Source organism: Coregonus lavaretus (genome assembly GCF_964263955.1).
Source record: "Coregonus lavaretus genome assembly, contig: HAP1_SCAFFOLD_102, whole genome shotgun sequence".
Classification (NCBI taxonomy): Eukaryota; Metazoa; Chordata; class Actinopteri; order Salmoniformes; family Salmonidae; genus Coregonus; species Coregonus lavaretus.
In genome coordinates, this window is record NW_028159396.1 from 1,051,524 (window position 1) to 1,195,702 (window position 144,179).

General features: G+C 42.4%; 4 protein-coding genes and 1 long non-coding RNA gene across 5 annotated transcripts in view; all 5 read right to left on the reverse strand.

Moving 5' to 3' along the window:
• Positions 1 to 21,658: 21,658 nt before the first annotated feature.
• Positions 21,659 to 62,307, reverse strand: LOC311122927 (uncharacterized protein). The gene is made up of 2 exons (XM_084197227.1): positions 61,618 to 62,307; positions 21,659 to 22,037 (listed from the first exon to the last, which is right to left on the reverse strand). The coding sequence occupies exons 1-2, from the start codon at positions 62,075 to 62,077 to the stop codon at positions 21,919 to 21,921; spliced, it is 579 nt and encodes a 192-aa protein (XP_084053353.1). The 5' UTR covers positions 62,078 to 62,307; the 3' UTR covers positions 21,659 to 21,918.
• A 14,662-nt stretch (positions 62,308 to 76,969) lies between these two features.
• LOC311122919 lies at positions 76,970 to 79,162 on the reverse strand. Its single transcript, XR_014612525.1, has 3 exons — positions 78,957 to 79,162; positions 78,678 to 78,871; positions 76,970 to 78,540 (listed from the first exon to the last, which is right to left on the reverse strand). It is a non-coding gene; the product is annotated as an uncharacterized lncRNA (long non-coding RNA).
• Positions 79,163 to 80,072: 910 nt separating this feature from the next.
• Positions 80,073 to 81,513, reverse strand: LOC311122911 (uncharacterized protein; the record flags this gene model as incomplete). The annotated part of the gene is made up of 3 exons (XM_084197214.1): positions 80,968 to 81,513; positions 80,404 to 80,501; positions 80,073 to 80,273 (listed from the first exon to the last, which is right to left on the reverse strand). Exons 1-3 carry the CDS (start codon positions 81,422 to 81,424, stop codon positions 80,073 to 80,075), a joined length of 756 nt encoding a protein of 251 aa, XP_084053340.1. The 5' UTR covers positions 81,425 to 81,513.
• An 8,202-nt stretch (positions 81,514 to 89,715) lies between these two features.
• Positions 89,716 to 97,491, reverse strand: LOC311122921 (uncharacterized protein). Its single transcript, XM_084197222.1, has 4 exons — positions 96,921 to 97,491; positions 96,136 to 96,233; positions 95,823 to 96,000; positions 89,716 to 90,907 (listed from the first exon to the last, which is right to left on the reverse strand). Exons 1-4 carry the CDS (start codon positions 97,213 to 97,215, stop codon positions 90,174 to 90,176), a joined length of 1,305 nt encoding a protein of 434 aa, XP_084053348.1. The 5' UTR covers positions 97,216 to 97,491; the 3' UTR covers positions 89,716 to 90,173.
• A 46,542-nt stretch (positions 97,492 to 144,033) lies between these two features.
• Positions 144,034 to 144,179, reverse strand: part of LOC311122912 (uncharacterized protein) — a gene marked incomplete at its 5' end in the record, with an annotated part of 5,808 nt that continues 5,662 nt past the window's right edge. The window contains one exon of the mRNA XM_084197215.1: positions 144,034 to 144,179. This exon is cut by the window's right edge and continues 1,208 nt beyond it.

Here is a 144,179-nt window from a genome sequence, read left to right on the forward strand (position 1 = left end):
CAGGACAAGTCTCTGAATGTCCTTGAGTGGCCCAGCCAGAGCCCGGAATTGAACCAGATCTAACATCTCTGGAGAGAGCTGAAAATAGCTCTGCAGCAAAGCTTCCCATCCAACCTGAGAGGATCTGCAGAGAAGAATGGGAGAAACTCCCCAAATACAGGTGTGACAAGCTTGTAGTATCATACCCAAGAAGACTTGAGGCTGTAATCGCTGCCAATGGTGCTTCAACAAAGTACTGAGTAAAGGGTCTGAATACTTATGTAAATATGATAATTAGGTTTTTTATTTTTAATAAATTAGCAACAATTTCAAAAAAACAGTTTTTTCTTTGTCATTATGGGGATTGATGAGGATAAAAAAAAACTAAAAAAACTTTTTTGAATAAGGATGTAACCTAACAAAATGTGGAAATAGTCAAGGGTTCTGAATACTTTCTGAAGGCCACTGTGTTCTTGGGGACCTTCAATGCTGCAGAAATGTTTTGGTACCCTTCCCCATATCTGTGCCTCGACACAATCCTGTCTTGGAGCTTTAAGGACAATTCCTTTGACCTCATGGCTTGGTTTCTGCTCTGCCATGAACTGTCAACTGTGGGACCTTATATAGACAGGTGTGTGCCTTTCCAAATCATGTCCAATCAATTGAACTTACCACAGGTGGACTCCAATCAAGTTGTAGAAACATCTCAAGGATGATCAATGGAAGCAGGATGCACCTGAGCTCAATTTCGAGTCTCATAGCAAAGGGTCTGAATACATGTAAATAAGGTATTTCTGTTTTTTATTTTTAATGAATTTGCAAAAATTTCTAAAAGCCTGTTTTAGCTTTGTCATTATGGGGTATTGTGTGTAGATTGCTGAGGAAATTGTTCTATTTAATCTATTTTAGAATAAGGCTGTAAGGTAACAAAATGTGGAAAAAGTCAAGGGGTCTGAATACTTTCCGAAGGCACTGTTAGTGATTGAGGAGAGTGCATAATTGCTATATTCTAATTAAAATAATTGACCCATAAGAGAACACATGACCAAAGCAAGGCGTGACTCATATAGAATTAAAACAACATTATTCTTAATGAGAAATATAAGCTAATAAACAAATGTTTTCATAACCAAAGACATGAAAACTGGCGCACACATTGTATTTAGCTTTCATATGGCCAGGAAGGTCATTGAGAATGACAATAGACAATAGTTATTGTTGCTAGTTTAGGCATGAAGAAGGTGAAGGTTCATGAATGTTAAAGATGTGTTCACAATGGGGATTTGGAAAGAGGGATTAGAACCCCAAAGTAATAGTGGTAAGAAAGATCATAAAGGTCCTTTCAGATTCAGGTTTAGGGGGGGTAATACCTTTCTGGAAACCACTATTCACACACTATGTACAGACCATCCCATTAAGGAGGTGTAACAGGGATGAATGGCTATTCAATGTACAACACTAGTCTTCTGTAACGAGCAATATGTGGTAAATATGTTTACATACTTCCTTGACTGAATGGTTTCATGAACTCCTTTAACAGGTTTTGTAAGTAAGTTGTAACAGGTCCTCATTAAGCCAGTCTGAATTAACCTAGAGGCGCCAAAAATTCAACGTTTAGAGAAGTTTGGAGATTATTCCACAATAAGGTGCAAAGAGCTTATTTACCTTACTCTGTACAGACCAAAGGAATTCCCAGAGCTAGCCATCCCTGAGACTGGGTATGATAACGGAGATTTATGTCAAAGAGCTTTATAAATGCAAAGAGAGCAATGTGACCACGACGAGGGTCAGCCTACTTCCTGATAGAGAATGCAGGGGTGTGTACTGAACCTGTACCCATAATAAAACAAAGTGCTCTATGGTCAAATGCATCTAATTGCTTTAATGAAGTGGCAGCTGCATTCATATAGATGATTTCACCATAGTCTAGGACAGGGTTCTTCAATTCCGGTCCTGGAGGGCCGAAACACCTCTGTTTTTCATCCTCTCCTTCTAATCAGGGGCGAATTCAGACCTGGGACACCAGGTGAGTGCAATTAACTACCAGGTAGAAATAAAAAACCAGAAGTGTTTAGGCCCTCCAGGACCGGAATTGAAGAACCCTGGTCTAGGACCAGTAAGAACATCGATTGAATGATATGCTCTGTACTATTAAGCGAGAGGCCTGACCTATTTCTATAGAAGAAGCCCCTTTTTATACTCAGCATCTTAATTAACTAACTCATCAATATGTTTTTTAAAAGACAGCTTAACGTCTATACAGAAACCCAGCCTAAAACCCCAACTCAGCATCTTAATTAACTAACTCATCAATATGTTTTTTTAAAAGACAGCTTAACGTCTATACAGAAACCCAGCCTAAACCCCCAACTCAGCATCTTAATTAACTAACTCATCAATATGTTTTTTTGAAAGACAGCTTAACGTCTATACAGAAACCCAGCCTAAAACCCCAACTCAGCATCTTAATTAACTAACTCATCAATATGTTTTTTGAAAGACAGCTTAACGTCTATACAGAAACCCAGCCTAAAACTCCAACTCAGCATCTTAATTAACTAACTCATCAATATGTTTTTTAAAAAGACAGCTTAACGTCTATACAGAAACCCAGCCTAAAACCCCAACTCAGCATCTTAATTAACTAACTCATCAATATGTTTTTTAAATACAGCTAACGTCTATACAGAAACCCAGCCTAAAACCCCAACTCAGCATCTTAATTAACTAACTCATCAATATGTTTTTTAAAGACAGCTTAACATCTATACAGAAATACAGCTTAAAACCCCAACTCAGCATCTTAATTAACTAACTCATCAATATGTTTTTAAAAGACAGCTTAACATCTATACAGAAATACAGCTTAAAACCCCAACTCAGCATCTTAATTAACTAACTCATCAATATGTTTTTTTTAAAGACAGCTTAACGTCTATACAGAAACCCAGCCTAAAACCCCAACTCAGCATCTTAATTAACTAACTCATCAATATGTTTTTTAAAGACAGCTTAACATCTATACAGGAACCCAGCCTAAAACCCCAACTCAGCATCTTAATTAACTAACTCATCAATATGTTTTTTATAAGACAGCTTAACGTCTATACAGAAACCCAGCCTAAAACCCCAACTCAGCATCTTAATTAACTAACTCATCAATATGTTTTTTAAAAGACAGCTTAACGTCTATAAAGAAACCCATTTCCTAAAACCTGTAGTGGAAATTCTTATCAATAATGAGTAGAGACGAGATCAATCACCAATCAGGATATTACTTTATTCAAAATGTACTAATAAGGTAGTAAGTGAGGCTGGTCGACCCAACACTCTTGACTGTTGGGTTGAGAGCTCTGACATACAGAGAATACAAATATATTTTATAGCACGATACACCCTCCCAGTCTACATGAAAAACAGCAGATGTGTGGAATGGGTCAAATTAATTACTTAAAAATCATACAATGTGATTTTCTGGATTTTTGTTTTAGATTCCGTCTCTCACAGTTGAAGTGTACCTATGATAAAAATTCACTTTGTATGATTTTTAAGTAATTAATTTGCATTTTATTGCATGACAGAAGTATTTGATCAGTTTTTCTTTAAGAAGCCCTCCTGTTCTCCACTCATTACCTGTATTAACTGCACCTGTTTGAACTCATTACCTGTATAAAAGACACCTGTCCACACACTCAATCAAACAGACTCCAACCTCTCCACAATGGCCAAGACCAGAGAGCTGTGTAAGGACATAAGGGATAAAATTGTAGACCTGCACAAGGCTGGGATGGGCTACAGGACAATAGGCAAGCAGCTTGGTGAGAAGGCAACAACTGTTGGCGCAATTATTAGAAAATTGAAGAAGTTCAAGATGACGGTCAATCACCCTCGGTCTGGGGCTCCATGCAAGATCTCACCTCGTGGGGCATCAATGATCATGAGGAAGGTGAGGGATCAGCCCAGAACTACACGGCAGGACCTGGTCAATGACCTGAAGAGAGCTGGGACCACAGTCTCAAAGAAAACCATTAGTAACACACTACGCCGTCATGGATTAAAATCCTGCAGCGCACGCAAGGTCCCCCTGCTCAAGCCAGCGCATGTCCAGGCCCGTCTGAAGTTTGCCAATGACCATCTGGATGATCCAGAGGAGGAATGGGAGAAGGTCATGTGGTCTGATGAGACAAAATAGAGCTTTTTGGTCTAAACTCCACTCGCCGTGTTTGGAGGAAGAAGAAGGATGAGTACAACCCCAAGAACACCATCCCAACCGTGAAGCATGGAGGTGGAAACATCATTTTTTGGGGATGCTTTTCTGCAAAGGGGACAGGACGACTGCACCGTATTGAGGGGAGGATGGATGGGGCCATGTATCGCGAGATCTTGGCCAACAACCTCCTTCCCTCAGTAAGAGCATTGAAGATGGGTCGTGGCTGGGTCTTCCAGCATGACAACGACCCGAAACACACAGCCAGGGCAACTAAGGAGTGGCTCTGTAAGAAGCATCTCAAGGTCCTGGAGTGGCCTAGCCAGTCTCCAGACCTGAACCCAATAGAACATCTTTGGAGGGAGCTGAAAGTCCGTATTGCCCAGCAACAGCCCCGAAACCTGAAGGATCTGGAGAAGGTCTGTATGGAGGAGTGGGCCAAAATCCCTGCTGCAGTGAGTGCAAACCTGGTCAAGACCTACAGGAAACGTATGATCTCTGTAATTGCAAACAAAGATTTCTGTACCAAATATTAAGTTCTGCTTTTCTGATGTATCAAATACTTATGTCATGCAATAAAATGCAAATGAATTACTTAAAAATCATACAATGTGATTTTCTGGATTTTTGTTTTAGATTCCGTCACTCACAGTTGAAGTGTACCTATGATAAAAATTACAGACCTCTACATGCTTTGTAAGTAGGAAAACCTGCAAAATCAGCAGTGTATCAAATACTTGTTCTCCCCACTGTATATGCAGTACCAGTCAAAAGTTTGGACACACCAACTCATTCAAGGGTTTTTCTTTATTTCTACTATTTTCTACATTGTATAATAATAGTGAAGACATCAAAACTATGAAATAACACATATGGAATCATGTAATAACCAAAAAAGTGTTAAACAAATCAAAATATATTTTAGCCACCCTTTGCCTTGATAACAGCTTTGCACACTCTTGGCATTCTCTCAACCAGCTTCACCTGGAATGCTTTTCCAACAGTCTTGAAGGAGTTCCCACATATGCTGAGCACTTGTTGGCTGCTTTTCCTTCACTCTGTGGTCAAATCATCCCAAACCATCTCAATTGGGTTGAGGTGGAGTGATTGTGGAAAGTGATGGAGTGACTGATGCAGCACTCCATCTTTTTCCTTCTTGGTCAAATAGCCCACACAGACTGGAGGTGTGTTGGGTCATTGTCCTGTTGAAAAACAAATTATAGTCCCACTAAGCCCAAACCAAATGGGATGGCGTATCGCTGCAGAATGCGATGGTAGCCATGCTGGTTAAGTGTGCCTTGAATTCTAAATAAATCACAGACATTTTCACCAGCAAAGCACATTCACACCACCTCCTCCATGCTTCAAGGTGGGAACCACCCATGCAGAGATCATCCGTTCTCCTACTCTGTTTCACAGAGACACAGCGGTTGGAACTAAGAATCTCACATTTGGACTCATCAGACCAAAGGACAGATTTCCACCGGTCTAATGTCCATTGCTCGTGTTTCTTGGCCCCAAGCAAGTCTCTTCTTATTGGTGTCCTTTAGTAGTGGTTTCTTTGCAGCAATTCGACCATGAAGGCCTGATTCACACAGTCCCCTCTGAACAGTTGATGTTGAAGTGTGTATGTGACTTGAACTCTGAAGCATTTATTTGGGCTGCAATTTCTGAGGCTGGTAACTCTAATGAAATGATCCTCTGCAGCAGAGGTAACTGTTTATTTCCTGTGGTGGGCCTCATTAGAGCCAGCTTCATCATAGCTCTTGATGTTTTTTGTGATTGACTGACCTTCATGTCTTAAAGTAATGATGGACTGTCATTTCTCTTAGCTTATTTGAGCTGTTCTTGCCATAATATGGACTTGGTCTTTTACCAAATAGGGCTATCTTCTGTATACCCCCCCTACCTTGTCACAACACAACTGATTGGCTCAAAAGCATTAAGAAGGAAAGAAATTCCACAAATTAACTTTTAACAAGGCACACCTGTTAATTGAACTGCATTCCAGGTGACTACCTTACGAAGCTGGTTGAGGGAATGCCAAGAGTGTGCAAAGCTGTCATCAATGCAAAGGGTGGCTATTTGAAGAATCTCAAATATAAAATATAGCCTCTTTGAACTCGTTACCTGTATAAAAGACACCTGTCCACACACTCAATCAAACAGACTCCAACCTCTCCACAATGGCCAACACCAGAGAGCTGTGTAAGGACATCAGGGATACAATTGTAGACCTGCACAAGGCTGGGATGGGCTACAGGACAATAGGCAAGCAGCTTTGTGAGAAGGCATATGTGGTTTCCAGTTTGCATAAAGTCCAGTGAAGTTATTTGTGGTATCGGCGTGAGGGGGGATATAAATGGCCGTGGCTATAACCAAGGGAAATTCTCTTGGGAGATAATACGGTCGGCATTTGATTTTGAGGTATTCTAGGTCGGGTGAACATAAGGACTTGAGTTCCTGTATGTTACTAAAATTACACCATGAATCATGAAACACACACCTCCGCCCTTCTGCTTCCCGGAGAGATATGTATTCCTGTCTGCGCGATGAACTGAGAACCCATTTGGCTGGACAGATTTCAACAGAATATCCCGAGAGAGCCATGTTTCCGTGAAACAAAGTATGTTACAGAACCCGATGTCTCTCTGGATAGAAACCCTTGCCGCCGCTCTGATATCCAATAATTTTTCCCGGCTGTATGTAATGATTTTCTGAGCTAATAATGTAAAAAATAACACATAAAACAACTAAATACCGCAAAAGTTTCCTAAGAGCTAGTCGCGAGGCCGCCATCTCCATCGGCACGATCACTTACTTACAGACACCAGATTGGCAGTAGAAAGGAGGCTGTTTCCCGCATGCTTCATCCCAACCATTGGCGGGCTCAATCACTCCCCCACATGAACACAGGACCAGCACCGCTGTCAGATCTTCATTCCTACAGCCTTCATCACCGTCCCTGGAGTCTCTTCACTGTCTGATCTTCATTCCTACAGCTTTCATCACCGTCCCTGGAGTCTCTTCACTGTCTGAACTTCATTCCTACAGCTTTCATCACCGTCCCTGGAGTGTCTTCGCGGCACACCAGACAAGTTCCGAAGAGTTCCAGAAGCTGTGATTAAAACACGATGTACTTCATCTCCTTGTTAGGAGCAGAGTTTTCAGACTCTCTAAAATAATATTACTAAAATGTCAATACATCAACAGCGATGTAGCGTCTATGTCCAATAATGTGTAGCCAATAAGAAACCTGTCCCATTTTACTTGTCTATAATCTTAACAATGTTTAGAAATAGTCATTTGTGATGACTTACTGATGCTTCTAGTGTGCTGTCTCAATGAAGAGAGCTGTGTGCCCATGTGACACCATCCTTGATGTGGGGAAGAGTGTTGGGCAGGCACATCCTGTTCCTATTAAGACCTGATCAGCTGAGTGCAGGTGGGCTCTCCTGTCAACATGAGGCTCCTGCTGCTGCCCTCAAAGGCACATTGACAGATTTTTCACCTAGTCGTCTCGGGGATTCAAACCAGGGACCTTTCGGTTACTGGCCCAACTCTCATAACCGCTAAGCTACCTGCAGCAGGAGCCTCATGTTGAAAGGCGAGCCCACCTTTATTTTCCCCTCATTATTAAACATTCAATATTGGCCTGTACAGTTAGCTAACTGGCTACAGATCAACCTATTGTGTGTATTGAACATTCATATTGGACTGGACAGCTAGCTAACTGGCTACCGATCAACCTATTGTGTGTATTGAACATTCATATTGGACTGGACAGCTAGCTAACTGGCTACAGATCAACCTATTGTGTGTATTGAACATTCATATTGGACTGGACAGCTAGCTAACTGGCTACAGATCAACCTATTGTGTGTATTGAACATTCATATTGGACTGGACAGCCTTACCTATAGAGTAGCACCACCACCCATCAGCCAGTTCTCTTCTTGACGTCAAAGCAGCAGTGTATTGTTGCTATAGGAGTTTTTGATTAATAATCCTATTTATTTCAAGCCACACTAAGACGTCACCATACTATTCCTTTAAACCCCTACTCTGTAAGATAAATCATCAGAGTGGGTCACCAACTTAAATGTAAACAATGGAGCAAATGCATCACATGTAAACATCACTTGATTATCAGAGGGGTGTACTACGAAGCCAGATAGAACTACTGAGACATTCCAAATCAGGCTTCATCCATATCATGAAGGTGGATGTTGATCCAACCATTTCAAAAGTAATGACCAGGCTGATGGAAACAGGATATGCGGGTACAATTGTATAAATGCCGACAGACAATTTGTTCGGTCGTTTTACATGGTGGGATCTTTTTGTGTCTGTAAAAATGTATAGGCGAGAAATGGCGGTGGAAACTCCTTTATGTGCAAATATTGATATAATAACCATCATATCGAAGTTAACTTGGAGTCACGCGATGATATGTTGTGTGGTCCTCCCACTACGACTTGGGAACCCATGCAGTTTATTAGGCTACAGATGAAATAAGTTATGAACTTCACAGGGTGGTGAAAGTGCACGTGATGAGCTTGATGCTCCATTCCAATACATTTTGAGGGTCTTATTCTGGAGACATGATGATCGATGCTTGGTTGCCATTTGACATACAGTGAGGGAAAAAAGTATTTGATCCCCTGCTGATTTTGTACGTTTGCCCATTGACAAAGAAATTATCAGTCTATAATTTTAATGGTAGGTTTATTTGAACAGTGAGAGACAGAATAAAAACAACAAAATACAGAAAAACGCAGGTCAAAAATGTTATAAATTGATTTGCATTTTAATGAGGGAAATAAGTATTTGACCCCTCAATCAGAGAGATTTCTGGCTCCCAGGTATCTTTTATACAGGTAACGAGCTGAGATTAGGAGCACACTCTTAAAGGGAGTGCTCCTAATCTGATCTTATTACCTGTATAAAAGACACCTGTCCACAGAAGCAATCAATCAATCAGATTCCAAACTCTCCACCATGGCCAAGACCAAAGAGCTCTCCAAGGATGTCAGGGACAAGATTGTAGACCTACACAAGGCTGGAATGGGCTACAAGACCATCGCCAAGCAGCTTGGTGAGAAGGTGACAACAGTTGGTGCGATTATTCGCAAATGGAAGAAACACAAAATAACTCTGCCTGGGGCTCCATGCAAGATCTCACCTCGTGGAGTTGCAATGATCATGAGAACGGTGAGGAATCAGCCCATAACTACATGGGAGGATCTTGTCAATGATCTCAAGGCAGCTGGGACCATAGTCACCAAGAAAACAATTGGTAACACACTACGCCGTGAAGGACTGAAATCCTGCAGCGCCCGCAAGGTCCCTCTGCTCAAGAAAGCACATATACAGGGCCGTCTGAAGTTTGCCAATGAACATCTGAATGATTCAGAGGAGAACTGGGTGAAAGTGTTGTGGTCAGATGAGACCAAAATCGAGCTCTTTGGAATCAACTCAACTCGCCGTGTTTGGAGGGGGAGGAATGCTGCCTATGACCCCAAGAACACCATCCCCACCATCAAACATGGAGGTGGAAACATTATGCTTTGGGGGTGTTTTTCTGCTAAGGGGACAGGACAACTTCACCGCATCAAAGGGACGATGGACGGGGCCATGTACCATCAAATCTTGGATGAGAACCTCCTTCCCTCAGCCAGGGCATTGAAAATGGGTCGTGGATGGGTATTCCAGCATGACAATGACCCAAAACACACGGCCAAGGCAACAAAGGAGTGGCTCAAGATGAAGCACATTAAGGTCCTGGAGTGTCCTAGCCAGTCTCCAGACCTTAATCCCATAGAAAATCTGTGGAGGGAGCTGAAGGTTCGAGTTGCCAAACGTCAGCCTCGAAACCTTAATGACTTGGAGAAGATCTGCAAAGAGGAGTGGAACAAAATCCCTCCTGAGATTTGTGCAAACCTGGTGGCCAACTACAAGAAACATCTGACCTCTGTGATTGCCAACAAGGGTTTTGCAACCAAGTACTAAGTCATGTTTTGCAGAGGGGTCAAATACTTATTTCCCTCATTAAAATGCAAATGTCACCCGTCATTGGATTTAGATTGCCAGGTCAGTAAAAAATAAATATGTTGATGGCTTTTTGCAAATCCAATCAGTTTTCCACATTGATCTAACATCCTCACATGGATTTTTGTTGTTGAAATGATGTGGAAACAACGTTTATTCAACCAGTGGGAGGCTTGTAAATGCCCCCAGGAAAGTCGAACGAGGAACTCTTCATTGAGACAATGATGAAACAGCAATCTGTGAGCGAGTTGTGGTGGATATTATAAAATAAGGATCTGCTGGAGTCTAAGTCAAACCAAGATTCTTTATATCTGAGCTCAGAGAGAATAACAGAGTTACACAGTGCAGTGTAGACAGTATGAATTCCAAAGCATTGGGTGATGAGCACGTATCTTTATAGTTTCCTGTTCCTGGGCCGGACTTTATTTATACAAGGACGCAGGTGCAAGCTGGTTTGCTACACAGTATGATACTCCCAAGAACAGGGGATTATAATAGGACAGTTTCAAAAGGTTAGTTACATACTCAGTTATGTGGACACATACAATTAAAATGTTACATTACAGAGTCAGTGAACATTTACAGTGGGGAAAAAAAGTATTTAGTCAGCCACCAATTGTGCAAGTTCTCCCACTTAAAAAGATGAGAGAGGCCTGTAATTTTCATCATAGGTACACGTCAACTATGACATACAAAATGAGATTTTTTTTCTCCAGAAAATCACATTGTAGGATTTTTAATGAATTTATTTGCAAATTATGGTGGAAAATAAGTATTTGGTCAATAACAAAAGTTTCTCAATACTTTGTTATATACCCTTTGTTGGCAATGACACAGGTCAAACGTTTTCTGTAAGTCTTCACAAGGTTTTCACACACTGTTGCTGGTATTTTGGCCCATTCCTCCATGCAGATCTCCTCTAAAGCAGTGATGTTTTGGGGCTGTCGCTGGGCAACACGGACTTTCAACTCCCTCCAAAGATTTTCTATGGGGTTGAGATCTGGAGACTGGCTAGACCACTCCAGGACCTTGAAATGCTTCTTACGAAGCCACTCCTTCGTTGCCCGGGCGGTGTGTTTGGGATCATTGTCATGCTGAAAGACCCAGCCACGTTTCATCTTCAATGCCCTTGCTGATGGAAGGAGGTTTTCACTCAAAATCTCACGATACATGGCCCCATTCATTCTTTCCTTTACACGGATCAGTCGTCCTGGTCCCTTTGCAGAAAAACAGCCCCAAAGCATGATGTTTCCACCCCCATGCTTCACAGTAGGTATGGTGTTCTTTGGATGCAACTCAGCATTCTTTGTCCTCCAAACACGACGAGTTGAGTTTTTACCAAAAAGTTCTATTTTGGTTTCATCTGACCATATGACATTCTACCAATCCTCTTCTGGATCATCCAAATGCACTCTAGCAAACTTCAGATGGGCCTGGACATGTACTGGCTTAAGCAAGGGGACACGTCTGGCACTGCAGGATTTGAGTCCCTGGCGGCGTAGTGTGTTAATGATGGTAGGCTTTGTTACTTTGGTCCCAGCTCTCTGCAGGTCATTCACTAGGTCCCCCCGTGTGGTTCTGGGATTTTTGCTCACCGTTCTTGTGATCATATTGACCCCACGGGGTGAGATCTTGCGTGGAGCCCCAGATCGAGGGAGATTATCAGTGGTCTTGTATGTCTTCCATTTCCTAATAATTGCTCCCACAGTTGATTTCTTCAAACCAAGCTGCTTACCTATTGCAGATTCAGTCTTCCCAGCCTGGTGCAGCTCTACAATTTTGTTTCTGGTGTCCTTTGACAGCTCTTTGGTCTTGGCCATACTGGAGTTTGGAGTGTGACTGTTTGAGGTTGTGGACAGGTGTCTTTTATACTGATAACAAGTTCAAACAGGTGCCATTAATACAGGTAACGAGTGGAGGACAGAGGAGCCTCTTAAAGAAGAAGTTACAGGTCTGTGAGAGCCAGAAATCTTGCTTGTTTGTAGGTGACCAAATACTTATTTTCCACCATAATTTGCAAATAAATTCATTAAAAATCCTACAATGTGATTTTCTGGATTTTTTCCTTCTCAATTTGTCTGTCATAGTTGACGTGTACCTATGATGAAAATTACAGGCCTCTCTCATCTTTTTAAGTGGGAGAACTTGCACAATTGGTGGCTGACTGTATTTCATGAAATCATCAGTGGGCCAACAATGTAAACAATGGAGCAAATGCATCACATCCAAATATAATTTGATTATCTGTAGAGCTGGAGGAATGACACACCCAGATAAACACACACACAGTCAGAGTTTAAAAAAAGGACCATTTAAACACATGGAATCTGATCTACTCTGTATTCAAACTGACAAACTCTATGTTCAATTCATGTTTTCTAATAAAAACATACAAATAAATGTTTAAGTATACTTTGTATAAACACATTTCATATGGTATAAACAAGTAAAGACACAATCTCAGTCAGTCAACAATATAAGACAATGGGAGCAATGTGTATGTCCTCTGATGAACTTTAAGTCAATGTGATGTGAAATATCAACTTACACACTAGGATAAGTAATTCTTCTCTCCTGTGTGGATTCTCACATGACTTTTAAGTGACTGTGATGAGTAATATTTCTTCTGTGTGTGTCCGCTCATGAGCTTCCATGTTTTCTAACCGGTTAAAACTCTTTCCACAATGGGAGCAGTGGTAAGGCTTCTCCACTGTGTGTACTTTCTGATGAGATTTCAGGTAGTCTAACAGTTTAAAACTCTTTCCACAATGGGAGCAGTGGTAAGGCTTCTCCACTGTGTGTACTTTCTGATGAGATTTCAGGTAGTCTAACAGTTTAAAACTCTTTCCACACTGGGAGCAATGGAAAGGCTTCTCCTCTTTGTGTATTTGCTCATGAGCTTTCATGTTTCCTAAGTGGTTAAAACTCTTTCCACACTGGGCGCAATGGTGTAGCTTCGCTCCTGTGTGTGCCTTCTCATGTATTTTCAGGGTCTGTAAACGGATAAAACTCTTTCCACAATGGGAGCAGTGGTAAGGCTTCTCCACTGTGTGTATTTGCTGATGAGATTTCAGGTAGTCTAACCGTTTAAAACTCTTTCAACACTGGGCGCAATGGTGTGGCTTCGCTCCTGTGTGTGCCTTCTCATGTATTTTCAGGGTCTGTAAACGGATAAAACTCTTTCCACAATGGGAGCAGTGGTAAGCCTTCTCCACTGTGTGTGTTTGCTGATGAGATTTCAGGTAGTCTAACCGTTTAAAACTCTTTCCACACTGGGAGCAATGGAAAGGCTTCTCCTCTTTGTGTATTTTCTCATGAGCTTTCAGGTAGTCTAACCGGTTAAAACTCTTTCCACACTGGGAGCAATGGAAAGGCTTCTCCCCTTTGTGTTTCTTCTCATGTCTTTTCAGGTTTCCTAAATTGACAAACCTAGTTCCACACTGGGAGCAGAGGTGTCGTCTTGCTGGTTTGGACGTCTCTGGTTCCTCCGACTTTGGTTTTTCTCCTGCCAAAGACAGTGTTTATTTAAAGAGAGACCTGAATGAAACCTCCACTTGATAAAAACCAAATTGATATGACATTTAATCCAAATCAGATCCCTCAATAACCTGAGGACAGTTTTGAAACATTTCACCAATTAAAACAATCTTGCTGTGATTTCAAAACAAATGATGTTGTAGAGCTTCCTGGTAATTACTGATACATTTTTATTCATTCTGTTTTATAAGTCAGAACACATAAAACGAGACAGTTCTAGGACACTCAAGACACAGACATCTCTGGATTCCTATTGTGCAGGTGGTTGTAAATGTATAACCTTAATAGCTGTATGATACAGAATGAGACCTACATATTTACTTAAACCTAAAATAAGTAATTTTGTGTGGAAGTCCCAAACTTTTTTTTTTTTACATTGGAGACAGACACAAAGCACATCAGTAACATCTCCCCGTTGTCGAAAGAGTCCGACACTGCTGTTTAAATGACAATTCTTCTGATTTAGACTATCACTAATGTCATGATATTTTGGATAAAGTAAAAAAGAATGTGAAATATTTTGTTCCTAAAAATATAAACGCAACATGTAAAGTGTTGGTCCCATGTTTCATGAGCTGAAATAAAAGATCCCAGAAATCCAAGAGCACTAAAGCTTATTTCTCTCAAATCTTGTGCACAAATTTGTTTACATCCTTGTTAGTGAACATTTCTCCTTTGCCAAGATAATCCATCCACCTGACAGGTGTGGCATATCAAGAAGCTGATTAAACAGCATGATCATTACAAGGGTGCATCTTGTGCTGGGGACAATAAAAGGCCATTAAAATATGCAGTTGTGTCACACAATGCCACAGATGTCTCAAGTTTTGAGGGAGTGTGCAATTGGCATGCTGACTGCAGGAATATCCACAGGAGATGTAACTCCGTCTTTTTAGAGAATTTGGCAGTGCATCCAACCGGCCTCACAACCGCAGACCACGTATAACAACGCCAGCCCAGGACCTCCACATAGTCTGAGACCAGCCATCCAGACAGCTGATGAAACTGAGGAGTATTTCTCTCTGTAATACAGCCCTTTTTGTGGGGTAAAATAATGTATTCTGATTGGCAGCCATTGGTGGGCCTGGGAGGGCATAAGCCCACCCACTTGGGAGCCAGGCCCACCAATGGCTGCGCTCCTGCCCAGTCATGTTAAGTCCATAGATTAGTGCCTAATGAATTTATTTACATTGACTGATTTGCTTATATCAAGGCTTCCCAACCCCCCCCTCTTCCTGGAGATGTATCGTCCTGTTGGTTATCAGTCCAGCTCTAATTTAACACACCTGATTCTACTTATTAGCTGCTCAACAAGACCTTAACAAGCTGAATCAGATATGCTAAATTAGATTTGGACTGAAAACCTACAGGAAGAGGGTTGGGCAGCCCTGGCTTATATGAACTGTAAATCGTTGAAATGGTTGCGTTTATATTTTTGTTTAGGTTTTAGAACACCTACTTATTCAAGGGTCTTTCTTTATTTTGACTATTTCCTACATTGTAGAATATAAGTGAAGACATCAAAACTATGAAATAATACATATGGAATCATGTAGTAACCAAAAAAGTGTTAAACAAATATATTATATACAGTGGGGAGAACAAGTATTTGATACACTGCCGATTTTGCAGGTGTTCCTACTTACAAAGCATGTAGAGGTCTGTAATTTCTATCATAGGTACACTTCAACTGTGAGAGACGGAATCTAAAACAAAAATCCAGAAAATCACATTGTATGACTTTTAAGTAATTCATGTGCATTTTATTGCATGACATAAGTATTTAATACATCAGAAAAGCAGAACTTAATATTTGGTACAGAAACCTTTGTTTGCAATTACAGAGATCATACGTTTCCTGTAGGTCTTGACCAGGTTTGCACACACTGCAGCAGGGATTTTGGCCCACTCCTCCATACAGACCTTCTCCAGATCCTTCAGGTTTCGGGGCTGTCGCTGGGCAATACAGACTTTCAGCTCCCTCCAAAAGATGTTCTATTGGGTTCAGGTCTGGAGACTGGCTAGGCCACTCCAGGACCTTGAGATGCTTCTTACGGAGCCACTCCTTAGTTGCCCTGGCTGTGTGTTTCGGGTCGTTGTCATGCTGGAAGACCCAGCCACGACCCATCTTCAATGCTCTTACTGAGGGAAGGAGGTTGTTGGCCAAGATCTCGCGATACATGGCCCCATCCATCCTCCCCTCAATACGGTGCAGTCGTCCTGTCCCCTTTGCAGAAAAGCGTCCCCAAAGAATGATGTTTCCACCTCCATGCTTCACGGTTGGGATGGTGTTCTTGGGGTTGTACTCATCCTTCTTCTTCCTCCAAACATGGCGAGGGGAGTTTAGACCAAAAAGCTATATTTTTGTCTCATCAGACCACATGACCTTCTCCCATTCCTCCTCTGGATCATCCAGATGGTCATTGGCAGACGGCCTGGACATGCGCTGGCTTGAGCAGGAGGACCTTGCGTGCGCTGCAGGATTTTAATCCATGACGGCGTAGTGTGTTACTAATGGTTTTCTTTGAGACTGTGGTCCCAGCTCTCTTCAGGTCATTGACCAGGTCCTGCCGTGTAGTTCTAGGCTGATCCCACACCTTCCTCATGATCATTGATGCCCCACGAGGTGAGATCTTGCATGGAGCCCCAGACCGAGGGTGATTGACCGTCATCTTGAACTTCTTCCATTTTCTAATAATTGCGCCAACAGTTGTTGCCTTCTCACCAAGCTGCTTGCCTATTGTCCTGTAGCCCATCACAGCCTTGTGCAGGTCTACAATTTTATCCCTGATGTCCTTACACAGCTCTCTGATCTTGGCCATTGGGGAGAGGTTGGAGTCTGTTTGATTGAGTGTTTGGACAGGTGTCTTTTATACAGGTAATGAGTTCAAACAGGTGCAGTTAATACAGGTAATGAGTGGAGAACAGGAGGGCTTCTTAAAGAAAAACTAACAGGTCTGTGAGAGCCGGAATTCTTACTGGTTGGTAGGTGATCAAATACTTATGTCATGCAATAAAATGCAAATTAATTATTTAAAAATCATACAATGTGGTTTTCTGGATTTTCACAGTTGAAGTGTACCTATGATAGAAATTACAGACCTCTACATGCTTTGTAAGTAAGAAAACCTGCAAAATCGGCAGTGTATCAAATACTTGTTCTCCCCACTGTATTTGAGATTCTTAAAATAGCCACCCTTTGCCTTGATGACAGCTTTGCACACTATTGGCATTCTCTCAACCAGCTTCATGAGGTAGTCACCTGAAATGCATTTAAATTAACAGGTGTGCCTTCTTAAAAGTTGATTTGTGCAATTTATTTCCTCCTTAATACGTTTGAGCAAATCAGTTGTGTTGTGACAAGGTAGGGGGGGTATACAGAAGACAGCCCTATTTTGTAAAAGACCAAGTCCATATTACGGCAAGAACAGCTCAAGTAAGCAAAGAGAAACAACAGTCCATCATTACTTTATGACATGAAGGTCAGTCAATACGGAAATTTCAATAACTTTGAAAGTTTCTTCAAGTGCAGTAACATAAACCATCAAGTGCTATGATGAAACTGGCTCTCATGAGGCCCGCCAAAGGAATGGAAGACCCAGTGTTACCTCTGCTGCAGAGGAAAGGTTTATTAGAGTTACCAGCCTCAGAAATTGCAGCCCAAATTAAAAGCTTCACAGAGTTCAAGTAACAGACACATCTCAACAGCAACTGTTCAGAGGAGACTGTTTGAATCACACCGTCATGGTCGAATTGCTGCAAAGAAACCACTACTAAAGGACACCAATAAGAAGAAGAGACTTGCTTGGGCCAAGAAACACGAGCAATCAGACCTGTGGAAATGTGTCCTTAGGTCTGGACTCCAAATTGGAGATTTCTGGTTCCAACCGCCGTGTCTTTGTGAGATGCAGAGTAGGTGAACGGATGATCGCATGTGTATTTCCCACCGTAAAGCATGGAGGAGGTGTTATGGTGCGGGGGTGCTTTGCTGGTTACACTGTCTGTGATTTATTTAGAATTCAAGGCACACTTAACCAGCATGGCTACCATAGCATTCTGCAGCAATACGCCATCCCATCTGGTTTGGGCTTAATGGGACTATCATTTGTTTTTCAACAGGACAATGACCCAACACACCTCCAGGCTGTGTAAGGGCAATTTAACGAAGAAGGAGAGGGATGGAGTGCTGCATCAGATGACCTGGCCTCCACAATACCCCGACCTCAACCAAATTGAGATGGTTTGGGATGAGTTGGACCGCAGAGTGAAAGAAAAGCAGTCAACAAGTGCTCAGCATTTGTGGGAACTCCTTCAAGACTGTTGGAAAAGCATTCCAGGTGACTACCTCATGAAGCTGGTTGAGAGAATGCCAAGAGTGTGCAAAGCTGTCGTCAAGGCAAAGGGTGGCTATTTGAAGAAACCCATATAAAATATATTTGACTTGTTTAACACTTTGTAGGATACTACATGATTCCATGTGTTATTTCATAGTTTTGATGTCTTCACTATTATTCTACAATGTAGAAAACAGTAAAAAATAAAGAAAAAACCTTGAATGAGTAGGTGTGTCCAAACGTTTGAGTATGACATTTTACACATTTTGTTACGTTACGGCCTTATTCTAAAATTGATATATTTTTAATTTCCCCCTCATCATTATATACACAATATCCCATAATGTCAAAGCAAAAACAGGTTTGTATGAATTTTTTCAATTTTTTTCAAAAAGAAAACCTTAAATGTCACATTCATGTAAATATTGAGACCTTTACTCAGTACTTTGTTGAAGCACCTTTAGCAGCGATTACACCCTAGAGTTTTCTTGGGTTTGACGCTACAAGCTTGACACACTTGTCCTCTCAAGCTCTGTCAGGTTGGATGAGGAGCGTTGTTTCACAGCTATTTTCAGGTCTCTCCAGAGATGATCGATCGGGTTCAAGTCCGGGCTCTGAATGGGCCACTCAAGGAAGTAATGTCCCGAAGCCACTCCTGCATTATCTTGGCTATGTGCTTTTGTTCGTTGTCCTGTTGGAAGGGGAACCTTTGCCCCAGTGAGGTGTTGAGTTCTCTGGATCAAGGATCTCTCTGTACTTTTCTCTGTTCATCTTTCCCTCGATCCTGACTAGTCTCCAAGTCCCTGCTGCTGAAATACATCCCCACAGCTTGATGCTGCCACCCCCATGCTTCACCGTAGAGATGATGACAGGTTTCCTCCAGACGTGACGCTTGGCATTCAGGCCAAAGAGTTCAATCTTGGTTTCATCAGACCAGAGAATCTTGTTTCTCATGGTCTGAGAATCCTTTAGGTGCCTTTTGGCAAACTCCAAGTGGGCTGTCATGGGCTTTACTGAGGAGTGGATTCCGTCTGGCCACTCTACCATAAAGGCCTGATTGACAGAGTGCTACAGAGATGGTTGTCCTTCTGGAAGGTTCTCTCATCTCCACAGAGGAACTCTGGAGTTCTGTCAGAGTGACCATCGGGTTCTTGTTCACCTCCCTGACCAAGGCCCTTCTCCCCCGATTGCTCAGTTTGGCCGGGCGGCCAGCACTAGGAAGAGTCTTGGTGGTTCCAAAGGTCTTCCTTTTAAGAAGGATGTTGGCCACTGTGTTCTTGGGGACCTTCACTGCTGCAGAAATGTTTTGCCGTGAAACAATCTGTAAGGATCATTCCTTCAAACTCATGGTTTGGTTTTTGCTCTGACATGCGTCTGTCAACTGTGGGACCTTTTATAGACAGGTGTGTGCCTTTCCAAATCATGTCAAATCAATTGAATTTACCACAGGTAAGTTCTAGAAACATCTCAAGGATCAATGGAAACATGATGCATCTCAGCTCAATTTGAGTCTCAAAGAAAAGCGTCTGAATACTTATTTAAATAAGGTATCTGTTTTTTATTTTTAATACATTTGCAAAAATGTATAAAAACCTGTTTTGTTTTTGTCATTAAGGAGTATTGTGTGTAGACTGATGAGGGACATTTATTTTTTAATTCATTTTAGAATCAGGCTGAAACATAACAAAATATGGAAAAGGTCAAGGGGTCTGAAGTATGAAAAGGTTTGTTCATTCAGATGTCATGAATTAACTATGATATCATCATATTTGTATATGTTTTATTGATTGAAAAAAGTGTATTTCTCAGACATAAATAAACAATTCCAGGTGAAAGCCAAAGGCCATAGCTTTAATAAAATAACAAATGAACTGGAAAAGCAGCAGAGCTTGGCCCGCATTCAGCAACGTCACGTGATACGTGTTTGAAGCTGTTTCAGTACAGCACTACAGGGAGAGAGGGCAAACTCCACTGGACTAGTTTCACAGTATGGAAACACTTCAGAGTTTCTGGATTTTGGATAAACGTCTCCTTTAAAGCATCATTGAGAAATAATTAATTGAAGTTGGAACATTTGTAGACTAACGGTTAAGAGTGTTGGTCCAGTACCGAAAGGTCACTGGTTTGAATCCCCACGCCCGCAAGGTGGAAAGGTCTGCCGTTCTGCACTTGAGCAAAGCAGTTGTCCCCCAACAACAACTGCTCCTCGGACGCGGATGACGTGGAACATCGATTAAGGCAGCCCCCGCACCTCTCTGATTCAGATGGGTTGGGTTAAATGAAGAAGACACATTTAGAGTGAATGCATTCAGCTGTGACTGACTAGATATCCCCTTTCCTTTCCCATTTCATCCCAGTCCTCCTTTAAGACTCCATAATGTTTCATCATTAGATGCTACAGTCCTCCTTTAATACTCCATAATATTTCATCATTAGATGCTACAGACCTCCTTTAAGACTCCATAATGTTTCATCATTAGATGCTACAGTCCTCCTTTAAGACTCCATGCTGTTTCATCATTAGATGCTACAGTCCTCCTTTAAGACTCCATAATGTTTCATCATTAGATGCTACAGTCCTCCTTTAATACTCCATAATGTTTCATCATTAGATGCTACAGTCCTCCTTTAAGACTCCATAATGTTTCATCATTAGATGCTACAGTCCTCCTTTAAGACTCCATAATGTTTCATCATTAGATGCTACAGTCCTCCTTTAAGACTCCATAATGTTTCATCATTAGATGCTACAGTCCTCCTTTAAGACTCCATAATGTTTCATCATTAGATGCTACAGTCCTCCTTTAAGACTCCATAATGTTTCATCATTAGATGCTACAGTCCTCCTTTAAGACTCCATAATGTTTCATCATTAGATGATACAGTCCTCCTTTAAGACTCCATAATGTTTCATCATTAGATGCTACAGTCCTCCTTTAAGACTCCATAATGTTTCATCATTAGATGCTACAGTCCTCCTTTAAGACTCCATAATGTTTCATCATTAGATGCTACAGTCCTCCTTTAAGACTCCATAATGTTTCATCATTAGATGCTACAGTCCTCCTTTAAGACTCCTTTAAGACTCAAAATGGAACTATCTTGAGTTTTGTTTGCCTTTAGACCACAATGTATAATAATACATACGTAACGTTATCCATGCATAGTCACTTTAACTCTACCTACATGTACATTATGTTTTTAGGAAAAGTATTTGTAAAACATGCACCATACATCAGATCATCTTGAAACGTTCTCTCTAAATCTAACTTTCATCAAGGTTTTATATAGTCTATTGGTTTCTCTCTTTTCATTGGCAGAATCCTTTTTCAGTGTTATGATATTCATAACATCCATATCCACCAGTCTATCTTCATGTCAACTAACAGAAATCTGGTGGCTGTCCTGGTAACAGATACCAGTATATATTCATGTCAACTAACAGAACTCTGCTGGTTGTCCTGGTAACAGATACCAGTGGGCAGATCTATTTTATTTGTTCAAACTAAACTACAGCACTTACTTTGATGAGGCAAATCTGCTCCTTTCTTCTCTTCTCCTCCTCTCACAGTTCCACTCAGCCCCGTTGTTTTCCTGCAGTCCACCAGCCGCACAGACAACCTCTTCAGACCCAGCAGTAAGGTGCTACTGGGAGAGGTACGACACGGGGACTCTGGGAGGGCGGAAGGGCTAGCGTTGTCCTGGTAACCATAAAGAGGGGACACAGACACATATCATTATGGATGCTGATGTCACTGTTGTCATAAAGTGCTTTACAGAAACCCAGACCCCGATAGAGCAAGCTGTATGCTAGACCAGACCAAGCTGTACCATCTGGTGTTCTGATCTGGAGAGACTCTTCTCTGCCTCGTCAGCATCAGGATGTTGTTGAGGCTCCCCAGAGGATCCATGATAGTCATGTCTCTCTCCTGTGTGAACGAGAACATCAAACAGATGGTAAACGTATTATCTTCTATTGCAATCATAGGGTCTTACAAGAGGCATTCATATATCTAAACAGGGCCTAAAACGGTCACTTTCATCATGATTTTATAAAATATTGTTTATGATGCAAATGTGAAAAGGTAGTTCCACAAATTGGGTGCCTTTTGCGTCCATTTGATATTTTAAGTAGAAATTAAGCACCAATATTGAATTTGAAAAGCCTGTTATATTAGATGAGGTGCACTTTAATGTAGACCACATGGATAATTCAATAAATCTAATTTAAAAGTCCAAAAAATATATGTACTAATTGCAGATTGAACCTTTAACAATTTATACAGTACTGAACAACATATTGAAGTATATAACTTCAGTAGAATGCCCCTTAAAAACCACACATTAGTTCAAGAACTGCATAGTTTGTGCCCCTGTTTTTAAGACAGTACTCACGGGTGTTAATCTGATATTCTGTCTCCTCCTGCTCTTTCACTCCAAAAATGTCTTCCTTCTTCACCTTTATTGAGATAGCCTCCTCTTCCTCTCTAAAAGGTTCTTCCTCTTTTTTCACTTTAACATCCTCTTCTTCTTCTTTCAATATACCAGCGTCCTCTTCCTCCTTTATCATTCTGAAAGCTTCTACCTCCTCCTCTTCCACTGTGACAGCCTCTATCCCCTCTTCCTCTTTCACTCCAAACGGACCTTTCTCTTCTTTCAGTGTAATAGCCTCCTCTTCCTCCTTTATCATTCTGAAAGCTTCTTCCTCTCCTTTCACTGTAACATCCTCCTCTTCTTGTTTCACGGCAATGTTCAGCCCCAGAGCTTCTTTCTCCATACACCAGACCTCCTCTTCTTTAGCAGGGGAGGAGTAGTTTAGTGAGCTCATGGTCAGGGATGTAAGCTAGTTAGCTAGCTAGTTAGCATTAGCGACTAGCCTAGTGCTAGGCTCAGTATCAATCTTTAACAAGTTTGCAAATTAGGTTAAAGTTAACCAGTTGATAATGTTACGTCAACAGAAATGTGTTTAAAACACTGAGATTAACTAATGTACATAAACATGGTCTAAAGCCTCAATCTTTCGGTTTTATGTTGGCTAGCAAGCTACTGAGATGGTTGAAAGAGTAGCCGTGTGGTTGTTGCTGAAGAAGAGTCCCGTCCAGTCCATCACACGTCACGCTAGAATCATCACCTGAAAGACGCACATCGCCATCTGCTGACTGGAGTGGGTAACGCAGTTTGGAAAATATATTTACTACATCGTTCGTATTGGCAAAGAATGTCGTAATAATTTAACAGTAAGCTGATATATTTTCTCCTATCTGTTTCGAATAAGTATTTCCTGTACACAGACGTAAAGCTTAACATGAATATTTAGATTTAGGTTCCTGTCTCTCCATTGGGATTCTCTGCCTCTGACCCTATTACGGGGCTGTTTCCCTGGCTTACTGGTGCTTTCCATGCCGTCCCTAGGAGGGGTGCATCACTTGATTGGGTTGAGTAACTGACATTATCTTCCTGTCCGGTTTGTTGCTCCCTCGGGCTCGTGCAGTGGAGGAGATCTTCGTGGCCTATACTCAGCCTTGTCTCAGGGTGGTAGGTTGGTGGTCTGTTGATATCCCTCTGGTGGTGTGGGGGCTGTGCTTTGGCAAAGTGGGTGGGGTTATATCCTGCCTGGTTGGCCCTGTCTGGGGATATCGTCGGATGGGGCCACAGTGTCTCCCGAACCCCCCTGTCTCAGCCTCCAGTATCTATGCTCCAATAGTCTATGTGCCGGGGGCTAGGGTCAATCTGGTGTAATTCTCCTGTCTTATCTGGTGTCCTGTGTGAATTTAAGTATGCTCCGTCTAATTCTCTCTCTCTCCCTCTCTCCCTCCCATCCCGGAGGACCTGAGCCATAGGACCATGCCTCAAGACTACCTGGCCTGATGACTCCTTGCTGTCCCCAGTCCACCTGGTCATGCTGGGTTTCTGTATAGGACTTTGTGACATCTGCTGATGTAAAAAGGGCTTCATAAATAAAATTGTATTGATTGAATTTGATTAATAAATACTTCTATGAATAGGTAGTGTGTTAATACACATTCTCTGTTCATTTTTCACATTCGTTTTTATCTAAAAGTGACCATAATATTCCCTTAAATCCACGCTCTATAAGATACAAATCGTCCTGTAAACAATAGAGCAAATGCATCACATGCAAATAGCACTTTATTTTCTGTAGTGATATACACTGAGTATACAAAACATTAAGAATACCTTCTCCTTCCATGACATAGACTGACTAGGTGAATCCAGGTGAAAGCTATGATCCAACTATTGATGTCACTTGTTAAATCCACTTCAATCAGTGTAAACCAAAAGCTTACCTTGACTTGGAAGAGTTCCAGTGTTGTGTTGGATAGTCATAGCCAGGTAGCTAACATAGCATCCCTCTGTTTGAGCCGGGTGTTTGAGTAACTAAACTAGCCAGCTAGCTAACATAGCATCCCTCTGTTGGAGCCGGGTGTTTGAGTAACTAAACTAGCCAGCTAGCTAACATAGCATCCCTCTGTTGGAGCCGGGTGTTTGAGTAACTAACTAGCCAGCTGCATTTGCTAGCTAAGTAAGTGAAACTGAAAGTGGGAAAAAAAATGACGAAATCTCTCTCTCTCTTGCTTCTCCTTCATTTTGGAAGAAATTAATTTGTTCAAAACTGTTCAACTATTGTATTTTTCTCTCTTTGTGTCAATTACTCACCACATTTTAGGTACTGCAGTGCTAGCTAGCTGTAGCTTATGCTTTCAGTACTAGATTCATTCTCTGATCCTTTCATTGGGTGGACAACATGTCAGTTCATGCTGCAAGAGCTCTGATAGGTTGGAGGATGTCCTCCGGGAGTTGTCATAATTACTGTGTGTCTATGGAAGGGCTTGAGAACCATGAGCCTCCTAGGTTTTGTGTTAAAGTCAATGTACCCAGAGGAGGACGGAAGCTAGCTGTCCTCCGTGCTATACCATGGGGCTACCCTACAGAGTGCTGTTGTGGCTACTGTAGACCTTCATTGCAAAATAGTATGTTTGAATCAATTATTTGGGGACGTGATTATATTTAGTATAGTTTTGTCTAAAAATGAGAACTTTTTAAATGTTTTACAATTTTTATTTTTCTGGAAATCACTCAGGAGGATGGTCCTCCCCTTCCTCCTCTGAGGAGACTCCACTGGACCCAAACGACATCCAGCCAACTTGACACAATTTTGGGAAGCATTGGAGACAACATGGGCCAGCTAGAGTCCATGTCCTGACGAATTGAGGCTGTTCTGAGGGAAAAAGGGGAGGGTACAACTCAATATTAGGAAGGTGTTCCAAATGTTTGGTATAATCAGTGTATATATATGCCATTTAGCAGACACTTTTATCCAAAGCCATTTACAGTCATGTATGCATACATTTTACATATGGATGGTCCCGGGAATCGAACCCACTACCCTGGTTTTACAGGCACCGTACTCTACCAACTGAGCTACAGGACCACAAGGAATGATCAAGGAATGACGCAGATAAACACACAAGCCAGAGTTTGAAAAATAGAATTGAATCAAAGACCGTAACATTGAAACTGATATGCTCTGTATTCAGTTCGAATCAAATCAAATGTTATTTGTCACATGCGCCGAATACAACCGGTGTAGACCTTACCATGAAATGCTTAATTACAAGCCCTTAACTAACAATGCAGCTTTGTGAAAAATAAGAGTTAAGAAAATATTTACTAAATAAACTAAATATATAAAAAGTAACACAGTAAAATAACAATAACGAGGCTATATACAGTGGGGAAAAAAAGTATTTAGTCAGCCACCAATTGTGCAAGTTCTCCCGCTTAAAAAGATGAGAGAGGCCTGTAATTTTCATCATAGGTACACGTCAACTATGACAGACAAATTGAGAATTTTTTTCTCCAGAAAATCACATTGTAGGATTTTTTATGAATTTATTTGCAAATTATGAAAATAAGTATTTGGTCACCTACAAACAAGCAAGATTTCTGGCTCTCACAGACCTGTAACTTCTTCTTTAAGAGGCTCCTCTGTCCTCCACTCGTTACCTGTATTAATGGCACCTGTTTGAACTTGTTATCAGTATAAAAGACACCTGTCCACAACATCAAACAGTCACACTCCAAAACTCCACTATGGCCAAGACCAAAGAGCTGTCAAAGGACACCAGAAACAAAATTGTAGACCTGCACCAGGCTGGGAAGACTGAATCTGCAATAGGTAAGCAGCTTGGTTTGAGGAAATCAACTGTGGGAGCAATTATTAGGAAATGGAAGACATACAAGACCACTGATAATCTCCCTCGATCTGGGACTCCACGCAAGATCTCACTCCGTGGGGTCAAAATGATTACAAGAACGGTGAGCAAAAATCCCAGAACCACATGGGGGGACCTAGTGAATGACCTGCAGAGAGCTGGGACCAAAGTAACAAAGCCTACCATCAGTAACACACTACGCCGCCAGGGACTCAAATCCTGCAGTGCCAGACGTGTCCCCCTGCTTAAGCCAGTACATGTCCAGGCCCGTCTGAAGTTTGCTAGAGTGCATTTGGATGATCCAGAAGAGGATTGGGAGAATGTCATATGGTCAGATGAAACCAAAATAGAACTTTTTGGAAAAAACTCAACTCGTCGTGTTTGGAGGACAAAGAATGCTGAGTTGCATCCAAAGAACACCATACCTACTGTGAAGCATCGGGGTGGAAACATCATGCTTTGGGGCTGTTTTTCTGCAAAGGGACCAGGACGACTGATCCGTGTAAAGGAAAGAATGAATGGGGCCATGTATCGTGAGATTTTGAGTGAAAATCTCCTTCCATCAGCAAGGGCATTGAAGATGAAACGTGGCTGGGTCTTTCAGCATGACAATGATCCCAAACACACCGCCCGGGCAACGAAGGAGTGGCTTCGTAAGAAGCATTTCAAGGTCCTGGAGTGGCCTAGTCAGTCTCCAGATCTCAACCCCATAGAAAATCTTTGGAGGGAGTTGAAAGTCCGTGTTGCCTAGCGACAGCCCCAAAACATCACTGCTCTAGAGGAGATCTGCATGGAGGAATGGGCCAAAATACCAGCAACAGTGTGTGAAAACCTTGTGAAGACTTACAGAAAATGTTTGACCTGTGTCATTGTCAACAAAGCGTATATAACAAAGTATTGAGAAACTTTTGTTATTGACCAAATACTTATTTTCCACCATAATTTGCAAATAAATTCAAAAAAAATCCTACAATGTGATTTTCTGGAATTTTTTTTCTCATTTTGTCTGTCATAGTTTAAGTGGGAGAACTTGCACAATTGGTGGCTGACTAAATACTTTTTTCCCCCACTGTACAGGGGTATCAGTACCGAGTCAATGTGCTGAGGTACAGGTTAGGAGCAGAAGTTGAATGAAAAACATACAGCTTTATACAATTTGATTTAATGTGGCATGACCAAAAATTATATTCTAGTAAAAATATATGAGACAAGTGTACGAGCAGTATGTGTGTTCTCGCATAAACTTTAAGTAGCCTATATTTGATGTGATATATTCCTTTCGAGATAGGATTGTGTCACGGCACAGATCTGGGGAAGTGTACCAAAACATTTTTGCAGCAGTGAAGGTCCCCAAGAACAAAGTTGCTCCTATCATTCTTAAATGGAAGTAGTTTGGAACCACCAAGACTCTTCTAGAGCTGGCCAATCGGTGGAGAAGGGCCTTGGTCAGTGAGGTGACTAAGAACCCAATGGTCACTCTGACAGAGATCCAGAGTTCCTCTGTGGAGATGGGAGAACTTTCCAGAAGGACAGCAGCACTCCATCAATCAGGCCATTATGGTAGAGTGGCCAGACGGAAGCCACTCCTCAGTAAAAGGCACATGAAAGCCCGCTTGGAGTTTGCCAAAAGGCACCTAAAGGACTCTCAGACCATGAGAAACAAGATTCTCTGGCCTGATGAAACCAAGATTGAACTCTTTGGCCTGAATGCCAAGTATCAGGTCTGGAGGAAACCTGGCACAATCCCTACGGTGAAACATGGTGGTGGCAGCATCATGCTGTGGGGATGTTTTTCACCGGCAGGGACTGGGAGACTAGTTAGGATCGAGGGAAAGATTAACAAAACAAAGTACAGAGAGATCATTGATGAAAACCTGCTCCACAACACTCAGGACCTCAGACTGGGGCAAACGTTCACCTTCCAACAGGACAACGACCCAAAGTCTCTTCTGAGAGACTGGATGACGGCTGCCTGCTCCCTCTTCCATAGTGAGAACACTGCTGGCTCAACATGGGCTTCTGAGAGACTGGATGACGGCTTCCTGCTCCCTCTTCCATAGTGAGAACACTGCTGGCTCAACATGGGCTTCTGAGAGACTGGATGACGGCTGCCTGCTCCCTCTTCCATAGTGAGAACACTGCTGGCTCAACATGGGCTTCCTGGTGATGAAAGAAAGTGTAGCGGTCAATGGTAGCCACTCCCATTGTGTGAAGCAGTTGTAGTCTTTGTTGGCATGCATCCAAATCAAATCAAATTTAGTTTAGCAGATGTTATTGCGGGTGTACCGAAATGCTTGTGCTTCTAGCTACGACAGTGCAGTAATACCTAACAGTTTCACAACATATACCTAATACACACAAATCTAAGTAAGGAATGGAATTAAGAATATATACACCAGCAGTCAAAAGTTTTGACACACCAACTCATTTAAGGGTTTTTCTTTATTTTTGAAACGTTTTACATTGTAGAATAATAGTGAAGACATCAAAACTATGAAATAACACATATGGAATCATGTAGTAACCAAAAAAGTGTTAAACAAATCTAAATATATTTTATATTTGTGATTCTTCAAATAGCCACCCTTTGCCTTGATGACAGCTTCTCTCAACCAGCTTCATGAGGTAGTCACTTGGAATGCATTTCAATTAACAGGTGTGCCTTCTTAAAAGTTAATTTGTGGATTTTATTTCCTTCTTAATGCGTTTGAGCCAATCAGTTGTGTTGTGACAAGGTAGGGGGGGTATACAGAAGATAGCCCTATTTGGTAAAAGACCAAGTCCATATTATGGCAAGAACAGCTCAAATAAGTAAAGAGAAACGACAGTCCATCGTTACTTTAAGACATGAAGGTCAGTCAATACGGAACATTTCAAGAACTTTGAAAGTTTCTTCAAGTGCAGTCGCAAAAACCATCAAGCGCTATGATGAAACTGGCTCTCATGAGGACCGGCACAGGAATGGAAGACCCAGAGTTACCTCTGCTGCAGAGGATAAGTTCATTAGAGTTACCAGCCTCAGAAATTGCAGCCCAAATAAATGCTTCACAGAATTCAAGTCACAGACACATCTCAACATCTACTGTTCAGAGGGGACTGTGTGAATCAGGCCTTCATGGTCGAATTGCTGCAAAGAAACCACCACTATAGTACACCAATAATAAGAAGAGACCTGCTTGGGCCAAGAAACACGAGCAATGGACTTTAGACCGGTGGAAATTTGTTTTTGGTCTGGATTCCAAATTTGAGATTTTTGGTTCCAACCGACGTGTCTTTGTGAGACGCAGTGTGGGTGAACGGATGATCTCCGCATGTGTAGTTCCCACCGTAAAGCATGAGGGAGGAGGTGTTATGGTGTGGGGGTGCTATGCTGGTGACACTGTCTGTGATTTATTTAGAATTCAAGGCACACTTAACCAGCATGGCTACCACAGCTTTCTGCAGCGATACGCCATCCCATCTGGTTTGGCCTTAGTTGGACTTCCATTTGTTTTTCAACAGGACAATGACCCAACACACCTCCAGGCTGGGTAAGGGCTATTTTACCAAGAATGAGAGTGATGGAGTGCTGCATCAGATGACCTGGCCTCCACAATCCCCCAACCTCAACCCAATTGAGATGCTTTGGAATGAGTTGGACCGCAGAGTGAAGGAAAAGCAGCCAACAAGTGCTCAGCATATGTGGGAACTCCTTCAAGACTGTTGGAAAAGCATTCCAGGTGAAGCTGGTTGAGAGAAAGAGAGTGCAAAGCTGTCATCAAGGCAAAGGGTGGCTATTTGAAGAATCTCAAATAGAAAATATATTTTGATTTGTTTAAAAATAAATTGGTTACTACATGATTCCATATGTGTTATTTCATAGTTTTGATGTCTTCACTATTATTCTACAATTAAAAAAAAAAAATTAAATAAAGAAAAACCCTTGAATGAGTAGGTGTGTGAAAACTTTTGACTGGTACTGTTCATATATGGATGAGCAATGTCAGAGCGGCATGGACTAAGATACAGTAGAATAGTATACAATACAGTATATACATGTGAGATGGGTAATGCAAGATATGTAAACATTATTAAAGTGACTAGTGTTCCATTTCTTAAAGTGGCCAGTGATTTCTAGTCTATAGGCAGCAGCCTCTAATGTGCTAGTGATGGCTATTTAACAGTCTGATTGCCTTGAGATAGAAGCTGTTTTTCAGTCTCTCGGTTCCAGCTTTGATGCACCTGTACTGACCTCGCCTTCTGGATGATAGCGGGGTGAACAGGCAGTGGCTCGGGTGGTTGATGTCCTTGATTATCTTTTTGGCTTTCCTGTGACATCGGGTGCTGTAGGTGTCCTGGAGGGCGGGTAGTTTTCCCCCGGTACTGTCTGTGTGGGGGACCATTTCAGTTTGTCAGTGATGTGTGCGCCATGGAACTTGAAGCTTTTCACCTTCTCCACTGCTGTCCTGTCGATGTGGATAGGGGGGTGGACCCTCTGCTGTCTCCTGAAGTCCACGATCATCTCCTTTGTTTTGTTGACGTTGAGTGAGAGGTTATTTTCCTGGCACCACACTCCCAGAGCCCTCACCTCCTCCCTGTAGGCTGTCTCGTCATTGTTGGTAATCAAGCCTACTACTGTTGTGTCGTCTGCAAACTTGATGATTGAGTTGGAGGCGTGCTTGGCCACGCAGTCATGGGTGAACAGGGAGTACAGGAGTGGGCTGAGCACGCACCCTTGTGGGGCCCCAGTGTTGAGGATCAGCGAAGTGGAGGAGTTGTTTCCTACTTTCAACACCTGGGGGCAGCCCGTCAGGAAGTCCAGGACCCAGTTGCACAGGGCGGGGTTCAGACCCAGGGCCTCAAGCTTAATGATGAGCTTGGAGGGTACTATGGTGTTGAATGCAAAGCTATAGTCAATGAGCAGCATACCTACATAGGTATTAATCTTGTCCAGATGGGATATGGCAGTGTACAGTGTGATGGCGATTGCATCATCTGTGGATGAATTGGGGCGGTAAGCAAATTGAAGTGGGTCTAGGGTGACAGGTAAGGTAGAGGTGATATGATCCTTGACTAGTCTCTCAAATCACTTCACGATGACAGAGGTGAGTGCTACGGGGCGATAGTCATTTAGTTCAGTTACATTTGCCTTCTTGGGTACAGGAGCAATGGTGGCCATCTTGAAACATGTGGGGACAGCAGACTGGGATTGGGAGAGATTGAATATGTCTGTAAAAACACCAGCCAGCTGGTCTGCTCATGCTCTGAGGATGCGGCTAGGGATGTTGTCTGGGCAGGCAACCTTGCGAGGCTTAACACACTTAAATGTCTTACTCACGTCGGCCACGGAGAAGTCGAGCCCACAGTCCTTGGTAGTGGGCCGCGTCGGTGGCACTGTGTTATCCTCAAAGCGGGCGAAGAAGGTGTTTAGCTTGTCCGGAAGCAAGACTTCAGTGTCGGCGACGTGGCTGGTTTTCCTTTTGTAGACCGTGATTGTCTGTAGACCCTGCCACATATGTCTTGTGTCTGAGCCGTTGAATTGCAACTCCACTTTGTCTCTATACTGACGTTTTGCCTGTTTGATTGCCTTGCGGAGTGAATAACTACACTGTTTTTATTCTGCCATATTCACAGTCACCTTGCCATGGTTAAATGCGGTGGTTCCCCGCGCTGCCATCTAGCCACGGTTTCTGGTTAGGGTAGGTTTTAATAGTCACAGTGGGAACAACATCTCCTATACACTTCCTGATAAACTCAGTCACTGTTTCAGAGTATTCGTCTAAATTATGACCGCAAGCTACCCGGAACATATCCCAGTCCGCGTGATCAAAACAATCTTGAAGTGTGGATTCCGATTGGTCAGACCAGCGTTGAATAGTCCTCAGCACGGGTACTTCCTGTTTGAGTTTCTGCCTATAGGAAGGGAGGAGCAAAATGGAGTCGTGGTCAGATTTGCAGAAAGGAGGGCGGGGTAGGGCCTTGTAAGCATCCCGGAAATTCGAATAGCAATGGTTGAGTGTTTTAGCAGCGCGAGTACAACAGTCGATATGTTGATAGAATTTCGGCAGCCTAGTCCTCAAATTTGTTTTGTTAAAATCCCCAGCTACAATAAATGCAACCTCAGGATATGTGGTTTCCAGTTTGCATAAAGTCCAGTGAAGTTATTTGTGGTATCGGTGTGAGGGGGGATTTTTAACGGCCGTGGCTATAACCAAGGAAAATTATCTTGGGAGATAATACGGTCCGCATTTGATTTTGAGGTATTATAGGTCGGGTGAACAAAAGGACTTGAGTTCCTGTATGTTACTAAAATTATACCATGAGTTGTTAATCATGAAACACACACCTCCGCCCTTCTGCTTCCCGGAGAGATATGTATTCCTGTCTGCGCGATGAACTGAGAACCCATTTGGCTGGACAGATTTCAACAGAATATCCTTAGAGATGTTCCATGTTTCCGTGAAACAAAGTATGTTACAGAACCTGATGTCTCTCTGGATAGAAACCCTTGCCCTGAGCTCGTCAACTTTGTTATCCAAAGACTGAACATTAGCAAGTAATATACTCGGAAGCGGTGGGTCACCTCCTAAGTCAAACCAGCAGGCCGCTCCGAGTGCCGGCGATGTTTTGGGTCGGCCTCTGGAACCAGTTTAATTGCCCTGGGGAGAGCGAACAAAGGCTCTGCTTCGAGAAAGTCGTATTCCTGGACGTACTGCTGGTAGTTCTGGTGAGTTGCCAATAGTTTTTCCCGGCTGCATGTAATGACACAAAACATTTTCTGAGCTAATAATGTAAAAAATAACACATAAAACAACTAAATACCGCAAAAGTTTCCTAAGAGCTAGTCGCGAGGCCGCCATCTCCTTCGGCACGATCACTTACTTACAGACACCAGATTGGCAGTAGAAAGGAGGCTGTTTCCCGCATGCTTCATCCCAACCATTGGCTGGCTCGACCACTCCCCCACATGACCGCAGGACCAGCACCGCTGTCAGATCTTCACGGCCATTCCTACAGCCTTTATCACCGTCCCTGGAGTCTCTTCACTGTCTGATCTTCATTCCCACAGCCTTCATCACCGTCCCTGGAGTCTCTTCATTGTCTGATCTTCATTCCCACAGTCTTCATCACCGTCCCTGGAGTGTCTTCGCTGCACATCACACAAGTTCTGAAGAGTTCCAGAAGCTGTGATTGAAACACGATGTACTTCATCTCCTTGTTAGGAGCAGTTTTCAGACTCTCTAAAATAATATTATTAAAATGTCAATACATCAACAGCGATGTAGCGTCTATGTCCAATAATGTGTAGCCAATAAGAAACCTGTCCCATTCTACTTGTCTATTATCTTAACAATGTTAAGAAATAGTCATTTGTGATGACTTACTGATGCTTCTAGTGTGCTGTCTCAATGAAGAGAGCTGTGTGCCCATGTGACACCATCCTTGATGTGGGGAAGAGTGTTGGGCAGGCACATCCTGTTCCTATTAAGACCTGACCAGCTGAGTGCAGGTGGGCTCTCCTGTCAACATGAGGCTCCTGCTGCTGCCCTCAAAGACACATTGACAGATTTTTCACCTAGTCGTCTCTGGGATTCAAACCAGGGACCTTTCGGTTACTGGCCCAACACTCTTAACCGCTAAGCTACCTGCAGCAGGAGCCTCATGTTGACAGGTGAGCCCACCTTTATATTTCCCTCATTATGAACATTCATATTGGACTGGACATCTATAGAGTTTTAAAAATGTATTTAACCTTTATTTAACTAGGAAAGTCTGTTAAGAACAAATTCTTATTTACAATGACAGCCTACACAGGCCAAACCCGCCCAATAATGGGCCAATTGTGCGCCGACCTATGGGACTCCCAATCACGGCCCATTGTGATACAACCCGAGATTGAACCAAGGTCTATAGGGATGCCTCTAGCACATTAGAGAGTAGCTGTGTTAAGATGTAGCAGCTATCTAACTGGCTACCGATCAACCTATTGTGTGTATTGAACATTCATATTGGACTGGAAAGCTAGCTAACTGGCTACAGATCAACCTATTGTCTTGATTTCTCAAATGACTGCCTCGCCTGGTTCACCAACTACTTCTCAGATAGAGTTCAATGTGTCAAATCGGAGGGCCTGTTGTCTGGACCTCTGGCAGTCTCTATGGGGGTGCCACAGGGTTCAATTCTTGGGCCGACTCTATTCTCTATGTATATCAATGATGTCGCTCTTGCTGCTGGTGACTCTCAGATCCACCTCTACGCAGACGACACCATTTTGTATACATCTGGCCCTTCATTGGACACCGTGTTAACAAACCTCCAAACGAGCTTCAATGCCATACAACACTCCTTCCGTGGCCTCCAACTGCTCTTAAACGCTAGTAAAACTAAATACATGCTCTTCAATCGAACGCTGCTTGCACCCGCCCGCCCGACTAGAATCACTACTCTCGGAGGGTCTGACTTAGAATATATGGACAACTACAAATACCTAGAGACCGTAAACTCTCCTTACAGACTTACATTAAGCATCTCCAATCCAAAGTTAAATCTAGAATCGGCTTCCTATTTCGCAACAAAGCCCCCTTCACTCATGCTGCTAAACATGGCCTCGTAAAACTGACTATCCTACCGATCCTTGACTTCAGCGATGTCATTTACAAAATAGCTTCCAACACTCTACTCAGCAAATTGGATGTAGTCTATCACAGTGCCATCCGTTTTGTCACCAAAGCCCCATACACTACCCACCACTGTGACCTGTACGCTCTTGTTGGCTGGTCCTCACTACATGTTCGACGCCAAATCCACTGGCTCCAGGTCATCTATAAATGACTTCTAGGCAAATCCCCGCCTTATCTTAGATCATTGGTCACCATAGCAACACCCACCCGTAGTATGCGCTCCAGCAGGTATATCTCACTGGTCATCCCCCAAGCCAACACCTCCTTTGGCCGCCATTCCTTCCAGTTCTCTGCTGCAAATGACTGGAACGAACTGCAAAAATCTATGAAGCTGGAGACACTTATCTCCCTCACTAACTTTAAGCATCAGTTGTCAGAGCAGCTTACCGATCACTGCACCTGTACACAGCCCATCTGTAATTAGCCCGCCCAACTACCTCATCCCCATATTGTTATTTACATTGTTCATTATTTTGCTCATTTGCACCCCAGTATCTCTATTTGCACATCATCTCTTGCACATCTATCATTCCAGTGTTAATACTACATTGTACTTATTTTGCACTATGGCCTATTTATTGCCTTACCTCCATAACTTGCTACATTTGCACACACTGTATATATATTTTCTATTGTGTTATTGACTGTACGTTTTGTTTTACCCCATTTGTAACTCTGTATTGTTGTTTTTATCGCACTGCTGTGCTTTATCTTGGCCAGGTCGCAGTTGTAAATGAGAACTTGTTCTCAACTGGCTTACCTGGTTAAATAATGGTGAAATAAAAAAGAAATGGTGTGTATTGAACATTCATATTGGACTGGACAGCCTTACTGGACAGCTAGTTAACTGGCTACCGATCAACCCATTGTGTGTATTGAACATTCATATTGGACTGGACAGCTAGCTAACTGGCTACAGATCAACCTATTGTGTGTATTGAACATTCATATTGGACTGGACAGCTAGCTAACTGGCTACAGATCAACCTATTGTGTGTATTGAACATTCATATTGGACTGGACAGCTAGCTAACTGGCTACCGATCAACCTATTTTGTGTATTGAACATTCATATTGGACTGGACAGCTAGCTAACTGGCTACAGATCAACCTATTGTGTGTATTGAACATTCATACTGGACTGGACAGCTAGCTAACTGGCTACAGATCAACCTATTTTGTGTATTGAACATTCATATTGGACTGGACAGCTAGCTAAATGGCTACAGATCAACCTATTTTGTGTATTGAACATTCATATTGGACTGGACAGCTAGCTAACTGGCTACAGATCAACCTATTTTGTGTATTGAACATTCATATTGGACTGGACAGCTAGCTAACTGGCTACAGATCAACCTATTGTGTGTATTGAACATTCATATTGGACTGGACAGCTAGCTAACTGGCTACCGATCAACCTATTGTGTGTATTGAACATTCATATTGGACTGGACAGCCTTACCTATAGAGTAGCACCACCACCCATCAGCCAGTTCTCTTCTTGACGTCAAAGCCTATTGTATTGTTGCTATAGGAGTTTTTGATTATAAATCCTATTTATTTCAAGCCACACTAAGATGTCACCATACTATTCCTTTAAAGCCCCACTCAGTAAGATATAAATCAACAGAGTGGTCCACCAACTTAAATGTAAACAATGGAGCAAATTCATCACATGTAAATATCACTTGATTATCAGAGGGGTATACTACGGAGCCAGATAGAACTACTGAGACATTCCAAATCAGGCTTCATCCATATCATGAAGGTGGATGTTGATCCAACCATTTCAAAAGTAATGACGGGGCTGATGGAAACAGGATATGCAGGTACAATTGTATAAATGCCGACAGACAATTTGTTCGGTCGTTTTACATGGTGAGATCTTTGTGTCTGTAAAAATTTATAAGCGAGAAATGGTGGTGGAAACTCCTTTATGCGCAAATATTGATATAATAACCATCATATCGAAGTTAACTTGGAGTCATGCGATGATATGTTGTGTGGTCCTCCCACTACGACTTGGGAACCCATGCAGTTTATTAGGCTACAGAAGAAATAAGTTATGAACTTCACAGGGTGGTGAAAGTGCACGTGATGAGCTTGATGCTCCGTTCCAATACATTTTGATGGTCTTATTCTGGTGACATGATGATCGATGCTTGGTTGACATTTGACATACAGTGAGGGAAAAAAGTATTTGATCCCCTGCTGATTTTGTACGTTTGCCCATTGACAAAGAAATGATCAGTCTATAATGGTAGGTTTATTTGAACAGTGAGAGACAGAATAACAACAATAAAATCCAGAAAGACGCAGGTCAAAAATGTTATAAATTGATTTGCATTTTAATGAGGGAAATAAGTATTTGACCCCTTCTCAATCAGAGAGATTTCTGGCTTCCAGGTGTCTTTTATACAGGTAACGAGCTGAGATTAGGAGCACACTCTTAAAGGGAGTGCTCCTAATCTCAGCTTGTTACCTGTATAAAAGACACCTGTCCACAGAAGCAATCAATCAATCAGATTCCAAACTCTCCACCATGGCCAAGACCAAAGAGCTCTCCAAGGATGTCAGGGACAAGATTGTAGACCTACACAAGGCTGGAATGGGCTACAAGACCATCGCCAAGCAGCTTGGTGAGAAGGTGACAACAGTTGGTGCGATTATTCGCAAATGGAAGAAACACAAAATAACTCTGCCTGGGGCTCCATGTGGTCCTCTGTAGCTCAGCTGGTAGAGCACGGCGCTTGTAACGCTAAGGTAGTGGGTTCGATCCCCGGGACCACCCATACACAAAAAAATAAAATAATAATGTATGCACGCATGACTGTAAGTCGCTTTGGATAAAAGCGTCTGCTAAATGGCATATTATTATTATTATTATTATAAGATCTCACCTCGTGGAGTTGCAATGATCATGAGAACGGTGAGGAATCAGCCCAGAACTACATGGGAGGATCTTGTCAATGATCTCAAGGCAGCTGGGACCATAGGCACCAAGAAAATATTTGGTAACACACTACGCCGTGAAGGACTGAAATCCTGCAGCGCCCGCAAGGTCCCCCAGCACAAGAAAGCACATTTACAGGGCCGTCTGAAGTTTGCCAATGAACATCTGAATGATTCAGAGGAGAACTGGGTGAAAGTGTTGTGGTCAGATGAGACCAAAATCGAGCTCTTTGGAATCAACTCAACTCGTCGTGTTTGGAGGAGGAGGAATGCTGCCTATGACCCCAAGAACACCATCCCCACCGTCAAACATGGAGGTGGAAACATTATGCTTAGGGGGTGTTTTTCTGTTAAGGGGACAGGACAACTTCACCGCATCAAAGGGACGATGGACGGGGCCATGTACCATCAAATCTTGGATGAGAACCTCCTTCCCTCAGCCAGGTCAGTAAAAAATAAATATGTTGATGGCTTTTTGCAAATCCAATCAGTTTTCCACATTGATCTAACATCCTCACATGGATTGTTTTTGTTGAAATGATGTGGAAACAACGTTTATTCAACCAGTGGGAGGCTTGTAAATGCCCCCAGGAAAGTCGAACGAGGAACTCTTCATTGAGACAATGATGAAACAGCAATCTGTGGGCGAGTTGTGGTGGATATGATAAAATAAGGATCTGCTGGAGTCTAAGTCAAACCAAGATTCTTTATATCTGAGCTCAGAGAGAATAACAGAGTTACACAGTGCAGTGTAGACAGTATGAATTCCAAAGCATTGGGTGATAAGCACATATCTTTATAGTTTCCTGTTCCTGGGCCGGACTTTATTTATACAAGGACGCAAGTGCAAGCTGGTTTGCTACACAGGATGATACTCCCAAGAACAAGAGATTATAATAGGACCGTTTTCTCAAGGTTAGTCACATACTCAGTTATGTGGACACATACAATTAAAATGTTCCATTACAGAGTCAGTGAACATTTACAGTGGGGAAAAAAAAGTATTTAGTCAGCCACCAATTGTGCAAGTTCTCCCACTTAAAAAGATGAGAGAGGCCTGTAATTTTCATCATACAGTGGGGAAAAAAAGTATTTAGTCAGCCAACAATTGTGCAAGTTCTCCCACTTAAAAAGATGAGAGAGGCCTGTAATTTTCATCATAGGTACACGTCAACTATGACAGACAAAATGAGAAAAAGAAATCCAGAAAATCACAATGTAGGATTTTTAATGATTTTATTTGCAAATTATGGTGGAAAATAACTATTTGGTCAATAACAAAAGTTTCTCAATACTTTGTTATATACCCTTTGTTGGCAATGACACAGGTCAAACGTTTTCTGTAAGTCTTCACAAGGTTTTCACACACTGTTGCTGGTATTTTGGCCCATTCCTCCATGCAGATCTCCTCTAGAGCAGTGATGTTTTGGGGCTGTTGCTGGGCAACACGGACTTTCAACTCCCTCCAAAGATTTTCTATGGGGTTGAGATCTGGAGACTGGCTAGGCCACTCCAGGACCTTGAAATGCTTCTTACGAAGCCACTCCTTCGTTGCCCGGGCGGTGTGTTTGGGAACATTGTCATGCTGAAAGACCCAACCACGTTTCATCTTCAATGCCCTTGCTGGTGGAAGGAGGTTTTCACTCAAAATCTCACGATACATGGCCCCATTCATTCTTTCCTTTACACGGATCAGTCGTCCTGGTCCCTTTGCAGAAAAACTGCCGAAAAGCATGATGTTTCCACCCCCATGCTTCACAGTAGGTATGGTGTTCTTTGGATGCAACTCAGCATTCTTTGTCCTCCAAACACGACGAGTTGAGTTTTTACCAAAAAGTTATATTTTGGTTTCATCTGACCATATGACATTCTCCCAATCCTCTTCTGGATCATCCAAATGCACTCTAGCAAATTTCAGACGGGCCTGGACATGTACTGGCTTAAGCAGGGGGACACGTCTGGCACTGCAGGATTTGAGTCCCTGGCGGCGTAGTGTGTTACTGATGATAGGCTTTTTACTTTGGTCCCAGCTCTCTGCAGGTCATTCACTAGGTGTGTGGTTCTGGGATTTTTGCTCACCGTTCTTGTGATCATTTTGACCCCACGGGGTGAGATCTTGCGTGGAGCCCCAGATCGAGGGAGATTATCAGTGGTCTTGTATGTCTTCCATTTCTTAATAATTGCTCCCACAGTTGATTTCTTCAAACCAAGCTGCTTACCTATTGCAGATGCAGTCTTCCCAGCCTGGTGCAGGTCTACAATTTTGTTTCTGGTGTCCTTTGACAGCTCTTTGGTCTTGGCCATAGTGGAGTTTGGAGTGTGACTGACTGAGGTTATGGACAGGTGTCTTTTATACTGATAAGTTCAAACAGGTGCCATTAATACAGGTAATGAGTGGAGGACAGAGGAGCCTCTTAAAGAAAAATCATCAGTGGGCCAACAATGTAAACAATGGAGCAAATGCATCACATCCAAATATAATTTGATTATCTGTAGAGCTGGAGGAATGACACACCCAACTAAACACACACATAGTCAGAGTTTAAAAAAGGACCATTTAAACACATGGAATCTGATCTACTCTTTATTCAAACTGACAAACTATGTTCAATTCATGTATTCTAATAAAAACATACAAATAAATGTTTAAGTATACTTTGTATAAACACATTTCATATGGTATAAACAAATAAACACAATCTCAGTCAGTCAACAATATAAGACAATGGGAGCAATGTGTATGTCCTCTGATGAACTTTAAGTCAACGTGATGTGAAACATCAACTTACACACTAGGATAAGTAATTCTTCTCTCCTGTGTGTGTCCGCTCATGAGCTTTCATATTTCCTAACCGGGTAAAACTCTTTCCACAATGGGAGCAGTGAAAAGGCTTCTCCACTGTGTGTACTTTCTGATGAGATTTCAGGTAGTCTAACCGGTTAAAACTCTTTCCACAATGGGAGCAGTGGTAAGGCTTCTCCGTTGTGTGTGTCCTCTCATGTCTTTTCAGGATGCCTAAACTGTCAAAACTCTTTCCACAATGGGAGCAGTGGTAAGGCTTCTCCACTGTGTGTACTTTCTGATGAGATTTCAGGTAGTCTAACCGGTTAAAACTCTTACCACAATGGGAGCAGTGGTAAGGCTTCTCCATTGTGTGTGTCCTCTCATGTCTTTTCAGGGTGCCTAAACCGTTAAAACTCTTTCCACAATGGGAGCAATGGAAAGGCTTCTCCTCTTTGTGTATTTTCTCATGAGCTTTCATGTTTCCTAAGTGGTTAAAACTCTTTCCACACTGGGCGCAATGGTGTGGCTTCGCTCCTGTGTGTGCCTTCTCATGTATTTTCAGGTAGTGTAACCGTTTAAAACTCTTTCCACACTGGGAGCAATGGAAAGGCTTCTCCTCTTTGTGTATTATCTCATGAGCTTTCATGTTTCCTAAGTGGTTAAAACTCTTTCCACACTGGGAGCAATGGAAAGGCTTCTCCTCTTTGTGTATTATCTCATGAGCTTTCATGTTTCCTAAGTGGTTAAAACTCTTTCCACACTGGGCGCAATGGTGTGGCTTCACTCCTGTGTGTGCCCTCTCATGCCTTTTCAGGGTGTGTAAATGTTTTAAACTCTTTCCACAATGGGAGCAGTGGTAAGGCTTCTCCACTGTGTGTATTTGCTGATGGGATTTCAGGTTCTCTAACCGGTTAAAAGTCTTTCCACACTGGGAGCAATGGTATGGCTTCTCTCCTGTGTGTGTCTTCTCGTGTCTTTTCAGGCGTCCTAACTTGGTAAAACTCTTTCCACACTGGGAGCAGAGGTGTCGTCTTGCTGGTTTGGACGTCTCTGGTTCCTCCGACTTAGGTTTTTCTCCTGCCAAAGACAGTGTTTATTTAAAGAGAGACCTGAATGAAACCTCCACTTGATAAAACCACCTTGCTATGACATTTAATCCAAATCAGATCCCTCAATAACCTGAGGACAGTTTTGAAACATTTCATCAATTAAAACAATCTTGGTGTGATTTCAAAACAAATGATGTTGTAGAGCTTCCTGGTAATTACTGATGCATTTTAATTCATTCTGTTTTATAAGTCAAAACACAAAAAACGAGACAGTTCTAGGACACTCAAGACACAGACATCTCTGGATTCCTATCGTGCAGGTGGTTGTAAATGTATAACCTTAACAGCTATATGATACAGAATGCGACCTACACATTTCCTTAAACAAGTAATTTTGTGTGGAAGTCCCAAACTTTTTTTTTTTTTTTACATTGGAGACAGGCACAAAGCACATCAGTAACATCTCCCCATTGTCGAAAGAGTCAGACACTGCTGTTTAAATGGCCATTCTTCTGATTTAGACTATCACTAATGTCATGATATTTTGGATAAAGTCAAAAAGAATGTGAAATATTTTGTTCCTAAAAATATAAACGCAACATGTAAAGTGTTGGTCCCATGTTTCATGAGCTGAAATAAAAGATCCCAGAAATCCAAGAGCACTAAAGCTTATTTCTCTCAAATCTTGTGCACAAATTTGTTTACATCCTTGTTAGTGAACATTTCTCCTTTGCCAAGATAATCCATCCACCTGACAGGTGTGGCATATCCTTTGGTCTGGAGTCCAAATTGGAGATTTCTGGTTCCAACCGCCGTGTCTTTGTGAGACGCGGTGTGGGTGAACGGATGATCTCCGCATGTGTATTTCCCACCGTAAAGCATGGAGGAGGTGTGATGGTGCGGGGGTGCTTTGCTGGTGACACTGTCTGTGATGTATTTAGAATTCAAGGCACACTTAACCAGCATGGCTACCATAGCATTCTGCAGCAATACGCCATCCCATCTGGTTTGGGCTTAATGGGACTATCATTTGTTTTTCAACAGGACAATGACCCAACACACCTCCAGGCTGTGTAAGGGCTATTTAACGAAGGAGAGGGATGGAGTGCTGCATCAGATGACCTGGCTTCCACAATCCCCCGACCTTAACCAAAATGAGATGGTTTGGGATGAGTCGGACTGCAGAGTGAAGGAAAAGCAGTCAACAAGTGCTCAGCATTTGTGGGAACTCCTTCAAGACTGTTGGAAAAGCATTCCAGGTGACTACCTCATGAAGCTGGTTGAGAGAATGCCAAGAGTGTGCAAAGCTGTCGTCAAGGCAAAGGGTGACTACTTTGAAGAAACCCATATAAAATATATTTGACTTGTTTAACACTTTGTAGGATACTACATGATTCCATGTGTTATTTCATAGTTTTGATGTCTTCACTATTATTCTACAATGTAGAAAACAGTAAAAAATAAAGAAAAAGCCTTGAATGAGTAGGTGTGTCCAAACGTTTGAGGTATACTGTACATACAGTGCACTCTGAAAGTATTCAGACCCCTTGACTTTTTACACATTTTGTTACGGCGTTATTCTAAAATTGATATATTTTTAATTTCCCCCTCATCAATCTATACACAACACCCCATAATGTCAAAGCAAAAACAGGTTTGTATGAATTTTTGCAAAAAGAAAACCTTAAATGTCACATTCATGTAAATATTGAGACCTTTACTCAGTACTTTGTTGAAGCACCTTTAGCAGCGATTACACCCTAGAGTTTTCTTGGGTATGACGCTACAAGCTTGGTACACTTGTCCTCTCAAGCTCTGTCAGGTTGGATGAGGAGCGTTGTTTCACAGCTATTTTCAGGTCTCTCCAGAGATGATCGATCGGGTTCAAGTCCGGGCTCTGACTGGGCCACTCAACGAAGTAATGTCCCGAAGCCACTCCTGCATTATCTTGGCTATGTGCTTTTGTTCGTTGTCCTGTTGGAAGGGGAACATTTGCCCAGTGAGGTGTTGAGTTCTCTGGATCAAGGATCTCTCTGTACTTTTCTCTGATCATCTTTCCCTCGATCCTGACTAGTCTCCAAGTCCCTGCCGCTGAAATACATCCCCACAGCTTGATGCTGCCACCCCCATGCTTCACCGTAGAGATGATGACAGGTTTTCTCCAGACGTGACGCTTGGCATTCAGGCAAAGAGTTCAATCTTGGTTTCATCAGACCAGAGAATCTTGTTTCTCATGGTTTGAGAATCCTTTAGGTGCCTTTTGGCAAACTCCAAGTGGGCTGTCATGTGCTTTACTGAGGAGTGGATTCCGTCTGGCCACTCTACCATAAAGGCCTGATTGACGGAGTGCTACAGAGATGGTTGTCCTTCTGGAAGGTTCTCTCATCTCCACAGAGGAACTCTGGAGTTCTGTCAGAGTGACCATCGGGTTCTTGTTCACCTCCCTGACCAAGGCCCTTCTCCCCCGATTGCTCAGTTTGTCCGGGCGGCCAGCACTACGAAGAGTCTTGGTGGTTCCAAAGGTCTTCCTTTTAAGAAGGATGTTGGCCACTGTGTTCTTGGAGACCTTCACTGCTGCAGAAATGTTTTGCCGTGACACAATCCTGTCTTGGAGCTGTAAGGATCATTCCTTCAAACTCATGGTTTGGTTTTTGCTCTGACATGCGTCTGTCAACTGTGGGACCTTTTATAGACAGGTGTGTGCCTTTCCAAATCATGTCAAATCAATTGAATTTACCACAGGTAAGTTCTAGAAACATCTCATGGATCAATGGAAACATGATGCATCTCAGCTCAATTTGAGTCTCATAGAAAAGCGTCTGAATACTTATTTAAATAAGGTATCTGTTTTGTTTTTTTATACATTTGCAAAAATGTTTTGTTTTTGTCATTAAGGAGTATTGGGAGTAGTAGACTGATGAGGGACATTTATTTTTTAATTCATTTTAGAATCAGGCTGTAACATAACAAAATATGGAAAAGGTCAAGGGGTCTGAAGTATGAAAAGGTTTGTTCATTCAGATGTCATGAATTAACTATGATATCATCATATTTGTATATGTTTTATAATGACTCCATAATGTTTCATCATTAGATGCTACAGTCCTCCTTTAAGACTCCATAATGTTTCATCATTAGATGCTACAGTCCTCCTTTAAGACTCCATAATGTTTCATCATTAGATGCTCCAGTCCTCCTTTAAGACTCCATAATGTTTCATCATTAGATGCTACAGTCCTCCTTTAAGACTCCATAATGTTTCATCATTAGATGCTACAGTCCTCCTTTAAGACTCCATAATGTTTCATCATTAGATGCTCCAGTCCTCCTTTAAGACTCCATAATGTTTCATCATTAGATGCTACAGTCCTCCTTTAAGACTCCATAATGTTTCATCATTAGATGCTACAGGCCTCCTTTAAGACTCCATAATGTTTCATCATTAGATGCTACAGTCCTCCTTTAAGACTCCATAATGTTTCATCATTAGATGCTACAGTCCTCCTTTAAGACTCCATAATGTTTCATCATTAGATGCTCCAGTCCTCCTTTAAGACTCCATAATGTTTCATCATTAGATGCTACAGTCCTCCTTTAAGACTCCATAATGTTTCATCATTAGATGCTACAGTCCTCCTTTAAGACTCCATAATGTTTCATCATTAGATGCTACAGTCCTCCTTTAAGACTCCTTTAAGACTCAAAATGGAACTATCTTGAGTTTTGTTTGCCTTTAGACCACAATGTATAATAATACATACATAACGTTATCCATGCATAGTCACTTTAACTCTACCTACATGTACATTATGTTTTTAGGAAAAGTATATGTAAAACATGCACCATACATCAGATCATCTTGAAACGTTCTCTCTAAATATAACTTTCATCAAGGTTTTATATAGTCTATTGGTTTCTCTCTTTTCATTGCCAGAATCCTTTTTCAGTGTTATGATATTCATAACATCCATATCCACCAGTCTATCTTCATGTCAACTAACAGAACTGTCTACTGGGGTGGAAATATACCAGTCTATCTTCATGTCAACTAACAGAAATCTGGTGGTTGTCCTGGTAACAGATACCAGTGTATCTTCATGTCAACTACCTCCTCCTCTTCCACTGTGACAGCCTCTATCCCCTCTTCCTCTTTCACTCCAAACGGACCTTTCTCTTCTTTCAGTGTAATAGCCTCCTCTTCCTCCTTTATCATTCTGAAAGCTTCTTCCTCTCCTTTCATTGTAACATACTCCTCTACTCAATAGATGAGTGACTTTACAACTTCTGAAAGCTCAATCTCTGTCAAATGAAATAGATGAACCACAGGCCGGCATGTGGCAGTTTCATTCACTGCCTCATTCCAGATGTTAGGAAGGAGTTCATTATCAAATAAATGCCCAGCTTTAGCAAAATGCTCATTCAACATGTCAAGCAGTTTATTCTTGTCAGTCACAAGCATTGAATTCGAGGTCAATTTCAGCGGAAGACCAGAGGAGTCTGTGTTAGCATTCATGGATTTAATGGTTTTCCATCATTTTGTTGGGTAATTGAGGTTTGACTTGGTTGATTCGTAATAGAAGCTAGATTTGCATTTCTGTTTTAACAAGGGGCACTTATTTCTCAGTGGCCTGAATAACTGCCATTCAGCCTGGGAATGACCCTTTCTGGCTTTGGCCCATTGTGTATTTAGTTTATGGATCAAATCAGATACTTCCCCTGTAAACCAGGGATTGTCTCTACCTCTTACCCGGTACTTTTTGAGAGGAGTGTGTTTATCACAGATAGTAGAAAACATGGAATTAAAATAGGAGAATGCCTCTTTGATGTCTGGAATAAGCACAATCCTACCCCAGTTGCATGCATAAAGTTCATGCATAAATGCCTGCTCACAGAACAGTGTAAAATGTTGGCGTCTCTAATGCAAGCAACTGCACAATGATCACTTAAATCATTAGGGAAAATACCAACGGGCGAGTATTTATGCGGATTGTTAGTTAGAATAACATCAATAAGTGTTGACGTAGAGATGTCTTTTGGATTGAGTCTTGTGACTGCATTTATAATTTGAGTAGAATTCAGTCTATTGCACAGTCCTCTTATGGCCTCTGAGTTTGGAGATAACCAGTCCCAGTTTAAATCGCCCATAAGGACCATTCCATTTTCCCCCAACCACGCATCAGTTCAGCCAGAGAATCCAGGGATTCTACTTTTGCAGATGGAGGCCAATAACATCCTATTGAATCTAAGTTCACAGCTTTCAATTACTGCAGTTTCAATGCTAAAAACTGTTTTGGTTTAGATAAAGACCTTAGTTCAGTAACCACATATCTGTCTTTAATATAGATGGCTATACTACCCCCCCTTTCTTCTTCGGTCCCATCGATAAACATTATAACCATCCAAGCCTATAGACTGATTTAGAACAGACGTCTTATGCCAGGTCTCGGACAGAACTAAGACATCTGGGTCAGCAGAGTGAACCCAGACTTTTATCATGTCTATTTTCACCATCATACTCCTCACATTAATACGATTCTCATGACACAGTCCCAACCCTGATCTAGTTTCCAAATCATTTGGAGTGGGAAGTTCCTCCATAGTAAGTGGACCTGGGTTTGGCTGAATGTTTCCTGACACCAAATCATTTGGAGTGAGAAGTTCCTCCATAGCCAGTGGGCCTGGGTTTGGCTGAATGTTTCCTGACACCAAATCATTTGGAGTGGGACGTTCCTCCATAGCCAGTGGACCTGGGTTTGGCTGAATGTTTCCTGACACCAAATCATTTGGAGTGAGAAGTTCCTCCATAGCCAGTGGACCTGGGTTTGGCTGAATGTTTCCTGACAACAAATCATTTGGAGTGGGACGTTCCTCCATAGCCAGTGGACCTGGGTTTGACTGAATGTTTCCTGACACCAAAAGCAGAAGAACAATAAAACACCTTGATTTGTTGCTTCCCAAAATCTCTCTACACTTTAGATGATTTAAAATGATCCAAACTACAGTCATCTGATACAACAAACCCAGTTTTTAGCCAGACCAAACCCTGTAGATGAGAAAGAGTTTCATGAGCATGTCACAGTAGGAGGCAAATGGTAACAATCAGATCCCTCTGAAAGATAAAAGCTGCTGCACCACCAGTCAACGTAGGGTTTAGAGGTATCTCTGGGGAAAGGAGAGGAGATTGTTTTTGATAACTGAGACTCTGCAATGAGCCATAACCCATGTAGGCAGCAGCTACAACCAGTTGTACAAAAATACCACTTTTAACCACTGAATCCAACAATTCACTAAAACAAAAAAGAAAACAAATTAAAATATGCTGAGTCAGTCTTTTGAAACCTTAAATGCCCTAAAAAATGTTCAGCTGTATGCCTACAGGTCTAGTAGATTTAGAAACCAAGTGTTTGCCCGAGCGATGTTGCCTTAGTTAGAACGCCAGCGCCTTCAACAGTCGCTGCAGGAATGTGCTGACAGGGATTCCACCCACAGTGTGTGGATCTGGTCAATGCGCCCAGTCTCCTTGACAGGGATTTCACCCACAGTGTGTGGATCTGGTCAATGTTCCCAGTCTCCTTGACAGGGATTTCACCCACAGTGTGTGGATCTGGTCAATGCACCCAGTCTCCTTGACAGGGATTCCACCCACAGTGTGTGGATCTGGTCAATGCCCCCAGGCTCCTTGACAGGGATTCCACCCAGTGTGTGGATCTGGTCAATGCGCCCAGTCTCCTTGACAGGGATTTCACCCACAGTGTGTGGATCTGGTCAATGCACCCAGTCTCCTTGACAGGGATTCCACCCACAGTGTGTGGATCTGGTCAATGTTCCCAGTCTCCTTGACAGGGATTCCACCCACAGTGTGTGGATCTGGTCAATGCGCCCAGTCTCCTTGACAGGGATTCCACCCAGTGTGTGGATCTGGTCAATGCGCCCAGTCTCCTTGACAGGGATTCCACCCAGTGTGTGGATCTGGTCAATGCGCCCAGTCTCCTTGACAGGGATTCCACCCAGTGTGTGGATCTGGTCAATGCGCCCAGTCTCCTTGACAGGGATTCCACCCACAGTGTGTGGATCTGGTCAATGTTCCCAGTCTCCTTGACAGGGATTCCACCCACAGTGTGTGGATCTGGTCAATGCGCCCAGTCTCCTTGACAGGGATTCCACCCAGTGTGTGGATCTGGTCAATGCGCCCAGTCTCCTTGACAGGGATTTCACCCACAGTGTGTGGATCTGGTCAATGTTCCCAGTCTCCTTGACAGGGATTTCACCCAGTGTGTGGATCTGGTCAATGCGCCCAGTCTCCTTGACAGGGATTTCACCCACAGTGTGTGGATCTGGTCAATGTTCCCAGTCTCCTTGACAGGGATTTCACCCACAGTGTGTGGATCTGGTCAATGTTCCCAGTCTCCTTGACAGGGATTTCACCCACAGTGTGTGGATCTGGTCAATGCGCCCAGTCTCCTTGACAGGGATTCCACCCAGTGTGTGGATCTGGTCAATGCGCCCAGTCTCCTTGACAGGGATTTCACCCACAGTGTGTGGATCTGGTCAATGCACCCAGTCTCCTTGACAGGGATTCCACCCACAGTGTGTGGATCTGGTCAATGTTCCCAGTCTCCTTGACAGGGATTCCACCCACAGTGTGTGGATCTGGTCAATGCGCCCAGTCTCCTTGACAGGGATTCCACCCAGTGTGTGGATCTGGTCAATGCGCCCAGTCTCCTTGACAGGGATTCCACCCAGTGTGTGGATCTGGTCAATGCGCCCAGTCTCCTTGACAGGGATTCCACCCAGTGTGTGGATCTGGTCAATGCGCCCAGTCTCCTTGACAGGGATTCCACCCACAGTGTGTGGATCTGGTCAATGTTCCCAGTCTCCTTGACAGGGATTCCACCCACAGTGTGTGGATCTGGTCAATGCTCCCAGTCTCCTTGACAGGGATTCCACCCAGTGTGTGGATCTGGTCAATGCGCCCAGTCTCCTTGACAGGGATTTCACCCACAGTGTGTGGATCTGGTCAATGCGCCCAGTCTCCTTGACAGGAATTCCACCCAGTGTGTGGATCTGGTCAATGCGCCCAGGCTCCTTGACAGGGATTTCACCCACAGTGTGTGGATCTGGTCAATGCGCCCAGTCTCCTTGACAGGGATTCCACCCAGTGTGTGGATCTGGTCAATGCGCCCAGTCTCCTTGCAGTAGGATACCGCACAGTGAGGCAGCAGCGGGCCAAGTAGACCGGCCAATCACCGGTGGCGAGTCCACCCGGCGGGGGTATCCTGGGCTAGGAAGCCCAGCGTATCTAGACGTTACGTCACAGCGCAGATACCGACCTCAGGCTTCCACCACACAGCACAGCAAGGCAGTAGTGGAGTCAGAAGACTCCGGTAGATTGATGGAACACAGATGAAAAACCTGACCGTCGAGGAGTATCCAAGGCTAGTCGGCCCACCGTGTCTAGACAGTCAGTCACAGCACAGATGTATCCTCTCTCGGCTTTCAGGGAGGGCACCACACCAGCACTATCTCCTCGTGTAGAGGAGTTTGCAAGCCCTGCCACATCTGACGAGCATCAGAGCCGGTGTCGTAGGATTCAATCTTAGTCCTGTATTGACGCTTTGCCTCTTTGATGGTCCGTCTGAGGGCATAGCGGGATTTCTTATAAGCGTCTGGATTAGTGTCCCGCTCCTTGAAAGCGGCAGCTCTAGCCTTTAGCTCAGTGCGGATGTTGCCTGTAATCCATGGCTTCTGGTTGGGATACGTATGTATGGTCACTGTGGGGACGTCGTCGTCGATGCACTTTTGGAGCCGGTGACTGAGGTGGTGTACTCATCAATGCCATTGGATGAATCCCGGAACATATTCCAGTCTGTGCAAAACAGTCCTGTAGTGTAGCATCCACATCATCTGACCACTTCCGTATTGAGAGAGTCACTGGTACTTCCTGCTTTAGTATTTGCTTGTAAGCAGGAGGATATAATTATGGTTAGATTTGCCAAATGGAGGGTGAGGGAGAGCTTTGTATGAGTCTCTGTGTGTTGAGTAAAGGTGGTCTAGAGTTTTATTTTTTTCCCTCTGGTTGCACATGTTACATGCTGGTAGAAATGAGGTAAAACGGATTTCAGTTTGCCAGATTTTAAAGTCCCCGGCCACTAGGATCGTCCGGAACAGCTGGTGCTCTCATGCATACTTCAGTGTTGCTTGCCTGTCCCGCTCCTTGAAAGCGGCAGCTCTAGCCTTTAGCTCGGTGCGGATGTTGCCTGTAGTCAATGGCTTCTGGTTGGGATATGTACGTACGGTCACTGTGGGGACGACGTCGTTGATGCACTTATTGATGAACCCGGTGACTGAGGTGGTATACTCCTTAATGCCATTGGATGAATCCCAGAACATATTCCAGTATGTGCTAGAAAAACAGGAGCGCCGCTTCTGGATGAGCATTTTCCTGTTTGCTTATGGCCTTATACAGCTCGTTGAGTGCGGTCTTAGTGCCAGCATCGGTTTGTGGTGGTAAATAGACGGCTACGAATAATATAGATGAGAACTCTCTTGGTAGATAGTGGGTCTACAGCTTATCATAAGGTACTCTACCTCAGGGGAGCAATACCTCGAGACTTCTTTAATATTAGACATCGGGCACCAGCAGTTATTGACAAATAGACACACACCCCACCCCTCATCTTACCAGACGTAGCTGCCCTGTCCTGCCGATGCACGGAAAACTCAGCCAGCTCTATATTATCCTTGTCGTCGTTCAGCCATGACTCGGTGAAACATAAGATATTACAGTTTTTAATGTCCCGTTGGTAGGATAGTCTTAATCGTAGATCATCCAGTTTATTTTCCAATGATTGCACGTTGGCCAATAGTACGGAGGGTAGTGGTGGTTTACCTACTCGCCGGCAAATCCTCATTTACATTTACGTCATTTAGCAGACGCTCTTATCCAGAGCGACTTACAGTTAGTGAGTGCATACATTATTTTTATTTTCACACTGCCCCCCCCCCCCCCCCCCCCCCCCGTGTGAATCGAACCCACAACCCTGGCGTGCTCTACCCATGCTCTACCAACTGAGCTACATCCCTGCCGGCCATTCCCTCCCCTACCCTGGACGACGCTGGGCCAATTGTGCGCCGCCCCATGGGTCTCCCGGTCGCGGCCGGCTACGACAGAGCCTCACAGGCACTTCTCCCCCTTTTATACCATCTTTTCTTCATGCGGATGACGGGGATTTGGGCCTGGTCTCGAGAAAGCAGTATATCCTTGGCGTCGGACTCATTAAAGAACAAATCTTTGTCCAGTTCGAGGTGAGTAATCGCTGTTCTGATGTCCAGAAGCTCTTTTTGGTCATAGGCATCACCTGAAGAAGAACGTTTAGCACAACCATCAACAAAATAGATTAGATCACTGTTAGGAATTGGCACAGGAGATCAGGGCGTGGTTTACACAAGAGGTCAACGACCTCACTGCAGTCATGTGCATCACCGTCACACTGTGGGGAGTAAGGTTGTAGGGTTTAAGACAGTGCAGCGTTTCAGAGTAACATGAGACATTGTAAGTAACACGTTCTGCCAATGTAGCGGTGCACGCACAACAGTATCAAGACGTTTAGAGTAGAAACCAACAGTATGGAGACGTTTAGAGTAGAAACCAACAGTATCAAGACGTTTACAGTAGAAACCAACAGTATCGAGACGTTTAGAGTAGAAACCAACAGTATGGAGACGTTTAGAGTAGAAACCAACAGTATCAAGACGTTTAGAGTAGAAACCAACAGTATCAAGACGTTTAACCAATATTCTTTATTTCTGAGCTCAGAGAGAATAACAGAGTTACACAGTGCAGTGTAGACAGTATGAATTCCAAAGCATTGGGTGATGAGCACATATCTTTAAAGTTTCCTGTTCCTGGGCAGGACTTTATTTATACAAGGACGCAGGTGCAAGCTGGTTTGCAACACAGTATGATACTCCCAAGAACAGAAGATTATAATTGGATAGTTTCACAAGGTTAGTCACATACTCAGTTATGTGGACACATACAATTAAACAATTCCATTACAGAGTCCGTTAACATTTCCATTTCATTAAATCCTCAGTGGGCCAACAATGCAAATGTAAACAATGGAGCCAATGCATCACATCCAAATATCACTTGATTACCTGTAGTGCTGGAGGAATGACACACCCAGATAAACACACACACAGTCAGAGTTTAAAAAAGGACCATTTAAACACATGGAATCTGATCTACTCTGTATTCAAACTGATATACTCCAAATTCAATTCATGTTTTCTAATAAAAACATAAATATATGTTTGAGTATACTTTGTATAATTACATTTCATATGGTATAAACAAGTAAACACATTCTCAGTTAACAATATAAGACAATGGGAGCACTATGTATGTTCTCTGATAAATAGTAAGTCAATGTAATGTGAAATATAAATTAACACACTAGGAGAAGTAATTATTCTCTCCTGTGTGGATTCTCACATGACTTTTAAGTGACTGTGATGAGGAATATGTCTTCCCACAGTCTGAGCATTTGTAACGCTTCTCCCCTGTGTGTATTCGCTCATGAGCTTTCAGGTTTCCTAAATGGCTAAAACTCTTGCCACACTGGGAGCAGTGGTAAGGCTTCTCCCCTCTGTGTATTCGCTCATGAGCATTCAGCTTTCCTAACTCCTTAAAACTCTTTCCACACTGGGCACAATGGTGTAGCTTCGCCCCTGTGTGTATTCGCTCATGAGATTTCATGTTTCCTAAGTGGTTAAAACTCTTTCCACACTGGGCGCAATGGTATGGCTTCTCCCCTGTGTGTACTCGCTCGTGAGCCTTCAGGATGTCTAGCCGGCGAAAACTCTTTCCACAATGGGAGCAGTGGTAAGGCTTCTCCCTTGTGTGTATTCGCTCATGAGTTTTCAGGGTGTCTAACAGGTGAAAACTCTTTCCACACCGGTCGCAATGGTGTGGCTTCGCTCCTGTGTGTGTCCTCTCATGTATTTTTAAGGTTCCTAACTTGGCAAACCTAGTTCCACACTGGGAGCAGTGGTAAGAATTCTCCCCTGTGTGTATTCGCTCATGAGATTTCATGTTTCCTAACTGGTTAAAACTCTTTCCACACTGGGCACAATGGTATGGCTTCTCCCCTGTGTGTACTCGCTCATGAGCTTTCAGGTTCTCTAACCGGTTAAAACTCTTGCCACAATGGGAGCAATGGAAAGGATTCTCTCCTGTGTGTGTCCTCTCATGTCTTTTCAGGCGTCCTAACTTGGTAAAACTCTTTCCAATCTGGGAGCAGAGGGATTGTCTTGCTGGTTTGGACGTCTCTGGTTCCTCCGACTTTGGTTTTTCTCCTGCCAAAGACAGTGTTCATTTAAAGAGAGACCTGAATGAAACCTCCACTTGATAAAACTGCCTTGCTATGAAATGTAATCAGATCCCTCAATAACCTGAGGACAGTTTTCAAACATTTCATCAGTTAAAACAATCTTCGTGAGATTTTAAAACAAATGATGTTGTAGAGCTTCCTGGTAATTACTGATAATATGTTTACATGACTTATTTTATTCATTCTGTTTTATAAGTCAGAACACAAAAAACGAGACAGTTCTAGGACACTCAAGACACAGACATCTCTGGATTCCTATCGTGCAGGTGGTTGTAAATGTATAACCTTAATAGCTGTATGATACAGAATGCGACCTACACATTTCCTTCAACCTAAAATAAGTAAAGAAGTAATTTTGTGTGGAAGTCCAAAACGTATTTACTTATGTGTTTTTACATTTGAGACAGACAAAGCACATCAGTAACATCTCCCCGTTGTCGAAAGGGTCCGACACATGATGTTTCAATGGCAATGTTTCTAATTTAGACATTCAACATTTTTTACATTTTGACTATCACTAATGTCATGATATTTTGGGTAAAGTAAAAAAGAATGTGAAATATTTTGTTCCTTAAAATATAAACGCAACATGTAAAGTGTTGGTCCCATGTTTCATGAGCTGAAATAAAAGATCACAGAATTTTTCTAAGCGCACGAAAGCTAATTTCTCTCAAATGTTGTGCACTAATTTGTTTACATCCCTGTTAGTGAACATGTCTCCTTTGCCAAGATAAGGCATATCAAGAAGCTGACTAAACAGCATGATCATTACACAGGTGCACCTTGTTCTGGGGACAATAAAAGGCCACTCTAAAATGTGCAGTTTTGTCACAAAACACAATGCCACAGATGTCTCAAGGTTTGAGGGAGCGTGCAATTGGTATGCTGACTGCAGAAATATCCACTGAAGCTGTTACCAGAGAATATAATGTTAATTTCTCTACCATAAGCCGCCTCCAATGTCGCTTTAGAGAATTTGGCAGAACATCCAATCGGCCTCACAACCGCAGACCACGTGGGGGACCCGAGTGGTGCAGCAGCCTAAGGCGTCACTACAGACCCAGGTTCGATCCCGGGCTGTATCACAACCGACCGTGATCGGGAGTCCCAAAGGGCGGAGCACAATTGGCCCAGTGTTGTCCTGGTTAGGGGAGGGTTTGGCCGGGGTAGGCTGTCATTGTAAATAAGAATTTGTTCTTAACTGACTTGCCTAGTGAAATTAACATATATACATATATACATTTACATATGTAAATAAGGTATTTATGTTTTTATATACATTTGCAAACATTTCTAAAAACCTGTTTTCACTTTGTCATTAAGGGGTATTGTGTGTAGATTGACGGGGAAAAAATATATATTTATCCATTTTAGAATCAGGCTGTAATGGAACAAAATATGGAAAAAGTCAAGGGGTCTGAATACTTTCTGAAGGCACTGTATAGAGCTATATTATAAAGTATGAAAGAAAGGCTTGTTCATTGACATATCATGAATTCACTATGACATCATCATATACACTACCAGTCAAAAGTTTGGACACACCTAGTCATTCAAGGGTTTTACTTTATATTTACAATTGTTTACATTAATAATAGTGAAGACATCACAACATTTACATTTTACATTTTAGTCATTTAGCAGACGCTCTTATCCAGAGCGACTTAGAGTTAGTGAGTGCATACATTATTATTATTATTTTTATTTTTTTCATACTGGCCCCCCGTGGGAAACAAACCCACAACCCTGCCGGCCATTCCCTCCCCTACCCTGGACGACGCTGGGCCAATTGTGCACCGCCCCATGGGTCTCCCGGTCACGGCCGGCTACGACAGAGCCTGGATCAACTATGAAAGAACACATATGGAATCATGTAGTAACCCAAAAAGTGTTAAACAAATCTAAATATATTTTATATTTGAGATACTTCAAAGTAACCACCCTTTGCCTTGATGACAGCTTTGCACACTCTTGGCATTCTCTCAACAAGCTTCATGAGGTGGAATGCATTTCAATTAACAGATGTGCCTGGTTAAAAGTTAATTTGTGGAATTTATTTCCTTCTTAATGCGTTTGAGCCAATCAGTTGTGTTGTGACAAGGTAGGGGGGGGTATACAGAAGATAGCCCTATTTGGTAAAAGACCAAGTCCATATTATGGCAAGAACGGCTCAAATAAGCAAAGAGAAATGACAGTCCATCATTACTTTAAGACATGAAGGTCAGTCAATACGGAACATTTCAAGAACTTTGAACGTTTCTTCAAGTGCAGTCGCAAAAACCATCAAGCGCTATGATTAAACTGGCTCTCATGAGGACCGCCACAGGAATGGAAGACCCAGAGTTACCTCTGCTGCAGAGGATACGTTCATTAGAGTTAACTGCAACTCAGATTGCAGCCCAAATAAATGCTTCACAGAGTTCAAGTAACAGAAACATATCAACATCAACTGTTCAGAGGAGACTGCGTGAGTCAGGCCTTCTTGGTCGAATTGCTGCAAAGAAACCACTACTAAAGGACACCAATAAGAAAAAGAGACTTGCTTGGGCCAAGAAACACGAGCAATGGACATTAGACCGGTGGAAATCTGTCCTTTGGTCTGATGAGTCCAAATTTGAGATTTTTGGTTCCAACCGCCATGTCTTTGTGAGACGCAGAGCAGGTGAATGGATGATCTCTGCATGTGTGGTTCCCACCGTGAAATATGGAGGAGGTGTGATGGTGTGGGGGTGCTTTGCTGGTGACACTGGCGTGATGTATTTACAATTCAAGGCACACTTAACCAGCATGGCTACCACAGCCTTCTACAGCGATACACCATCCCATCTGGTTTGTGCTGAATGGGAATATCATTTGTTTTTCAACAGGACAATGAACCAATACACCTCCAGGCTGTGTAAGGTCTATTTGACCAAGAAGGATAGTGATGGAGTGCTGCATCAGATGACCTGGCCTCCACAATCACCCAACCTTAACCCAATTGAGATGGTTTGGAATGAGTTGGACCGCAGAGTAAAGGAAAAGCAGCCAACAAGTGCTCAGCATATGTGGGAACTCCTTCAACACTGTTGGAAAAGCATTCCTCAAAAAGCTGGTTGAGAGAATGTCAAGAGCTGTCATCAAGGCAAAGGGTGCCTACTTTGAAGAATCTCAAATATAAAATATATTTTGATTGGTTTAACACTTTTTTGGTTACTACATGATTCCATTTGTGTTATTTCAGTTTTGATGTCTTCACTATTATTCTACAATGTAGAAAATAGTAAAAATAAAGAAAAACCCTGGAAAGACCCTGGAAACTTTTGACGTGTACTCTCTATATATATATATATATATAAAATGTATATAAATCAAGTACAAATATCTCAAATGAATATGCAACCATTTAAACAACTGCATTAGCATGAGAAGCAAAAACTTATTTTATTTACTAATCTAAAAGCGGATATTTTCCTTCCAAAAACATGTATTCTGCGCTGGAATCAAAACTGTGCTCACTCAGTCCTCATCCATTCGTTCTGTGTCACTCTCCCGGTCAATGTCTGCAATAATATCATCAACATGGATACTTGGACTTCGATTTAGTAGCCATGATTTACTTTTTCAGTTTTGAGAAAAGTTTGAAGAATAGAATGAACCACTGGGTAACGTAAACTACCGTGCTTCCTGTTTCCTGTCACCAGAGAATGAACCACTGGGTAACGTAAACTACCGTGCTTCCTGTTTCCTTTCACCAGAGAATGAACCGCTGCGTAACGCAAACTACCGTGCTTCCTGTTTCCTGTCACCAGAGAATGAACCACTGGGTAACGTAAGTTTGTACTCCTGAGTGGCGCAGTGGTCTAAGGCACTGCATCGCAGTGCTAACTGTGCCACTAGAGAACCTGGTTCGAATCCAGGCTCTGTCGCAGCCGGCCGCGACCGGGAGACTCATGGGCGGCGCACAATTGGCCCAGCGTCGTCCAGGGTAGGGGAGGGAATGGCCGGCAGGGATGTAGCTCAGTTGATAGAGCATGGCGTTTGCAACGCCAGGGTTGTGGGTTTGATTCCCACGGGGGGCCAGTATGAAAAAAAATAATAATTATTCACTAACTGTAAGTCGCTCTGGATAAGAGCGTCTGCTAAATGACTAAAATGTAAATGTAAATGTAAAATGTAATGTAAATGTAAACTACCGTGCCTCCTGTTTCCTTTCACCAGAGAATGAACCACTGGGTAACGTAAACTACCGTGCTTCCTGTTTCCTTTCACCAGAGAATGAACCACTGGGTAACGTAAACTACCGTGCTTCCTGTTTCCTTTCACCAGAGAATGAACCACTGGGTAACGTAAACTACCGTGCTTCCTGTTTCCTTTCACCAGAGAATGAACCACTGGGTAACGTAAACTACCGTGCTTCCTGTTTCCTTTCACCAGAGAATGAACCACTGCATAACGTAAACTACCGTGCTTCCTGTTTCCTTTCACCAGAGAATGAACCACTGGGTAACGTAAACTACCGTGCTTCCTGTTTCCTTTCACCAGAGAATGAACCACTGGGTAACGTAAACTACCGTGCTTCCTGTTTCCTTTCACCAGAAAATGAACACTGCTGCGCACAGCTCTAGAATGATGGCTGTTTGTCGTACAAAGTGTGTTCACATACTGCTGGAAAGCCCAGCTCATTTTCAAAACGATAGGTGGTCATTGGACCAAGACACTGTCAATCAAGTGAACACTGCTCGTCTCATTGGTGAGTAATGATGGCTGACCTTCATGGGCTAATTGGCATGTTGTGTAGCAAATACGTAATGTAGAATGATGAAACAAGTTTGGTTGCCTTCTAGAGTGTCTGAGGATTGCACAGAAACCGAACTTGACCGGGTTAAACATCGTTTTGCCGATTAGATTTCATAAATTGTTTTGTTGCAAGTTGAAACAGTCGGAATTCACGCAAAACGCTGTATACAACATTTGAATCCAGAAAATCACATGGTAGGATTTTTAATGAATTTATTTGCAAATTATGGTGGAAAATAAGTATTTTGTCAATAACAAAAGTTTCTCAATACTTTGTTATATACCCTTTGTTGGCAATGACACAGGTCTAACGTTTTCTGTAAGTCTTCACAAGGTTTTCACACACTGTTGCTGGTATTTTGGCCCATTCCTCCATGCAGATCTCCTCTAGAGCAGTGATGTTTTGGGGCTGTCGCTGGGCAACACAGACTTTCAACTCCCTCCAAAGATGTTCTATGGGGTTGAGATCTGGAGACTGGCTAGGCCACTCCAGGACCTTGAAATGCTTCTTACGAAGCCACTCCTTCGTTGCCCAGGCGGTGTGTTTGGGATCATTGTCATGCTGAAAGACCCAGCCACGTTTCATCTTCAATGCCCTTGCTGATGGAAGGAGGTTTTCACTCAAACTCTCACGATAAATGGCCCCATTCATTCTTTCCTTTACACGGATCAGTCGTCCTGGTCCCTTTGCAGAAAAACAGCCCCAAAGCATGATGTTTCCACCCCCATGCTTCACAGTAGGTATGGTGTTCTTTGGATGCAACTCAGCATTCTTTGTCCTCCAAACACAACGAGTTGAGTTTTTACCAGAAAGTTATATTTTGGTTTCATCTGACCATATGACATTCTCCCAATCCTCTTCTGGATCATCCAAATGCACTCTAGCAAACTTCAGACGGGCCTGGACATGTACTGGCTTAAGCAGGGGGACACATCTTGCACTGCAGGATTTGAGTCCCTGGCGGCGTAGTGTGTTACTGATGATAGGCTTTGTTACTTTGGTCCCAGCTCTCTGCAGGTCATTCACTAGGTCCCCCCGTGTGGTTCTGGGATTTTTGCTCACCGTTCTTGTGATCATTTTGACCCCACGGGGTGAGATCTTGCGTGGAGTCCCAGATCGAGGGAGATTATCAGTGGTCTTGTATGTCTTCCATTTCCTAATAATTGCTCCCACAGTTGATTTCTCCAAACCAAGCTGCTTACCTATTGCAGATTCAGTCTTCCCAGCCTGGTGCAGGTCTACAATTTTGTTTTTGGTGTCCTTTGACAGCTCTTTGGTCTTGGCCATAGTGGAGTTTGGAGTGTGACTGTTTGAGGTTGTGGACAGGTGTCTTTTATACTGATAACAAGTTCAAACAGGTGCCATTAATACAGGCAACGAGTGGAGGACAGAGGAGCCTCTTAAAGAAGAAGTTACAGGTCTGTGAGAGCCAGAAATCTTGCTTGTTTGTAGGTGACCAAATACTTATTTTCCACCATAATTTGCAAATAAAATCATAAAAAATCCTACAATGTGATTTTCTGGATTTTTTTCTCAATTTGTCTGTCATAGTTGACGTGTACCTATGAAGAAAATTACAGGCCTCTCTCATCTTTTTAAGTGGGAGAACATGCACAATTGGTGGCTGACTAAATACTTTTTCCCCCCACTGTATATATGGAAATTTTACCAATCGATTGGTCGAAAGAACAGGTGACTAGGTCGACCGAGATTTTTATTAGTCGAGGACAGCCCTACTGGGAACAGATTCCAGTCTATCTTCATGTCAACTAACAGAACTCTACTGGTTGTCCTGGTAACAGATACCAGTGGGCAGATCTATTTTATTTGTTCAAACTAAACTACAGCACTTACTTTGATGAGTAAAATCTGCTCCTTTCTTCTCTTCTCCTCCTCTCACAGTTCCACTCAGCCCCGTTGTTTTCCTGCAGTCCACCAGCCGCACAGACAACCTCTTCAGACCCAGCAGTAAGGTGCTACTGGGAGAGGTACGACACGGGGACTCTGGGAGGGCGGAAGGGCTAGCGTTGTCCTGGTAACCATATAGAGGGGACACAGACACAGATCATTATGGATGCTGATGTCACTGTTGTCATAAAGTGCTTTACAGAAACCCAGACCCCGATAGAGCAAGCTGTATGCTAGACCAGACCAAGCTGTACCATCTGGTGTTCTGATCTGGAGAGACTCTTCTCTGCCTTGTCAGCATCAGGATGTTGTTGAGGCTCCCCAGAGGATCCACGATAGTCATGTCTCTCTCCTGTGTAAACGAGAACATCAAACAGATGGTAAACTTATGATCTTCTATTGCAATCATAGGGTCTTACAAGAGGCATTAATATATCTAATCATGATTTTATAAAATATTGTTTGTGATGCAAATGTGAAAAGGTAGTTCCACGAATTGGGTACCTTTTGCATCCCTTTGATATTTTAAGTAGAAATTAAGCAGACCACATGGAGAATTAATTAAAACTAATTTAAAAGTCTGAAAAATATATGTACCAATTGCAGATTGAACCTTTAACAATTTATACAGTACTGAACAACATATTGAAGTATTTAACTTCAGTAGAATGTCCCTTAAAAACCACACATTAGTTCAAGAACTGTATAGTTTGTGCCCCTGTTTTTAAGACAGTACTCACTGGTGTTAATCTGATATTCTGTCTCCTCCTCCTGCTCTTTCACTCCCAAAATGTCTTCCTTCTTCACCTTTATTGAGATAGCATCCTCTTCCTCTCTAAAAGGTACTTCCTCTTTTTTCACTATAACCTCCTCTTCTTCTTCTTTCAGTGTAACAGCCTCCTCTTCCTCCTTTTTCATTCTGAAAGCTTCTACCTCCTCCTCTTCCACTGTGACAGCCTCTATCCCCTCTTCCTCTTTCACTCCAAACGGATCTTTCTCTCCTTTCACTGTAACATCCTCTTCTTCTTTCAGTGTAACAGCCTCCTCTTCCTCCTTTATCATTCTGAAAGCTTCTTCCTCTCCTTTCACTGTAACATCCTCCTCTTCTTGTTTCACGGCAATGTTCAGCCCCAGAGCTTCTTTCTCCATACACCAGACCTCCTCTTCTTTAGCAGGGGAGGAGTAGTTTAGTGAGCTCATGGTCAGGGATGTAAGCTAGTTAGCTAGCTAGTTAGCATTAGCGACTAGCCTAGTGCTAGGCTCAGTATCAATCTTTAACAAGTTTGCAAATTAGGTTAAAGTTACCCAGTAGATAATGTTACGTCAACAGAAATGTGTTTAAAACACTGAGATTAGCTAATGTAAATAAACATGGTCTAAATCCTCAATCTTTCGGTTTTATGTTGGCTAGCAAGCTACTGAGATGGTTGAAAGAGTAGCCGTGTGGTTGTTGCTGAAGAAGTGTCCCGTCCAGTCCATTATACGTCACGCAAGAATCATCACCTGAAAGACGCACATCGCCATCTGCTGACTGGAGTGGGTAACGCAGTTTGGAAACAATATTTACTACATCGTTCGTATTGGCAAATAATGTCGTAATAATTGAACAATAAGCTGATATATTTTCTCCTACGTCTTACAAATAAGACTTTCCTGTACACAGACATAGAAGCTTAATATGAATATTTAGATTTAGGTTCCTGTCTCTCCATTGGGATTCTCTGCCTCTGACCCTATTACGGGGCTGTTTCCCTGGCTTACTGGTGCTTTCCATGCCGTCCCTAGGAGGGGTGCATCACTTGATTGGGTTGAGTAACTGACATTATCTTCCTGTCCGGTTTGTTGCTCCCTCGTGCTCGTGCAGTGGAGGAGATCTTTGTGGGCTATACTCAGCCTTGTCTCAGGGTAGTAGGTTGGTGGTCTGTTGATATCCCTCTGGTGGTGTGGGGGCTGTGCTTTGGCAAAGTGGGTGGGGTTATATCCTGCCTGGTTGGCCCTGTCTGGGGGTATCATCGGATGGGGCCACAGTGTCTCCCGAACCCCCCTGTCAAACCAAGATTCTTTATTTCTGATCTCAGAGAGAATAACAGCGTTACACAGTGCAGTGTAGACAGTATGAATTCCAAAGCATTGGGTGATGAGCACATATCTTTATAGTTTCCTGTTCCTGGGCCGGACTTTATTTATACAAGGACGCAGGTGCAAGCTGGTTTTTAACACAGGATGATACTCACAAGAACAGAAGATTATAATAGGACAGTTTCACAAGGTTAGTCACATACTCAGTTATGTGGACTCAGTTATGTGGACACATGCAATTAAAATGTTCCATTACAGAGTCCGTGAACATTTTCATTTCATTAAATCCTCAGTGGGCCAACAATGCAAATGTAAACAATGGAGCCAATGCATCACATCCAAATATCACTTGATTACCTGTAGTGCTGGAGGAATGACACACCCAGATAAACACACAGTCAGAGTTTAAAAAAGGACCATTTAAACACATGGAATCTGATCTACTCTGTATTCAAACTGACAAACTCCATATTCAATTCATGTTTTCTAATAAAAACATACAAATATATTTTTGAGTATACTTTGTACAATTACATTTAATATGGTATAAACAAGTAAACACATTCTCATGTCAACAATATAAGACAATGGGAGCACTGTGTATGTTCTCTGATTAACTTTAAGTCGATGTTAAATATCAATTTACACACTAGGAGAAGTAATTAAGTCAATGTTACACACTAGGAGAAGTAATTAAGTCAATGTGATGTGAAATATCAATTTACACACTAGGAGAAGTAAGGCTTCTTCTCTCCTGTGTGGATTCTCACATACTTTTTATGTGACTGTGATGAGTAATATCTCTTCCCACAGTCTGAACATTTGTAAGGCTTCTCCCCTGTGTGAATTCTCTTGTGTTCTTTCAGCTTTCTTAACTGGTTAAAAGTCTTTCCACACTGGGAGCAGTGGTGTGGCTTCGCTTCTATGTGTATTTGCTCGTCTTTTCAGGTTGTCTAACCGATTAAAACTCTTTCCACAACGGGAGCAGTGGTAAGACTTCTCCCCTGTGTTTCCTCTCATGTCTTTCCAGGCTTTCTAAATGGCTAAAACTCTTTCCACAATGGGAGCAGTGGTAAGGCTTTTCCCCTGTGTGTATTCGTTCATGACCTTTCAGGCTTCCTAAACAGCTAAAACTCTTTCCACACTGCTCGCAGTTGGTTATTAGGATATTCAATTATTGCATCTGAGCTCCTAGAGTGTGCGGCTTTTCTTTTTCGGTTGTACCTGGTATGATACCAGGTGGTTTTACATTTATAACCTTAATAGTTGTATGATACCAGGTGGTTTTACATTTATAACCTTAATAGTTGTATGATACCAGGTGGTTTTACATTTATAACCTTAATAGTTGTATGATACCAGGTGGTTTTACATTTATAACCTTAATAGCGGTATGATACCAGGTGGTTTTACATTTATAACCTTAATAGCGGTATGATACCAGGTGGTTTTACATTTATAACCTTAATAGCGGTATGATACCAGGTGGTTTTACATTTATAACCTTAATAGCGGTATGATACCAGGTGGTTTTACATTTATAACCTTAATAGCGGTATGATACCAGGTGGTTTTACATTTATAACCTTAATAGCGGTATGATACCAGGTGGTTTTACATTTATAACCTTAATAGCGGTATGATACCAGGTGGTTTTACATTTATAACCTTAATAGCGGTATGATACCAGGTGGTTTTACATTTATAACCTTAATAGCGGTATGATACCAGGTGGTTTTACATTTATAACCTTAATAGCGGTATGATACCAGCTGGTTGTACATTTATAACCTTAATAGCGGTATGATACAGAATGCGACCTACACATTTCCTTAAACCTAAAATAAGTTAAAAAGTAATTGTGTTTTTTTTACATTGGAGACAGACACATCAGTAACATCTCCCTGTTGTCGAAAGGGTCCGACACGTGCTGTTTTAAATGGCAATTTTTCTGATTTAGACATTCACACATTTTTGACATTTTGACGATCACTAATGTCATTATATTTTGGGTAAAGTAAAAAAGAATGTGAAATATTTTGTTCCTAAAAATATAAAACGCAAGTGTTGGTCCAATCTTTCATGAGCTGAAAAAAAAGATCCCTGAATTTTTACAAGCGCACGAAAGCTTATTTCTCAAATGTTGTGCACTAATTTGTGCCCCTGCCCAGTCATATTAAAAGGCCCACCAATGGCTGTGCCCCTGCCCAGTCATATTAAAAGGCCCACCAATGGCTGTGCCCCTGCCCAGTCATGTTAAGTCCATAGATTAGTGCCTAATGAATTTATTTACACTGACTGATTTGCTTATATCAAGGCTGCCCAACCCCCCTCTTCCTGGAGATGTACCGTCCTGTGGGTAATCAGTCCAGCTCTAATTTAACACACCTGATTCCACTTATTAGCTGCTCAACAAGACCTTAACTAGCTGAATCAGATATGCTAAATTAGAGTTGGACTGAAAACCTACAGGACAGTAGATCTCCAGGAAGAGGGTTGGCTTATATGAACTGTAAATCGTTGAAATTGTTGCATTTATATTTTTGTTCAATAAATATACACTACCGGTCAAAAGATTTAGAACACCTACTCTTTCCTGGGTTAATTATTTATTTTTAATATTAACTTCATTATAGAATAATAGTGAAGATATCAAAACTATGAAATAACACATATGGAATCATGTAGTAACCCAAAAAGTTTTTAAGAAATCAAAGTATATTTTTTATATTTGAGATTCTTCAAATAGCCTCCCTTTGCCTTGATGACAGCTTTGCACACTCTTGGCATTCTCTCATCCAGCTTCATGAAGTAGTCACCTGGAATGCATTTCAATTAACAGGTGTACCTTCTTAAAAGTTTATTTGTGCAATTTATTTCCTTCTTAATGCGTTTGAGCCAATCAGTTGTGTTGTGACAAGGTAGGGGGGGTATACAGAAGACAACCCTATTACGGCAAGAACAGCTCAAATAAGCAATGAGAAACAACAGTCCATCATTACTTTACGACATGAAGGTCAGTCAATTCGGAACATTTCAAGAACTTTTAAAGTTTCTTCAAGTGCAGTCACAAAAACCATCAAGCGCTATGATGAAACTGGCTCTCATGAGGACCGCCACAGGAATGGAAGACCCAGAGTTACTTCTGGTGCAGAGGATATGTTCATTAGAGTTACCAGCCTCAGAAATAGCAGCCCAAATAAATGCTTCACAGAGTTCAAGTAACAGACACATCTCAACATCAACTGTTCAGAGGAGACTGTTTGAATCAGGCCGTCATGGTCGAATTGCTGCAAAGAAACCACTACTAAAGGACACCAATAAGAAGAAGAGACTTGCTTGGGCCAAGAAACACGAGCAATGGACATTAGACCGGTGGAAATGTATCCTTTGGTCTGGAGTCCAAATTGGAGATTTTTGGTTCAAACCGCCATGTCTTCGTGAGACACGGTGTGGGTGAACGGATGATCTCCGCATGTGTATTTCCCACCGTAAAGCACGGAGGTGGTGTGATGGTGTGGGGGTGCTTTGCTGGTGAAACTGTCTGTGATATATTTAGAATTCAAGGCACACTTAACCAGCATGGCTACCACAGAATTCTGCAGCGATACGCCATCACATCTGGTTTGGGCTCAGTGGGACTATCATTCGTTTTTCAACAAGACAATGACCCAACACATCTCCAGGCTGTGTAAGGGCTATGTTACCAAGAAGGAGAGTGATGGAGCGCTGCATCAGATGACCTGGTGTAGTGTATTAAAATTATGTCTTTGTTAAATGTTTTTCATGAAGAAATGGAATGTTGGTTATGTTAGTAGCAAGAGGGAATGTTTTGGGTGTAACGCCACATCCAGCAGACCGGAAGTGTCTTGGAGACTGGGGATTGGCCAGAAGAGGTCAGCTTCGTTGTTTATAAATAGGGGGGTTAAACGAAGAAGAAGTCAGAACGGCCATGGCAATCTGAGGAGCCGTTCTCCAGACCTCGCGAGTCTGTTACTCATGCTGAAGCTTGTGGTCTGAATAAACCTTATGATCAACGTTCAGTATGAGCAGACTCCTTTTGTTGACAGCAATAATTGCCACCACTCATCAGATACGACATAATGGCGCCCAACGTGGGGCTGGGTTTGCGTCTCTTCCTTGTTTCAGTCAATCGCCGGGCTAACTCTCTCTGAAGCATGGCCGGAAAAAAGGGTGAGTGTTCTTACCGCTTCGGAGTTTGTTAGATTGGATATGACTTGTGTACACTGGAGAGATGTTCCATTATGACCTGGCCTCGGTGGCGTTGTTGCTGGTCGACTGGAGTCTGCTAAAATGTTATTTCATTGGTAACGGGTGGCAATGACAAATTTAGAGCAAAAGGAACGGTAGAAGTTTATATTTCATTGGTAACTATGGGCAATGATAAGGTTATATTTCATTGGTAACTATGGGCAATGATAAGGTTATATTTCATTGGTAACTATGGGCAATGATAAGGTTATATTTCATTGGTAACTATGGGCAATGATAAGGTTATATTTCATTGGTAACTATGGGCAATGATAAGGTTATATTTCATTGGTAACTATGGGCAATGATAAGGTTATATTTCATTGGTAACAGTAGGCAGTGAGAAATTTATATTTTAAGGGAAGCGCAGGATGTGTGATTGTGTAGTAGGCCGCAGTTAGCTAGAGGCTAATGCTAATTGTGTTGTGTGCTACATGCTAACGTATCCTTAGAGACTCCATTGCGATGGATTAAAGTCTCTTAAATTTGTCTCTGTGTTTAAGTCAGGTTATATGTTTTTTGAGCGCTGTTAAATGTTGTTTGACTAGGAGGGGAGAAACGAGAGGTACAGCTGGACTGTTATTCTGTTTGACTAGGAGGGAGTAGAAAATCGCCCGTCCACGGTGAAGTTTTATTGAGGAATGGGTATGCGCATGCGTTTAATTTTGCGACACTACACTACAGAAAGGGGGAGTTTATGACACGAGATTAGGACACGTGTTGATTTTACGGGGCTAAAAACTACGACATGAGGTTGGGCTAAGCCTACAAAACAAAATGGTGGGTACAGGTCATAGGTCCCATTTGGCGTTACCCTGCAGGGGTGAAATAGACCGACAGAGGAGAAATTTTAACAGGAATATTCTAGTTTAAACGGTGGTTGGTTAAAGATGAAACTTGTTTTGTGACCTATTGAATTTATACATTAAATATATGTTGGCGAAGTATAATAAATTGAATTAAATAATTAAATAACGAATAAAAATAAAAATAAATGTTTTTGAGCGATCTATTTAATTCTGAGTTTAGTCTTAGAGTGAATAATGTAGAACGAACGAATATTGAATGGTTGGAAATACTCAGTGATTGCATTAACTGCTGAAATCTTGTGTGTTTCTATGTTTTTTGAAATATGAGAGGAACATGGAATGAGAGGAGAGAGAGAGGGGGGCTAACGTGTGCGTGACGTCACATGACGTGACATCACGTGACGCGGCAGAGGATCAGACATCAGGCTAGGTTACAAGATCTTCCTTTTTACAGATATGTGATAAAATGACAATTTTGCATAGGCTTGGCAAAATACTATTTGAATAAAATTTACATTTTGGAGGCTATGTGCATCACTGGGCTGGATTACAGTTCGATTGGAAATCAGGTACTGACATTATTTGGCAATTATGATTATTGGGTTTATATCATAGGAAGAAACAAGGGGTTATGGGGATTGTAGTGTTGTAGGGGTACAGGCGTTGTTTTAGGATTATAGTCTGAAGTTTAATACTTGCATTTGATGGGTTATGGTGAGAGAGCCACTAATAGCTAAATTGATAAGATAGGGAAATAAAAAATTGATTTCAATTATTCGTTTTTTTTTTTAAATTAGATTTTTAATTGATTTTTAATTTTTATGGAAATGGTTTTTGAATAAAACATTTAATTGAATTTTTTAATATTCATATTTTTGCCGGTTTATTTAAAAAAAAAAAAAAAATGTTTTTTTAATTGTTTAGGTTATATTAAGAATTACAGGGGGGAAGCCTATGTAAGTTATATAGTCTAAAATAGGATAGTTCACAATAAAGGAATAGAAAGGCTTGTTACAATGGGGAAAAAGATATCAGGACTATGAAAGTCATTACACGGGTTGAAATAGTGGTAATCCTTTAATTAAAGTGTTGCTAGGGTATCCGGCAAGTGAAACAAAAGTTGCCCTTCATTCTCAAACAGAAATTGATAAAATATTCCAGCGATAAGATAGGCTAAAAAATAGAGCTTAGGGATGTTTATCCTCAGTTCCAGTCATCATCCAGGAGAGTGATTATTGCCTCAGAGATGAAGATGAATCCAAAACTCCAGAAGTAAGAAAAACCGAGATGTCTGGAAACGAAGAGAAGAATGAGGTTCAGAAAGATGAAGAGAAGAAAAACTGATGAAGAAAAGGATCCCAACAATAGGAATGTCTGGGAAAAAAGAGGGAGGCTAAGCAGGATGGAACGTGAAGGAGATGAGGAGGATGAAGATGAGAGTGATTGATGAGAGGCCATGGGTGGAGGTGACTCTGTGATCAGAAGGAAGTGGCAAGAGAGGAAAGAAGGATACTGGAGACTTGATCTCTGATGAAGGTTGAAGAAAGAAGGGTACAAGAGCAAAGAAGAAATGGAGATATAGGCTGATTGCTTATCATGCCTGGATAAATCGAATAAGAAGTAACACGACTGGATGAAGAATTCAAGAATGGAAGGAGAAGAACACATTGAGGTCAAGAAGAGCCCACTAGTAAGAAGATGATGGAAGATGATATTTCGAGGACAGAACTTAGAAGAGAACCTTTTGAAGAATACTGATATGTCAACGACGAGAAGAACAGGACGAAGAAAACTCAATCAAATACAACTTATAACTGGTGGTGGAGAAGAAGAAAATAAGTGTTGGTTATGAAGAATCAGAGTGAACCAAATCAACAATCACTGTTACAGCTTCAACTGAACAATATTGATAATGCAATGGTACCAGCCAAGGGGGGTACCAGGTTATCCATATCCACTGTCAGTTTCTGGACAGACACAGAATTGGAGAGAACATTTTTAAGGAAGATACAGGGGCAATTCAAGATCACCTGTTGGTGCCTAAAAGATCCGGAAGGGGGGTGTCAGAAGAGAGCATCGATTAGAGAAGAAGAGAAAATAGCTAACAATTGGAGTAAAAACAACTGACCATTAGAAGTGATGGTGAATAGTGGAAAAACTTATCTGGGTTCAGCCTAAAGAGGTTAAACATCTCACTAATTAAACATCTAACTAATTAGGATAGGATAGGGATTTGAGGTAGTAAAACAGTTAATTACTCTTAAGATACTAATATTAGAAGATACTGTTATTGCAGTGTTGGGAAGAGATGCATTGTTTAAATTGAATTGTACAATTGGATGTACACTAAAAGGTTTTTCTGGTAGAAGATTTTAAAAAGTAGGGTTTTTGGGAATCATTTGCTTAAAAAGATAATATCATAGGAAGGATGATAATGTATTAGACAATGTCTGAAAATAAACTTAAAAGGGGTGACTGTTTATTCTGGGTTATATTCTTACACTAAGAGATTTCAGGCTAGGCTAAAAGGTGTTTAGTCGTTTGCCAAGTCTGTGTGTAAGGAGTCAGAAGCCGGTGGGGAACTTTCCCAATCACATAGTCTACATTTGGTGGTAAAGGGATTTTGTGAATATATCAGTGGAAAAAGGTTTTTAAAGCTTATGAGAGAAAAGATTAGATTAAAATAAGTTAGGAGGACTAGGTTGAAGGAACTCTTAAGACAGTAAGCTAAGTTTCAAAGTTAGTAGTAAGAGAGAGAGAACAGTGATGAAGGACATTTTAGAGTTTAGTGGGAAGATATGGTAGGAGGTTAGATCTGTTAGGGGCAGATGCATTGAGAAAGTATGTGTTGCTGAATGATAAGAGAAGATTGAGGGGGATTGAGTATCTATAGTTACAGTTCCCAGCAGGGAGATCAAGGTAATTATAGGTGTATTTTTTATAATCAAAAGTTTGAAAGTCAGGGATTTAGAGAAAGGACTGAGATTTGGGGAAAAAGTGACACTAGTGGTGATAGATGGAAGTACAAGCAAAGACAACTTTTTTCTTTGGGGAAAAACTAGGAGTAACTAAGGATATCAACACTTCAGTCTATTAAAACAACAGTGAGAAGCAATTTAACTCTTTCAACATTGTTAGTTATTAAAGTCATAAATATATCACATTTGATTATAAGGGTCCAGCATCAATTATAGGGGGAAAAGTAATGTTACAGAGAAAGGTCAGGGAGAATATATGTATGCTTATTTAGGGCAAGCATTAGAATTTGTTCCGGTTAAGAATTATGGGTTAAAGGGCTATGTAATTCATAAAGTGATGCCTATAATGGAAGATTTGAAGTCTGTAGAAGTTTCCACAGTCACAGAGGGAGTTAAGGATAAGTTTATTACAGTAGTCACTCAAACAGTAAATAATACACAGAGTATATTGGTAGCTTTTCCACTAGAAGGAATTAAGGGTTTTAATTCATCAACTAAATCAACAACGTTAATGGTAACTTTGGGGAAGGGATTAATGATACGATGGCAATAGCAAATGTAGGAAATATGACACCGACAACAACTGTTCTGAAATTAGAGGTAGCAAGAGGGACTCAGGAGGTTATGGTACGAATGGGGTTAAAATAGGAGAGCAGATAGAAACAATATAGATTAATCTGAAATGGAGAATATAGATTCATCATGGAAGCTGCAGGATGGGGTCTTTTGATTTTGATGACAGAGGGGGGGGGTATCTGATCAGTACTGCTCGTTCCTCTGTTGTGAAAATTAGAGATAGATTAACTCATTCTGTAAGAATCAGTGAGGAATCTTGTGGGTTGATGTCTGTTGGGGATGCCAGCACCAGGCCTGTTAGACGGTCGCGCGGCCTCTAGCGGGTATGGGTCAGTCTTATGCTTTGTCATGACTGTGGTATCGGCAACAGTCATTGACAGATAAAATAATGTCGTTGTCAGAACAGTAGGGTTTAAGTGTTCTTGGGTAAATGGTTTACCCTATGGGAATTGTTAGATGGAAAGTAAAGTCAGGTAACAGCGGAACCCTGAAGTATTCAGGTGAACCAGTGAGGATAAAAGTTGTGGTTGTTCTAATAAAACATATGAGGTAAAGGGGTATGTTTATGGGAATATCAGAGTGTGATGAGTGTAGGATAACTTAGGATAAGTATGACCTTAAGGGTAGTAATGACAAATAATATGTTACTTAGGACTTTGATGGTTAAAAGATTAGCTTTTGACTGACAATGTGACTATTGGGAATTTTAGAGATATTTGGTGGGTTTGTGATGATAAAGTATATTCTTACCCTATGGAGGGATAGGATGTTGTTACATGTCAACGTGTAAGCTTCCATATGAAGTTTTTACCATTAAAAGAGTAGGGGTCCCGAACACAGAACAATCTGAATTTAGGTCTAGAAATTGGGTAAAGAGAGATATGGTGACATTTAATAGTCTTTAAGTCTAAGGGAGAAGGGGACAGTTTCCATGGTATGGTGTAACATTTGGGAAGATCATATTGATAACTATTAGTTATAATTTGAGTCCAGATAGTTCAGAAAAGATCACGAGTGTTATAGATGCGTTGGAAAATATCAGGGATGCATTTGGTTGCAAGATCAGTTAGGCCAGTAGGGGGCAGTGATGGGTTAATGACAGCTTTGATAGCACTGTGTAATATGTTACTGACTTTTGAGGAAGCTATGAGATTGAAATAGGTTGGAGAATGATGCCTGGAGGCAACACTCAGATGCCGGTGTTGACTGTTCCGGATCTGGACGAAGACGGACGAGGGGGTCTAGATGGACTACTGAATGGATAAATATCCTTTTTGATTATTTGATCATTTTATTTTTATTGTTTCAAGGAAAACATTTTTTTTAGTATGATTTTAGAATGATTTTCTGAATCAAGGGGGGGATAGGTTAATGTGATTCATACATCATTTATATGTCATTTTTATATTCTTAAATTGATGTTGAGGTTTAATTTGAAAATGTTGTTTTGCAAAAGATACTGTTTGGTCTTTTATTTTCTTCCAGAAGCATTTGGGAGAACATGTGGAGATTGAAATATTCAAACAAGGACAATATGAAGGGACAATATGAAGGGACAATATGACTGGAGGAGATGAAACAAGGAGGGTGTGGAAAGGTTCCGATTCCATCATCAACGATGCAGTGGAAGTCGAGACTACGGAGGTCGAGACTACGGAGGAGAGGAAGTGTAGTGGACTACATTCCAGTGTCTGCAATGAAATATAGACATATTTGATGTGTAATACATAATTGTGTCATATTCTTAGGTATTGATTTTAGTAGAATGATGTTTGAGGTTATTGAATACATGTGAGGATCTTAGATGTTTTTGTTTATTTCGTGAATGTTTAGGGACAGGACGTCTAGGCAGGGAGAGATTCACTTTAGGGTCCTATGGGTTGACCAGCCTGAGAGTGGATGTTTCTGGATAGGATTTTGTTTGCAGGGGCTTACATGTGTATTTAATTGCATCATAGTTTCAAATGCATTTACATGGTTAATGAGGTTATCTGGAGTACCGACGGTGGTTGCCTGGGGCAGAGGGACCGTGAGAGAATTTTACTGTCTTGATTGATGGATGGATATCTGAAAAGATGGCTGCCGGACAGTTTTTCGCTCTTACACTCCATAAAGATTTGTTCATATTTCCTAGTAATGTATTCACACTTCATAAACAGTTATTCATATTTCATAGAAAGGTATTTACACTCTAGAGAAGAATGTTTTTGGTTTAATGTTAAAGATACTCAATAAGATAAATTGTTACTAGTCATAATCCTATTCTGTTTGTTTTCGAGACGTTTAGTTCGTCTCGAAGGGGGGAATATGTAGTGTATTAAAATTATGTCTTTGTTAAATGTTTTTCATGAAGAAATGGAATGTTGGTTGTGTTAGTAGCAAGAGGGAATGTTTTGGGTGTAACGCCACATCCAGCAGACCGGAAGTGTCTTGGAGACTGGGGATTGGCCAGAAGAGGTCAGCTTCGTTGTTTATAAATAGGGGGGTTAAACGAAGAAGAAGTCAGAACGGCCATGGCAATCTGAGGAGCCGTTCTCCAGACCTCGCGAGTCTGTTACTCATGCTGAAGCTTGTGGTCTGAATAAACCTTATGATCAACGTTCAGTATGAGCAGACTCCTTTTGTTGACAGCAATAATTGCCACCACTCATCAGATACGACACTGGCCTGCACAATCCCCCGACCTCAACCCAATGGAGATGGTTTGGGATGAGATGGACCGCAGAGTGAAGGAAAAGCAGCCAACAAGTGCTCAGCATATGTGGGAACTCCTTCAAGACTGTTGGAAAAGCATGTGCTGTGTCCTAACGTTTGAGTAGTACTGTACATACAATGCTCTCGGAAAGTATTCAGACCCCTTGACTTTTTACACATTTTTGTTACAGCCTTATTCTAAAATACAGTGAGGGGAAAAAAGTATTTGATCCCCTGCTGATTTTGTACGTTTGCCCACTGACAAAGAAATGATCAGTCTATAATTTTAATGGTAGGTTTATTTGAACAGTGAGAGACAGAATAACAAAAACATCCAGAAAAACGCATGTCAGAAATGTTATAAATTGATTTGCATTTTAATTAGCTAAATAAGTATTTGACCCCCTCTCAATCAGAAAGATTTATGTCTCCCAGGTGTCTTTTATACAGGTAATGATCTGAGATTAGGAGCACACTCTTAAAGGGAGTGCTCCTAATCTCAGTTTGTTACCTGTATAAAAGACACCTGTCCACAGAAGCAATCAATCAATCAGATTCCAAACTCTCCACCATGGCCAAGACCAAAGAGCTCTCCAAGGATGTCAGGGACAAGATTGTAGACCTACACAAGGCTACAAGACCATCGCCAAGCAGCTTGGTGAGAAGGAGACAACAGTTGGTGCGATTATTCGCAAATGGAAGAAACACAAAATAACTGTCAATCTCCCTCTGCCTGGGGCTCCATGCAAGATCTCACCTCGTGGAGTTGCAATGATCATGAGAACGGTGAGGAATCAGCCCAGAACTACACGGGAGGATCTTGTCAATGATCTCAAGGCAGCTGGGACCATAGTCACCAAGAAAACAATTGGTAACATACTACGCCGTGAAGGACTGAAATCCTGCAGCGCCCGCGAGGTCCCCCCGCTCAAGAAAGCACATATACAGGCCCGTCTGAAGTTTGCCAATGAACATCTGAATGATTCAGAGGAGAACTGGGTGAAAGTGTTGTGGTCAGATGAGACCAAAATCGAGCTCTTTGGAATCAACTCAACTTGCTGTGTTTGGAGGAGGAGGAATGCTGCCTATGACCCCAAGAACACCATCCCCACCATCAAACATGGAGGTGGAAACATTATGCTTTGGGGGTGTTTTTCTGCTAAGGGGACAGGCCAACTTCACCGCATCAAAGGGACGATGGATGGGGCCATGTACCGTCAAATCTTGGGTGAGAACCTCCTTCCCTCAGCCAGGGCATTGAAAATGGGTCGTGGATGGGTATTCCAGCATGACAATGACCCAAAACACACGGCCAAGGCAACAAAGGAGTGGCTCAAGAAGAAGCACATTAAGGTCCTGGAGTGGCCTAGCCAGTCTCCAGACCTTAATCCCATAGTAAATCTGTGGAGGGAGCTGAAGGTTCGAGTTGCCAAACGTCAGCCTCGAAACCTTAATGACTTGGAGAAGATCTGCAAAGAGGAGTGGGACAAAATCCCTCCTGAGATGTGTGCAAACCTGGTGGCCAACTACAAGAAACATCTGACCTCTGTGATTGCCAACAAGGGTTTTGCCAATGTACTAAGTCATGTTTTGCAGAGGGGTCAAATACTTATTTCCCTCATTAAAATGCAAATCAATTTATAACATTTTTGACATGTGTTTTTCTGGATTTTTTTGTTGTTATTCTGTCTCTCACTGTTCAAATAAACCTACCATTAAAATGATAGACTGATCATTTCTTTGTCAGTGGGCAAACGTACCAAATCAGCAGGGGATCAAATACTTTTTTCCCCTCACTGTAGATATTTTAAATTGTTTCATTTCCCCCTCATCAATCTATACACAACACCCCATAAATGTCAAAGCAAAAAACAGGTTTGTATGAATTTTTTCACCTTTTTTCAAAAAGAAAACCTGAAATGTCACATTTACGTAAATATTGAGACCCTTTACTCAGTACTTTGTTGAAGCACCTTTAGCAGCGATTACAGCCTAGAGTGTTCTCAGTGTTGCCAGGCGCCCAGCTCTAGGAAGAGTCTTGGTGGTTCCAAAGGTCTTCCTTTTAAGAATGATGTTGGCCACTGTGTTCTTGGGGACCTTCAATGCTGCAGAAATGTTTTGGTACACTTCCCCAGATCTGTGCCGTGACACAATCCTGTCTCGGAGCTCTAAGGACAATTCCTTTGACCTCATGGCTTGGTATTTGCTCTGACATGCGTTTGTCAACTGTGGGACCTTTTATAAACAGGTGTGTGCCTTTCCAAATCATGTCCAATCCATTGAATTTACCACAGGTAAGTTGTAGAAACATCTCAAGGATGATCAATGGAAACATGATGCATCTCAGCTCAATTTCGAGTGTCATATCAAAACGTCTGAATACTTATTTAAATAAGGTATCTTTTTTTAAATATATATTTGCAAAAATGTATAAAAACCTGTTTTGTTTCTGTCATTAAGGAGTATTGTGTGTAGATTGATGAGTGAAAAATTATTTTTAATCCATTTTAGAATCAGGCTGCACCGTAAAAGAATACGGAAAAGGTCGAGGGGTCTGAATACTTTCCGAAAGCACTATATTATAAAGTATGAAAAGGCTTGTTCATTCAGATGTCATGAATTCACTATGATATCATCATATTTTTGTATATGTTTTATTGATTGAAAAACTTTTTTTCCTCAGACATAAATAAACAATTCCAGGTGAAAGCCAAAGGCCATAGCTTTAATAAAATACCAAATTAACTGGCAAAGTAGCAGAGCTTGGCCTGCATTCAGCAACGTCACGTGATACGTGTTTGAAGCTGTTTCAGTACAGCACTACAGGGAGAGAGGGCAAACTCCACTGGACTGGTTTCATAGTATGGAATCACTTCAGAGTTTCTGGATTTGGGGTAAACTTCTCCTTTAAAGCATCATTGAGAAATAATTAATTGAAGTTGGAACATTTGTAGACTAACGGTTAAGAGTGTTGGGCCAGTAACCGAAAGGTCACTGGTTCGAATCCCCACGCCCGCAAGGTGGAAAGGTCTGCCGTTCTGCACTTGAGCAAAGCAGTTATCCCCCAACAACAAATGCTCCTCGGACGCGGATGACGTGGAACTTCGATTAAGGCAGCCCCCGCACCTCTCTGATTCAGATGGGTTGGGTTAAATGAGAAAGACACATTTAGAGTGAATGCATTCAGCTGTGACTGACTAGATATGCCCTTTCCTTTCCCTTTTCATCCTAGTCCTCCTTTAAGACTCCATAATGTTTCATCATTAGATGCTACAGTCCTCCTTTAAGACTCCATAATGTTTCATCATTAGATGCTACAGTCCTCCTTTAAGACTCCATAATGTTTCATCATCAGATGCTACAGGCCTCCTTTAAGACTCCATAATGTTTTATCATTAGATGCTACAGTCCTCCTTTAAGACTCCATAATGTTTCATCATTAGATGCTACAGTCCTCCTTTAAGACTCCATAATGTTTCATCATTAGATGCTACAGTCCTCCTTTAAGACTCCATAATGTTTCATCATTAGATGCTACAGTCCTCCTTTAAGACTCCATAATGTTTCATCATTAGATGCTACAGGCTACAAATCAACAATGGGTCATATTAATCTTTACCACTTGACCTGTAATATGAGCAGTATTTTAATTTAGTAAAAAAATGAATTACATTAATTTATTAATATTGAAAAACATAAAAATGAATATTGAAAATATAACATTCTAGATTATTTTTCTATATATTGTTGAACATAATATACTGTAAGGATATATCAGGTCCAGGATCTCTGCTAGTGTTACAGTTATGGGCCATTTTATAACCGGCCAATAGCAGACCACTCCACTTCCCATACGAGGCTGCTATGGTGGTGTGACCAGGGGAGACGTAGGAGGCAGTTGGTCCAGAGGAGGCCGTGTTGGTGGTGACAGACGGGGGACGGGGGTGCATCGTGGTGGTGGTGGACAAAACCGCCGACAATGGCTTGGAGGAGCTGGTGTTTGTAATGGTGGGGTTGAGGGGCCAACGATGGTGTGGCCGGGAGAGTAGGCACGTGGCCTTCTTCTGCAGCTGGGGACTCCGGCGGCTCCTACAGGTGTTGCACACTGGGAGGCACTGGCAGTGGTGATGCACACTCAGCTCTCCCCCTGTCCAGGGTGTCCGGCCTCCTTATGCTCAGGTTCTTGTGCCTCTTCCTGAACAATTCCCACCACCTCTTCCCCAGTGGTGGGATTGTTTCCCCTGGGTGCCGAAACCTACAATAGAATAGAATGTATAATTGTCCATCCAGGATGAAAATGTTTGTTTTGGCATCACCATACACATCCACATTTACATCACACACATTGAGAACAGTCAGTCCACCAATCTACATACATAGAACACCAAATACCTGCGTATTTTGTCGGCGTATTTCATCAGCCTCTGTCTGGTGAAGGGGAACCCATGGCTGGCGCAGTAGATACAGTACTGCACCAGAGAATTTTCATCCTCTGGTGCAAGCAATGTGGGTGGTCCACGGCGACAAACATGGGTCCCCCGGCCGCTCAGCCTGTACGCCAGGGTCTGCCGAGGTACACCATGTACCTTGGTAGATAAGAAAATAAAACTGTTACTAGCAGATAAAATTCACATACACATGGTAATCTCCTAAAAACAAAAGATGCCTAACCTTGGCAGCATGGCGGATAGCCATCCCTGCCCCGCAGTCCTCCATGGCATGGAACATATCCACCTCACTCCACTGCTTCCTCTTGACTTTCTCCATGCTGTGGTGGTAAATACATGTAGCTAAATAACTTGGCATACTATACACATTTTAGACAGATAACTCAATCTGAATATGTATAAACATTTACATTTCAGAGCTAAGGCATTGAAAGGTGATGAAAGTTTTCACATTAACTGAAAATGTACCCACGTTTTTTGTTTGATGTTATCTGTAATGAAAATGAGTGTCCCAATTAGTTTCATATTGATGCATACATTGTAAAATTTGACTAAATACTGCCTCTATGTAGCTGTTGTAAGATGAAACATAGCCAACAGTGAGTGATAGGTGTCAAAAAGTTAATGGTTCAAAATTCCAAATACATTTTTGCAGATTGTGCAAAACGCCTCCGTCAGAGGACTCCAATTCTGAAAAGGTAAAGCTTGACAACATTCAGCTGTTTTCGTGATATGTATTATCTAACGCTTACAATTTCTTTCCTTTTTGCTGTCTTAGCAGTTCTATCAACATTTAGCAACTAAGCTAGTAACATTAGAAAATGCGTTAGCTATATTTCAGAGGTAAAAAGTTGGATATTAAATGATGTGTGGTCTGTCGCGCCGTCAAATTTTACAATATGCAAACCGAACTTAACTTACAAAAATAGCAATGAAAATCGGTGGTCAGCTAGCTAGAAGGGTGTCGTTAGTCGCAAAACGTACAGTTATTTTCCAGTCCATTTAAACGTCGAACTCGAGGTGATTTAGTCCTCCAACCACTAGAGTGTCCGAAGTTAGGGGGTGTCCGATGTTGGGGGAAAATTAGCTAATGTTTTTAGGAAATGTTTTTGTAAAACATGCACCTTATATTGGATCATCTTGAAACGTTCTCTCTAAATCTAACTTTCATCAAGGTTTTATATAGTCTATTGGTTTCTCTCTTTTAATTGGTAGAATCCTTTTTCAGTGTTATGATATTCATAACATCCATATCCACCAGTCTATCTTCGTGTCAACTAACAGAACTCTGCTGGTTGTCCTGGTAACAGATACCAGTGGGCAGATCTATTTTATTTGTTCAAACTAAACTACAGCACTTACTTTGATGAGTCAAATCTGCTCCTTTCTTCTCTTTTCCTCCTCTCACAGTTCCACTCAGCCCCGTTGTTTTCCTGCAGTCCACCAGCCGCACAGACAACCTTTTCAGACCCAGCAGTAAGGTGCTACTGGGAGAGGTACGACACGGGGACTCTGGGAGGGAGGAAGGGCTAGCGTTGTCCTGGTAACCATATAGAGGGGACACAGACACAGATCATTATGGATGCTGATGTCACTGTTGTCATAAAGTGCTTTACAGAAACCCAGCCCCCGATAGAGCAAGCTGTATGCTAGACCAGACCAAGCTGTACCATCTGGTGTTCTGATCTGGAGAGACTCTTCTCTGCCTCGTCAGCATCAGGATGTTGTTGAGGCTCCCCAGTGGATCCATGATAGTCATGTCTCTCTCCTGTGTGAACGAGAACATCAAACAGATGGTAAACGTATTATCTTCTATTGCAATCATAGGGTCTTACAATAGGCATTAATATATCTAAACAGGGCCTAAAATGGCCACTTTCATCACGATTTCATAAAATATTGTTTATGATGCAAATGTGAAAAGGTAGTTCCACAAATTGGGTGCCTTTTGCGTCCATTTGATATTTTAAGTAGAAATTAAGCACCAATTTTGAATTTTAAAAGCCTGTTATATTAGATGAGGTGCACTTTAATGTAGACCACATGGAGAATTCATTAAAACTAATTTAAAAGTCCCAAAAATATATGTACAAATTGCAGATTGAACCTTTAACAATTCCTACAGTACTGAACAACATATTGAAGTATATAACTTCAGTAGAATGCCCCTTAAAAACCACACATTAGTTCAAGAACTGTATAGTTTGTGCCCCTGTTTTTAAGACAGTACTCACTGGTGTTAATCTGATATTCTGTCTCCTCCTCCTGCTCTTTCACTCCAAAAACGTCTTCTTTCTTCACCTTTATTGAGATACCATCCTCTTCCTCTCTAAAAGGTTCTTCCTCTTTTTTCACTGTAACATCCTCTTCTTCTTCTTCTTTCAATACACCAACGTCCTCTTCCTCCTTTATCATTCTGAAAGCTTCTACCTCCTCCTCTTCCACTGTGACAGCCTCTATCCCCTCTTCCACTCCAAACGGACCTTTCTCTTCTTTCACTGTAACATCCTCCTCTTCTTTCAATGTGATAGCCTCCTCTTCCTCCTTTATCATTCTGAAAGCTTCTTCCTCTCCTTTCACTGTAACACCCTCCTCTTCTTGTTTCACGGCAATGTTCAGCCCCAGAGCTTCTTTCTCCATACACCAGACCTCCTCTTCTTTAGCAGGGGAGGAGTAGTTTAGTGAGCTCATGGTCAGGGATGTAAGCTAGTTAGCTAGCTAGTTAGCATTAGCGACTATCCTAGTGCTAGGCTCAGTATCAATCTTTAACAAGTTTGCAAATTAGGTTAAAGTTAACCAGTAGATAATGTTCGTCAACAGAAATGTGTTTAAAACACTGAGATTACCTAATGTACATAAACATGGTTTTAAGCCTCAATCTTTCGGTTTTATGTTGACTAGCAAGCTACCGAGGTGGTTGAAAGAGTAGCCGTGTGGTTGTTGCAGAAGAAGTGTCCCGTCCAGGCCATTATACGTCACGCAAGAATCATCACCTGAAAGACGCACATCGCCATCTGCTGACTGGAGTGGGTAACGCAGTTTGGAAACAATATTTACTACATCGTTCGTATTGGCAAAGAATGTCGTAATAATTTAACAATAAGTTGATATATTTTCTCCTACGTCTTACAAATAAGACTTTCCTGTACACAGACGTAGAAGCTTAATATTAATATTTAGATTTAGGTTCCTGTCTCTCCATTGGGATTCTCTGCCTCTGACCCTATTACGGGGCTGTTTCCCTGGCTTACTGGTGCTTTCCATGCCGTCCCTAGGAGGGGTGCATCACTTGAGTGGGTTGAGTCACTGACATTATCTTCCTGTCCGGTTTGTCGCTCCCTCGGGCTCGTGCAGTGGAGGAGATCTTCGTGGGCTATACTCAGCCTTGTCTCAGGTTAGTAGGTTGGTGGTCTGTTGATATCCCTCTGGTGGTGTGGGGGCTGTGCTTTGGCAAAGTGGGTGGGGTTATATCCTGCCTGGTTGGACCTGTCTGGGGGTATCGTCAGACGGGGCCACAGTGTCTCCCGAACCCCCCTGTCTCAGCCTCCAGTATCTATGCTGCAATAGTCTATGTGCTGGGAGGCTAGGGTCTGTCTGTTATATCTGGTGTTATTCTCTTGTCTTATCCGGTGTCCTGTGTGAATGTAAGTATGCTCCCTCTAATTCTCTCTCTCTCCCTCTCTCCCTCCCATCCCGGAGGACCTGAGCCCTAGGACCATGCCTCAGGACTACCTGTCCCGATGACTCCTTGCTGTCCCCAGTCCACCTGGTCGTGCTGCTGCTCCAGTTTCCACTCTTCTGCCTGCGGCTATGGAATCCTGACCTGTTCACCGGACGTGCTACCTTGTCCCAGACCTGCTGTTTTCAACTCTCTCTCTCTACCACACCTGCTATTTCAACCTCTAAATGCCCGGCTATGAAAAGCCAAGTGATGTTTACTGCTGATGTACTGACCTGTTGCAACCTCTACAACCACTGAGATTATTATTTGACCCTGCTGAACATATATGAACGTTTGAACATCTTGGAGAAAAATCTGGCCTTAATTGCCATGTACTGTTATAATCTCCACCCGGCACAGCCAGAAGGGGACTGGCCACCCCTCAGAGCCCGGTTCCTCTCTAGGTTTCTTCCTAGGTTGCTGCCTGTCTAGGGAGTTTTTCCTAGCCACCGTGCTTCTACATCTGCATTGCTTGCTGTTTGGGGTTTTAGGCTGGGTTTCTGTATAGCACTTTGTGACATCTGCTGATGTAAAAAGGGCTTCATAAATACAATTTGATTGATTGAATTAATAAATACTTCTATGAATAGGTAGTGTGTTAATACACATTCTCTGTTCATTTTTCACATTCGTTTTTATCTAGAAGTGACCATACTATTCCCTTAAATCCACGCTCTATAAGATACAAATCATCCTGTAAACAATAGAGCAAATGCATCACATGCAAATAGCACTTGATTTTCTGTAGTGATATACACTGAGTATACAAAACATTAAAGAATACCTTCTCCTTCCATGACATAGACTGACTAGGTGAATCCAGGTGAAAGCTATGATCCAACTATTGATGTCACTTGTTAAATCCACTTCAATCAGTGTAGATGAAGGGGAGGAGACCGGTTAAAGAAGGATGTTTAAGCCTATAGACAAATGAGACATAGATTGTGTATGTGTGCCATTCAGAGGGTGAATGGGGTAGACAAAATATTTAAGTGCCTTTGAACGGGGTAAGGTAGTAGGTGCCAGGCGCACCGGTTTGTGTCAAGAACTGCACTTAAATATGGGTTTTTCCAGCTCAGCAGTTTCCCATGTGTACCAAGAATGGTCCACCACCCAAACAGTGGATGTTGGTGCCGTTTAAGATGACGGAGGACAAAAAACTAAATCATGAGCATGGCCTTATTTCTATTACACCACATTGGATGACTGTCATTCATATTCCATTCACCCTGTTCAATGTAACAGCGATAGGTTTATGCTACTACATGATACTTTTCCCTGTACCCATCATGAGGTTGCTACAACCTAGCCTATGAATGAAAGTTTAGAATGTAGGTGCACACAGGTCGAGATAAACATTTGAGGTGACAGACAGTGACACATTCAATACCACCTTCCAAACTGTTGCCTGTATCTAGCTGACATAGTGTGTAATCATTAGTCCAACAGTTATAAACAAGAGTTTCTATTGGACAAATTCAGGTACGTTTATCCCGGTTTTGTTCAGTTTTAGAAACGTTTTTCAACAGAATCGGCGGAATGAATAGACCCCTGATCACGCGTAAACACAGTTCACTTTCATAACAGCCACGTTGTATTCCTTCTCGCATCCATACCCTCTCCTCCTCTCACCTTTTCCCTTCGCTTCTGGACTTCAATGCAAACCACATCAGCTGTATGTGACAAGGCGAAAAAACCTTTCCAAGCCAAACCATATCATAACTGCTACACACAGCCTACATCGTTGTCACCATTTTAGCTAAAGTAAAGTCATAGTCAACATAGATAATACATTTACATTTTAGTCATTTAGCAGACGCTCTTCTCCAGAGCGACTTACAGTTAGCACATACATTATTTTTATCGAACCCACAACCCTGGCGTTGCAAACGCCATGCTCTACCAACTGAGCTACATCCCCTGCCGGCCATTCCCTCCCCTACCCTGGACGATGCTGGGCCAATTGTGCGCCGCCCCATAATAGAAGTAACACATGAGTATACCTGCTACAATCATGCAATAATGTTACAGTGTACAGTCAGTAAGCAGTTTAGCACTTACACCGGTGGGCCTGGAGGCAATAAATTAATAAAACCAAAAGCTTACCTTGACTTGGAAGAGTTCCAGTGTTGTGTTGGATAGTCATAGCCAGCTAGCTAACATAGCATCCCTCTGTTTGAGCCGAGTGTTTGAGTAAATAAACTAGCCAGCTGCATTTGCTAAGTAAGTGAAACTGAAAGTGGAGAAAAAAATGACGAAATCTCTCTCTCTCTCTCGCTTTTCCTTCATTTTGGAAGAAATTAATTTGTTCAAAACTGTTCAACTATTGTATTTCTCTCTCTTTGTGTCAATTACTCACCACATTTTATGCACTGCAGTGCTAGCTAGCTGTAGCTTATGCTTTCAGTACTAGATTCATTCTCTGATCCTTTGATTGGGTGGACAACATGTAAGTTCATGCTGCAAGAGCTCTGATAGTTTGGAGGATGTCCTCCGGGAGTTGTCATAATTACTGTGTAAGTCTATGGAAGGGCTTGAGAACCACGAGCCTCCTAGGTTTTGTGTTGAAGTCAATGTACCCAGAGGAGGACGGAAGCTAGCTGTCCTCCGTGCTATACCATGGGGCTACCCTACAGAGTGCTGTTGTGGCTACTGTAGACCTTCATGTTTTAATCAATTATTTGGTGACGTGCTTATATTTAATATAGTTTTATCTAAAAAGGAGAACTTTTTTAATGTTTTTTTTTGTCTGAAAATCACTCAGGAGGATGGTCCTCCCCTTCCTCCTCTGAGGAGCCTCCACTGCACCCAAACGACATCCAGCCAATTTGACACAATTTTGGGAAGCATTGGAGTCAACATGGGCCAGCATCCCTGTGGAATGATTTCCACACTTTGTAGAGTCCATGTCCCGACGAATTGAGGCTGTTCTGAGGGAAAAAGGGGAGGGTGCAACTCAATATTAGGAAGGTATTCCAAATGTTTGGTATAATCAGGGTATATACAGTGGGGAGAACAAGTATTTGATACACTGCCGATTTTGCAGGTTTTCCTACTTACAAAGCATGTAGAGGTCTGTAATTTTTGTCATAGGTACACTTCAACTGTGAGAGACGGAATCTAAAACAAAAATGCAGAAAATCACATTGTATGATTTTTAAGTAATTAATTTGCATTGTATTGCATGACATAAGTATTTGATACATCAGAAAAGCAGAACTTAATATTTGGTACAGAAACCTTTGTTTGCAATTACAGAGAACATACGTTTCCTGTAGGTCTTGACCAGGTTTGCACACACTGCAGCAGGGATATTGGCCCACTCCTCCATACAGACCTTCTCCAGATCCTTTATTGTGTGTATTGAACATTCATATTGGCCTGTACAGCCTTACCTATAGAGTACTATGAAGCTAAAACTACTCAGACTTTCCAAATCAGGGAAGCCACACTAAGATGTCACCATACTATTCCTTTAAAGCCCAACTCAGTAAGATATAAATCATCAGAGTGGCCCACCAACTTAAATGTAAACAATGGAGCAAATGCATCACATGCAAATAGCACTTGATTTTCTGTAGTGATATACACTGAGTATACAAAACATTAAAGAATACCTTCTCCTTCCATGACATAGACTGACTAGGTGAATCCAGGTGAAAGCTATGATCCAACTATTGATGTCACTTGTTAAATCCACTTCAATCAGTGTAGATGAAGGGGAGGAGACCGGTTAAAGAAGGATGTTTAAGCCTATAGACAAATGAGACATAGATTGTGTATGTGTGCCATTCAGAGGGTGAATGGGGTAGACAAAATATTTAAGTGCCTTTGAACGGGGTATGGTAGTAGGTGCCAGGCGCACCGGTTTGTGTCAAGAACTGCACTTAAAAATGGGTTTTTCCAGCTCAGCAGTTTCCCATGTGTACCAAGAATGGTCCACCACCCAAACAGTGGATGTTGGTACCATTTAAGATGAGGGAGGACATTTTGTTTTTCATGAGCATGGCCTTATTTCTATTACACCACATTGGATGACTGCCATTCATATTCCATTCACCCTGTTCAATGTAACAGCGATAGGTTTATGCTACTACATGATACTTTTCCCTGTACCCATCATGAGGTTGCTACAACCTAGCCTATGAATGAAAGTTTAGAATGTAGGTGCACACAGGTCGAGATAAACATTTGAGGTGACAGACAGTGACACATTCAATACCACCTTCCAAACTGTTGCCTGTATCTAGCTGACATAGTGTGTAATCATTAGTCCAACAGTTATAAACAAGAGTTTCTATTGGACAAATTCAGGTACGTTTATCCCGGTTTTGTTCAGTTTTAGAAACGTTTTTCAACAGAATCGGCGGAATGAATAGACCCCTGATCACGCGTAAACACAGTTCACTTTCATAACAGCCACGTTGTATTTCTTCTCGCATCTATGTGCTCTCCTCCTCTCACCTTTTCCCTTCGCTTCTGGACTTCAATGCAAACCACATCAGCTGTATGTGACAAGGCGAAAAAACCTTTCCAAGCCAAACCATATCATAACTGCTACACACAGCCTACATCGTTGTCACCATTTTAGCTAAAGTAAAGTCATAGTCAACATAGATAATACATTTACATTTTAGTCATTTAGCAGACGCTCTTCTCCAGAGCGACTTACAGTTAGCACATACATTATTTTTATCGAACCCACAACCCTGGCGTTGCAAACGCCATGCTCTACCAACTGAGCTACATCCCCTGCCGGCCATTCCCTCCCCTACCCTGGACGATGCTGGGCCAATTGTGCGCCGCCCCATAATAGAAGTAACACATTAGTATACCTGCTATAATCATGCAATAACGTTACAGTGTACAGTCAGTAAGCAGTTTAGCACTTACACCGGTGGGCCTGGAGGCAATAAATTAATAAAACCAAAAGCTTACCTTGTCTTGGAAGAGTTCCAGTGTTGTGTTGGATAGTCATAGCCAGCTAGCTAACATAGCATCCCTCTGTTTGAGCCGAGTGTTTGAGTAAATAAACTAGCCAGCTGCATTTGCTAGCTAAGTGAAACTGAAAGTGGAGAAAAAAATGACGAAATCTCTCTCTCTCTCTCGCTTTTCCTTCATTTTGGAAGAAATTAATTTGTTCAAAACTGTTCAACTATTGTATTTCTCTCTCTTTGTGTCAATTACTCACCACATTTTATGCACTGCAGTGCTAGCTAGCTGTAGCTTATGCTTTCAGTACTAGATTCATTCTCTGATCCTTTGATTGGGTGGACAACATGTAAGTTCATGCTGCAAGAGCTCTGATAGTTTGGAGGATGTCCTCCGGGAGTTGTCATAATTACTGTGTAAGTCTATGGAAGGGCTTGAGAACCACGAGCCTCCTAGGTTTTGTGTTGAAGTCAATGTACCCAGAGGAGGACGGAAGCTAGCTGTCCTCCGTGCTATACCATGGGGCTACCCTACAGAGTGCTGTTGTGGCTACTGTAGACCTTCATGTTTTAATCAATTATTTGGTGACGTGCTTATATTTAATATAGTTTTATCTAAAAAGGAGAACTTTTTTAATGTTTTTTTTTTGTCTGAAAATCACTCAGGAGGATGGTCCTCCCCTTCCTCCTCTGAGGAGCCTCCACTGCACCCAAACGACATCCAGCCAATTTGACACAATTTTGGGAAGCATTGGAGTCAACATGGGCCAGCATCCCTGTGGAATGATTTCCACACTTTGTAGAGTCCATGTCCCGACGAATTGAGGCTGTTCTGAGGGAAAAAGGGGAGGGTGCAACTCAATATTAGGAAGGTATTCCAAATGTTTGGTATAATCAGGGTATATACAGTGGGGAGAACAAGTATTTGATACACTGCCGATTTTGCAGGTTTTCCTACTTACAAAGCATGTAGAGGTCTGTAATTTTTGTCATAGGTACACTTCAACTGTGAGAGACGGAATCTAAAACAAAAATGCAGAAAATCACATTGTATGATTTTTAAGTAATTAATTTGCATTGTATTGCATGACATAAGTATTTGATACATCAGAAAAGCAGAACTTAATATTTGGTACAGAAACCTTTGTTTGCAATTACAGAGAACATACGTTTCCTGTAGGTCTTGACCAGGTTTGCACACACTGCAGCAGGGATATTGGCCCACTCCTCCATACAGACCTTCTCCAGATCCTTTATTGTGTGTATTGAACATTCATATTGGCCTGTACAGCCTTACCTATAGAGTACTATGAAGCTAAAACTACTCAGACTTTCCAAATCAGGGAAGCCACACTAAGATGTCACCATACTATTCCTTTAAAGCCCAACTCAGTAAGATATAAATCATCAGAGTGGCCCACCAACTTAAATGTAAACAATGGAGCAAATGCATCACATGTAAATATCACTTGATTATCAGAGGGGTGTACTACGAAGCCAGATAGAACTTCTGAGACATTCCAAATCAGGCTTCATCCATATCATGAAGGTGGATGTTGATCCAACCATTTCAAAAGTAATGACGGGGCTGATGGAAACAGGATATGCGGGTACAATTTTATAAATGCCGACAGACAATTTGTTCGGTCGTTTTACATGGTGGGATAATAACCATCAAATCGAAGTTAACTTGGAGTCATGCGATGATATGTTGTGTGGTCCTCCCACTACGACTTGGGAACCAATGCAGTTTATTAGGCTACAGATGAAATAAGTTATGAACTTCACAGAGTGGTGAAAGTGCACGTGATGAGCTTGATGCTCCATTCCCAAAAAAATGGAGGGTCTTATTCTGGTGACATGATGATCGATGCTTGGTTGCCATTTGACAAATAAAATAATATCGCTCTTATCCATAATAATCTCATAATGTAGAAAGCCTACCCGCACTGTATCTGTGAGCTGTTGGCTACAAGAGAACGTTTGCTATTTAAACGCAACCCTTTTTAAAACCATCAGTAGAGTTGAAAATGCGATTGGAACCCATTTAACTTGTAATTTTCATTCGGTACATGGGAATTTAACCTCTACGGGATCGGTGTCCCGTATACGGGATGGTTGAGCTAACCTGCGCTTATGTGAAGCCTTTGATCCGCAATAAGTCTGTTGGATGGAAACATTTCTGGTGGGAAAATCCATATATTGTTTTATGCAGAATTGAGAATAATCACATGAAAATCTGTGGCAATTTGCATGGAAACTTTGCTACTAAGGTGGATATTGATCCAACACCTGCCGCTTATTCAAACCAGCCCACTGGGTACAGACGTCAGTTCAACATCTAGTTTTTATTGACATTTGTTTGAGTCGTCAACAAAAGTGAATTCAACATGAAATAAACACAAAATATCACCTGTCATACCTCATGTTGAGTTTTCCACATTTATCTAACATCACATGGATTTGTTTTGTTGAAATGATGTGGAAACAACATTTATTCAACCAGTGGGAGGCTTGTAAATGCCCCCAGGAAAGTCGAACAAGGAATCCGTGGGCGAGTCAGTGAACATTTTCATTTAATTAAACAATAGAGAGAACGCATCACATCCAAATATCACTTGATTATCTGTAGTGTTAGAGGAATGACACACCCAGATAAACACACACAGTCAGAGTTTAAAAAAAGGACAATTTAAACACATGGAATCTGATCTACTCTATATTCAAACTGACATACTCCATATTCAATTCTTGTTTTCTCAATGTGATGTGAATATCAATTTACACACTAGGAGAAGTAATTATTCTCTCCTGTGTGGATTCTCACATGACTTTTAAGTGACTGTGATGAGTAATATGCCTTCCCACAGTCTGAACATTTGTAAGACTTCTCCCCTGTGTGGAGTCTCATGTGTTCTTTCAGCTTTCCTAACCGGTTAAAACGCTTTCCACACTGGGAGCAGTGGTGAGGCTTCTCCCCTGTGTGGATTCGCTCATGAGCTTTCAGGCTTCCTAACTGGCTAAAACTCTTTCCACACTGGGAGCAATGGAAAGGCTTCTCCCCTGTGTGTATTCGCTCATGAGCTTTCATGTTTCCTAACTGGTTAAAACTCTTTCCACACTGGGTACAATGGTGTTGCTTCGCTCCTGTGTGTGTCCTCTCATGTCTTTTCAGGCTTCCTAACTTGGTAAACCTAGTCCCACACTGGGAGCAGTGGTAAGGCTTCTCCCCTGTGTGTATACGCTCATGAGATTTCATGTTTCCTAACTTGTTAAAACTCTTCCCACACTGGGCGCAATGGAAAAGCTTCTCCCCTGTGTGTACTCGTTCGTGAACTTTCAGCCTTCCTAACTGGTTAAAACTATTTCCACACTGGGCACAATTGTATGGCTTCTCTCCTGTGTGTGTTCTCTCATGTCTTTTCAGGCTTCCTGACTTGGCAAAACTCTTTCCAATCTGGGAGCAGAGGCGTCGTCTTGCTTGTTTGGACGTCTCTGGTTCCTCCGAGTTTGGTTTTTCTCCTGCCAAAGACAGCGTTTATTTAAAGAGAGACCAGAATGAAACCTCCACATGATAAAACGGTCCCTATGAAATTTAATCAGATCCCTCAATAACCTGAGGCCAGTTTTCAAACATTTCATCATTTAAAACTATGTTGTAGAGTAATTCCTGGTATTTACTGATAATATGTTTACATTACTTATTTAATTCATTCTGTTTTATGAGTCAGAACACAAAAAACTAGACAGTTCTAGGACACTCAAGACACAGACATTGCTGGATTCCTATCGAGCAGGTGGTTGTAAATGTATAACCTTCATGGCTGTATGACCGCACACTTCCTTAAACCTAAAATAAGTAAATAAGTAATTTTGTGTGGAAGTCCTAAACTATACACAAAGTACATCAGTAACATCTCACCGTTGTCAAAAGGGTCCGACACTGCTGTTTAAATAGCTTTTTTTTTTTTTTTTTTTTGATTTTCACACATTTTTTACATTCTGACTCACTAATGTCATTATATTTTGGGTGAAGTAAAAAATAATGTGGAACCTTTTGGATGTTAGATGTTCCAAAAATATAAATGCAACATGTAAAGTGTTGGTCCAATGTTTCATGAGCTGAAATAAAAGATCCCAGGATCTTTCCATACGCACGAAAGCTTATTTCTCTCAAATGTTGTGTACAAATTCGTTTACATCCCTGTTAGTGAACATGTCTCCTTTGCCAAGATAAGGCATATCAAGAAGCTGATTAAACAGCATGATCATTACACAGGTGCACCTTGTGCTGGGGACAATAAAAGGCCACTCTAAAATGTGCAGTTTTGTCACACAACACAATGCCACAGATGTCTCAAGTTTTGATGGAGCGTGCAATTGGCATGCTGAATGCAGGAATATCCACTGGAGCTGTTGACAGAGATTGAATGTTAATTTCTCTACAACGTCATTTTAGAGAATTTGGCAGTACATCCAACCGGTCTCACAACCACAGACCACATATAACAACACCAGCCCAGGACCTCCACATAGTCTGAGACCAGCCATCCGGACAGCTGAGGAAACTGGAGTATTTCTAACTGTAATAAAGCCCTATAAAATGGGGAGAAACTGATTCTGATTGGCTGGGCCTGGCTCCCAAGAGGGTGGGATTATGCCCTCCCAGGCCCACCAATGGCTGTGCCACTGCCCAGTCATGTTAAATCCATAGATTAGTGCCTAATTTATTTATTTACATTGACTGATTTGCTTATATGAACTGTAAATTGCTGAAATTGTTGCATGTTGCGTTTATATTTTTTTCAGTATACACTACCAGTCAAAAGTTTGGACACACCTACTCATTCAAGGGTTTCACTATTTTTTATATTTTTTTACTTTGTAGAATAATAGTGAACTGTAAATAGTTGAAATTGTTGCAGTACTTTGTTGAAGCACATTTGGCAGCGATTACAGCCTGGAGTCTTCTTGGGTATGACGCTACAAGCTTGGCACACCTGTATTTGGGGAGTTTCTCCCATTCTTCTCTTTCAGAGTGACCATCGGGTTCTTGGTCACCTCCCTGACCAAGGCCCTTCTCCCCCGATTGTTCAGTTTGGTCGGGCGGACAGTTCTAGGAAGAGTCTTGGTAGTTCCAAACTTCTTCCATTTAAGAATGATGGAGGCCACTGTGTTCTTGGGGACCTTCAATGCTGCATAATTTTTTTTGGTACCCTTCCAAATCATGTCCAATCAGTGCCTCGACACAATCCTGTCTCAGACGTCTACGGAGAACTCCTTCGGCCTCATGGCTTGGTTTTTGCTCTGACATGCACTGTCAACTGTGGGACCTTATATAGACAGGTGTGTGCCTTTCCCAAATCATGTCCAATCAATTGAATTTACCACAGGTGGACTCCAATCAAGTTGTAGAAACATCTTAAGGATGATCAATGGAAACATAATGCACCTGAGCTCAATTTCGAGTCTCTTAGCAAAGGGTCTAAATATGTAAATATATAAATAAGGTATTTCTGTTTTTTTGTTTTTTTACATTTGCAAAAATGTATAAAAACCTGTTTTTGCTTTGTCATGAAACTAGTCCACTGGACTAGTTTCATAGTATGGAATCACTTCAGAGTTTCTGGATTTTGGGTAAACTTCTCCTTTAAAGCATCATTGAGAAATAATTAATTGAAGTTGGAACATTTGTAGACTAGCGGTTAAGAGTGTTGGGCCAGTAACTGAAAGCTCGCTGGTTCGAATCCCCCGCAAGGTGGAACAATCTGCCATTCTGCCATTGAGCAAGGCAGTTAACCCCCAACAACAACTGCTCCCCGGACGCTGATGGCGTGGAACGTCGATTAAGGCAGCCCCCTCACCTCTCTGATTCAGAGGTGTTGGGTTTAATGAGGAAGACACATTTAGGGTGAATTAATTCAGCTGTGACTGACTAGATATCCCCTTTCCTTTCCCTTTTCATCCCAGTCCTCCTTTAAGACTCCATAATATTTCATCATTAGATGCTACAGTCCTCCTTTAAGACTCCATAATGTTTCATCATTAGATGCTACAGTCCTCCTTTAAGACTCCATAATGTTTCATCATTAGATGCTACAGTCCTCCTTTAAGACTCCATAATGTTTCATCATTAGATGCTACTGGCCTCCTTTAATAATAATAATAATAATAATAATATGCCATTTAGCAGACGCTTTTATCCAAAGCGACTTACAGTCATGCGTGCATACATTTTTGTGTATGGGTGGTCCCGGGGATCGAACCCACTACCTTGGCGTTACAAGCGCCGTGCTCTACCAGCTGAGCTACAGAGGACCACTAAGACTCCATAATGTTTCATCATTAGATGCTACAGTCCTCCTTTAAGACCATAATGTTTCATCATTAGATGCTACAGTCCTCCTTTAAGACTCCATAATGTTTCATCATTAGATGCTACTGGCCTCCTTTAAGACTCCATAATGTTTCATCATTAGATGCTACAGGCCTCCTTTAAGACTCCATAATGTTTCATCATTAGATGCTACTGGCCTCCTTTAAGACTCCATAATGTACTTATTTTGGGTGCTGGTACTGTTTATATTTAGAAGCTGGAGATCCACAATACTTTTTGAGCTAATATTCTATAAGAGGAACAGGAGCTCAAGCATTAGAACATTTGAGGTGCTGGTACTCAGCTACGGTGAACTCCTGCCCAAGTAAAGCACTGCTTCTTATCCCTTGGTGTAAATAGCCTGCAGATGTGTCTGTCCCTGTTTCCTGGTGCAGGAAACTCTGAGGGCACAGAATATTTTATACAATGTTGCAAGTTCACTAGCCAGAGCTTCAGGCCAGACTCAAGTTAATAGTTGATACAATGTTTTCAAGTTCGTTGCAGACAGGTCAAGCATAGCCAATGTGATTTATAGGATATTTATTTATATCAGGATATTTTCTACCTGCAGGTTGCAATGTTTTTATTTGTAGGCTTTATAAAAGCTATTTTTACAAAGTTGGCAATGGCAATAGAAGTAACTTTTTAGGTTTGTATCATTTTAATTTTGATTTAGATATAATTTTGATTAACCACATGACAATACTTTTGAGATATGAAGAGACGTTATTATAAAATGAAATGAAAATGTTCCACGAAAATGTGCACATGAAAACCATAACTGGCACGCAGATCGGTAGAAATGGTAAGATAAATATGCATTCCACATGAGAAAGGTTGCAGACTCCTCGTTTAGCCTATTACCGGGCAACTTCAGGAGAGTAACGGCAGAATCTGTGAAAGCCAGCAGGACAGGGAGGAGAATGGTTGGGTCAGGTTAAGCAGGACAGGGAGGAGAATGGTTGGGTCAGGTTAAGCAGGACAGGGAGGAGAATGGTTGGGTCAGGTTAAGCAGGACAGGGAGGAGAATGGTTGGGTCAGGTTAAGCAGGACAGGGAGGAGAATGGTTGGGTCAGGTTAAGCAGGACAGGGAGGAGAATGGTTGGGTCAGGTTAAGCAGGACAGGGAGGAGAATGGTTGGGTCAGGTTAAGCAGGACAGGGAGGAGAATGGTTGGGTCAGGTTAAGCAGCACAGGGAGGAGAATGGTTGGGTCATGTTAAGCAGGACAGGGAGGAGAATGGTTGGGTCAGGTTAAGCAGGACAGGGAGGAGAATGGTTGGGTCAGGTTAAGCAGGACAGGGAGGAGAATGGTTGGGTCAGGTTAAGCAGGACAGGGAGGAGAATGGTTGGGTCAGGTTAAGCAGGACAGGGAGGAGAATGGTTGGGTCAGGTTAAGCAGCACAGGGAGGAGAATGGCTGGGTCAGGTTAAGCAGGACAGGGAGGAGAATGGTTGGGTTAAAACATCTTCTGGGTAGGACCCTTCATCTCAATTTCCACCTAAAATGACCCAAATCTAACTGCCTGTAACTCAGGACCTAAAGCAAGGATATGCATATTCTTGATACTATTTTAAAGGAAACACTGGACAGGGAGGAGAATGGTTGGGTCAGGTGAAGTTTTTTCTTCTTCTGGTTATTAAAGTCGATAGAAATGGTAAGATAAATTGTCAAGATAAAAAGTTGCCGACTCTTCGTGTTTCCTGTTACCTTCAGGAGAGTAACAGCAGGAGTGGGAGGAGCTTGGTAATTGATCTCTGGCTCCCTCTTGTGTCATTTGTGTCTTATTTCATCAAACGTTGAGCTTAAAGCATCAGACAAAGCTCAATGCATATAGTTGATTTTATTAAAAACACATAGTGTATGTCTATATATGGAAAAATACACGTTTAAAAATGTCTACCAATCGATTGACCAAGATTGTTATTAGTCGGGGACAGCCCTACTGGGAACAGATACCAGTGTATCTTCATGTCAACTAACAGAACTCTGCTGGTTGTCCTGGTAACAGATACCAGTGGGCAGATCTATTTTATTTGTTCAAACTAAACTACAGCACTTACTTTGATGAATCAAATCTGCTCCTTTCTTCTCTTCTCCTCCTCTCACAGTTCCACTCAGCCCCGTTGCTTTCCTGCAGTCCACCAGCCGCACAGACAACCTCTTCAGACCCAGCAGTAAGGTGCTACTGGGAGAGGTACGACACGGGGACTCTGGGAGGGCGGAAGGGCTGGTGTTGTCCTGGTAACCATATAGAGGGGACACAGAAACATATCATTATGGATGCTGATGTCACTGTTGTCATAAAGTGCTTTACAGAAACCCAGACCAGACCCCGATAGAGCAAGCTGTATGCTAGACCAGACCAAGCTGTACCATCTGGTGTTCTGATCTGGAGAGACTCTTCTCTGCCTCGTCAGCATCAGGATGTTGTTGAGGCTCCCCAGAGGATCCATGATAGTCGTATCTCTCTTCTGTGTGAACGAGAACATCAAACAGATGGTAAACTTATGACCGTCTATTACAATCATAGGGTCTTACAAGAGCCATTAATGTGTCTAAAAAGGGTCTAAAATGGCCAATTTCATCATGATTTTGTAAAACATTGTTTCTGATGCAAATGTAGAAGGGTCGTTCCACAAATTGGGTTCCTTTTGCATCCCTTTGATATTTTAAATAGAAATTATGCACAAACATTGAATTTTAAAAGCCTGTTATATTAGATGAAGTGCACTTTAATGTAGACCACATGGAGAATTCAATAAATCTAATTTAAAAGTCCAAAAAATATATGTACTAATTGCAGATTGAACCTTTAACAATTCCTACAGTACTGAACAACATATTGAAGTGTATAACTTCAGTAGAATGCCCCTTAAAAACCACACATTAGTTCAAGAACTGCATACAGTACCAGTTAAAGGTTTGGACACACCTACTCATTCAATGATTTTTCTTTATTTTTTACTATTTTCTACATTGTAGAATAATAGTGAAGACATCAAAACTATGAAATAACACATATGGAATCATGCAGTAAGCAAAAAAAGTGTTAAACAAATCAAAATATATTTTATATTTGAGATTCTTCAAATAGCCACCCTTTGCCTCCAAACTTTTGACTGGTAGTGTAGTTTGTGCCCGTTTAAGACAATACTCACTGGTGTTAATCTGATCTCCAGTCTCCTCCTCCTCCTTTTTCACTCCCAAAACGTCTTCCTGCTTCTCTATTATTGAGATAGCCTCCTCTTCCTCTTTTACTCCAAAAGGTTCTTCCTCTTCTTTCACTACATTCTCTTCTTCTTTCCATGTTATGGCATCTTCCTCCTTTTTGATTCTGAAAGCTTTTACCTCCTCCTCTTCCACTCTGACAACCTCTTTTCCATCTTCCTCTTTCACTGTAATATCATCCTCTTCTTCTTTCAATGTGATAGCCTCCTCTTCCTCCTTTTTCATTCTAAAAGCTTCTTCCTCTCCTTTCACCAGAGCTTCTTTCTCCGTCTAGTTTAGTGAGCTCAAGCTCCGGGCGATTAACCTAGTGCAGTAGCAATTTAACACATTTGATAATTTAACAAGCAAATTACGTTTAAATGAACTAGTAGACACGTAAACATTATGTGCTAAACACTAAGATTAAATACACAAGATTGGTCTAAAGAGCTTCAATGTTTCGGTGTTATGTTCGCTAGCAAGCTACGGTCAAATCAGTACCCTTTTGTCGCTGTTGAAGAAGCCTCCCGTCCCGTCCACTAGATTACACGTCACGCAAGAAGCATCACCTGAAAGACTCACATCGCCATCTGCTGACTGGAGTGGGTAACGCAGATTGGAAAATAATTTCCATTACAATGTCTATTCTGGCAAACAATTTCATAAAAAGTCATTTAAAAACAACCACATGTTATGTTTTCTCTTACTTATTACAGCCAATACTTTCCTCCAGGGCTGAGCTGGCCATTAGGCAGGATTAGGAGACAGATTGACTAGGGTGGCATATTCCGAGCTAAATTGACCAAGGCTCATCGCTAACAACACATAATAACACCTCATATAATATTGCCCAAAATCAATGAAAACTTCTCTCACCCAGTTGCATATAGGCTATTTAGGTGAGTGTTGGTGTTGCCACATGACGCAGTGCCCACTTACCCAAAGGCAACGTGGACAGATAGGGCTTTACCTGTGTAGAGCACATGCCCCTTTGCCCTTCCAGTGGTGGTATAATTTGTATTCATTTTTTGTCTTCGTTTTTCTGAACCCACAAGTCATCGTTAAATTTGCTTAAGTGATTTGTGTTTTCCTTCAACTTTCTGAAGAGGAAACAACACAGAAATGCCCCGTCTGTATTTATCTACCACTATGTGTAGCCGTTAGCGATGATGCTAATGACAACCGTCTTCTGGTTGATGGAAAGGCTTTCCCAAAAACCTTGTCAATTAAATGTTAACTACTATCTGTTCACACTATTCCCTTAAAGCCACACTCTGTAAGATACAACACCGATGTAAACAATTACGCAAATGCTTCACATTGAAATAGCACTTGACATACACACACGCACACACACAAAAACACAGAAACCACAGTGAGATTTTAAAAAATACTATTTAATTAGCGTGTACATTGAATCTGATACTCTATATTCAAACTGACATACTCAATATTGAATTAATGTATTGAGATTGTTTTTAAAACAACATACAAATGTATTTTTGAGTAGGCTTTATCCAATTTGATTTAATATGGCAATAATGGCGCAAACAAAACCACATCTTTCAGCAAGGGTGTAGCGCTGGCGGAGCGCAGAGGAGCGGCTCTCCCTCACTTTTTTCAATTTGAGAATACAAGGAGCTGGTCAAACAATTTCTGGACAAATTAATTCGGTTAAATTCTAAAGAAATGATTTAATTACCCCTAAAATCCCATGAAAAACGGCAGAATGACAAACCAAATAAATATAGAGTATATAGCAGCCTAGAGGTAAATGGTGGTTTCTTCCCTGTCTTCTCTTTGGCGGTGGCGAGAATGATGAACAACTATAAGCTATGTGTGGGGCACTGCAGATGCCCGTCGGAGGCTTGACCACTTTGGCCAATCAGAACGTTGAAAAAAGATCCAAAATTCACCGTGTGTTTGCCTTGATGTTCATAAAACTCCACGGACCCTTCTGGCGCAGTGGAACCCATAACGATATGTGACCACTTGGTTACAGCGACATCGTTCTGCCGAGGACACCCAAACCAGAGTGGTCACCGCAACGCCCAAGGAGCCTGACCCTCTCTGGAACGCCCAAGGAGCCTGACCCTCTCTGGAACGCCCAAGGAGCCTGACCCTCTCTGGAACGCCCAAGGAGCCTGACCCTCTCTGCAACGCCCAAGGAGCCTGACCCTCTCTGCAACGCCCAAGGTGCCTGACCCTCTCTGCAACGCCCAAGGAGCCTGACCCTCTCTGCAACGCCCAAGGAGCCTGACCCTCTCTGCAACGCCCAAGGAGCCTGACCCTCTCTGGAACGCCCAAGGAGCCTGACCCTCTCTGGAACGCCCAAGGAGCCTGACCCTCTCTGGAACGCCCAAGGTGCCTGACCCTCTCTGCAACGCCCAAGGAGCCTGACCCTCTCTGGAACGCCCAAGGAGCCTGACCCTCTCTGCAACGCCCAAGGAGCCTGACCCTCTCTGGAACGCCCAAGGAGCCTGACCCTCTCTGGAATGCCAAAGGAGCCTGACCCTCTCTGGAACGCCCAAGGAGCCTGACCCTCTCTGGAACGCCCAAGGAGCCTGACCCTCTCTGCAACGCCCAAGGAGCCTGACCCTCTCTGGAACGCCCAAGGAGCCTGACCCTCTCTGGAACGCCCAAGGAGCCTGACCCTCTCTGCAACGCCCAAGGAGCCTGACCCTCTCTGGAACGCCCAAGGAGCCTGACCCTCTCTGCAACGCCCAAGGAGCCTGACCCTCTCTGCAACGCCCAAGGAGCCTGACCCTCTCTGCAACGCCCAAGGAGCCTGACCCTCTCTGGAACGCCCAAGGAGCCTGACCCTCTCTGGAATGCCCAAGGAGCCTGACCCTCTCTGGAACGCCCAAGGTGCCTGACCCTCTCTGCAACGCCCAAGGAGCCTGACCCTCTCTGGAACGCCCAAGGAGCCTGACCCTCTCTGCAACGCCCAAGGAGCCTGACCCTCTCTGGAACGCCCAAGGAGCCTGACCCTCTCTGGAACGCCCAAGGAGCCTGACCCTCTCTGCAACGCCCAAGGAGCCTGACCCTCTCTGGAACGCCCAAGGAGCCTGACCCTCTCTGCAACGCCCAAGGAGCCTGACCCTCTCTGCAACGCCCAAGGAGCCTGACCCTCTCTGCAACGCCCAAGGAGCCTGACCCTCTCTGGAACGCCCAAGGAGCCTGACCCTCTCTGGAACGCCCAAGGAGCCTGACCCTCTCTGGAACACCCAAGGTGCCTGACCCTCTCTGCAACGCCCAAGGAGCCTGACCCTCTCTGGAACGCCCAAGGAGCCTGACCCTCTCTGGAATGCCAAAGGAGCCTGACCCTCTCTGGAACGCCCAAGGAGCCTGACCCTCTCTGGAACGCCCAAGGAGCCTGACCCTCTCTGCAACGCCCAAGGAGCCTGACCCTCTCTGGAACGCCCAAGGAGCCTGACCCTCTCTGGAACGCCCAAGGAGCCTGACCCTCTCTGGAACGCCCAAGGAGCCTGACCCTCTCTGGAACGCCCAAGGAGCCTGACCCTCTCTGGAACGCCCAAGGAGCCTGACCCTCTCTGGAACGCCCAAGGAGCCTGACCCTCTCTGGAACGCCCAAGGAGCCTGACCCTCTCTGGAACGCCCAAGGAGCCTGACCCTCTCTGGAACGCCCAAGGAGCCTGACCCTCTCTGCAACGCCCAAGGAGCCTGACCCTCTCTGGAACGCCCAAGGACCCTGACCCTCTCTGCAACGCCCAAGGAGCCTGACCCTCTCTGGAAGTTTCTGTAGCCCTGCTTGGGATATTTAACCTACATTGGCTGTTGGTTGAGACGCAGGGCCTGCTCTAGCTTGGTGTGTCAGGGTGGGCAACTGGAAATGTGAAATGGGCCAAGTTGGAGGTAATAATGCATTTAGGTTATTGAGATGCACGAATATACCACACCAAAAGCTTGATTATATGGCTGTTTTAAAACGAATTTCCTGCAATTCTATGTAGTAATGATTTATGTTCACTACTGGGTCAATTGAATTGATGGCATGTTTAATCTATGCAAATAAATTCTATGAATTGATAGTTCACCTCTCTATTTTATTATATTATGTAATAGCATATATTGTAACCATGTTTTATTTTATTCTGTAATAGCTTATATTGTAACCATGTTTTATTTTATTTTGTAATAGCGTATATTGTAACCATGTGTTCAAGCTAATCAAATCAAAGTGTATTTATGATACAGCATAGTGTGAGCTACACAATACAATGAAATGCCAATAAATAAAATAACATTTTATTGGTCACATAAACGTGTTTAGCGAAATGTGAAATGCTTGTGCTTCTAGCTCCGACAGTGCAGTAATATCTAACAAGTAATATCTAACCATTTCACAACATATACCCAATACACACGAATGTAAGTAAGGAATTAATTAAGAATATATACATATATGGACAAGCGATGTCAATAAAGCTCTCCTCGCACTGCAATGATATTAAACTATATGGACAGTGCTGTGAAAAAGTATTTTCCCCCTTTCTAATTTTCTCTACTTTTGCCTATTTTTGATACTGAATGTTATCAGTTCTTCAACCAAAACCTAATATTAGATCAAGGGAACCTGAGTGAACTAATAACACAACAATGACATATTTATTTAATTTATTTCATAAACAAAGTTATGCAACACCCAATTCCCCTGTGTGAAAAAGTAATTGCCCCCTTGCACTCAATAACTGGTTGTGCCATCTTTAGCTGCAATGACTCCAACCAAATGCTTCCTGCAGTTGTTGATCAGTCTCTCACGTCGCTGTGGAGGAATTTTGTCCCAGCATAACTGCTGTAACTCAGCGACATTTGTGGGTTTTCAAGCATGAACTGCTTGTTTCAAGTCCTGCCTCAACATCTCAATTGGGATTAGGTCTGGACTTTGTCTAGGCCATTCCAAAACTTCAAATGTGTTGCCTTTTAGGCATTTTCATGTAGACTTGATTGTGTGTTTTGGATCATTGTCTTGCTGCATGACCCAGCTGTGCTTCAGCTTCAGCTCAGACAGATGGCCTGACATTCTCCTGTAGAATTCTCTGATACAGAGCAGAATTAATGGTTCCTTCTATTGAGGCAAGTCGTCCAGGTCCTGAGGCAGCAAAGCATCACCAAAGCATCACATTACCAACACCACGCTTGACCGTTTGTATATTGATGATTCTCCTTTGGTCTTGATGATCATCCTGGTGCAAACCAGAGTCAACTTTTTGGACGACTTGGGTCCCATTATGACCACTACACAAACTAACTAAATGAAACACAACAACTCAGTTCAAGAGGGTTCAAGGTTAGAATCAAGAAATGCACATTCTATTCATCTAAAAATAATTTACATTTTGAAATACAAATATCCAAATAATACAATGAACATCTAAGGGTTTATACCTATCAATCAACATTCATAATACAAATAAAATACATGTAAAATATATTCTAATTAAATCAAATATTCTGATTTTAGATGTGATCATGTCTTGAGAAGAAAAACTAAAACAAAAGCCTATTTTAGAGTAAACTTTCATACACAATATATATGATTTCATGTAGCATAAACCAAAAGCACAAATTCTTAGTCAAAAACATAAGTCAGAACACAGCCTCTCTATTCTCTCATGTGATTTCAGGTCCTCTGACTCGGAAAATGTCTTTCCACACTGAGAACTTTGGAAAGAATTCTATCCTGTGTGTGTTCCTTCGTGCCTTTTCAGGTTCACTAACTGGGTAAAACTCTTTCCACATTGGGAGCATTGGAAAGGCTTCTCTCCTGTGTGCGTTATCTCATGCTTTTTCAGTGTCCCTAAATAGGTAAAACACTTTCCACACAGGGAGCAGTGGAAAGGCTTCTCTCCTGTGTGTATTCTCTCATGCATTTTCAAGTTCCCTAACCAGGCAAAACTTTTTCCACACTGAGAGCATTGGAAAGGCTTATCTCCTGTGTGTGTCCGCTTATGTGATTTCAGATCCCCTAGCTGGGTAAATCTTTTTCCACAGTCTGAGCAGCGTTAGGGCTTCTCCCCTGTGTGTGTTCTCAAATGTATTTTCAGGCTCCCTAACCGGGTAAAACTATTTTCACACTGAGAGCATTGGAAAGGCCTCTCTGCTAAGTGTGTTCTCTCATGTGATTTCAGGTATTTTCATTGATATGGCTTCTCTCCAGTGTGTGTTCTTTCATGCACTTTTAGATGCCCTGAGTGTCCAAAACCCTTTCCACACTGGGAGCAGTGAAAAGGCTTCTCTCCTGTGTGTGTCATCTCATGCCTTTTCAAGTTCCCTAACTGGGTAAAACTTTTTCCACAATGAGGGCATTGGAATGGTTGTTCTCCTGTGTGTATTTTCTTGTGTTTTTTCAGATGCGATGACTGAATAAAACTATTTTCACACTGAGAGCATTGGAAAGGCCTCTCTACTAAGTGTGTTTTCTCATGTTTTTTCAGGTCCCCTGGTGAGAAAAAACCCTTCCCACACTGGGAACATTGATATGGCTTCTCTCCAGTGTGTCTTCTTTCATGCACTTTTAGATGCCCTGACTGTCCAAACCCCTTTCCACACTGGGAGCAGTGATAAGGCTTCTCCCCTGTGTGTGTTTTCTTATGTTCTTTCAGGTGTCCTAACCGGATACATTTTTTCCCACATTGGGAGCAGTGGTGTGGTCTTGCTGGTTTGGATGTCTCTGGGTCTGGTTCCCCTGAAAGACTCTTCCCGCTCTCAGGGTGAGTGTCTGGTCTCTCTTCTGTCAAAGACAAACAGAGTATTTGGTTAAACAGAGAAACCTGAATGAAACCTCCACATGATAAAACTGTCTATGAGGTTTAATCTAGACTAGATCCCTCAATAAAAGATCAGAGTGTATCCATCACAGAGTGGCTGTAGTTCTTTGGAGGCTAATAAAAACACTATTAAACTTAGTGTTGTTATGCATTTATTAGACCTAATGGATAAATAGACTAGTCAGTATAGGATACATTTATTAGACCTAATGGATAAATAGACTAGTCAGTATAGGATGCATTTATTAGACCTAATGGATAAATAGACTAGTCAGTATAGGATACATGTATTAGACCTAATGGATAAATAGACTAGTCAGTATAGGATACATTTATTAGACCTAATGGATAAATAGACTAGTCAGTATAGGATACATGTATTAGACCTAATGGATAAATAGACTAGTCAGTATAGGATACATGTATTAGACCTAATGGATAAATAGACTAGTCAGTATAGGATACATGTATTAGACCTAATGGATAAATAGACTAGTCAGTATAGGATACATGTATTAGACCTAATGGATAAATAGACTAGTCAGTATAGGATACATGTATTAGACCTAATGGATAAATAGACTAGTCAGTATAGGATACATTTATTAGACCTAATGGATAAATAGACTAGTCAGTATAGGATACATTTATTAGACCTAATGGATAAATAGACTAGTCAGTATAGGATACATTTATTAGACCTAATGGATAAATAGACTAGTCAGTATAGGATACATTTATTAGACCTAATGGATAAATAGACTAGTCAGTATAGGATACATGTATTAGACCTAATGGATAAATAGACTAGTCAGTATAGGATACATGTATTAGACCTAATGGATAAATAGACTAGTCAGTATAGGATACATGTATTAGACCTAATGGATAAATAGACTAGTCAGTATAGGATACATTTATTAGACCTAATGGATAAATAGACTAGTCAGTATAGGATACATTTATTAGACCTAATGGATAAATAGACTAGTCAGTATAGGATACATTTATTAGACCTAATGGATAAATAGACTAGTCAGTATAGGATACATGTATTAGACCTAATGGATAAATAGACTAGTCAGTATAGGATACATGTATTAGACCTAATGGATAAATAGACTAGTATAGGATACATGTATTAGACCTAATGGATAAATAGACTAGTCAGTATAGGATACATGTATTAGACCTAATGGATAAATAGACTAGTCAGTATAGGATACATGTATTAGACCTAATGGATAAATAGACTAGTATAGGATACATTTATTAGACCTAATGGATAAATAGACTAGTCAGTATAGGATACATGTATTAGACCTAATGGATAAATAGACTAGTCAGTATAGGATACATTTATTAGACCTAATGGATAAATAGACTAGTCAGTATAGGATACATGTATTAGACCTAATGGATAAATAGACTAGTCAGTATAGGATACATGTATTAGACCTAATGGATAAATAGACTAGTCAGTATAGGATACATGTATTAGACCTAATGGATAAATAGACTAGTCAGTATAGGATACACTTTAAGTGTCCATTATTGTTATTTGGTAGGCTACTAGAACTAAAGGGGCAATGTGCAGTTCAAACAACAACAAAGCGGAAACCCTGCCACTGTTTTGGTATAAAGCTGGAGGGACGTGGTTGGAGAAATGTAACCCCTCTCAAATTCATAGACAGAGATATGGATGCAAGGACTGACCATGCATGAGATCAAAATTATAGTTTTAATTGAATTTTTTAATTTAGTTTTAACCCTGTTTTGAAACTCTACGTCTTTGTTTACAATTAGGTCTACATTGTTTACAAACAATGTTTAAAATAAGCTTTTATTTTTGGTTTGGATGGAATGGCTACAACACAGCGCCCCCTATCGGTCAGATTGGGTATGTATATAAATCATTGGGTACGACAGTTGAACAAAGCTCATTGGGCATTTATCAATTAGGCTATATTCTCCAACAATTAATGGCTAGGCCTCTATGTCACTAATTTTTAAAATTACAAAAATGCATGGACCAATTGCAGATTTCTTCAGACAGAACAACATAATCAAGTGTATAACTTCAGTAGAATGCCCCTTAAAAACCACACATTAGTTCAAGAACTGCATAGTTTGTGCCCCTGTTTTTATGACAGTACTCACTGGTGTTAATCTGATCTTCTGTCTCCTCCTCCTGCTCTTTCACTCCAAAAATGTCTTCCTTCTTCACCTTTATTGAGATAGCATCATCTTCCTCTCTAAAAGGTTCTTCCTCTTTTTTCACTATAACATCCTCCTCTTCTTCTTTCAATATACCAGCGTCCTCTTCCTCCTTTTTCATTCTGAAAGTTTCTACCTCCTCCTCTTCCACTGTGACAGCCTCTATCCCCTCTTCCTCTTTCACTCCAAACGGATCTTTCTCTTCTTTCACTGTAACATCCTCTTCTTCTTTCAGTGTGATAGCCTCATCTTCCTCCTTTTTCATTCTGAAAGCTTCTACCTCCTCCTCTTCCACTGTGACAGCCTCTATCCCCTCTTCCTCCTTTATCATTCTGAAAGCTTCTTCCTCTCCTTTCACTGTAACATCCTCCTCTTCTTCTTTCACGGCAATGTTCAGCCCCAGAGCTTCTTTCTCCATACACCAGACCTCCTCTTCTTTAGCAGGGGAGGGGTAGTTTAGTGAGCTCATGGTCAGGGATGTTAGCTAGTTAGCTAGCTAGTTAGCATTAGCGACTAGCCTAGTGCTAGGCTCAGTATGAATCTTTAACAAGTTTGCAAATTATGTTAAAGTTAACCAGTAGATACGTCAACAGAAATGTGTTTAAAACACTGAGATTAGCTAATGTACATAAACATGGTCTAAAGCCTCAATCTTTCGGTTTTATGTTGGCTAGCAAGCTACTGAGGTGGTTGAAAGAGTAGCCGTGTGGTTACTCTTTCAAGGATGTGGACATCCTTTCCCAGATGTTTAGTTCATTTCATTCCGATCTCCTCTGCATTATTGTAGCCATCTGCTACAGCCTGTCAACTATGCCTCTGCCTATCCCTGTTCTCTCCTCTCCGCACAGGCTACACAAACGCCTCACACCGCGTGGCTGCTGCCTCTCTAACCTGGTGGTCCCTGCACGCACCACACACCTGGAGTTCCAGGTCTCAGGCAGCCTCTGGAACTGCCGTTCTGCTGCCAACAAGGCTGACTTCATCCCAGCCTATGCTACCCTCCAGTCCCTCGACTTCCTGGCGCTGACGGAAACATGGATTACCACTGAAAACACTGCTACTCCTACTGCTCTCTCCTCGTCTGACCATGTGTTCTCGCATACCCCGAGAGCATCTGGTCAGAGGGGTGGTGGCACAGGAATCCTCATCTCTCCCAAGTGGTCATTCTCAATTTTTCCCCTAACCCATCTGTCTATCTCCTCATTTGAATTCCACGCTGTCACAGTCACTAGCCCATTTAAGCTTAATATCCTTGTCATCTATCGCCCTCCAGGTTCCCTTGGAGAGTTCATCAATGAGCTTGACGCCTTGATAAGTTCCTTTCCTGAGGATGGCTCACCCTTCACAGTTTTGGGGGATTTCAACCTCCCTACGTCTACATTTGACTCATTTCTCTCTGCCTCCTTCTTTCCACTCCTCTCCTCTTTTGACCTCACCCTCTCACCGTCCCCCCCTACTCACAAGGCAGGCAATACGCTTGACTTCATCTTTACTAGATGTTGCTCTTCTACTAATCTCACTGCAACTCCCCTCCATGTCTCCGACCACTACTTTGTATCCTTTTCTCTCTCGCTCTCCTCCAACACTACTCACTCTGCCCCTACACAGATGGTAACGCGCCGCCGCAACCTTCGCTCTCTCTCTCCCACTACTCTCTCCTCTTCCATCCTATCATCTCTTCCCTCTGCTCAATCCTTCTCCCTCCAATCTCCTGATTCTGCCTCCTCAACCCTCCTCTCCTCCCTTTCTGCATCCTTTGACTCCCTGTGTCCCCTATCCTCCCGGCCGGCTCGGTCCTCCCCTCCAGCTCCGTGGCTTGATGACTCATTGCGAGCTCACAGAACAGAGCTCCGGGCAGCTGAGCGGAAATGGAAGAAAACTAAACTCCCTGCCGACCTGGCATCTTTTCACTCCCTCCTCTCTACATTTTCTTCATCTGTTTCTGCTGCTAAGGCCACTTTCTACCACTCTAAATTCCAAGCATCTGCCTCTAACCCTAGGAAGCTCTTTGCCACATTCTCCTCACTGCTGAATCCTCCCCCCCACCCCCCACCCCCCACCCCCCCCTCCTCCCTCTCTGTGGATGACTTCGTCAACCACTTTGAAAAGAAGGTTGACGACATCCGATCCTCGTTTGTTAAGTCTAATGACACTGCTGGTCCTGCTCACACTGCCCTACCCTATGCTTTGACTTCTTTCTCCCCTCTCTCTCCAGATAAAATCTTGCGACTAGTGTCCCTTCCGTCTTCAAGAGAGCGAGAGTTGCACCCCTTCTCAAAAAACCAACACTCGATCCCACTGATGTCAACAACTACAGACCAGTATCCCTTCTTTCTTTTCTTTCCAAAACTATTGAGCGTGCCGTCTTTAGCCAACTCTCTTGCTATCTCTCTCAGAATGACCTTCTTGATCCAAACCAGTCAGGTTTCAGGACTGGTCATTCAACTGAGACTGCTCTTCTCTGTGTCACGGAGGCTCTCCGCACTGCTAAAGCTAACTCTCTCTCCTCTGCTCTTGTCCTTCTAGACCTGTCTGCTGCCTTTGATACTGTGAACCATCAGATCCTCCTCTCCACCCTCTCCGAGCTGGGCATCTCCGGCGCGGCTCACTCCTGGATTGCGTCCTACATGACCGGTCGCTCCTACCAAGTGGCGTGGCGAGAAGCTGTCTCCGCACCACGTGCTCTCACCACTGGTGTCCCCCAGGGCTCAGTTCTAGGCCCTCTCCTTTTCTCCCTATACACCAAGTCACTTGGCTCTGTCATATCCTCACATGGCCTCTCCTATCATTGCTACGCTGATGATACACAACTAATCTTCTCCTTTCCCCCTTCTGATAACCAGGTGGCGAATCGCATCTCTGCATGTCTGGCAGACATATCAGTATGGATGACGGATCACCACCTCAAGCTGAACCCTGGCAAGACGGAGCTGCTCTTCCTCCCGGGGAAGGACTGCCCGTTCCATGATCTCGCCATCACGGTTGACAACTCCGTTGTGTCCTCCTCCCAGAGTGCGAAGAGCCTTGGCGTGACCCTGGACAACACCCTGTCGTTCTCCGCTAACATCAAGGCGGTGACCCGATCCTGCAGGTTCATGCTCTACAACATTCGGAGAGTACGACCCTGCCTTACACAGGAAGCGGCACAGGTCCTAATCCAGGCACTTGTCATCTCCCGTCTGGATTACTGCAACTCGCTGTTGGCTGGGCTCCCTGCCTGTGCCATTAAACCCTTACAACTCATCCAGAATGCCGCAGCCCGTCTGGTGTTCAACCTTCCCAAGTTCTCTCACGTCACCCCCCTCCTCCGCACACTCCACTGGCTTCCAGTTGAAGCTCGCATCCGTTACAAGACCATGGTGCTTGCCTATGGAGCAGTGAGAGGAACGGCACCTCCGTACCTTCAGGCTCTGATCAGTCCCTACACCCAAACGAGGGCATTGCGTTCATCCACCTCTGGCCTGCTGGCTCCCCTTCCTCTGTGGAAGCATAGTTCCCGCTCAGCCCAGTCAAAACTGTTCGCTGCTCTGGCACCCCAATGGTGGAACAAGCTCCCTCACGACGCCAGGACAGCGGAGTCACTCACCACCTTCCGGAGACATTTGAAACCCCACCTCTTTAAGGAATACCTGGGATAGGATAAAGTAATCCTTCTACCCCCCCCCCCCCCAAAAAAAAAAATTTAAATTAAAAAATAAATAAATAAAATAAAAAATAAAATAAAATAAAAAATAATTGTAAAGTGGTAATCCCACTGGCTATAGGGTGAATGCACCAATTTGTAAGTCGCTCTGGATAAGAGCGTCTGCTAAATGACGTAAATGTAAATGTAAATGGTTGTTGCTGAAGAGGTATCCCGTCCAGTCCATTGTACGTCACGCAAGAATCATCACCTGAAAGACGCACATCGCCATCTGCTGACTGGAGTGGGTAACGCAGTTTGGAAACAATATTTACTACATCGTTCGTATTGGCAGAGAATGTCGTAATAATTTAACAGTAAGCTGATATATTTTATCTTACGTCTTACAAATAAGACTTTCCTGTACACAGACGTAGAAGCTTAATATGCATATGTAGATTATTAATAAATACTTATATGAATAGGTAATGTGTTAATACACATTTGCTCAGTTCATTTTTCACATTCGTTTTTATCTAGATGTGACCATGCTATTCCCTTAAAGCCACGCTCTATGAGATACAACTCATCCTGCAAACAATAGCGCAAATGCATCACATGCAAATAGCACTTGATTATCTGTAGTGATATACACTGAGTATACAAAACATTAAGAACACCTGCTCCGTCCATGACATTGACTGACTAGGTGAATCCAGGTGAAAGCTATGATCCCTTATTGATGTCACTTGTTAAATCAACATCAAACAGTGTAGATGAAGGGGAGGAGACAGGTTAAAGAAGGATTGTTAAGCTTTGAGACCTGTGAGAGATGGATTGTGTATTCAGATGGTGAATGGGCAAGACAAAATATTTAAGTGCCTTTGAACGGTGCTGCTGGGTTTTTCCCGCTCAACAGTTACCCATGCGTACCAAGAATGGTCCACATCCCAAAGGACATCCAGCCAACTTGAAACAATTTTGGGAAGCATTGGAGTCAACATTGGCAAGCATCCCTGTGGAACACTTTCCACACCTTGTAGAGTCCACGTCCCGACGAATTGAGGCTTTTCTGAGGGAAAAAGGGGAGGGTGCAACTCAATATTAGGAAGGTATTCCAAATGTTTGGTATAATCAGGGTATATACAGTGGGGAGAACAAGTATTTGATACACTGCCGATTTTTGCAGGTTTTCCTACTTACAAAGCATGTAGAGGTCTGTAATTTGTATCATAGGTACACTTCAACTGTGAGAGACGGAATCTAAAACAAAAATGTTCCAAATGTTTGGTGTAAATCAGTGTATCAGTGCCTTGCAAAAGTTTGGACACACCAAAAAAGTGTTAAACAAATCAAAATATATTTTACATTTGAGATTCTTCAAATAGCCACCCTTTGCCTTGATGACAGCTTTGCACACTCTTGACATTCTCACTTAACACTTTTTTGGTTACTACATGATTCCATATGTGTTATTTCATAGTTTTGATGTCTTCACTATTATTCTACAATGTAGAAAATAGTAAAAATAAAGAAAAACCTTTGAATGAGGTGTGTCCAAACGTTTGACTGGTAGTGCATTTATACAGTTGAAGTCGGAAGTTTACATACACCTTTAGCCAAAAACATTTAAACTCAGTTTTTCACAATTCCTGACATTTAATCCTAGTAAAAATTCCCTGTCTTAGGTCAGTTAGGATCACCACTTTATTATAAGAATGTGAAATGTCAGAATAATAGTAGAGAGAATGAATTAGTTAAGCTTTTATTTCTTTCATCACATTCCCAGTGGGTCAGAAGTTTACATACACTCAATTAGTATTTGGTAGCATTGCCTTTAAATTGTTTAACTTGGGTCAAATGTTTCGGGTAGCCTTCCACAAGCTTCCCACAATAAATTGGGTGAAGGCCCATTCCTCCTGACAGAGCTGGTGTAACTGAGTCAGGTTTGTAGGCCTACTTGCTCGCACACGCTTTTTCAGTTCTGCCCACATATTTTCTATAGGATTGAGGTCAGGGCTTTGTGATGGCCACTCCAATACCTTGACTTTGTTGTCCTTAAGCCATTTTGCCACAACTGTGGAAGTATGCTTGGGGTCATTGTCCATTTGGAAGACCCATTTGCGAACAAGCTTTAACTTCCTGACTGATGTCTTGAGATGTTGCTTCAATATATCCACATAATTTTCCTTCCTCATGATGCCATCTATTTTGTGAAGCACCAGTCCCTCCTGCAGCAAAGCACCCCCACAGCATGATGCTGCCACCCCCATGCTTCACGGTTGGGATGGTGTTCTTCGGCTTGCAAGCCACACCCTTTTTCCTCCAAACATTATTATGGCCAAACAGTTCTATTTTTGTTTAATCAGACCAGAGGACATTTATCCAAAAAGTACGTTCTTTGTCCCCATGTGCAGTCGCAAACCGTGGTCTGGATTTTTGTATGGCAGTTTTGAAGCGGTGGCTTCTTCCTTGCTGAGCAGCCTTTCAGGTTATGTTGATATAGGACTTGTTCTACTGTGGATATAGATACTTTTGTACCTGTTTCCTCCAGCATCTTCACAAGGTCCTTTGCTGTTGTTCTGGGATTGATTTGCACTTTTCGCATCAAAGTACGTTCATCTCTAGGAGACAGAACGCGTCTCCTCCTGAGCGGTATGACGGCTGTGTGGTCCCATGGTGTATATACTTGCGTACTATTGTTTGTAAAGATGAACGTGGTACCTTCAGGCGTTTGGAATTTGCTCCCAAGGATGAACCAGACTTGTGGAGGTCTACAATTTTCTTTCTGAGGTCTTGGCTGATTTATTTAGATTTTCCCTTGATGTCAAGCAAAGAGTCACTGAGTTTTATGGTAGGCCTTGAAATACATCCACAGGTATACCTCCAATTGACTCAAATGATGTCAATTAGCCTATCAGAAGCTTCTAAAGCCATTACATCATTTTTTGGAATTTTCCAAGCTGTTTAAAGGCACAGTCAACTAAGTGTATGTGAACTTCTGACCCACTGGAAATGTGATACAGTGAATTATAAGTGAAATAATCTGTCTGTAAACAATTGTTGGAAAAAATTACTTGTGTCATGCACAAAGTAGATGTCCTAACCGACTTGCCAAAACCATAGTTTGTTAACAAGAACTTTGTGGAGTAGTTGAAAAACGAGTTTTAATGACTCCAACCTAAGTGTATGTAAACATCCGACTTCAACTGTATATGAGACAAGTGTACGAGCAGTATGTATGTTCGCTCATGAACTTTAAGTAGCCTATATTTCATGTGATATATTCCTTTCCACACTGAGAGCAGTGGTAATACATAGAACATTTAGAACCAACAAGACTCTTCCTAGAGCTGGCCGCCCGCAAACTGAGCAATCGGGGGAGAAGGGCCTTGGTAAGGGAGGTGACCAAGAAACCGATGGTCACTCTGACAGAGCTCCAGAATACCTCTGTGGAGATGAGAGAACCTTCCAGAAGAACAACCATCTCTGCAGCACTCCACCAATCTGACCTTTATGGTAGAGTGGCCAGACGGAAGCCACTTTTCCGTAAAAGGCACATCACAGCCCTCTTTGAGTTTGCCAAAAGGCACCTAAAGCACTCTCAGACCATGAGAAACAAGATTGAACTCTTTGGCCTGAATGCCAAGCGTCACGTCTGGAGGAAAGTTTGGCACCATCCCTACGGTGAAGAATGGTGGTGGCAGCATCATGCTTTGGGGATGTTTTTCAGCGGCAGGGACTGGGAGACTAGTCAGGATCGAGGGAAAGATGAACAGAGCAAAGAGAGAGATCCTTGATGAAAACCTGCTCCAGAAAGCTCAGGACCTCAGACTGGGGCGAAGGTTCACCTTCCAACAGGACAACGACCCTAAGCACACAGCCAAGACAACGCAGGAGTGACTTTGGGAGAAGACTCTGAATGTCCTTGAGTGACCCAGCCAGAGGCCGGACTTGAACCCGATCGAACATCTCTGGAGAGACCTGAAAATAGCTGTGCAGCAACGCTCCCCATCCAACCTGACAGCGCTTGAGAGGATCTGCAGAGAAGAATGGGAGAAACTCCCCAAATACAGGTGTGCCAAGCTTGTGTCGTCATACCCAAGAAGACTCAAGGCTGTTATCGCTTCCAAAGCTGCGTCAACAAAGTACGGAGTAAAGGGTCTGAATACTTATGTAAATGTTATATTCCCGTTTAGTATTTTTCATAAATTAGCAAACATTTCTAAAAACCTGTTTTTGCTTTGTAGAAAAATGAACATTCAATTATTTGTTAACAGCTCAGGTGGAAATTCCTGCATTCAGCATGCCAATTGCACACTCCCTCAAAGCGTAAGACATCTGTAGCATTGTGTTGTGACAAAGCTGCACATTTTAGAGTGGCCTTTTATTGTCCCCAGCACAAGGTGCACCTGTGTAATGATCATGCTGTTTAATCAGCTTCTTGATATGCCACAACTGTCAGGTGGATGGATTATCTTGGCAAAGGAGAAATGCTCACTAACAGGGATGTAAACAAATGTGTGCACAAAATTTGAAAGAAATACGCTTTTTTGTGCGTATGGGAAATTTCTGGTTTCTTTTATTTCAGCTCAAACATGGGACCAACACTTTACATGTTACGTTTATATTTCTTGTTCAGTATACAATGAGTAAAATAGGACTAAAATGACTAAAACGACACTCAAATTGTCTAGAGTTTTAGTCGACTGATAACTAAAGCTAAGAAGGATGAAACTACTAAAATGGGACTAAGACTAAAAGGTATTTTAGTCATAAATCAATCAATCAATCAATTTTATTTTATATAGCCCTTCGTACATCAGCTAATATCTCGAAGTGCTGTACAGAAACCCAGCCTAAAACCCCAAACAGCTAGTAATGCAGGTGTAGAAGCACGGTGGCTAGGAAAAACTCCCTAGAAAGGCCAAAACCTAGGAAGAAACCTAGAGAGGAACCAGGCTATGAGGGGTGGCCAGTCCTCTTCTGGCTGTGCCGGGTGGAGGTTATAACAGAACCATGCCAAGATGTTCAAAAATGTTCATAAGTGACAAGCATGGTCAAATAATAATCAGGAATAAATCTCAGTTGGCTTTTCATAGCCGATCATTAAGAGTTGAAAACAGCAGGTCTGGGACAGGTAGGGGTTCCATAACCGCAGGCAGAACAGTTGAAACTGGAATAGCAGCAAGGCCAGGCGGACTGGGGACAGCAAGGAGTCACCACGGCCGGTAGTTCCGACGTATGGTCCTTGCTGCTAAAACTACATCCCAAAATAGGTGACAGAATGAACACTGCCCCAACCCTCCCTCCACCCCTCCCTCTGACCTCAGTGTGTTGCTCCAGAGAGCCTCATAACACAGCCCTCCCATTGAACCTCATCATTTCACTGGTCCATGCAAAAAAGATTCAGGGTTCCTGACTCAGTGAATCTCTTCCCACATTGATCACAACTAAAAGCCATCTCTCCTGTGTGTTCTCTTGTGTACAGTCAGTTTAGTTGACTGAGTGAATTTCTTCCCACATTGATCACATTTAAAAGGCTTCTCTCCTCTGTGTGTCCGCTGGTGTGATTGCAGACTGCTCTTCATAGTGAAACTCTTGTCACACTGATCACAGCTGTGAGGTTTCTCTCCGGTGTGAATCCTCCTGTGGTATGTCAACCCCCCACTCTGAGTGAATCTCTTCCCGCAGTCGGTGCAGACGAACGGTTTCTCTCCCGTGTGTCTCATCTGGTGGTACTTCAGATGCTGTGGGGAGCTGAAGCTGCGCTCGCAGAGGGTGCAATGGTAGGGTGTCCCACTGTGTTTGCGCTGAACGTGGCATCTCAGGTCCACTAAACACTTGAAGCTCTTGCCGCACTCAGAGCAGTAGTGAGGTTTCTCCGCTGTGTGTCTCTGTTGGTGGTCAGTCAGTTGACCTTTAGTGATGAAACCCTTCTTACAGTCAGAGCAGTGGTAAGGCTTCTCTCCTGTGTGTGTTAACTGATGTGTTTTTAGGTTGCCTGAGAGAGTGAAACTCTTCCCGCAGTCAGAGCAGTGGTGAGATTTCTCCCCTGTGTGTGTCAGCTGGTGTCTAGTAAGGTGACCCTTAATGGTGAAACACTTGTCACACACTGAGCAGCTGTACGGCCTCTCTCCTGTGTGGATTCTCTGGTGATTCTTTAAGGAATCAGATCTGGAGAAACAAAAAAATCAATTTTCAGTATGATTTCATATACACAATTTGATTTCATGTGGCATAAACAAAACACAAATGATCAGTCAAAAACACAAGTCAGAACTCTATTCTCATGTGATGTCTTCTCTCATGTACTGTGTGTTTTCTCTCATGCTGATCCCCGCTCGCCATCACGTCAATGGAGCAATGGTGAGGCTTCTCTCCAGAGTGCATTGTCTTATGTATTTTTATGTTCCCTAACTTAGTAAAACTCTTTCCACAGTGGGAGCAGTGGTGTGGTCTTGCTGGTTTGGACGTCTCTGGCTCTGGTTCCTCTGAGTCTGGTCTCTCTTCTGTCAAAGACAAACAGAGTATTTAGTTAAACAGAGAAACCTGAATGAAACCTCCACATGATAAAACTGTCTTCCGTTGGGGCTAATATAGGCATAGCCATTGATTCTTGGAGAATATGTATATATAAATATATTGGGCCTAAATATAAATAATGTAAAAGTTACAAAAAATGTATGTAACAATCGCAGATTGCCCCTTTAACAATTCCTACAGTACTGAAAGAACTTCAGTAGTCTGGCTGAAGTGCGACCCATGTTACTACACAGCGAGCTGTGACTCACTGGCCTGGAAACTCCTGCTAAAAGGGGAGGTTAGCTCAAATTTTTAGCGACTTTGAGCAACTTTTTGATTGGTTTTCATATGCACGCTATTTGCATGCCCAACACCCTCCACCCTTCCTCGTCAATTTGCTACGCCCCCCCACTACAGAGGTAAACAAGCCAAGCTAAAGTTAGGCTAGTTGGCTAGCTAACTAAAACTGTGGGAAGAAAAACTCTGATGGAGCTTTCTGAAAAGGAGACGCAACACTGCCACATAGCGATGACCTATTTAGGAATTAAAATAGTAGCAACTTGAAGCATTTCAAGCCTTTCTGCGAGGGGAGATTGTATTGGCGGTCAAGCCTTTGTGCGAGGGGAGATTGTATTGGCGGTCAAGCCTTTCTGCGAGGGGAGATTGTATTGGCGGTCAAGCCTTTGTGCGAGGGGAGATTGTATTGGCGGTCAAGCCTTTGTGCGAGGGGAGATTGTATTGGCGGTCAAGCCTTTGTGCGAGGGGAGACTGTATTGGCGGTCAAGCCTTTGTGCGAGGGGAGATTGTATTGGCGGTCAAGCCTTTGTGCGAGGGGAGATTGTATTGGCGGTCAAGCCTTTGTGCGAGGGGAGATTGTATTGGCGGTCAAGCCTTTGTGCGAGGGGAGATTGTATTGGCGGTCTTGCCAACAGGATTAGGGGAAAAGCCTAATTATGCGCCCTATTCATAATGTTAGCGGCAAACGCAGTTGTGTAAAGTACTTAAGTAAATACTTTAAAGTACTACTTAAGTCGTTTTTTGTGGGTATATGTACTTTACTATTTATATTTTTGACAACTTTTACTTTTACTTCACTACATTCCTAAAGAAAATAATGTACTTTTTACTCCATACATTTTCCCTGACACCCAGAAGTACTCGTTACATTTTTTATGCTTAGCAGGACAGGAAAATGGTCCAATTCACACGCTTATTAAGAAAACATCCCTGGTCATCCCTACTGCCTCTGATCTGGCGGACTCACTAAACACACATGCTTTGTTTGTAAATGATGTCTGAGTGTTGGAGTGTGCCCCTGGCTTTCCATCAATTTTTTTTTTTACATACATACATTTCTTTCCATTAAATAATTATACTATTATTAATCATAATAATATTAATGGCGCCATCTGTTTGGCTTAATATAAGGAATTTGAAATTATTTGTAATAATATAATTATTATAGTTAATAATATAATAATAATAATAATAATAATAATAATAATAATAATATGCCATTTAGCAGACGCTTTTATCCAAAGCGACTTACAGTCATGCGTGCATACATTTTTGTGTATGGGTGGTCCCGGGGATCGAACCCACTACCCTGGCGTTACAAGCGCCGTGCTCTACCAGCTGAGCTACAGAGGACCACTGCTTCGTGCAACACATCAAAACAGCCGTTCCAACCTCTCAAGTCAAGGACGTAGAGTGGCTGGTGTTAGCAAGACTAGAACTTCAATAGAATGCCCCTTAAAAAAAACACATTAGTTCACAAAGTGTTTGTGCCCCTGTTAAGAAAATACTCACTGGTTTTAATCAGATCTTTAGTCTCCTCCTCCCCTTCCACTCCCAAAACCTCTTCCTCCTCTTTTATTGAGATTTCCTCCTCTTCCTCTTTCACTCCAAAAGGTTCTACCGCTTCTTTCACTGTAACATCCTCCTCCTCTTTCAATCTGATGGCCTCCTCTTCCTCCTTTTTCATTCTGAAAGCTTCAACCTCCTCTTCCACTGTGGCAGCCTCTATCCCCTCTTCCTCTTTCACTCCAAAAGGTTCTTTCTCTTCTTTCACTGTAACATCCTCCTCTTCTTTTTTCAATGTGATAGCCTCTTCTTCCTCCTTTATCATTCTGAACGGGTTTTCCTCTCCTTTCACTGCAATATCCTCCTCTTCCTCTTTTACGACAATGTTCAGCCCCAGAGCTTCTTTCTCCGTCCAGCAGACCTCCTCTTCTTTAGCAGGGCGGGAGTAGCTTTGTGAGCTCATGGTCGTGAATGTTAGCTAGCTAGCTAGCATTGGGGATTAGCCTAGTGCTAGGCTCAGTATCAATCTTAACAAATGTACAAATTTAACAAGCAACTTACGTTTGAGTTAACTATCTAGTAGATACAAAAACAGGATTGTGTTAAAAACACCGAGATTTATATACACAAAAATCGTCTAAAGAGCTTCATTGTTTCGGTTTTCTGCTGGCTAGGTGGTTGTATCAGAAGCTGCGTTGTTGTTGTGGAAGACGCGTCCCTTCCCGTTTATTTGTTGGCTTTATGTAGGCTATCTTTACATAGTTGGCAATGGAAATATAAGTACTTTTAGATTTGTATAACTTTCATTTAGATATAATTTTTATTAATCACATGACAATAATCTTGAGACAGAAATACTTTATTATAAAATAAATGAAACAGTTCCACGAAAAATGTGCATATGACAATCATAACTGGCACGTAGATCGGTAGAAATGGTAAGATAAATTGGCACTCCAAATGGAAAACGTTGCCGACCCCTGGTGAAGCCTATTACCGGCAACTTCAGGCACAATCTGTGAAGGCCAGCATCAGTGGGAGGAGGAAGTGGTTCGGGAACAGGATTTTTTTCTTCTGGTTAGGCTATCTTGATCTCTGGCTCCCTCTTGAGTCATTTGTGTGTCTTAATTATGTAATCACATTATGCTTAAAGCATCAGACAAGCTCAGTAGCCTGCATATAGTTGATTTTATTAAAACACATAGTGTGTTTAAATATTGAAAAATACACATTTTAAAATGTAGACCAGTCGGGGACAGCCTTAATTCAATAAATCAAAACCCAGAATCAAAATTAAATAGACATTCGAAAATACTGGCTGCGTTCCGAATTCTCTGTAACCCTTTTTGATAACTAAAGATCTGATTGTTTCTGAATGTGCAAGATTCTCTTGAAATACCAACATCCAAATCATATAATGAACATCTATGGGTGTATACAATCAATCAAAACTCATAATCAAAATAAATTCTAATATTCTGATTTTCGATGTGATCATGTCTTGAGAAGAAAATAACTCAACAAAAGTAGGCCTATTTTTGAGTAAACTTTCATACATACAATTTGATTTCATATAGCATAAACCAAAAGCACAAATTCTCAGTCAAAAACATAAGTCAGAACCACAGCCTCTCTATTCTCTCATGTGATTTCAGGTCCTCTGACTGGGAAAATGTATTTCCACACTGAGAACATAGGAAAGGCTTCTATCCTGTGTGTGTTCCTTCATGCCTTTTCAGGCTTGCTTTCTGGGTAAAACTCTTTTCACATTGGGAGCATTGGAAAGGCCTCTCTACTAAGTGTGTTCTCTCATGTGTTTTCAAGTTCCCTAACTGGGTAAAACTTTTTCCACACTGGGAACATTGGAATGGTTGTTCTCCTGTGTGTATTATCTTATGTTTTATCAGATGTGATGACTGAATAAATGTCTTTCCACACTGGGAACATTGGAATGGTTGTTCTCCTGTGTGTATTCTCTTATGCTCTTTTAGATGTGATGACTGAATAAATCTCTTTCCACACTGGGAACATTGGAAAGGCCTCTCTACTAAGTGTGTTCTCTCATGTGATTTCAGGTCCCATGACGAGAAAAATGTATTTTCACACTGGGAGCATTGATAAGGCTTCTCCCCTGTGTGTGTTCTTTCATGCACTTTTAGATACCCTGAGTATCTAAAACCCTTTCCACACTGGGAGCAGTTGAAAGGCTTCTCTCCTGTGTGTGTTCTTTCATGCACTTTTACATGCCCTGAGAGTCTAAAACCCTTTCCACACTGAGAGCATTGGAAAGGCTTCTCTCCTGTGTGTATTCTCTCATGCTCTTTCAGATGCGATGACTGGATAAATCTCTTTTTACACTGGGAGCATTGGAAAGGCCTCTCAACAGAGTGTGTTCCCTCATGTGATTTCAGGTCCCCTGATGATACATATTTATTTTCACACCAGGAGCATTGATATGGCTTCTCTCCAGTGTGTGTTCTTTCATTCACTTTTAGATTCCCTGACTGTCCAAATCCATTTCCATACTGGGAGCATTGGTGTGTTCTTGCTGGTTTGGACGTCGTTGGGGCTGCTTCCCCTAAAGGACTCTTCCCGCTGTCAGAGCGAGAGTCTGGTCTCTCTTCTGTCAAAGATTAACAGAGTATTTGGTTAAACAGAGAGACCTGAATGAAACCTCCACATGATAAAACTGTCTATGAGGTTTAATCTAGACTAGATCCCTCAATAAAAGATAAGAGCGTGTCATCACAGAGTGGCTATAGTGCTTTGGAGGCTAATAAAAACACTATTAAACTTAGTGTTGTTATGCATTTATTAGACCTAATGGATAAATAGACTAGTCAGTATAGGATACATTTATTAGACCTAATGGATAAATAGACTAGTCAGTATAGGATACATTTATTAGACCTAATGGATAAATAGACTAGTCAGTATAGGATACATTTATTAGACCTAATGGATAAATAGACTAGTCAGTATAGGATACATTTATTAGACCTAATGGATAAATAGACTAGTCAGTACAGGATACATTTATTAGACCTAATGGATAAATAGACTGGTCAGTATAGGATACATGTATTAGACCTAATGGATAAATAGACTAGTCAGTTTAGGATACATTTATTAGACCTAATGGATAAATAGACTAGTCAGTATAGGATACATTTATTAGACCTAATGGATAAATAGACTAGTCAGTATAGGATACATTTATTAGACCTAATGGATAAATAGACTAGTCAGTATAGGATACATGTATTAGACCTAATGGATAAATAGACTAGTCAGTATAGGATCCATTTATTAGACCTAATGGATAAATAGACTAGTCAGTATAGGATACACTTTAAGTGTACATTATTGTTATTTGGTAGGCTACTGGAACTAAAGGGGCAATTTGCGGTTCAAACAACAACAAAGCGGCACCCTGCCACTCTTTGGTATAAAGCTGAGGGACAGGGGTTGGAGAAATGAAACCACTCAAATCAAGCTTATATTTGGGGTTTTGATGGGGATCAATGATGTATATAAACCCTGGATTGCAGATGCTATGAATTGGCCATTGACAGGCTTTGAAGCCACCGGTCGGCCATTTTGTCTCTCCCCAGTAGGAGCAGTCCTCCAAAGGTATGAATGGAATTCAACAGTATTTCAATTAAAATGTTTCAAGGACAGAATGACGTGTATTTAAAGTATGTTATTGCTGTAGTGGGGACAGTAACATTAGTCATCTCTAAAAAATTATACTTTAAGGAAAATGTTTTTATAGATTTTTTACATTTTTATGTTTAGCCCACATAATATATTTTTAAAAGTATGCATTAATGTGTATGTAACAGAATACATTTGGCAAAAACAAAATGTAGACATGAATAAATGCATTTCTATAGCTTCCAAAATATTTTTTACAACGGTGGGGGAGTGCCAAGATGGCGGTACGGTAGCTACAACACAGCGCCCCCTATCGGTCATATTGGGTATGTATATAAATCATTGGGTATGACAGTTGAACTAAGCTCATTGGGCATTTATAAGTTAGGCTATATTCTCCAAGATTTAATGGCTAGGCCTCTATACCACTAATTGTCACAAAAATGCATGGAGCAATCGCAGATTCCTTCAGTACATAACAACATAATCAAGTATAGAATATCAGTAGAATGCCCCTTAAAAACCACACATTATTTCAACAACAGCAGAGTGTGTGCCCCGGTTTTTAAGAGAGTACTCACTGGTGTTAATCAGACCTTCGGTCTCCTCCTCCTCCACTCCCAAAACGTCTTCTTCCTCCTTCACGCTAAAAGGTTCTTCCTCTTTTTTCACTGTAACATCCTCCTCTTCCTGCTTTTTCATTCTGAAAGCTTCTACCTCCTCCTCTTCCACTGTGACAGCCTCTATCCCCTCTTCCTCTTTCACTCCAAACGGATCTTTCTCTTCTTTCACTGTAACATCCTCCTCTTCTTCTTTCAGTGTGATAGCCTCCTCTTCCTCCTTTATCATTCTGAAAACTTCTTCCTCTTCTTTCACTGTAACATCCCCCTCTTCTTCTTTCACAACAATGTTGAGCCCCAGAGCTTCTTTCGCCATCCAACATACCTCCTCTTCTTTAGCAGGGGAGGAATAGTTTAGTGAGCTCATGGTCGGGGATGTTAGCTAGCTAGCTAGCTAGTTAGCATTAGCGCCTAGCCTAGTGCTAGGCTCAGTATACATTTTAACAAGTTTGCAAATGTAACAAACACATTAGGTTAAAGTTGACAGTAAATACGTAAACTTAGCTTAGCTAATGTACATAAACATGGTCTAAAGAGCGTCAAATGTTTCGGTTTTAAGTTACCTAGCAATCTACCGAGGTGGTTGAAAGAGTAACCGTGTTGTCGTTACTGACGAAGCGTCCCGTCCCGTTCACTAGATTACACGTCATTCAAGAAGCATCACCTGAAAACCCCACATCGCCATCTGCTGACTGGAGTGGTTAACGTAGTTAAGGAAAATATTCACTACATCGTTTACCCACTGTAGTCCAAAAATGTCATAATAATAAAAAAATAAGATATATTTTCTCTTACGTCTTGCAAATAATACTTTAATATACACAGACGTAGAACCCTCATGAAAAATCCCCATTGGAAAAATCCCATAGGATTATTTGTATTTTTTTGTAACAATTTGTTTTTATCCAAACGGGGTTACAGGTACAGTTTTCATATTTGCACTTCATATTTTATATTCTCTTGTACCTATGGGCTGCCACTCGAAAGATAAAACAACAGACAAATGCAACAAGAACAGTATCAACAGTTTTGTAATATTTTTGGATATGGAAGGAAAATAAACAAAATGGAGCTCCATGGGCCAGCGTATCTGACCTGAATTGAAGATAAAGAACAAAGAGTTAGCTGGTAATATAAATGCTTCTTTCAGGTCTTGGAATGTCCTCAAACCATTACTATCCATGATATCGCCAAGGGAATGGATACCGCATATGGACCATAGAGCCCCACATTGGACACGTCATAATACCCGTAAAACCCTAGCAGGTCAAACTCTGCCCAGTGGAGCACGAATATCAATTATATCGCGTTTAAAAACCCATTTGGCTATCTAGTCTACAATGTTATTCCTTTCCACACCCAAGTGGGCCGGGACCCAGCAGAATCTCACTACTACACCCAGTCTCTCGATTCTCCATAACAGCGTTAATGTTTCCAATAGTAGATCCCTCCTATTATATTTGCCAGAGGATAAACTACTCAATACAGACAGAGAATCTGAGCATAATACCGTTCCGACAGGTTGAACATCCTCAACCCACTAGAGGGCAGCTACTATTGCCCACATTTCAAACAGAGTATACAAACAGTTAATCTGATAGTCTTTTACATATCTGCACATCAAATTCAGGAATGTAAACGCCTGCTCCTGTGAGACCACTATCTGGGGGCAAAGCTGTCACCAGGGCAAAGGGTGGCTATTTGAAGAATCTCAAATATAAAATATAGTTTGGTTTGTTTAACACTTTTCCGGTTACTTCATGATTCCATATGTGTTATTTCATAGTTTTGATGTCTTCACTATTATTCTACAATGTAGAAAATAGTAAAAAATAAAGAAAAACCCTGGAATGATTAGGTGTGTCCAAACCTTTGACTGGTACTGTATATAATGAACAGACTAGGTCTATACTGCTCCTACATGGTGTAACAATACATAGATGTAGATGTACAGTTGAAGTCGATAGTTTACATACACCTTAGCCGTTTTTCACAATTCCTGACATTTAATCCTAGTACAAATTCCCTGTCTTATGTCAATTAGGATCACCACTTTATTTTAAGAATGTGAAATGTCAGAATAATAGTAGAGAGAATGATTTATTTCAGCTTTTATTTCATTCATCACATTCCCAGTGGGTCAGAAGTTTACATACACTCAATTAGTATTTGGTAGCCATCTATTTTGTGAAGTGCACCAGTCCCTCCTGCAGCAAAGCACCCCCACAGCATGATGCTGCCACCCCCGTGCTTCACGGTTGGGTGGTGTTCTTCGGCTTGCAAGCCACCCCCCTTTTTCCTCCAAACATAACGATGGTCATTATGGCCAAACAGTTCTATTTTTGTTTAACCAGACCAGAGGACATTTCTCCAAAAAGTACGATCTTTGTCCCAATGTGCAGTTGCAAACCGTAGTCTGGCTTTTTTATAGCGGTTTTGGAGCAGTGGCTTCTTCCTTGCTTGGCGGCCTTTCAGGTTATGTCAATATAGGAGTCGTTTTACTGTGGATATAAATACTTTTGTACCGGTTTCCCCCAGCATCTTCACAAGGTCCTTTGCTGTTGTTCTGGGATTGATTTGCACTTTCCGCACCAAAGTACGTTCATCTCTAGGAGACAGAACGCGTCTCCTTCCTGAGCGGTATGACGGCTGCGTGGTCCCATGGTGTTTATACTTGCATTCTATTGTTTTTACAGATGAACGTGGTACCTTCAGGCATTTGGAAATTGCTCCCAAGGATGAACCAGACTTGTGGAGGTCTACAAAAAAATGTCTGAGGTCTTGGCTGATTTCTTTTGATTTTCCCATTATGTCAAGCAAAGAGGCACTGTTTGAAGGTAGGCCTTGAAATACATCCACAGGTACACTTCCAATTGACTCAAATGATGTCAATTAGCCTATCAGAAGCTTCTAAAGCCAGAATTTTCCAAGCTCTTTAAAGGCACAGCCAACTTAGTGTATGTAAACTTCTGACCCACTGGAATTGTGATACAGTGAATTATAAGTGAAATAATCTGTCTGTAAACAATTGTTGGAAAAATTACTTGTGTCATGCACAAAGTAGATGTCCTAACCGACTTGCCAAAACTATAGTTTGTTAACAAGAAATTTGTGGAGTGGTTGAAAAACGAGTTTTAATGACTCCAACCTAAGTGTATGTAAACTTAACACTTCAACTGTATATGGAAAAACACACATTTTAAAATGTAGACCAGTCGGGGACAGCCCTAATTCAATACATCAAAACCCATTATCAAAATGAAATAGACATTTGAAAATACTGTCTGCGTTCCGAATTCTCTGTAACCCTTTTTGATAACTAAAGATCTGATTGTTTCTGAACGTGCAAGATTCTCTTGAAATACCAACATCCAAATCATATAATGAACATCTATGGGTGTATACAATCAATCAAAACACATAATCAAAATAAATTATAATATTCTGATTTTCGATGTGATCATGTCTTGAGAAGAAAAGAACAACAAAAGTAGGCCTATTTTTGAGTAAACTTTCATACATACAATTTTGATTTCATATAGCATAAACAAAAAGCACAAATTCTCAGTCAAAAACACAAGTCAGAACACAGCGCTTCTCTATTCTCTCATATGATTTCAGGTCCTCTGACTGGGAAAATGTATTTCCACACTGAGAACATAGGAAAGGCTTCTATCCTGTGTGTGTTCCTTCATGCCTTTTCAGGCTTGCTTTCTGGGTAAAACTCTTTGCACATTGGGAGCATTGGAAAGGCCTCGCTACTAAGTGTGTTCTCTCATGTGTTTTCAAGTTCCCTAACTGGGTAAATGTCTTTCCACACTGGGAACATTGGAATGGTTGTTCTCCTGTGTGTATTCTCTTATGCTCTTTCAGATGTGATGACTGAATAAATCTCTTTCCACACTGGGAACATTGGAAAGGCCTCTCTACTAAGTGTGTTCTCTCATGTGATTTCAGGTCCCATGATGAGAAACATTTATTTTCACACTGGGAGCATTGATAAGGCTTCTCCCCTGTGTGTGTTCTTTCATGCACTTTTAGATACCCTGAGTATCTAAAACCCTTTCCACACTGGGAGCAGTTGAAAGGCTTCTCTCCTGTGTGTGTTCTTTCATGCACTTTTACATGCCCTGAGTGTCTAAAACCCTTTCCACACTGAGAGCATTGGAAAGGCTTCTCTCCTGTGTGTATTCTCTCATGCTCTTTCAGATGTGATAAGTGGTAAAATCTCTTTCTACACTGGGAGCATTGGAAAGGCCTCTCAACAGAGTGTGTTCCCTCATGTGATTTCAGGTCCCCTGATGATACATATTTATTTTCACACCAGGAGCATTGATATGGCTTCTCTCCAGTGTGTGTTCTTTCATTCACTTTTAGATTCCCTGACTGTCCAAATCCATTTCCATACTGGGAGCATTGGTGTGTTCTTGCTGGTTTGGACGTCGTTGGGGCTGCTTCCCCTAAAGGACTCTTCCCGCTGTCAGAGCGAGAGTCTGGTCTCTCTTCTGCCAAAGATTAACAGAGTATTTGGTTAAACAGAGAGACCTGAATGAAACCTCCACATGATAAAACTGTCTATAAGGTTTAATCTAGACTAGATCCCTCAATAAATCAGAAGAGCGTGTCATCACAGAGTGGCTGTAGTGCTTTGGAGGCTAATAAAAACACTATTAAACTTAGTGTTATTATGCATTTATTAGACCTAATGGATAAATAGACTAGTCAGTATAGGATACATTTATTAGACCTAATGGATAAATAGACTAGTCAGTATAGGATACATTTATTAGACCTAATGGATAAATAGACTAGTCAGTATAGGATACATTTATTAGACCTAATGGATAAATAGACTAGTCAGTATAGGATACATTTATTAGACCTAATGGATAAATAGACTAGTCAGTATAGGATACATTTATTAGACCTAATGGATAAATAGACTAGTCAGTATAGGATACATGTATTAGACCTAATGGATAAATAGACTAGTCAGTATAGGATACATGTATTAGACCTAATGGATAAATAGACTAGTCAGTATAGGATACATTTATTAGACCTAATGGATAAATAGACTAGTCAGTATAGGATACATTTATTAGACCTAATGGATAAATAGACTAGTCAGTATAGGATACATTTATTAGACCTAATGGATAAATAGAATAGTCAGTATAGGATACATTTATTAGATCTAATGGATAAATAGACTAGTCAGTATAGGATACATTTATTAGACCTAATGGATAAATAGACTGGTCAGTATAGGATACATTTATTAGACCTAATGGATAAATAGACTAGTCAGTATAGGATACATTTATTAGATCTAATGGATAAATAGACTAGTCAGTATAGGATACATGTATTAGACCTAATGGATAAATAGACTAGTCAGTATAGGATACATGTATTAGACCTAATGGATAAATAGACTAGTCAGTATAGGATACATTTATTAGACCTAATGGATAAATAGACTGGTCAGTATAGGATACATTTATTAGACCTAATGGATAAATAGATTAGTCAGTATAGGATACATGTATTAGACCTAATGGATAAATAGACTAGTCAGTATAGGATACATTTATTAGACCTAATGGATAAATAGACTAGTCAGTATAGGATACATTTATTAGACCTAATGGATAAATAGACTGGTCAGTATAGGATACATTTATTAGACCTAATGGATAAATAGATTAGTCAGTATAGGATACATGTATTAGACCTAATGGATAAATAGACTAGTCAGTATAGGATACATTTATTAGACCTAATGGATAAATAGACTAGTCAGTATAGGATACATTTATTAGACCTAATGGATAAATAGACTAGTCAGTATAGGATACATGTATTAGACCTAATGGATAAATAGACTAGTCAGTATAGGATACATTTATTAGACCTAATGGATAAATAGACTAGTCAGTATAGGATACATGTATTAGACCTAATGGATAAATAGACTAGTATAGGATCCATGTATTAGACCTAATGGATAAATAGACTAGAATAGGATACACTTTAAGTGTACATTATTGTTATTTGGTAGGCTACTAGAACTAAAGGGGCAATTTGCGGTTCAAACAACAACAAAGCGGCACCCTGCCACTCTTTGGTATACAGCTGAGGGTACGGGGGTTGGAGAAATGAAACCCCTCAAATTCATAGACAGAGTTATGGATGTAAGGACCGACCTGCATGAGATCAAAATGATAGTTTTAACCCTGTTTTGAGTCTTTGTTTACAATTACGCCCAATGGAGTAAATCAAGCTTATATTTGGGGTTTTGATGGGGATCAATGATGTATATAAACCCTGGATTGCAGATGCTATGAATTGGCCATTGACAGGCTTTGAAGCCACCGGTCGGCCATTTTGTCTCTCCCCAGTAGGAGCAGTCCTCCAAAGGTATGAATGGAATTCAACAGTATTTCAATTAAAATGTTTCAAGGACAGAATGACGTGTATTTAAAGTATGTTATTGCTGTAGTGGGGACAGTAACATTAGTCATCTCTAAAAAATTATACTTTAAGGAAAATGTTTTTATAGATTTTTTACATTTTTATGTTTAGCCCACATAATATATTTTTAAAAGTATGCAGGAATGTGTATGTAACAGAATACATTTGGCAAAAACAAAATGTAGACATGAATAAATGCATTTCTATAGCTTCCAAAATATTTTTTCCAACGGTGGGGGAGTGCCAAGATGGAGGTACGGTAGCTACAACACAGCGCCCCCTATCGGTCATGTTGTGTATGTATATAAATAATTGGGTATGACAGTTGAACTAAGCTCATTGGGCATTTATAAGTTAGGCTATATTCTCCAAGATTTAATGGCTAGGCCTCTATACCACTAATTGTAAAGTCACAAAAATGCATGGAGCAATCGCAGATTCCTTCAGTACATAACAACATAATCAAGTATAGAATATCAGTAGAATGCCCCTTAAAAACCACACATTATTTCAACAACAGCAGAGTGTGTGCCCCGGTTTTTAAGAGAGTACTCACTGGTGTTAATCAGATCTTCGGTCTCCTCCTCCTCCTCCTCCTCCACTCCCAAAACGTCTTCTTCCTCCTTCACGCTAAAAGGTTCTTCCTCTTTTTTCACTGTAACATCCTCCTCTTCCTCCTTTTTCATTCTGAAAGTTCCTACCTCCTCCTCTTCCACTGTGACAGCCTCTATCCCCTCTTCCTCTTTCACTCCAAACGGATCTTTCTCTTCTTTCACTGTAACATCCTCTTCTTCTTTCAATGTGATAGCCTCCTCTTCCTCCTTTATCATTCTGAAAACTTCTTCCTCTTCTTTCACTGTAACATCCCCCTCTTCTTCTTTCACAACAATGTTGAGCCCCAGAGCTTCTTTCGCCATCCAACATACCTCCTCTTCTTTAGCAGGGGAGGAATAGTTTAGTGAGCTCATGGTCGGGGATGTTAGCTAGCTAGCTAGCTAGCATTAGCGCCTAGCCTAGTGCTAGGCTCAGTATACATTTTAACAAGTTTGCAAATGTAACAAACACATTAGGTTAAAGTTGACAGTAAATACGTAAACTTAGCTTAGCTAATGTACATAAACATGGTCTAAAGAGCGTCAAATGTTTCGGTTTTAAGTTACCTAGCAATCTACCGAGGTGGTTGAAAGAGTAACCGTGTTGTCGTTACCGACGAAGCGTCCCGTCCCGTTCACTAGATTACACGTCATTCAAGAAGCATCACCTGAAAACCCCACATCGCCATCTGCTGACTGGAGTGGTTAACGTAGTTAAGGAAAATATTCACTACATCGTTTACCCACTGTAGTCCAAAAATGTCATAATAATTAAAAAATAAGATATATTTTATCTTACGTCTTGCAAATAATACTTTAATATACACAGATGTAGAACCCTCATGAAAAATCCCCATTGGAAAAATCCCATAGGATTATTTGTATTTTTTTGTAACAATTAGTTTTTATCCAAACGGGGTTACGGGTACAGTTTTCATATTTGCACTTCATATTTTATATTCTCTTGTACCTATGGGCTGCCACTCGAAAGATAAAACAACAGACAAATGCAACAAGAACAGTATCAACAGTTTTGTAATATTTTTGGATATGGAAGGAAAATAAACAAAATGGAGCTCCATAGGCCAGCGTATCTGACCTGAATTGAAGATAAAGAACAAAGAGTTAGCTGGTAATATAAATGCTTCTTTCAGGTCTTGGAATGTCCTCAAACCATTACCATCCATGATATCACCAAGGGTATGGATACCGCATATGGACCATAGAGCCCCACGGTGGACACGTCATAATACCCATAAAACCCTAGCGGTCAAACAACAAAATGGTTTCCAATCTTTTTTTTTTAATTACCATTCATCTTTCCCATAGCTGATTTTAGAACCACTTCAAAATGTTTGTGTTTCATGTAGGCTTTGCCTGGTGTAAATGTCTCTCGGACAAGTTGACTTTTATCAATATATTCAGCTCTCTTTACTCTCTGATTCGAAAATGCTAATTGGCATCAAAGTAGACATCATGCAAGACTACAGTACAAATCCCTGCAAGCTCTTGCATGTGATCTCTAGCTGACCCCGTTTGCTGACAGCTAGCTAGCTACTAGCTGTGGTCCTTTGTAGCTCAGCTGGTAGAGCACGGCGCTTGTAACGCCAAGGTAGTGGGTTCGATCGCCGGGACCACCCATACACAAAAATGTATGCACGCATGACTGTAAGTCGCTTTGGATAAAAGCGTCTGCTAAATGGCATATTATATATTGATCCAAAACGAAATATTTTATTTTATTGTTCCATATTTTATTTAACTAATAGCTGTTGTCTTATTTATGCATTTTGTCTTGTGTCTTTGTACAGAATACTATCCTAGTAGCAGTCAGTTATTTACAATGTGACATGAATACTTAGGCTAGTTTTTTTTTTTTTGCAAAGACGCTAGCAAGCTAGCTAACTACCTACCTTGATTGTTATTAGCAACATACCCTTATTTTACCAGATCCTCTTCTCCTTTAGCAGGTGGAGGTCTATATTTAATCACTCATCATTTCTGCCAACTGTATGAATGAGGTGAAATCTATTTCAATTCATGGTGTCATAATGCACTGCTGTATTAAAGAAATTCAGAACTAACTTGACGACACGTTCTGTTGCAGATTCAAAGCCAGGTTAACTCATTGCAGAATGTACCCATAGTCATGAATGAATAAGCATATTTATATGACGAGAATGCACCTGGTCACCCATCAATCACGTCCAACACCTGAACGCCAACATTGACATTGTTTTTAAAGAAATCCAAATAGTAAACAATGCCTTTTATACATAACATATTAACATCTGACTTGAAGTAAAGATGAAATGATTTATTAAATCAATGCCACAAACCCGGGACATCGAAGAGCACCATGCTACCCATACTACTACAGTGTAAAACACAATACTGTGATTATTGGTGGGTGATTTACAAATGGAGAAACAACTGGATATGTTGAGGTAGGGTTAATATAAAATACTAGTGTAGTGTATTAAGATTATGACTATTCTAGTGGAACCTGAGGGGATGTTTATTTTAGTTCCAAAAGAGCCGTTTTTAGGGTGGACAGCAGGTGATTGGACAGCAGAGGGAGCAACCCATATTTTTGCATACCTTATAAGTATAGGCTAGACAAAGGAGAGGTTAGAACAGACAGATTATCTTTGGACACTGTTCTCCAGCCCTGCAGGGTCTGTAAACTTATGCTGACATCTTGTGATATAAATAAAACTTATAATCAAAGTACAGCCTAAGTGGACTCTTTGTTTGACAGCAATAATTACCAGCATTGACGCGATACTACACTAGGTCAACTCAAGCAGAATGAGAAAACACACTTTAACAGACTCAAAACAAGGAAGCCATGCCTAAACGCAGCTATATCAACGCCCTTCGTGTCAATGTAACAGGTCCATGTTGCTGCTGTCAATGGTGAGCAGCACATTTACCACTGTATTCATTCTGAACCCCAGTACAGCATTACACAGGTGGAAAAACGGTAGACCACAACAGAGTCTAGATGTTATCCAATCAGGAGGAGGAGAAGTGAAGGAAGCAGCATAGTGGTGGGTTTATACAGACAAGATGGAGAGTTCCAAGGTGTCCGAAGTTGAGGGACCACGGGTCAGAAAAGGCATCGTAAGGGTTTATAGCTAGACGGATGGGGTGTAACCGCTAGAGGGATGGGGTGTAACCGCTAGAGGGGTGGGGTGTAACCACTAGAGGGATGGGGTGTAACCGCTAGAGGGATGGGGTGTAACCGCTAGAGGGGTGGGGTGTAACCGCTAGAGGGATGGGCTGTAACCACTAGAGGGATGGGGTGTAACCGCTAGAGGGATGGGGGATGGGTTGTAACCGCTAGAGGGGTGGGGTGTAACCGCTAGAGGGGTGGGGTGTAACCGCTAGAGGGGTGGGGTGTAACCGCTAGAGGGGTGGGGTGTAACCGCTAGAGGGATGGGGTGTAACCGCTAGAGGGGTGGGGTGTAACCGCTAGAGGGGTGGGGTGTAACCGCTAGAGGGGTGGGGTGTAACCGCTAGAGGGATGGGGTGTAACCGCTAGAGGGGTGGGGTGTAACCGCTAGAGGGATGGGGTGTAACCGCTAGAGGGATGGGGTGTAACCGCTAGAGGGGTGGGGTGTAACCGCTAGAGGGGTGGGGTGTAACCGCTAGAGGGATGGGGTGTAACCGCTAGAGGGGTGGGGGTGTAACCGCTAGAGGGGTGGGGTGTAACCGCTAGAGGGGTGGGGTGTAACCGCTAGAGGGATGGGGTGTAACCGCTAGAGGGATGTAACCGCTAGAGGGGTGGTGTGTAACCGCTAGAGGGATGGGGTGTAACCGCTAGAGGGATGTAACCGCTAGAGGGGTGGGGTGTAACCGCTAGAGGGGTGGGGTGTAACCGCTAGAGGGGTGGGGTGTAACCGCTAGAGGGGTGGGGTGTAACCGCTAGAGGGATGGGGTGTAACCGCTAGAGGGATGGGGTGTAACCGCTAGAGGGATGGGGTGTAACCGCTAGAGGGGTTGGGTGTAACCGCTATAGGGGTGGGGTGTAACCGCTAGAGGGGTGGGGTGTAACCGCTAGAGGGGTGGGGTGTAACCACTAGAGGGATGGGGTGTAACCGCTAGAGGCGTGGGGTGTAACCGCTAGAGGGGTGGGGTGTAACCGCTAGAGGGATGGGGTGTAACCGCTAGAGGGGTGGGGTGTAACTGGGATGTGGTGTAACTGGGATGTGGTCCTCTGTAGCTCAGCTGGTAGAGCACGGCGCTTGTAACGCCAAGGTAGTGGGTTCGATCCCCGGGACCACCCATACACAAAAAAAATGTATGCACGCATGACTGTAAGTCGCTTTGGATAAAAGCGTCTGCTAAATGGCATATTATTATTATTATTTATTATTATTATTATTATTATTATTATAACCGCTAGACGGATGGGGTGTAACCGCTAGAGGGATGGGAGGTAACCGCTAGACGGATGGGGTGTAACCGCTAGAGGGATGGGGTGTAACCGCTAGAGGGATGGGGTGTAACCGCTAGAGGGGTGTAACCGCTAGAGGGATGGGGTGTAACCGCTAGAGGGGTGTAACCGCTAGAGGGGTGTAACCGCTAGAGGGGTGTAACCGCTAGAGGGATGGGGTGTAACCGCTAGAGGGGTGTAACCGCTAGAGGGATGGGGTGTAACCGCTAGAGGGGTGTAACCGCTAGAGGGATGGGGTGTAACCGCTAGAGGGGTGGGGTGTAACCGCTAGAGGGGTGGGGTGTAACCGCTAGAGGGATGGGGTGTAACCGCTAGACGGATGGGGTGTAACCGCTAGAGGGATGGGGTGTAACCGCTAGACGGATGGGGTGTAACCGCTAGAGGGATGGGGTGTAACCGCTAGAGGGGTGTAACCGCTAGAGGGATGGGGTGTAACCGCTAGAGGGGTGGGGTGTAACCGCTAGAGGGGTGTAACCGCTAGAGGGATGGGGTGTAACCGCTAGAGGGGTGGGGTGTAACCGCTAGAGGGGTTGGGTGTAACCGCTAGAGGGGTGGGGTGTAACCGCTAGAGGGGTGGGGTGTAACCGCTAGAGGGGCGGGGTGTAACCGCTAGAGGGATGGGGTGTAACCGCTAGAGGGGTGGGGTGTAACCGCTAGAGGGATGGGGTGTAACCGCTAGAGGGATGGGGTGTAACCGCTAGAGGGGTGGGGGTGTAACCGCTAGAGGGGTGGGGTGTAACCGCTAGAGGGGTGGGGTGTAACCGCTAGAGGGTGGGGTGTAACCGCTAGAGGGATGGGGTGTAACCGCTAGACGGATGGGGGTGTAACCGCTAGAGGGGTGGGGTGTAACCGCTAGAGGAATGGGGTGTAACCGCTAGAGGGATGGGGTGTAACCGCTAGAGAGTGGGGTGTAACCGCTAGAGGGATGGGGTGTAACCGCTAGAGGGGTGTAACCGCTAGAGGGATGGGGTGTAACCGCTAGAGGGATGGGGTGTAACCGCTAGACGGATGGGGTGTAACCGCTAGAGGGATGGGGTGTAACCGCTAGAGGGGTGTAACCGCTAGAAGGATGGGGTGTAACCGCTAGAGGGATGGGGTGTAACCGCTAGAGGGGTGTAACCGCTAGAAGGATGGGGTGTAACCGCTAGAGGGGTGGGGTGTAACCGCTAGAGGGGTGGGGTGTAACCGCTAGAGGGGTGGGGTGTAACCGCTAGAGGGATGGGGTGTAACCGCTAGAGGGATGGGGTGTAACCGCTAGAGGGGTGTAACCGCTAGAGGGATGGGGTGTAACCGCTAGAGGGATGGGGTGTAACCGCTAGAGGGGTGTAACCGCTAGAGGGATGTAACCGCTAGAGGGGTGGGGTGTAACCGCTAGAGGGGTGGGGTGTAACCGTTAGATGGATGGGGTGTAACCGCTAGAGGGATGGGGTGTAACCGCTAGAGGGGTGGGGTGTAACCGCTAGAGGGGTGGGATGTAACCGCTAGAGGGATGGGGTGTAACCGCTAGAGGGGTGGGGTGTAACCGCTAGAGAGTGGGGTGTAACCGCTAGAGGGATGGGGTGTAACCGCTAGAGGGGTGTAACCGCTAGAGGGATGGGGTGTAACCGCTAGAGGGATGGGGTGTAACCGCTAGAGGGATGGGGTGTAACCGCTAGAGGGATGGGGTGTAACCGCTAGAGGGGTGGGGTGTAACCGCTAGAGGGGTGGGGTGTAACCGCTAGAGGGATGGGGTGTAACCGTTAGAGGGATGGGGTGTAACCGCTAGAGGGGTGTAACCGCTAGAGGGATGGGGTGTAACCGCTAGAGGGATGGGGTGTAACCGCTAGAGGGGTGTAACCGCTAGAGGGATGTAACCGCTAGAGGGATGGGGTGTAACCGCTAGAGGGATGGGGTGTAACCGCTAGAGGGATGGGGTGTAACCGCTAGAGGGATGGGGTGTAACCGCTAGAGGGGTGGGGTGTAACCGCTAGAGGGGTGGGGTGTAACCGCTAGAGGGATGGGGTGTAACCGTTAGAGGGATGGGGTGTAACCGCTAGAGGGGTGTAACCGCTAGAGGGATGGGGTGTAACCGCTAGAGGGATGGGGTGTAACCGCTAGAGGGGTGTAACCGCTAGAGGGATGTAACCGCTAGAGGGGTGGGGTGTAACCGCTAGAGGGGTGGGGTGTAACCGTTAGACGGATGGGGTGTAACCGCTAGAGGGATGGGGTGTAACCGCTAGAGGGGTGGGGTGTAACCGCTAGAGGGATGGGGTGTAACCGCTAGAGGGGTGGGGTGTAACCGCTAGAGGGGTGGGGTGTAACCGCTAGAGGGATGGGGTGTAACCGTTAGAGGGATGGGGTGTAACCGCTAGAGGGGTGGGGTGTAACCGCTAGAGAGTGGGGTGTAACCGCTATAGGGATGGGGTGTGACCGCTAGAGGGGTGTAACCGCTAGACGGATGGGGTGTAACCGCTAGAGGGGTGGGGTGTAACCGCTAGAGGGATGGGGTGTAACCGCTAGAGGGATGGGGTGTAACCGCTAGAGGGGTGGGGTGTAACCGCTAGAGGGGTGGGGTGTAACCGCTAGAGGGGTGGGGTGTAACCGCTAGAGGGATGGGGTGTAACCGTTAGAGGGATGGGGTGTAACCGCTAGAGGGGTGGGGTGTAACCGATAGAGAGTGGGGTGTAACCGCTATAGGGATGGGGTGTGACCGCTAGAGGGGTGTAACCGCTAGACGGATGGGGTATAACCGCTAGAGGGATGGGGTGTAACCGCTAGAGGGGTGGGGTGTAACCGCTAGAGGGATGGGGTGTAACCGCTAGAGGGATGGGGTGTAACCGCTAGAGGGGTGGGGTGTAACCGCTAGAGGGGTGGGGTGTAACCGCTAGAGGGGTGGGGTGTAACCGCTAGAGGGATGGGGTGTAACCGTTAGAGGGATGGGGTGTAACCGCTAGAGGGGTGTAACCGCTAGAGGGATGGGGTGTAACCGCTAGAGGGATGGGGTGTAACCGCTAGAGGGATGTAACCGCTAGAGGGGTGGGGTGTAAATTTAGAGTGGTAGAAAGTGGCTTTAGCAGCAGAAACAGAGGAAGAGAATGTAGAGAGGAGGGAGTGAAAAGATGACAGGTCCGCAGGGAGTCTAGTTTTCCTCCATTTTCGCTCGGCTGCCCGGAGCCCTGTTCTGTGAGCTCAAATTAGTTGTCAAGCCACGGAGCAGGAGGGGAGGACCGAGCCGGCCGGAAGGATAGGGAACATAGAGAGTCAAAAGATGCAGAAAGGGAGGAGAGGAGGGTTGAGGAGGCAGAATCAGGAGATCGGAGGGAGAAGGATTTAGCAGAGGGAAGAGATGATAGGATGGAAGAGGAGAGAGTAGCGGGAGAGAGAGCGCGAAGGTTGCGACGGCACATTAGCATCTGAGTAGGGGCAGAGTGAGTAGTGTTGGAGGAGAGCGAGAGAGAAAAGGATACAAAGTAGTGGTCGGAGACTTGGAGGGGAGTTGCAGTGAGATTAGTAGAAGAACAGCACCTAGTAAAGATGAGGTCAAGCGTATTGCCTGCCTTGTGAGTGGGGCGGCAGGTAGCTTAGTGGGTAAGAGCGTTGTGCCAGTAACCGAAAGGTCGCTGGTTCTAATCCCCGAGCCGACTAGGTGAAAAATCTGTCGATGTGCCCTTAAGCAAGGCACTTAACCCTAATTGCTCCTGTAAGTCGCTCTGGATAAGAGCGTCTGCTAAATGACGTAAATGTAAATGTAAATGTATTGCCTGCCTTGTGAGTAGGGGGGGACGGTGAGAGGGTGAGGTCAAAAGAGGAAAGGAGTGGAAAGAAGGAGGCAGAGAGAAATGAGTCAAAGGCAGACGTAGGGAGGTTAAAGTCACCCAGAACTGTGAGGGGTGAGACATCCTCAGGAAAGGAACTTATCAGAATAACGTCTCATAACGTCTCCCTGCACATTAGTGGTTGGGTAAGCTAAGTAAAGGCTACATGTCTTATTAAAAGAACAGTGATGAGGGAAATAAACAATAGTGAGCGTTGCCCGGAGAGAAACTGGAGCGAGAGAGAAGGCCAACGATCCAACATTTTATTAATCCGCTCCTCACTCCAGCTCCACTCTGCTCACATCCTGGTTGGTACTGTATGGGCTGTCTGTCAGGTGAGTAGTATTGGTTGGTACTGTATGGGCTGTCAGGTGAGTAGTATTGGTTGGTACTGTATGGTCTGTCGGGTGAGTAGTGTTGGTTGGTACTGTATGGGCTGTCTGTCAGGTGAGTAGTATTGGTTGGGACTGTATGGTCTGTCTGTCAGGTGAGTAGTATTGGTTGGTACTGTATGGTCTGTCTGTCAGGTGAGTAGTATTGGTTGGTACTGTATGGGCTGTCAGGTGAGTAGTATTGGTTGGTACTGTATGGTCTGTCGGGTGAGTAGTATTGGTTGGTACTGTATGGGCTGGCTGTCAGGTGAGTAGTATTGTTGGTACTGTATGGTCTGTCTGTCAGGTGAGTAGTATTGGTTGGTACTGTATGGTCTGGCTGTCAGGTGAGTAGTATTGGTTGGTACTATATGGTCTGTCGGGTGAGTAGTATTGGTTGGTACTGTATGGGCTGTCTGTCAGGTGAGTAGTATTGGTTGGGACTGTATGGTCTGTCTGTCAGGTGAGTAGTATTGGTTGGTACTGTATGGGCTGTCGGGTGAGTAGTATTGGTTGGTACTGTATGGGCTGGCTGTCAGGTGAGTAGCATTGTTGGTACTGTATGGGCTGTCTGTCAGGTGAGTAGTATTGGTTGGTACTGTATGGTCTGTCGGGTGAGTAGTATTGGTTGGTACTGTATGGGCTGGCTGTCAGGTGAGTAGTATTGTTGGTACTGTATGGGCTGTCTGTCAGGTGAGTAGTATTGGTTGGTACTGTATGGTCTGTCTGTCAGGTGAGTAGTATTGGTTGGTACTGTATGGTCTGGCTGTCAGGTGAGTAGTATTGGTTGGTACTATATGGTCTGTCGGGTGAGTAGTATTGGTTGGTACTGTATGGGCTGTCTGTCAGGTGAGTAGTATTGGTTGGTACTGTATGGGCTGTCTGTCAGGTGAGTGGTATTGGTTGGTACTGTATGGGCTGTCGGGTGAGTAGTATTGGTTGGTACTGTATGGTCTGTCTGTCAGGTGAGTAGTATTGGTTGGTGCTGTATGGTCTGTCTGTCAGGTGAGTAGTATTGTTTGGTACTGTATGGTCTATCAGGTGAGTAGTATTGGTTGGTACTGTATGGGCTGTCGGGTGAGTAGTATTGGTTGGTACTGTATGGTCTGTCAGGTGAGTAGTATTGGTTGGTACTGTATGGTCTGTCAGGTGAGTAGTATTGGTTGGTACTGTATGGGCTGTCTGTCAGGTGAGTAGTATTGGTTGGTACTGTATGGGCTGTCTGTCAGGTGAGTAGTATTGTTTGGTACTGTATGGTCTGTCAGGTGAGTAGTATTGGTTGGTACTGTATGGGCTGTCGGGTGAGTAGTATTGGTTGGTACTGTATGGTCTGTCTGTCAGGTGAGTAGTATTGGTTGGTACTGTATGGGCTGTCAGGTGAGTAGTATTGGTTGGTACTGTATGGGCTGTCTGTCAGGTGAGTAGTGTTGGTTGGTACTGTATGGGCTGTCTGTCAGGTGAGTAGTGTTGGTTGGTACTGTATGGGCTGTCTGTCAGGTGAGTAGTGTTGGTTGGTACTGTATGGGCTGTCTGTCAGGTGAGTAGTGTTGGTTGGTACTGTATGGGCTGTCTGTCAGGTGAGTAGTGTTGGTTGGTACTGTATGGGCTGTCTGTCAGGTGAGTAGTGTTGGTTGGTACTGTATGGGCTGTCTGTCAGGTGAGTAGTGTTGGTTGGTACTGTATGGGCTGTCTGTCAGGTGAGTAGTGTTGGTTGGTACTGTATGGGCTGTCTGTCAGGTGAGTAGTGTTGGTTGGTACTGTATGGGCCTTTAGGTTCCTCTCCATGTGTGGGCTGTTGGACTGGCCTGTGTGGTACAGTCTTTAATATGTGTAGTAGTTTGTTGCATTGTATTGCTTAGTTTATCATTTGTGTCAACTTTGAATTCAATCTAAGCTACAGATTGTTAACTTCCTGCATTTTGAGAGCAAGCATCCCAAGTCTCCATTGGTCCCTGTACTAGTTGATGTGCAGGCATCCCAAGTCTCCATTGGTCCCTGTACTAGTTGATGTGCAGGCATCCCAAGTCTTCATTGGTCCCTGTACTGGTTGATGTGCAGGCATCCCAAGTCTCCATTGGTCCCTGTACTGGTTGATGTGCAGGCAGCCCAAGTCTCCATTGGTCCCTGTACTGGTTGATGAGCAGGCATCCCAAGTCTCCATTGGTCCCTGTACTGGTTGATGAGCAGGCATCCCAAGTCTCCATTGGTCCCTGTACTGGTTGATGAGCAGGCATCCCAAGTCTCCATTGGTCCCTGTACTGGTTGATATGCAGGCATCCCAAGTCTCCATTGGTCCCTGTACTGGTTGATTTGCAGGCATCCCAAGTCTCCATTGGTCCCTGTACTGGTTGATGAGCAGGCATACCAGTGGTACGGCTTTTCTCCTGTATGTATTCTCTCATGTTTTTTCAGGTCCCTTAACTGGGTAAAACCCTTTACACACAGGGGGCAGGGGTAAGGCTTATCTCCTTTGTGTGTTCTCTCATGTCTTTTCAGGCTCGCTAACAAGGAAAAAATATTTCCACAATGGAAGCATTGGAAAGGTTTATCTCTTATGTGTGTCCTCTCATGTCTTCTCATGTTCCCTAACTAGGTAAAACGCTTTCCACACTGGGAGCAGTGGTGTGGTCTCGCTGGTTTGGACGTCTCTGGTTCCTCTGAGTCTGGTCTCTCTCCTGCCAAAGACAGTGTTTATTTAAAACAGAGAGACCTGAATGAAACCTCCACATGACAAAACTGTCTTCCTATTATATTTAATCCAAATCAGATCCCTCAACAACCTGAGGCCATATAATATTTTTTGAAAAACTTTGGTGATTTTAAAAACAAATGATGTAGAGCTCCAACTCGAATCTTGCTCTCATGGAAAGCCATGTCTTTAGGCTGAGCAGAGCACTATAATAATAGATATTGAGGACTACAGTATTTCAGTCAATGTCATAGGCTGCATTTGATCCATTATAAAAGGAGCTTTAAGTAATATTTTTGCATTGTAAAATCAGAAAATGTTATTGCGCAAACACACAATTGCATTCTAATGGTGCAGCCTTCTTATTGGTTAACAAAATAAGTATATTGTTGCCAAATTGACTGAGGCCAGCAGTTCTCAAATTTTCAAATTGACTAGGTCCAGCAAAGGGCAAGCATAAAACATGTAGAAATCTATCAGCCCCAGTCAATTTGACAACAAGAGATTTGTTTTGTTGACCAATAAGAAGGCTCAATAACATTTTCCTGTGTTTTATATATATATATATATATATTATATGCTATTTCTGTTTTGTTTTACCATTTTAACTGAAAACAATCACAGTAAGGTACTTAATTTAACGCAGAAATGATTTGATATTGAGATAAAAAATGTCTGCATTGGACCTTTAAGGACATTTTCTGAAATTGCGAAAATATTACATATAGCTCCTTTAATAATGTTTTGTTGGTGGCCCACTTTTTGATGGTTAACACATTTTACAGTGTGACTTTAAAGGGATAGAGAGAGATTCTGCAGGTACAGTAGCATTCGCTAACGTAGCTGTAGCCTTGCAGTCATTTCACCAACGTTAGTTAGCAGTGGCTCTCAAAACTACAGTGAGGGGAAAAAAGTATTTGATCCCCCGCTGATTTTGTACGTTTGCCCACTGACAAAGAAATGATCAGTCTATAATTTTAATGGTAGGTTTATTTGAACAGTGAGAGACAGAATAACAACAACAAAATCCAGAAAAAAAGCATGTCAAAAATGTTAGAAATTGATTTGCATTTTAATGAGGGAATAAGTATTTGACCCCCTCTCAATCAGAAAGATTTCTGACCATGGCCAAGACCAAAGAGCTCTCCAAGGATGTCAGGGACAAGATTGTAGACCTACACAAGGCTGGAATGGGCTACAAGACCATCGCCAAGCAGCTTGGTGAGAAGGTGACAACAGTTGGTGCGATTATTCGCAAATGGTAGAAACACAAAATAACTGTCAATCTCCCTCGGCCTGGGGCTCCATGCAAGATCTCACCTCGTGGAGTTGCAATGATCATGCGAACGGTGAGGAATCAGCCCAGAACTACACGGGAGGATATTGTCAATGATCTCAAGGCAGCTGGGACCATAGTCACCAAGAAAACAATTGGTAACACACTACGCCGTGAAGGACTGAAATCCTGCAGCGCCCGCAAGGTCCCCCTGCTCAAGAAAGCACATATACAGGCCCGTCTGATGTTTGCCAATGAACATCTGAATGATTCAGAGGAGAACTGGGTGAAAGTGTTGTGGTCAGATGAGACCAAAATCGAGCTCTTTGGCATCAACTCAACTCGCTGTGTTTGGAGGAGGAGGAATGCTGCCTATGACCCCAAGAACACCATTCCCACCGTCAAACATGGAGGTGGAAACATTATGCTTTGGGGGTCTTTTTCTGCTAAGGGGACAGGACAACTTCACCGCATCAAAGGGACGATGGACGGGGCCATGTACCGTCAAATCTTGGGTGAGAACCTCCTTCCCTCTGCCAGGGCATTGAAAATGGGTCGTGGATGGGTATTCCAGCATGACAATGACCCAAAACACACGGCCAAGGAAACAAAGGAGTGGCTCAAGAAGAAGCACATTAAGGTCCTGGAGTGGCCTAGCCAGTCTCCAGACCTTAATCCCATAGAAAATCTGTGGAGGGAGCTGAAGGTTCGAGTTGCCAAACGTCAGCCTCAAAACCTTAATGACTTGGAGAAGATCTGCAAAGAGGAGTGGGACAAAATCCCTCCTGAGATGTGTGCAAACCTGGTGGCCAACTACAAGAAACGTCTGACCTCTGTGATTGCCAACAAGGGTTTTTCCACCAAGTACTATGTCATGTTTTGCAGAGGGGTCAAATACGTATTCCCCTCATTAAAATGCAAATCAATTTATAACATTTTTGACATGTGTTTTTCTGGATTTTTTTGTTGTTATTCTGTCTCTCACTGTTCAAATAAACCTACGATTAAAATTATAGACTGATCATGTCTTTGTCAGTGGGCAAACGTACAAAATCAGCAGAGGATCAAATACTTTTTTCCCTCACTGTACATACTAATCCGGTTCTGTACACTGGGTCATATTGTTTACCCAGTAACTGATGCAGTGATGCTTACATGAAATCAATACAGTAAGAATCTTTGTGGACTCCATTTATTTATTTATTAGGATCCCATAATTAGCTGCTGCCGAGGCAGGGGCTATTCTTCCTGGGGTCCAAAACAGGAATCAAAACACAACATCTAAAATACATGATATACATACACTACCAGTCATATATATATACTACCAGTGATATACATAGCACTACATGAACATTATAATGTAGTCACTTAGCAGACACTCCCATCCAGAGAGACCCACAGCTAGTGCATTCATCTCAAGATACCCCGGCCAGACAACCATTTATCACAGTGGTGTCACAACCACGTATCACATTATCACTACATAATACAATACATAATACAATACAACATCTATAAAAATGGCTGTCTCTTCACACTCCCCAAGGTGTTTTTTTGTCTGTTTTTTAAATCTGGCTTTATTGCGATCTTGAGTTACCTGGGGTGGCAGAGAGTTACATGTAGTCATGGCTCTATTTAATACTGTGCGTTTCCCAGCCTCTGTTCTGGACCTGGGGACTGTGAAGAGACCGCTGGTTGCATGTCTTGTGTGGTACCCATGAGTGTCCGAACCGTGTGCCAACTGCTTGATCAGACAGTTCGGCACCTTCAACACATCAACACCTCGCACAAAGACCAATAGTGATGCAGTCAATCTCTCCTGAACTTCTAACCATCTAAGCGCTGCCGGTGCCTCACCCGACTTGATGACTTCCGTCGACAGTCGGCTATTTTCACCTTACCGCTCCAACAGTATCTTTGCCTTTAGCTTGTTGACTAGGACACAAATTAACTCAATGAAACAAAACAACTACATTCAAGAGGCTTCAAGGTTATATATTTTTTTTAATCACATTCTATTAATCAAATAATCTACATTTTAAAATAACCAAATCATTTAATGAATGTCTAAGGGTTCAAGCTTGTATTCAATCAAAATCCATAATCAAAATAAAATACACATTTAAAAATATGATTTTAGACTTGATTGTACAAACTCCTCCTTATTCGTTACGGGTTCATATTTGCATTCAATCAATCAAAATCCATAATCAAAATATGATACATTTTAGACTTGATTGTACAAACTCCTCCCACCCCTGCTCCTTATTGGTTGCCACACCTCAGTCAACCTCATCAACCTGAAAGGGG

Coding starts and splice junctions, on each gene's coding strand:
- LOC311122927 (XM_084197227.1), bottom strand. CDS start 62,077: ATGAGCTCACTAAACTACTCCTCCCCTGCTAAAGAAGAGGAGGTCTGG. Junction 22,038..61,617: donor AGAATATCAGATTAACACCA/GTGAGTACTGTC, acceptor TCGTTCACACAG/GAGAGAGACATGACTATCAT.
- LOC311122921 (XM_084197222.1), bottom strand. CDS start 97,215: ATGAAAAAGGAGGAAGAGGAGGCTATCACATTGAAAGAAGAAGAGGAT. Junction 96,234..96,920: donor TGGAGATCAGATTAACACCA/GTGAGTATTGTC, acceptor TCGTTCACACAG/AAGAGAGATACGACTATCAT. Junction 90,908..95,822: donor AGCAGATTTGATTCATCAAA/GTAAGTGCTGTA, acceptor TGTCTTTGGCAG/GAGAAAAACCAAACTCGGAG.